The 144,179-nt window shown below is 37.2% G+C and overlaps 1 protein-coding gene across 2 annotated transcripts; it reads right to left on the reverse strand.

The window, feature by feature from the left end:
• Positions 1-2,519: 2,519 nt before the first annotated feature.
• Positions 2,520-98,248, reverse strand: LOC129763477 (homeotic protein ultrabithorax). Of its 2 annotated transcripts, XM_055762579.1 has the most exons (3): positions 96,791-98,247; positions 65,424-65,474; positions 2,520-4,751 (listed from the first exon to the last, which is right to left on the reverse strand). In XM_055762579.1, exons 1-3 carry the CDS (start codon positions 97,419-97,421, stop codon positions 4,462-4,464), a joined length of 972 nt encoding a protein of 323 aa, XP_055618554.1. In that variant the 5' UTR covers positions 97,422-98,247; the 3' UTR covers positions 2,520-4,461. The 2 variants fall into 2 exon arrangements, with proteins under 2 accessions (XP_055618554.1, XP_055618555.1); XM_055762580.1 differs by lacking the exon at positions 65,424-65,474 and having other exon boundaries at positions 96,791-98,248.
• Between the last annotated feature and the right edge of the window lie 45,931 nt (positions 98,249-144,179).

Raw genomic sequence — 144,179 nt, forward strand, 5'->3', positions numbered from 1 at the left:
ATTATAAGCAAATTCATAAAATTTCTTGAACATGGCGGTATAACACGACAAACATATTAAAAGAGCCTATTTACTATAAAAAGACAATAAATTAGTAATATATATATATATATATATATATATATATATATATATATATATATATATATATATATATATATATATATATATATATATATATATATATATATTTATTGAAAATGGCTGAAATGGATTGATAAACAACTTTTTTATTTTAAATCAAATCAGGATTTATAATTTGTAGCTAAAAACAATTGTTATGATTGTTGTAATTCGAAGTTCCGAAAATTCATAAAAATTCGATGTTCTATAAAGTTTGTCAAAAATTGTTTTACCGCCTTGGACTCTTTCTACATGACTTCTATTTTATATGAAAGAATTAAAAATAAAAATTAAAAAACAAATATTTTAGATAGTGAACATTAAAGTTTTTTGTTGTAAATAAAAAAAGAGTGTATATTTTTCAGTGTATATTTTTCACATTTTAAAATCAATACTCTATAACTCTTTCTAAGACACTATTTCGGTACGACTCATAGTTTTTGAGATATAAATTATCAAAGATTTCTCTTAATAAAATCGATACACCATTTTCAAACGGAATACAAACTTTCATTCGAATCAAAAATACATGTTTTTAAAATCTGTATTTTTAGGACGATTTCAATTGGAATTGCTCACATAGAAAATATTGGAAATACTTGCATTTAGTACTCACAATGAAGTATTCTATAATGAAGTATTCTTTAAACTACCAATAATCAGAGCACATTAATCTTTGCTAAAAGGTAAATTGGGTTACATGTTTGGAACAAAATGTTCAGTTTTTGACATTATAATAGCGAGACTGTTTAGATATTTCTTTATCAAAATCCGATATTATTATATAACACTGCAGCTCATTGTTGTGTGTTTCAGCTACCAAATAAGCTCAGCTCAGCTACCAAGCTCAAATAACCAAAATCGTTTATAAGTAAAGGATTTACAGTTCTCAAACAAACATATTTTGAAGTTTTTTAATTAAAGTTGTTTTAACTTTTTTTTCTCCGCCATTGCCATAGAATATAGTTCCAACAATAACAATATTCGTTAATATTAAGGTCGCTACTTAAGGCGGGGGATACGCGCCGCGTAAAAGAAAACCGCGTAAATACCAAAATCCGCGTAAAAATACTGCGTGAATTCCAAAATCCGCGAAAAAAGACCGCGTAAATTCCAAAATTCGCGTAAAAAAATAAAACGGGTGAATTTCAAAAACCGTGTAAAAATCTAACAAACAGTGAATTATTAGTTTGAAATGCAACTCTTATGCTAACAATTGATTAACTGATTTTATTTTGCATGCTACAATCATGATATATGTTTCTCCTTTTATTTCTCAGCCACTAATCAGTGATACAATGCAAACTTATCTCGTGAAAAGTCACATCAACTCTTATTACATCTGCATCGAACGAAAATGTTTTAAAGTGCATAAATGTATAGAGTGGCTATTCAAACCTAACTAGAATTTTAAAATAGATGATGCTGTAATGATTACGCTGAATCGAATTCGAAAAGCCAGTTATTTCATTACTAAGAGTAAAAATTTCACCTATCGGAGGGCGTAACATTAATTTCAAAATTTTGCTTGAAGTTGAGAAATAACATTCATATAAGAATCTGAATATTTGCGAAAAAAATCATGAATTCTGTCCGATTACAGCACCCCTACTCACAAAGCGATCATTCAATCGTTTTTTTCCTTTTTCTGAATATTTTTAAACCTTTTCAAACATTATTTAACTTTTTTCAACACAATCGAAAACGTTATGTCAAATTTAGAGAATGAATTGAATACAGCATGTTTAAGGAAAGTATATGTTCGATAGTATTTTTCAGCGGAAGAAATTTAATAATAGCTTCATTTATTTTTTTGGCATTTCATGTTATTTGACCAGAATCGAAAAAAAATTTCACAGAGATTATAGCAGAGTTTATATTTTGAATATAGCGGAACATAATTGAATAATATTACTGAGGTAGTATGTTAAAATGATTCAGACAAATCTTTTTCAATCAATTCACACATCAGAGTAAATGTTGAGATACCACAGAGATTATTTCATCTAGAGAAATGAAAGCATAAACAACGCACGTGAAGAAATCAAACAATGAGTTAAAACAGTAAATAAGCTATGCGCTCTGGAAGTAACAAACATGATCGCTAATAATATGGTATTGAAGCGGCAACCCAGCTATCAACAATTTATTGCATCAATTTCAGTACGAGGGCTTTTCCATCCATTTCTTCGTGAGGCTGTAAAAGACGATTGAGCACTTTAAACCTTATTATTGGATAATTCTTATTTATCATTGCTGGCGCATTTCAACACGTTATAAACAATATTTAGTTAACCTGGACATTACATTTTCAATTGATCACTACTGGTTCTTCATCATGAAGTTTCTTTTTTTCTCTATTTCGCGCACGAATTAAGTTCAAAAAACAACGTCCATTAAATTTTGTAGTCATTTATTTTGTCATAGTGCTTTCATTTTCATTTCCATGCGCTCCATCAACACATTGAATAGGATTGTTTCTCCTTTTTTTCACATATAGGAACTGCCTTTTTGCTCATTTGTTGACGTCAAACATTGACAGTCCTCGTTCTAACTTTCACTCAGTGGAATATATTGTTTTGTTCTGAGTGCGTAATTTCGGTGATTAGCTCCAATGCTTCATTCCAATTAAGTTACTTATTGGCTATAAAAAACTATTTTACTTACTTTATCATTCCATTACTTGTAAATTGTTTTTTTTCTTATTTTTTTACTTTTTTGTAACTTTTCCACATTTTGCCTCAATTTACCTTTCATTTATATTAAATATACTTTATCTTAACAACTAGTTACGTATACATTTTTTCCATTTGTTTTCATTAGAATTACTCTTATTTTGTCTAATTACGTATTTTTGACCTATTTTCCTCTGTAGTCTTACACCGTTTGAGGGGTTTCCTTCACTGGGTTGGTGAATGTCTCAGAGAGCACCAGATATCCTGGCTGATAGGATAGTTTAAAATAAGGTTTAGGTTCGCTAGTTGTTTTGTTCGACAGAGAAAAAACAGTATTGCTACATTTTTACAAATATTTTGGCTTCTCATAGATATCGTTCACATAGTTTTGGAAAAGGACATGTTGTGAAGCACAGATAGAGAAGAGACTTCCGGGAGAACAGGAATGGGTAGCTGAAATGTTGTTTATGGCGATTTTCGTTTAGGATGGGTCTAAAAGTAAAGATTAAACTACGCTACGCCGGTTGATCACTACACATGCAGCTTTGTTTAACTCGTGACAGTTAGATTTTCGTTTGTTTGTTTGTTTCTCATGTGTTTTAGCTTTTTCACTTGCTGCCTCCATTCACTGAATGTTGGACTGATTTTACCAGATTCCTACAGATATTTTTTGTGGGCCGTGAAATTATTGCACTAAATAAAATTTTGATGAGGGCAAACATTAGGTTTGACTATATACAAGCATTTCCCTGCAATAAATAAGTACACGAACAATATGTTACTACATCGTTTGTTTGCTTAAAACTGGACCAACTATTAATCATTATTGATAATATCTAAACGTGTTTTGTTGCTTCACAAAATATTACGTATTATTGTTGCTCACTAGACTTATGGACTTGGATAGTAGTGGATGGTCGAGACAGAACACATTCTATAATTCAAAAAAGTACGTTCAGTTGAAATGATAGCCAATGTTGGCTTCTGCCGCATTTGTGAAGAAATCATGGAGAATATAATATTCAGATATCGATAAAGCTGTTAGAAATATTTACAAAGCAGATGTAATGGAAATAAAATAGTAACAAAGAATCTTCAAATTTGTCTTGATTCTATCAAATGAACAAAGAAATCAGGCATCTTTTTTGAAGCAGAAAGCTACCAAATAATATCGATCGATAGCCAAATTCATTTGCCAATTGCTCACTAATCTACGTATTGCAATTACCACATCACAAAAAGTATTTAATAGGCTGAGTTGAGTAGAGGATTAAAAATAGTTTTACCATCGGTTTTGTACATTTTCCACATTTTGCATTCTTATGATCAGATCTTTTTACAACACACTTCCCTAACTCGGGAATGTTCCCCAACTAGAATTGAGGGTTATCTTCTTATACCTTTCACTAGCGTTTTAGTAGTTGTTTAAATTAATCTCTTCAGCAACATTTCTTTATACAAATTTAATTTACTTAAAACGAAACCTTATTTTCCATTGAAAACGAAACTAAAAATTGAAACATAACACGTTTTGTGTAAAATTAAAAAAAACTAAAACAGATTTATTCATAAAAATAGTTGAGGCTCTAACCAAAAACATTAGAACTTGCTAAAATTAGTATAAATAATTACTAGAACTACTGTGATTGGTATGTTCTAACCCCTAGTTCTGCTCATGCAGCGCTGCCGCTGCCGCTGCCGCCGCTGCTTTCTGTGCCTGCGCTTGCTTTTCCTGCTCATTCAGTTCTTTGATGGCTTGGATTTCCTTCTTCAGCTTCATCCGGCGGTTTTGGAACCAGATCTTAATCTGTCGCTCCGTCAAACAGAGTGCGTGAGCCATTTCGATTCGACGCCGACGGGTTAGGTAGTGATTCGTGTGAAATTCTTTCTCGAGCTCCAGCGTTTGGTATCGGGTATAGGTTTGCCGTCCTCGCCGTCGCAATCCGTTGGCACCTATAAAGCAAAAGAAAATACAAAACAAAATCAATACAACTTGTTTTCCTAATATTGTGGCAAAAAAACATTCTTCATAGCCATCGGATCATCAAAAACTTATTGAAATGGCGCCCGAATCCCACGATAATTTTGCTTCTCATTCTCATACCCCGCAAAGACAGCGCAGAGCAGATCGAAAATTATTCAAATTACTTCCCTTCTTTCTTATGATTTTGTTTGGACCGCCTCTAGGCCCAAAATCAGAACGGATGAACAATGATTTCGTAAATTCGTATTATTTGATCAATTATAATGTAATTATACCAAGAAATGCAACAAAGATCCGACTGAGGCAAGTGAAGCCCAAAATTGGCTCAATTGTCGAATTTCGAAGGGAGCAATGTCGAAGATTTGTTGCCCTCTCTGTCGGTTTGGATATTATCAGCAATTTCTCCCAAGTATGCTGGCGGGTTCCGCTCGACTCTGTCGCGCCGGGGATTCAAGGAACGTGGAACGCGATGGAAGCATTTTTCAAAACCGTTTTTCCTCGTGGTCTCCCTCTGCGATGCCGATTTTGTTATCGTTGTTGCTCTGTTGTGTTGAAAGTATATAGACGACTTTCGTGAGGGGAAGAAAACAAGTTCAACGGCCTGCTTTTTGTCGATTGTGGCGAGCGGCATTTTTATCATCTTTCGTTTCTTTTCATCCACAATTGTGAGTGCCCTTCGCGTCGAGGCATACACACACAGAGCCGGAATTTGTGCTTCCAGGGCAACGAATAACCGCATGTGTAGTATAATTACCACCGAACGAGCAAACATACCTGACCAAAAAGCTCCGCAATTCACCAATTGCTCGCTTCCAAGGCTATAATTTTTTGGAGGCTGCCCCAAAAACGTCGACTATTTCCCTGTTATTCTCGGCCTCGATGAAGGGATTCGTGGACCGCGCCATGAGAATCTCGCTCAAAATTAAGACACAAGAAATAGGAATTCGTGATGTTTTCGTTCGGTGGCGATTGGATTGGGTCCAAAGGAGAACCAGCGAGAATCGGGTTATAATTATCAGTTTCTCATAGATGAGTCAATTTTCGCTAGCTACAAAGAGATCCCTCTGTCTTGGCCGATCGCCATTAGCGGTTGAATGCGGTTGCGACAGAAAAAAGGAGACATATGTAAGAAATAGAGACATAAATAAAGATTCGTTTCACTAAATTAAAACGACAAAGAAGAGAAGTAGAGTTTGTTCGATCCAGTTTTGAATATATATTCGTAGAATCGTACTTCATAGTGCGTTAAAAACACGGAAAGAAGCCGGGGGCTCTACAGAGTGACTTAATCACATCGACTTGATGAATATTTTCGTTTACTTCATGATTATGAAAACTAAAAAAATGAAACCGCATTAAAACCTTTGTGGGATGAAAAGCGAAAATCGAACAATTCGGTTTTGTTTCTCTTGTTGTTTTTATTTCTGTGCAATTAAGAAGCGCTGACTTTGACGGTCAAATGGAGCCGCGTTCGTTCTCAAAAATATGATGATGAATAAATGCTAATAAATATACACATATGCTTGCTCTTATTTTCCGTACCAATATATACAGCCAGCGTTGAAGATAACGAAGCGGAATTATAAAGCAACCCATAAATCATACCTCGTGATTTATTTTACAGAATTAAAAACGTATAGAATAAAAATCTAGCTGCTTTGCATTGGATACAGCTCAATCAGAATAATGAGTTATGCACCAGATATGTATGTTAAGATTAATTATATGACAGGTAATTTTATTCGTCGAGTTCGAAAAAACAACTATCACCAAAAATCATAGAAGCCACAATGTTTTGTATTAATTTGGTATACAATAAACCTCATCCCTTGACAATTACACCAAATTGTTTTCAATTCTCATGTTCAAGGATATATCCGCTATAAATCTAACATCGATTTTCCTCAATAATATCGTACACGACGAGTCGGAAAATTAACGTGCTTGAAATGGCAATGACGAGAACAGACAGTGTTGTTTTCAATTGTATTTCAATTGTATATGGGACAACACCAATCACTATTTATGAATATATATCTATCAAACTTTAGCCATAACATATGTCCCTGTTGAACTTCGAGGTTTCTCAGGTCTGCCTCGCTTCAGCATTGTATTTCGCAATTTTCCATGCAATAGCTTGTTGCGGACCGAAGAAGCAGTAATTAAGATAAAACCTCCCCTCAAATGCGATATTAGGTACTTAAGCAGTGGACAAGAGAACCATGCCTCGAACCAAATTTCGAGTTATCAGACAGCCAAGTGATAAGTGTATTATTAACTGACAGATTTACGATGCCTGTTGTCTGTTGACTGAGCAGCAATGGTTAATTAACAATTTTTACACTTTGCGAGAGTAACTGCAGGCCAAACGATACCCACCCGAGGAAAGCGGTACTTCAACAAAAGGGGCCGTCACCAGGCACATTGGGGAGGATCAGATAACATAAAATAACAGCAGAACAGTAGTAGAAAATTAGACAGCCATTGAAGCGCAATTTGTTCGACAGTTGCAGCTGCTGCAAGGTGTATCCTGTCTGTCAGCAACTACACATTAGTGTTGAAGTCAGATTCAAGCAGAAGTGTAGCCATAAAGAACATGAGAGAATTAAGCAATAAATTATCTCATCCGTTGCACTCGTTCAAGCCTCAGGATATTTTTAAAAAGGAAGAGAAACGTTAGGGGAGTGTAAGCTTGACGACTTTTCCATCTTTGAACACAATCTCGATCGATCAGGAAATGATGTAAATCAACCGCGCTCGATAGATGGCGTGTAAGGCCAATCAAGACCAGGTTAGATTGATTTCTTCCATTCAACAGCATATTTCATGGTGACTCAAATCTACAATTAGGAAAATTATAGTAATAAAACCAGCTTCGAAGTCGCATAGGCAGGGCTTGGTTAACACAAATGAACCAAGAGAGCAGAGAAAAAGTAATATGGACATTTTCTCACTACGACGTTGCTATAGACAATAAAAATGGTTATCTTTTTTTTTATTTAAATCGTTTATTTTTACAGGCTCAGTTACATAGGTTTAAAGGAGCCGAACAAAAATGGTTATCCACAGCCAGAAGAAATCAATATACTGAACGAAAAAATCAAAAGAGATGAATTCAAATATGACGATGAAAGGAGTTAGAGATAACGACGAAAACATTGAAAATGGATAAATTATATGCAAAAAAAAAGGAAACAATTCCCGACATCCACTACGACAGAATAAAATACATCTGACTAATAAAACCTTAATGTTAATTATCTTCCCAGAAAAGCTTAAACATGTGTTAAATGAAAATCTGTCCACTCAACAGTGCACTTGAATCACAGTGCGTCTTCCCGCGGATTGCATACAGGCTCATCGCATGATTTCAGCCAGCGTTCATTCGCTGACTGGTAAAAAAAATTAAATTTCAATTCCATGATAAGTGAAGTATACAAGTATCCTCGATTCCCGCATGCATATTATTTCTCCTGTGGACCAAATTCACTTATACAGTGAACAATTTCTGGAAAAATGTCACGATTCACCCGACCATTTACAGATATTCTGCGTTGTGGAATAAATAAATAAATAAAAAAAACTGATTGCACTCAATAACTTTTTTTCTTCCAGTGCATCGTACGGTCAGAATTTTATTTCCCTGTGGTGTTCGGAATCGTTGATTTATTTTCCGTTTAGCCGTGCAGCATCCACCGCGTGGAAGTTCATTTGCAAGACATGGCGGTACCGATTGGTCTTCAATCATAAACACCTTTACAGTGGACGCGGGCGAATTGATTATTCTCTCTCATCCGAACGCACGATGAAAGATGACCATAAATCGAACGTGAGTTATGCATACTTTTTATATGAAATATTAGTCGAGAAAACGGGGAACCGAAAGATTTACGAGATTTACGTGTATCTTTACGTTGATTTCTGTTAGTTTTCCAAGATGAGAAATATTTTCGATGAAATACATAAAATAAAGTAAGGTGTCACCTTTTATCATATTTCCTTTTTCCAAAAAATATTTTTTTTTACTATGAGTATCTTAAAATAAAATAAAATAAGTTAACTATCGTTCATTCGATCCATTCATCCATTAAAGGATTTAGTATAACAAATTTACCAATTTTTTACACAGTATCCATCAAAACTTTGTCCTACTTCACTCTCGTTTTCAATAATTTTGGGATGCTGTTTTTATGATAGTCCATGCGGTGGTAAACTCTTAGAAGAGGAAGTTATGGATCGCCCATTTCGAGGATACGCATAGTATTTTGTACTTCTAGTGAGAAACGTTTTACAATGCAAAAAAAATGATTTAAATAAAACGGCTAAACGTATCAACTTCCACGAGGGTTTTGGGGATATACTAGGCTTAACTTACTGCAGTATTTACAATATTAGAGAAGATTTTCTAACACATTATAAAAATCTTGTTTTTGGCACTTGAAAATTGATGCAAAAAAATTAACTGAATTTATTGGTCCAAAAGTGATAACTTTGAAAAAAATGATAAACTCAGGCGTTCAATTTATGCGAATGTCCCTATTTCAAGAATTTATGACTCTGGAAAGTCCATCTGCTTTATCTGGTTTCCAGATCATTCCTTCAATTTTGTTCGATTCCTCTATTACTATTGACCTGTCGATGGAAAATTATGTGCATTTTCGATCCAGATGATTTCCGCCAATTAGTTATACCTGCGATATTCCTGTCAAGTTATAAACATATTGACCCAACCAAAACTTTTTTCACTGATGGATCTAGCCTTAATGGACCCACATACTTTGGCGTATTAAATATCAACTTCTTCACTTAGTCTCCTGTTCGGTGTTTGTTGGAGAATTGGCTGCAATATACATGGCCTTACAACATAGTCAGACCTTGGCATCAGATCATTTTTCTATTTTTTCTGATAGTCTCAGCTCTTTAGAGATCCTTAGGGGATCTTTTAGTACTCTGCTAATTGAGGACTAGGTGTATGTCGTATTTCTTATCTGGAATACACATCTTTTACGTACTTTGATAAATAGTTCATTTTATGTCCATACATTCCGTCTCATTATTTGATGCCAGGAAATGAGAAAGCAGACTTTCTTGCGGAAAAGGGAGCTATGGAAGGAGACTTTTTTCATAGGCCAATTACTTTCGATGAATATCTTGATTTGAATATCTTCATTTTCCTCGCAAATGTGCACTTGTCTCTTGGAAGTCAGTTGGAATAGTAGAAATGTAATTCCTAGGGTTTCTCTCAAACCTGGGTTCAAGGATATAATTTTTCTCGTAATTTCATTCGGGTAGTGTGCAGTCTCAGGTCAAATATTTAGTTCTCGAATGTAAATCTTTTTCGAACTAACATCATTTTACATACCTAGGCGTTTGAGGTATAGGATATCACGATATTGATCATATTTTGTGGTTTAGTTCTGAATTTAATAATGACAGGTTATCATTAATAGCGAAATTTCGCAATAAGGGATTACCACCCATGTTCCCGATCCGCGACGTTTTGGCTACTCGTAATATCGATGCTAATTCTTTGATTTATGATACTCTCAAATCCACACATTCAAATATGAATATTTTTTGCTTAATTTTTCCTTTATTGTTTTAATTTTTATTATTACCGTTTCCTTTTCTCTTCTTCAACTTTTTCCCTCAGTATTAATAAAACTACTAGAGATTCATTCCTTTCCGAGTAACAAATTAAGTATAAAAAATATAAAATAATTTATTGGAGTTTTTAAAATATCTTCATTGCGATCATTGTTTATTCAATTATTCATCATCAAATACTAAGGGGTAGTTTTTTATTCAAATAGAAATATATCTGTATGAAAATGTCCTACAGGAACATTCTCGGCACCAAATGAAAGCTGATTCATAAGGTTAATTGAATTTGCTGGTTGATCAAAAATTGTGTTAGCCCAGAAAATCTTTGAAAAAACAGAAGAAATGTTCCTGATATTGTTGTTCACTTTACCTATACAGACCAAGATCAAAATATGCACGCAAAATATTCTAATACTTGAAGATTGTGGCTTCAAAATGATGTTTATCTCATCTTTATGCGTTGATTTTTCACGAAGTTACAGCATGTGAAATATCACTTATAAATTTTGACTTTGCACTTTGTTCATCTAGTTTTTATTGTCGAGTTTATTAACCATTGTAAAATTTATAACTATCCATACTGTAATAGATTGTTGTGGAGCATTAAAATCGATTGGTGTGAAAATTTCATTAATCCGTAACGAAATGACTGAGCAAGAAATGCCCAAAATCGGACAATTTCCGTGACGTTAAGATTTTTATTTTTACCCTCAATATGTTCCACAAAGACGCAATCTACGTATAATAAATTCGCTTCCAATTCGCATCAAATGTTACTTACGACGATCATGCTCTTGGCAAATCGCAATATTATGAGTGGTTCGAAAAGTTTAAAAGCGATAATTGTGACATGTGGACCGAGTAACGTGCAAAATCCCCTGAAGTATTTTCAGACGTCAAATTGCAAATTGAAGATCGGTTAAACTGTTGATAATAAACGTTATAAAAACAATTGATCAAACTGAAACATGCTCTGCTATAAAAAGGATCATATTATCAGAAAAGGCAATACAAATTGATTATTATTTATGACAATACCCCGTCATACCGAGCAAGCCCGGCCGGGGAAACGATTCAGTTACCCAATTGAGATCTACTACCTCCTAACACTTATCCTCCAGACTTGGCTTCTTCCGATTATCATCTGTTTTTATATTCCATAAATATCTAGTATCGAACAGATGCGCTGTGGTTATACAAATTGATTTATTTTCTTTGTAATTCCAATTATGAAATTGTGTACCAGTGTATAACTCGATCCATTCCGGCGATTCCGGGTACCTCTGGTAATTAAAAATAAATGAATAAATGTGGTTTCAGTCGTTCTTCGATACGATATTGAAATAAAATAACGTATTTCGTTAATAAATTATTCGATTTATTATATTGTATGTTGTTTACTATTTCGAGCAAGATCATATAGAACTCACTCGCTTCATCCTAGTCCTGGCCAATCAATCTAGTATCTATTAATAAATTTAGTTATTATTCAAGTGTTAGTTTTAATTATAGCGAATAAGTTTTATTTTACGGTGAAATTTGAACCTGTAAACGTTAGATGATAAGTAATTGAGTTGGATAAATAAACGTTTTTGAAAAAACGATCAAACAGAACTGACGAGGACTGATATATTGAGTATTATGACAGTTCGTACTTTCTGTGGCATTACCGGGAAAAGACCACTAGAAAAATTGTTGATGTGTGATACAACGTGAGATAAATCTCGTTCGTTTTTCATTTAGAATGTCCGTATATAGATTATGTAGAATACCTAGATGCAAATGTGACAGCACACACAGCATATGCGCAATAACCAGTGAGATTTAAATCAAAAAGATGTTCCACTATCACTGATAAATATATTGATGGTGCCATTGTGATCATACTTACATTCGTTTCCCTTATAATGGAAGGAATTACGACCTTTAAAATTTCACTACGAGTTTTAAAATTTCATTTATTAATATATAACATTTCCTGAACAAGTTAAATGAGAGGAGTTGAAAAATCTTTTTTTTTTCTTTTGTATGATTTCGTGCATAATTTAAAATAATCATTAAAGCAGACGAAGAAGTATCATTAAAGCTGAATCCGCTCAACCATTGCTTATACGGTGATTTACTGTCACAGTTAACCAGTGAGCGGCTCCTTATTGCACTCATTTTGCCATCAATCTTGTAAAGCCTAATTGAGTCCCTCGCACTTGTGCGCTTCCCCATTTACAACCCAAAAGCAACACCATTTCGCGCCGCTATGCTCAAATCTTATGGAAGGCAGGTCTTTTGTAGAGGGAACCGGGAGCTGACATGGCAGCAAATGATTATAATTACTTTTCTACAGCGCATTAATCTTTCACATATGAAATTAATAGCCAGAAGAGTCCTTTGCGTTGTAACCCACCGTAGTATATTGAGAGATCTGGCCGGTAGTATTGATTCGTTTCACTATCGAGAGAATATACATATGTGAAGATGTAACTAGTTTTCTAACAACACTATTTTTTATCTGATTGTTTAATTGTGCCTGGTTGATTTGCATATATTATATATTATTTCATCGAAAAAGGTAATGCAAGGTACTTTGTTCAAAAATATCAAATCATATGTACGCAGCCAATGGCGGTAGCGCCGCACCTCATAAAAATGCCATTATAATAAGGGATGCTCTTTATTTAGTGCCCACCCTCGCTCTCTTATGTTCATTTGTCTCGTTCAGCCGAAATCGCTTCCCAGATCATCGGTCCTTTTCGTGCTCGTATAACAACTACTCGGCGCACTCCCTCTTGACCGTAATTCTTCCCTCTCCATCTGAATCCTTCTCCTTCTATCGTATGTGCGAGCGTTGGCTGCTGTCTCTGCTTGTACCGAAAAGTTGTTAGAAAATTTCATGACTGATATAGCATAGTAATAAATCACCAACTCATGCCATGTTTTATTTCTTCCGTCTTCTCTCCTCTTTCTTGACTTGCTCTTCCAACATGTTACTCATTTTCAACCATATTTATTTCTAATACCCTCTCATTCGCTCGCTTGAGTTTTTCCTTAGCATTCGATGCTCTTTTCGCTTGAGATGTGTAAGCAAGTGCAGAGCAAAGAAAAGGAAACACAACATCACACGTTCACGAACCGCGTTGATTCATTCTAACGCACGTGGCGTTTCTACCAGGAAGCCTGGCATAACGACCTCTGGGCACCTGAACTCGTGGAAAATTTCGTCGCAAAAAGGCGTAACATTTTCTTCACATTTGCCGCCGTGAAAAATCTGTAACAGAAAATGAATTGAATGAGTCTTAGACTCTCGCCTCACAAATGGTTAAATGCACGAAAATAAGCGTTTTTCTCTGGACTCGACGTAGGGTTTTAGGAGAATAATACGTGATTAAAAACTGGGTTTGTTCAATCAGGAAAATTATTTTTATGTGATATCAGCATGTTCAACAATCGTGATCCAACGGTTTTTTTTTTTGCTTCTGATCGACATAAAAAATAATAACCGAACATATTCGAAATTAATCTATCAAGTTGTTTTGTTGTGTCTTATTGCATTAGTACGATTATATGGTGGCAGCTACCCAAAAACGAAATTTTTGTTTTCATATGATTGATTTTTATTACGACTGATTTCTTATAACGGCATTTCAAAAAATCATAACTCAAAATGCAGATATCTGATTTAAATATAATGTACATCAAAGTTGATGGAACAACAATGAACTTTTTTAGGAAAAAAATAACACTTCAAATACACCGTTGAAAAATCTTACTCAAAAATTTAATATAATACTACAACTTTTACATATCTATATAAACGAAAATGATTTGGTGTCCGTTCCTCACGATTTAACTAGAGACCGGAGCAACGGATTTGTACAGCATTTGATGCGTCTTTGTCTGCATCAGGTTTATGTGCCAAAACATAAATCATACACCACGAAAATAGATCACGTACAGAAAAATAATTTCTGTTGGAACTTGTCCGTGTCCGAAATTATTTAAATGAAAATATCAATTGCGGGTGCGACTAAGTTCACCGGTCAGCTAGTTTTTATATATATTTCCATTAAAATACTCTTCAAATCTAATAAAATATGACGTATAGTGGTGTCGTGTCAGACTTACCAAATAGTAGAAATGAATATTTTTAAATTAATGAAATTTCAATATTTTGCTAAATCGTAGCCATTCAAAAAATTAATATTAAAATTTAATCTACATGCGTTCGTACATGAAAAACTTAAGATTTATTTCATTTTCGAGTTATTCTAGAACTAACCGTTCTTGAAACATAAACATCATTATTTTTTATAGTTATAAAATTAGTCCACGGTTAGTCCCAGAATAAAACGTTACTTATATAAAATTATTCATTCACACTTAGATTCCATAGATTCCAAGTATTGAAATTTCATGAGTTTTAAAAAATTAATATCTTAATATATTGGGTATATTTGTTTCTATACGGAAGCACTATACGTCAAACTTTTATGGAGTATTTGAAAGAGTGTTTTAATAAAAAATATGTTCAGTAATATCGAAAGATGTATGTTTTGAGATACACAAGTTTCTAATATTAAATTTAATTTTTGAGTAAGATTTTCCAACGGTGTTTTTCAAATGTAATCGTGGTACATGTTCTTTTTTGTTCTGAGGCGCTCCTAACGGGATAATTTTTAAATAATTCATTTATTATTTATTTCAAAATTTATTTATTCATATAAATAAATTTTAAATAATTACATTATCAGTTGACTGATAAGTATAGTAGTCATTGATAATGACATAATTTTTACAGTAAGGATGTGCCGAGATAAGAAAATCTGGACTTGCATCATTATTTCTCGTCGTTTTAACTATTCACGATACTACTATGGAAATTCTGATGAGATCTTGTCATTATAAATGATCATGTAAGGTTTGCTTGACATTTTTATTTTTTGAACAGACACAGTCCTACTTCAAGCTTTCATTTGTGTCCTCAGGCATAGACTTTTAGACTTTCTCGAAGGAGAGCTTACTTTCGATTAGATTACTTTTCAGATGGTTCTGAATAAAAATGTATTGAACTTGGAAAGTAATGTCAATAAATAATAAGTATTTTTCTATGAAATGCGTTTTTTATACACGTTTCTCTAGACAAAAACTGTCTCCGGCAAAGTTGTTACATATGATTGAGCGCTCATTTACATGCTGTCAAAATAGGGTGACCAAAAGTTTCGATAAAATAAAAAATCTAACTTTCTCATCTTTTTAGATAGAGGTAAACATAGTTCGACAATGTTGTAACTTCACTTATTGTAAGCAACTTTGTAGAACTTTTTTCTATCTCTTAAATTAATTAATATAGCGCTTTTTTCTAATTTACGTTAGGGGTTTTTGTTTTGAGTTTTTTGCTCTAAATTTTATGTTTCAAATTCTTCATGCAAAAACCGTCTTCAACAAAATTATTATATATGATGGAACGTGACAAACATAGTTCGACAATATTGTAGCCATAGTTATTTCAATCAACTTTGTAGAACAAGTTTTTTTCCTATCTTTTAATATAATTGATTTAGCGCTTCCTATTTAAGTTGCGTTAGAGTGATCATGAAAAGAACGATTTTTTTTTGCTCTAACTTTAATATTCTACATCAAAGTTGTCTTTGGATGACTTTTGAAGCTTAGCAAGACGAATATTTGCATAACCTGTCAATATCTTAATCTTGCTCGAAGTTATTGATATTTTTTTACCCAAAAACTAAAACCTTTAAATTTAGTTTACTCAAATACAAAAAATAACAAAGTTTTGAAAATTTCACAATATGTAGAGTCAAATAGTCGCTAATAAACATTTTTATGTTGTTTTTTTTAGTGTTGAGTGAGTATAAAAATGTCTAGCCCTTTTGCAAATTTATTTCAGCTTTAAAAAGCAAATCCGCATTTTATAAACCGGACGGAAACCAACTTTTTTTTATATCAACCGTGAAAACATGATTTTATGTTTCGTTTAATCAAGAAATCTATGTTCCTTGCCTAACTGCTAGAAAAAAAACTGCAGTAGCATTTGTTTGTTTGAATGTATATATAAAAAAAGATGGCTATTATCAGTATAAGAAAATCCAATACTCATAAATTGCTGATTTTACGATACACATGGGAAACGTTCGCGTTCATGTATATTGTGCGACTAAATATGTTGTCAGCGATTTTTTCCCGATTCTGTTTCCTCCCCGGGTCATAGTTCTCCATTTGTCATTTGTGATAAGTTAGAAGACAGAGAGCAGAAAATGAGCCGCCCATTTTTTTTTTCTGGGATGCAGTGATTCAATTGTTCCCAACTTCCGAAGCCAAGGAGATTAATTGGATTCGAGCTGTTTACGACGTTTTGGGAGACGCCATTGTCCGTCCCTCTTTGCCAGTGGAGCCGTTTCTCATTTTAATCCGATGGAAATCGATCGATTTCTCTAGACCGGAGAAGAAACAGTGATAACAGTTGGCCAGCGGAGACTTGTTTCCAGTGATTACGCCATCCTGTTGTAGGAACATCGAAAACAGATCTACCAACTTCTCGAAGCTAGCGGACGTTAGAAACGAAATAATTCAACGACTTGTTCTGCTATGATTTATGGGTTTCGAAAGCTGTCATCTGTATCATCAGTGTATCAGGTTTACATTCACTCCTATATTCTGAGGAAAGTAGGTTTAGTTTTTCCACATATGAAGCTGATGATGATGTATGTTATATATTATCCTTCTCCTACGGAAACTTTGTTCGACAAGCGATGGGATAAATGTATGGAATAGTCACACATGTTTATCCCACACTGGGAGAAAACATTTTGCTTGTTAGCTGGAAAAGCTTTCTCCTTCACTGACTAGAAAACTCTAATTGAATGATGCTCACTCCCCCTGTTACCCTTATTTCCACAGTTTCAGGACGGCCCGGTATCTTAGACGGATAAATCTAGGAAATAACAACCGTTATTAATTTATTTTTTCTCCCAAAAAAGGAAAGGAAGAGAGACTTGTCGATTTGTGATCCTTAGTGTTCCCGGGAATGATAAATTGCTGCTTAGAAGAACGGAGAAACCGAGAAATACAAATAATTGTGTGGCCATTTGCAACATATGGTAGCCATAAAAATAGATAAATTGATACTTGAATCTCCCTTTTTGGAAGGATTCACTTTCCTCGACGTTCCATTTGGCGGGTAAGCTTTCGTTGCTCAATGGAAAATTTAGCGAAGTAAACCACAAACGAGCTCATTAAAATTGAATTATTGTTTCCTTGGAAGTGGCGATCTGCTTTCCAAAAAAACCTTGAAAAATGTTGATGGGATTTAAGTTGTTGTTCTCACAAAAATATTTCTCTCCCAAGAGAATTTAATTTTTGTGTAGGCGGCAGAAGAACAGAGACCATTTTTTTTCTCGTAGTAACTCTCAAAAGGGGAGCCAACAAGAGGCTAGAACCATTACAAGGGAAATTCTCGGTGCTATAAGTCAGCCAGAAGGCACGTGGTTCTCGGCCAACGAAAATTTAGGGGCTGGCAAAGGTGCAGGAAAAACAGAAACACGGGGGAGATCCAAGTGAAAGCCTTCCATATATATTTTTTGGAGATTTATATGCCCGAAGAGCTTGGCAGGAGCGTTTCGTCTGCACGATACGCGGTAGCCCTTGTAACAGGAGGTGTTTATAATGCCCTGTGAAAAATAAATTCGAGAGCGAAAAATGTCCTATAAATAATATGGCACTTTTTGGGTATGCGGGAAAGGGCCAGGAGTGGTAATTTTTCTCATTTTGAGTTATTTTTGGGGTGCGATTAAAGCGTGCAGTCGTTTGTTCTCGTTTATTTCCACGTGAATGTACACCTAGAGCTCTGTCGAGACTGGCAATGGGTCTTGGAAAATGTCAGACCGGGCTTAATATTATTAAAATTTGCAATACGTACTAAGATAGAGAACGTGTAGGCGTTCGCTTTTACTTGCTGAACGCATCGTACCTGGAATGTTGTATTTTGCGTACAAGAAAACCTGCGGTATAAGCTACACAATTGAGCATAAATTATTTCATATATATAAATATTTGTTTTGGGGAAATAAATTCTCTGGCTCGGACCAACACCAAGTAAATTTGGTGTTGGAGGACACAATAGTGATTTCAGATTGCCTGGTGGGCTTCGGTGGGCCGATAAACAAAATGCAGTCAATTTTAATGAAACGCATTCTGCGTTTGTTCTTGGCCAACATTGGTTCCCCAGAGATGTTGAACCGAAGCAGCAGCACGAAACGACAAAGGTCGAATTCCGAATAGTGTGTGTATGAGCGAGATGTAGAGAGTCAGAGAGAGGAACGCAGGCGGATTCCCGACAGACTAATAAAGTTTTGCGAATGCTTTTCCGTTCGGTGTGTACAGCTTCCTGTGATACTATCGAATCGGTTCAGCGATGCGTATTTTGTGTTGCTGCAAGGTTGCACCAACTAGAAATACGCAACTAATCTGGACCTAAACAGTGGTTGTATGTACTGCCGATAGTTCACAATCGATTTTCTAAAATATACCCCCAAGGGAAGCGGCGCTAGTTGTATGAATTCGTAAAAAACTGCATGTTGCAAAGTTATTATCTGTCGATTCGGCATGTTCAGAGTCGTAAAGTAAGTTATTTAGGACTTACACCAATCGGTTTGCTGGTTAAGATTTTCAAGTCTGCTAAAAAGTAAGGCAGAGCTCAAAAATTGATAGAAAACAGATAGTTGTTATTGTTCATTTTTGTTCAAACACTTTTCCAATTACCAACGTAACGAAGCTAACATGTCTTTGAAATGATCGTAAATGGGTGAGCGTGGGAGAGGATATTGAGGCAGCATAAAATATATCCAATTATGTACATTAAAACGTGGAAGCAAAAACACTGCATCATGTATAATTTAACGAGATCCCAGTGTATAGATAGTGGGTGCATACACAAAGAGGAAGAGAGATAGAGGCTGCGTTCAAGCAGAATGGTAGCTATCGAAGTGCATCTAGTGGTTGTGAGAATTTCGGATGAAACAAGGCTTTGAATTAGTGGAGAGTGTTCTGAGGGGATTGTTTATAGCAAAACAATCTCTGCGGAATAGCCTCTGTCCTCTTCGGTATATTTAGATACTGGCTCTAACGCCAAGACGCAATGACTGTATATGTACTAGAACTCATGCTAGTGCTCTGTAATAGTGTAATCGAATCATTCATTATCGATCGAACATTGTTTAATTTAATCCAATATAATAAAATATGCATCTATTACATAATATCCTGGATAAAATGCATAAACAATCGAATGTTAGCTCGACGGTGGGTTGGTTGAAGCATTTCACGAAGACACATACGATGCAGGGTGCATCAAAGCTCGTGGCGGGTTGTATAAATTAACTTGCTATATTGTTCAAGGGAGCATTGATCCTGATACATAACTCACATAACCTCTGGTCAATTAATAAACCATCAAACATCGTAAATCAAAATGCGTTTCCGATATTTTATGATCGCACAAGCCGATCCCAGAGCATGTTAAAGCTGCTGGCTACGCACTGATCCCTGTGACTGTTGGTACCGTATGTGTGGCTGTATGTATATTTACATAGTAGAGAGAAACGGTTTAAATCAATCTTCTTTCCGAGTCGTGCTGTTTGCTATCAGCCCCCTTGGGCCCGGTGGATGTGATAATAGGAATCCATCAACACTCAAGCGAAACGCAATGCAAAACATTCACCGTCCATACCGACAAAGCGAGACATAAAAAAACTGGCCTCGGTGCATAAATACGCAAAACGATATTACATTATCCATAATGAAGTGTTTATAATGGTTGCGGATAGATAAATGATCCCCCACGGTGTCCCCTCCCATCATGAATAAGTAATACACACAGCGGACTGAGAGTCAAAAGGGGGAGGTACGTTTTTAATCGAATCTGTAAATCTTACTGAATCGATAAAGTGCGCTCACAGAGGTATTATTTAAACAAACATAAATCCTGGCTGTTTTCGAACTCCCACCAGATCTAGACAGACTAGAAATGCCGTGAAATTGATCCTATAACTTTTGGGAAGAAGCTTTCATTATAAACACGGTAATCGAATGGCATGATCTTTATACCATCTCGTTGGTTTCCCTGCACGATCCTTTCGCTTGCTCGACCACATGTCGCATGGCGGCAAACGTTGTTCGGCATGGATTATATGAGCCAGGATGAAGAGATTTGCCCGCAAGGTAAACCAAAGCCGACATATAATAAATAATAAACATAAATGAAAACTATCACAATTTATAATTCATTCACGATAGTAATCTTGCGTATATCGCATTTTCCGAAGGCTTCTTCATTCAGGTCATCATCAGGATTTCTTCTCGACAGCAGCGAAAACAATACAGCAGAAAATATTATCTTCAAAGCTGTTTGCTTCAGTTTGCGAAGCCACACCCTTCTGCCCTTTCTTTTCACAGCTGTTATTAATATGACTATTATGTTACTTTAATTAATTTCATTTTGTATTCCATCTCGTTTCAATCTTCTCGCCTTTCGATATTACGAGTAAGGTTGTTAGCTTAGAAGAAATATTATATTCCTCCTTCTACAACGTGAGGGAATCTGATACCTTTCTAGTCTAGTAGTGAGGCGAAAATGTAGTGCTCGTGTACATAGATACACGAAACCAGCATTAACTCGTTCGCGCCAACAAACTCCATTAGATGAAAGGTAAGAGAAGGTGTTATTAAAATCATCCCCGTGTAAGGTCCCACTGGTTGCTTTGTTTGTGTTTCCACTCCTCGTGTGGAGCTAAGGCAGGAACAGGACAGGAACAAAAAAAAAACGATCCTACGAACTGAGTAAAGATAAACGAACGTTGATTTTCCACTGACTTCACATGCAGTGGCAGTCTCAACATTAAACGGGCATTAATACTCGTCAATAGACTTGCATTGGCCGCCTCCGGTTGACGATTTACGATTCCTTTGAAATTGAAGCACGAACTATCGAAGATTGAGTGATAACCCAGTGAACTCCTTTTCACGAACGAGTGCTAACTACATTATTATGGCTAATGTAGAGACGAAACTGAGAAAAACGTGATTGATTTCAACCAGCAGGAACGTTCTTTACTACTTGGGGATATAACAATGGGGAAACTTTAACGATGGTAAATAAATAATAATCATAAGGTGATCATATGCTACTGATAAGACATGCTTTCTCTGGTATACTCGAGAATGGATGGGGATGGAATCTACGATCGGTTGCAGGGTTAAGCTGGTGACCATTCGCAAAGGTCTTGTTGAAGTTTGAGCTGAGGTTGTGTGATGGGAAGAGAATATCTTTGCTCGCTTTCAAATATTGTGCAACATGATGCAGTACGAAAAGGTTGTGTTAGTGACTTCTTGTTTGCTCTGCATGATATGTTGCCAATTTATGCAGTTACAAAAGAGGTATAATACTGAAATGTTATCTGATTTAGCACCTCATATTGCATTAGTCTTCCGCGAGCAGGCTCTTTCGGGAGATGAAGGCTGGGTTATTGTATATGTTGTGTAATGGATTTGAGTATAACATACCCTTTGTGTTTGTTGAATTGATTCTAGTCTCAATTTTATCAGTAGAGGCTATGGAAACTTCTCTATTTTTCGATTTCGTTAGAACATGATTTGCTCGGTGAAAAAGGGTCTTTTTCGTTTGACTTCTATACGACGATCCTGCCATCTATTGTCAAGCTTTTAAATACCATTTGAAGCTGTCAATTGTTTCGTATTTACATTTCGAATTCGAGAGTGATACGAGTTGTTATCGTGAAGTTATGGCAAAAAGTGTAAAAGTCATTCTACCATTTGCAAGGCGAGTTAAAAAAAATCTCATAGTTAAAACATTTTGTGGCGAAGGGTTACAGCCGATCAAACATTTATAAACGTTTATGGTTTATGAAACATGGTAAATCGATTCAACGGAAAGCTTGTTCCAGTTGCCCCACCGTGTTGAATAACGCAAAAGTATATCGAAAACTGCAGCGAATCACTGTAGGAAAGGCGGCTAAATGTTATGCCTCGTTGGTAGGGAGATAGGAACAACTGACAAAACGGTGAAAACGTACCAGTATACCAGTATAAATATGCCCAAACTTCAACCAATTTTTTTTTTGGACAAACATTGAAAACGGTTTTTGGACAAACATTGAAAATCACAACGCACTGTACGTAAAATGGGCGATGTTTCAAAATCGACAACGTACAACATGATCAAAAATGACCTGGGATGCCAAGGTTTTAAGAAATGTGAAGTTCATAGAGTTTCGAAATCTTCGAAGAAGAAATAGTTTGAAAGGACAACGCTCCTACTGTCACGGCACGATGGCCAAGATATTTTCATTCCGGGTGAAAAGTTATGTGTTTTGCAAAAAGTCTCACAACATCCAAAACGTCAGATTGTGGGCCTAAAGTTCGAGAAATATCCTAGTTAGTGACACAAATATTCAACGGTTCCGAAGCACCGTTTTTGGATTGGTTTCGGGAGACATTTTCAAACATTTTTTTTTTCTAGAAAGACATTATATATAACGCTTTAATCAATAAAAAGTCAAGCATTAAAAAAGGTCGTACGGGAAGGATCATTACCTGTTTCAGCAGGACGAAGCGCCTTTTACTACTGTGAATCTAGTTAAGAACATGTATCGGAAAATATGACCGACTTTCTAGACCCTTTGAAGTGTATAAGATAAAGCATAAGATAAAGAAGAAAATAACATGACATACATGACAATAATGTTATTTAGTCCCTTTTTTAATTTATTCTCTAATTGATATGGTTGAAACATGTCACCTATGACAATTTCTGCATATTTCACGACTAACTTATAAAAAAGCCTTATCTTTTTTAGTTTGAATGAAACTATAATTTTATAATAATATTAGCTGAATTTGCCAGGCTTTTTTCCTTCATGAACTGCATCCCCTCCGTTTTTACCATACTGTAATGACCGCAATGTGTAAAAGATAAGTAAATAAATAAAAAAAAAACATAAAAATAAAATAAATAAATGTGGTTCTCAAATGGGGATCAACACTAGGGTAGGAGCCTACCTGTTGGTCTCAAATGTTCCTATCTCACGCCTCCACGAAGATCATATGACGACATTTTTAGATCGGGCGTGAACTGGAAACACACACCTGGTCTTGGCTCCGAGAACGGGTGTCGAAAGTGGCTAAGTGAGGGGGTGCGAGCGAGTCAGAGCGCTATATCTCTCCCGGGGAAGGCCTCCCGGGTCATGGAGACCTTGCCAACCCGCTGTCTCCCGGGCAAAGGAGATATACCCAGACAATGGAGCTAAGGTCAAGACGAATACTACGAATGCGATGACCCGAGGAGGGTCCCCGAACTGGAGCTGGTCCTGGAACGGGCGTAAGAGCGAGCGGCCAGCGGCTGGAGGGCGATGTGCAAGAGCGGGCCACCAGCCGGGTTCAACCCGAAGAGCTACCGCCACACGGAAACAGCAGCCATCGACATCACCAACGAAACGCTGCGCCTACGAGGCGTGTTGCGACTGTCAGACGACAGTCGTCCACACTTGTGGGTACTACTAGGCGACGGATCATGTGGACACACGAAATGAACGAATTCGTGATCCGCGCCTATTACATCTGCACTGCTTTGGAGACGGACATGAGCGGTCGCCCTCGAATACTCGCAATGTTCGAGGAAGCGTATCCAGAGTTCGTCGGGAGGCTTGACCAAAACGCGATGAACGCGAGGCGTAGAGCGATTGTACGCAACAATATGCTCTCCCAAACGCAAGACGACGAGATCAAGCAGCAGGTGCAGAGAGAAATAAGCTCCAGGAACAACAGAGCAAGCGATGTGTCGAGACGAAGTTCAGTACGGCTGAGCAATTCATTCGCGAGTGGGGCACGCGAATCAGCACCAGTGGAGGCCACAGTACAACAACCCCCTGAGCCGGAAGATCCACAGCCAGATCAACAACTACTACGCGATCTGGTCTTCCATTACGACGAGGCGATCTCACAGTTCCGCGACACGGACCCTTTGTCGCGCCCCAGGATCCCGAAGTTGCAGCATTCCCGCAGGCTGACAAGTGCAGTAAAGGTCATGAACGAGCACGTTCTTCCGCTGCACTTGGTTGATGCTGAGAACATGGAGGAGCTGCAACTGAAAGTTTACTGTGCTGCTGTGGCGACCGCCAAAAGTTTAGGATACCGTATTAGGCCAAGAGGCGGACTGCTCCAACATCTCCGTGAAAGGCGTGAGCCTCCATGGCGAAGGAGATTGGAGCAACGGATCCTAAACAAGCGCGCCGCAATTGGAAGACTGATGGCGTACAAAAGAGGCAGCAGATCGGTGAAATTATGTCACCAAGTTGCTGTGATCGTGCGGCCTACTGAACTTCGCCAGCTGGGAGCTCACTAGCTGACGGAAAAACTCGACACACTGGTACAGCAATTGAGCGTCCTTACAAAACGGCTGAAACGTTACTCTGACTCTGCAAAGCGCCAGGAACAAAATCGGATGTTCAGAGATAACGAGAAAGCGTTCTACGACCACATTAGTGACGAGAAGCCCGACTACCGCGAAGGTTTGCCAGATATTAGCGATGTGACGAACGTCTGGGCTGGTATTTGGGAGACCCCAGTAGAACATCGCGACGGGCAAATGTGGTTAAGACGGGAGGAGGAGAGTTGTGGTGAAATTGGAGAGATGCCAGCTATCATCGTCGGAGAGAACGATGTCCGCGAAGCATCGCGGTACCTGAGGAACTGGGCAGCACCGGGCCCCGATGGTGTTCAGAACTTCTGGCACAAGAAGCTGACCGTCGCACATCAAAAGATAGCTGAGTGCTTCAACAAGGTGCTACGTGACCCACACAACCTCCCTGAATTCGCCACCCGTGGCGTCACATTCCTCCTCCCGAAAGACAGCAACACATTGAACCCATCAAAGTACAGGCCGATAACGTGCCTATCGAGTCTGTACAAGATATTAAGCAGCATCATAACCGCCAAAGTTTCTGCCCACTGCGAACAACACCATATCATCGCAGAAGAGCAGAAAGGATGCAGAAAAAATACGCATGGCTGCAAAGACCAGGCCATCATCGACGCAACCATAGTCGGCCAGGCGGTTTATAATCAGCGGAACCTAAGCATGGCCTATATCGATTACAGGAAGGCTTATGACTCCATACCTCACTCGTTTCTCGTCCGGGTATTGGAGCTCTACAAAATTGATCCCGTCGTCGTTAGGTTCCTGCAGCATGCGATGAGGCAGTGGAGTACGTCTCTGCACCTCAGTGATGGGGAAAATGTGTTGCAGTCTAGAACGCTGCAGATAAAGAGGGGGATATTCCAAGGCGACTCTTTCAGCCCGCTTTGGTTTTGTCTGGCACTGAACCCCCTCAGTAGGACGCTCAATAGAAACGGTCATGGCTATAAAATAAGGTATGGCGACGGCGCCCACGAAGAAGTGACCCATACCTTTTACATGGACGATCTCAAGGTCTACGCTGATTCACGTCAGCGTCTAGGTGTAGCTATCCGGGTTGTCGAAGACATAAGCAGGGACATCTGTATGGAGTTCGGCCTCGACAAGTGTCGCTGTGTCCACCTGCTGAAAGGACAACTTACCGAATCCGGAGGCTACGAGGTCTATGACGGCGAGTTTATAAGAGACATGGTTCGTGGCGAATCCTATAAATATCTTGGATTCCGACAGCTCACCGGGATTCGCCACTCCGACATCAAGACGGAGCTGCGAGACAAGTTCTTGAGTCGAGTGAACTGTGTCCTGAGGACTTTCCTCAACGCGGGGAACAAGGTACGCGCGATCATCACATTCGCGGTTCCCCTGCTGACCTTCAGTTTTGGTGTAGTCAAATGGAGCAAAACTGACCTAGAGGACCTTGAGAGGAGGATGAGGAAAGCATTCAAAGAGGCCGGAATGCACCATCCTCAATCGGCACTGGAGAGAGTTTCACTACCACGCAAAGAAGGGGGACTTGGAATCGTCGACATTTCTGCACTGTGTGTTGCCCAGGTACGACAACTGCGCGAGTACTTCGCAGAACGCGCCAACCAAAACGCGCTATACCGGGCTGTCTGCGCCGCCGACAGAGGATACAGCGCTCTGCACTTGGCGCAAGCGGAGTACCAACTCAACTGCAATCTGCAGACAGTGGAGGAGAAGATTGCAGCTTGGAAGCAGAAGGCAGTGCATGGTGCCCACCCCCATCAACTGGACCGGCCACACGTCGACAAGGCCGCATCTAATCTGTGGCTAACGCGTGGTGAACTCTCTTCAGTAGTAAAAGCCGACATGATAGCCATCCAGGAATGGATAATGCCGACGAGAAACTGCAGGCGGTACGTCTGGCATCAAGACGTTGATGACATTTGCCGGATGTGCCATCAACCAGGTGAAAACATAGAGCACATTATGGGAGGCTGTCCCGTTTTGACCAACGCAGCCTACACCGAGCGCCACAACAACGTGGCCCGTATTGTTCATCGACAACTGGCGCTCCAATGTGCTCTGCTGGAAGACAACGTACCAAACTACCGGTACCTGCCTGCACCTGTCCTGGAAAATGACCGTTTCAAGCTGTACTGGGATCGCACTGTTCTGACCGACCTCTCGATCCACCACAACCGCCCAGATATAATGGTTTACGACAAGAGCGACCGCAAAGTCACCATCATCGGTGTCGCTATTCCACTGAACCAGAATCTGGAGGAGACCCACGGTCGCAAAATCTGCAAGTACCGACCATTGGCCGTGGAGCTCAAGGAACTGTGGGGGCTAAGGGAGGTCCCAAGAATTGTTCCAGTCGTTCTCTCTGGAACTGGAACTGTCCCGAAGACACTTCTGGAAGCGCTAAAGGTGTTGAATATGGAGAAGGAATTGGCCGGCATCCAAAAGTCGGTCATCCTTAGCACCTGCGCGATTGTCCGACAATTTCTCGGTCAGGACTGAAACAGCACGAGCATGCAGATACGTGCATTCCGCAGAGCCTAGTTCCCCTTTGGCATTCAGAAGCCCGGGGGCAGGTGAAAATTCTGGCTAGGTTCGCCTAGTTAAGAAGTGAGATAAGTCTGCCAAAAAAAATAAAATAAAATAAAATTAATAAGAAAATAAAAAAAGTCAAATGCCGTTATTTTCTTTTCATCCTGTTTTGAGATTGGGTACCCTTATGGGCAAATAAAAACACGGGTCTATTTTTTTTTGGGCTGGTGACCAATCTTTGTAATTCTAAGCAAAATTGAGGCACAAAAAAATTTTTTTTTGAATCGCACTATGTATACAGCCATTCCATGCCAAACCGATATAGTGGTTTTCAGATCTTCGCGAAGAGTGGCAATTTTGTTCTTTATCGCAAAACATAAGACCATGAAGCGACCCTAATTCCTCCATATATATATATGTAGAGATGCTTGGAGAATACCTCGCCAATCCATTCTTCATATTTCATTAAAGCACACTTGCGCTTTGTCGTCAAGTTCCAAAAGTGCATCGTCGTTCATGGTCGTGTCGAAAATCGAACAGTTCTCTAATACATTTTTGTTCAACTTATGTTGTTGCCGAGTCTACATTTTTTTGACTGACATCAATTTTGTTATTTTTGTGCGAGTGAAACGAATCTCAAGTTTCCACTCGGTTCGTGGCAGTTCAACACACACTGGACGGCGCATAATAATAGCAGGGTAACTCCAAGCGCCTCCCCAGAAATTTGAAGGTGGAAGAATTAGCTTGTAGAATTAATTCCGGAAAAATAAACAGTCGAGAGTTTCACGCTAACAGGATTGGTCGAGATTTAGTTGTATGAAAGAAAGCCAAGACCGTTCAGGCAACGCTACAACCATTTTTCCCCCTTTTTCTAAATATGACTTCAAAAAAATTCAAAAATCCATAACTTTAAAACTACTCCACCGATTTAAATAATCGACATATCAAATTAATGGCGAAACATTAGTCGTCTTCTTTGAAAAAAATACACTTGCAAAAAAATGGATTTTGTTTTCATAATTACTGATTTGTTTCTTCATAATTTACATGGTCTCGGGACCCAGAACGCCATATTTTTTATATTTTTTCTTGAAAGCTAGGTATTTTTTACATAACATATTAAAAAATCAGAGAGGTTTATTTTTCATTTGTAAGTTATGAGTCTTCAAAGTTCAACGATGGTCCAAAAAATCACGATTTCCCCTTTTTTCCCCTAAAAAGCCTTTTTTCAAAAATTCATAACGTTTTAATTACTGGACCAATTCAGATGATAAGCATATCAAATGAGTGCCAATGAGTTAGTCTTTTTTTAAAAACATATTACACTTCTTAAATAAATTGAATTTTCCATGTTCCTATTTTCGGTCTGTTAAGCTATCACAACCAATACATCTAAACTTAGGAAAATCATAACAATGAATGGCAATGAAAATATGGAAAAAAAATTACCATCGAATTCAGAGAGCCGACCATGTGCATTTTTTTTATTGGCCCGAGAAAATTACCTGTGCAAATTTCAGTTCAATTGGACCCCTGAATCATGGGTGCCTCAAAGCGCTCAAAGTTTTTGAGTTTTTTTTTTGACCCAGAAGGTCGATCATCGGTCAATTTTTTTGGAGATAACACCAGATCTCGACGCTTCATGCGATTTGAAATCATTTGGCATCAAAATATTTTTTAAAACCTACCCGAGGGTAAACAAATTTGAGCGTTTTGAGGCACCCTAAATCCTGTCCGATTGAGCTGCAATTTTGCACTGGTAATTTTTTAGGCCAACAAACAAAATCTACATGGTCGATTTTTGAAATTTGACATAGGCATTTTCGCGGCTACCCTAATATATACATACAGCCATTCCCTGTCAAACCGATATAATGGTTCTCAAATTTTCATAAAAACCTACAAGACATTCGCAAAATTTTAGACCCGTATTTTTAATTTTTTTTTAAAAAAAGGAGCCCTTTTCTATTTTAGTGTGATCTGAAAAATAATCCTTTTTTCTCAATTTCCCATTTTTCCCAAAAATGGCCTTTTTAAAAAAAATCATAACTTTTGAGCTAAGGCACCGAATCAAATGATTATATTTACAAATATATTCCACCATATCTCTGAAACGGCTTGACCGATATTAGCCAAACTTGATATATATGTTACATATTAGAGGTGCTCAGAAGCGTATTATAAATAAGAGATCGGTAGGAGCTGAATTTCGAACAAATCCATGTATAATTTGCCGTTTTTATATATATAAAAAAATACATGCTTCCATCGAGCAACTAGTTTCGATCAGGAAAAAAGGTTGAAAAAATACCAGCAGTGTTGGAAAAATGATGGAAATATTTTGAACCTCTTATTCATAGTGCTGCAACGGGTTTGAATAACGTTTGGAGCTGACCAAAAAGGTTAACGGCGGTGTTTTTTTTTTCCAAAATATATATTTTTATCAAGGCTCATATGGCGTTAGCCTGACGGGGCCGGAGTTCAATATTTTGACAGTTTTTCTTATTATCTATGTTAGTAATATGTAACCGATTACTCGCGGTCGGCTCGAGGTTAGTATTACAAGTGTTCTCGTAATTGGGATGCTGTCTCCAATGCTCTGTACGTGTGCCCGACACGGAATACTTCCTATTGGGATGCAGCTGACCATTAATCAGCAACGCCCCCTTAGTATGTACCCCATATCTAGCGAGGTGCGTCTTCTCGACTCGAGGAATCCAGGATAGAATGGTCACTAGCCGGCGCAATCATCAGCTCGTGTAGAGTTGTCATGAGCGGTACAACTTTGGCTCTTAACGGCGGTGTTATCCCGAAACAATTGCTGTGAATAATTAACATAATATTACCATTCATTCAACACAATTACCAATAAAATAAGAATATTTTATGTACAATAATCGAACTTGGAATTAGTATCAGAAAATATTAGATACGGTGTAAAAACCATTTATAACCCTGTTTTGTCTACGTTTTGATCACCTGGTGGGATATCCAAATTGTTTCTAAGTGACGCTCGTTGGTACCTAAATCGACGCAATAAAACCAACAGCACATGAAGGTAAGAATTAAAAGGCTCAACTGAATTTATGAAACCTCATTCCAACATCGAGCAAATAAAAAGAGCACAACAAGCATAAGATCAAACAGTTAACCGCCTTCTCGATTAATCGAGCTGGTAAATCTTGACTCAGTTTTCCTCTCCGCACAGTCCACGATATCCACAAAAATTACCAAGCCAGAACAGCACAGAAAAAGGGAACACAAGGCACGAAAATTGGCGGAGATGCGGAGGAACATTTCAGAAAGATCAATTCCCTCTTGAAACGTTTATGCCACTCGAAAATAGGTCTTCTTCGTGATTGAACGCAAGAAAGCAAATTGTTTGTTTGTGTATAAACTTTTTCTGCTTTCATTCTCCGTAGATTTTCCGATTTCGAACGGCAAAGAAGTGTAAATCAAAGATGTAGGGAACCTGTTGAGAACTGAAAACAATTTGGTTCAAAGATTCCTAAGGCATTGTGTTTTCGTTTCGGACAAAACTATGAAAAAAGATGGATGATTATCAAATGACACTTAATTTACTCACAAACAGAGACTTTTAATTTGTTAGTCGGATAGTTCTTTACACAAATAACTCAACTTTTGCTGAAATTGGTTATGTTTTTAGTTCCAAGATGAAGGAAACTTTATGCGTACGATTAGTCAGAATCGGGAAAACACGCACGAATGTCATCCAGAAATGTTCCCATCCTTATAGTTTCTTTTGCGGGAGAATGCTATACGATCCTATCTAAAGAGAGAAAGCAGTCGGATGTTGTTGGAAAATCATGAAAACGACGAGGGAAAACGGTGGAATCCACAGAAAAGCGGCGGGAAGATAGGGGAGATAAAAGCATAGGGATGTGAGATAAGTAATAGCAACTGGAGGAATATACCGTGTAAATGTGTGTTCCTTCTTGTTTCACCGAGGGTCGCAAAGGAGGGATGCCTTAGTGAAAGATATTTATGGTGTTATTATTTTAGGAATTTTTCGAAGATTTATTGCATTTCTTACTTTATTTGATTACGAAAATAGTTCATCCATATTCCTCCATATTTTTCTGAAGAAGCTTAACATATGATAATTGAATTCGACTCATACATTTCCATACGAAGGTCTTTAGTTTCCATTGTGACGACTAAGTAGAGCAATCTCTTTGATTTAGTTTCACGTTTTCCCACAAATGAACTTTGCCTTCATCCGGCTAGGATCGTGTAAATAGAATAAGTCGCATACTTTAAGGTGAACTATGAATCATGTCTGGAAATAATGGAATTCCTTTTCGTATCTAAATTAACTCTGGGGAGTATGAAAGTTCTCCCAGTGGAGTAATTAGAAATGCTTGTTTCATTTGGGTGTTACACTGAAGGAGGATAGAATGCGAACCGAACGGCGAAAAGATAAACATCCAAGTATACTCAAGTCGCATAATGGTATTTGATTTGCGACCAACCACGAATCCAATACTGTTGAGGAAATGGTGGTGGGTGAGCTTTAAAATGATGTTTAAGCCTTAAAAACAAGTTGAGCTTTCCAGCTTTCTGGTTTCTGGTGTTAGCTTGTTATGAGATCCTTTACCAACGAGGAAACGGGAAGGGGTCTGATCGTAAATCGCTCCGAAAATCCTTCTTGCATTTCCACGTAGGTTAAATCCTTTTGAGGAAAGTTTTGTGCTCGTTTTTTAGCACATGAAGGTAGGATGGGAGCTACCCGAAAAGCTTGTCCTTGGTATTAAACGAGGATTAAGCTGTAGGAAAATTTTAGTAAAAGTTTCAACCCCTCTTCCCTAGCTTAAACAGCAGTTCAAATGTTAGGATGGCAAAATTTTATAAATGATAGCGATGTGTATTTTTTCACTTCTCTGGTTCGCTGCATGGAGAGATTGAAGAAACCAAAAGTTATAAATCTCATGATGTTTCTTTGTTTTTGCGGAGATGTATGTTGTCTTTCTACTGCTAGTATTGGGTACATAACCTCATGTGTTGATTGAGAGAACAAAACTTTGTTTGGGTGGGGCATATACCACCTGCAGGACAAAGATAAAGTATAGATAAATCTGTGCTATTGTTTCACATTCACATGCAACCCATTCTATCCGCGTTCCGTTGTTTGGTGAAACATAATTAAGTTTTGTTAAACACTCTAGGGGAGAAATTTGTTCGATATGGAGGAACTCTAGCGTTTCGCTAGTTCTAGCGAGTCCATAAACACTATCATTCCGGGGGCATGCTGTGTTGCAGAAGAATAGCAGTCAGGACGAAATTTTAAGATAAATTATACCGGCAATTCCACACTCGGGCGAGCTCCAAATGTGGCTACACAAAACTGCTGCAGTTAGCCGGGAGCAAGGAAAAATGTGGTCGACTTCCCAGACACACAAAAGGATGTGAATTATACAACACACAATGAAATTACCAGAGAGTGTTCGTTTCATTGTATACTTTTCATAATTTAAACCAATTGTCAGCATAAATCCTACGGAAAAATCTATGTGGGAATAAATTTTCCTAATTCAATAGATCCTGCCATAGTGGCGCATGGTTGTCTGGTGAGTATTCGGAAAACCGGATACACATATATGAAGCCGTTGGAACGGAGAAAAAGTCACTTCTGGCATTCAAGTCATGGAGCCTCTGCGATTTTTTCTCACTTGTCCACACACACACTAGTGTAGGTACGTTATAAATAAAGTGCGGAAAAGTCATAATAAATTGCGAGATTTCCCCCAACCGTGTTTCGAGCTTACTCGGATTGAGACCCACCAGTTCCGCTTCACACAATTTTACTACTTATTGTTGATAGCGACATTACTCATCCAGGAGCGAGGTTCCAGTTCTTATAGACTCGTGGAAAGCTTTCCGGGTGGCAGTTTTATGCGGATGGCAGTAGTGGGTGGTCATATCCTGCAACACGAATTCTCTCGTCGGCACAATTCTCCAGCGTGCGAGAAAGGCGAATAAAAGATAATAATTCCAAAGTGTGATCACACACTGTGCGAGCTTATTTTTCGTGAGCTTTCGCTTCCTGTGACGAATTTTTCGGTGGCGCAGTTTTCCCTTTCGGCGCCATAAATAAGCCTGTGGCGAAAATACCAACGATATTTATGGATGGAAATTGGATGAATTCTGGGATTTACGGAAGATATATCTCGCCGCCGAGTTGTTTTTTTTTTCAATGCATGGTAAAGGGGAAGAGCTGCAAATCTTTTGGATATGTGAATGAACCTACTGCTGGCTGTATTTTTTTTTCTGTTCACCCAACGAAGCTTTCTAACCAAAGCTCATCCGGAGTGTACAAAGCGCGACTTCGATAAAGCATCCTGTCGCACAGCCATACCAATCTCCTCATGGAGCCACCGAAAAATCGTATCGGGATTAATAAAATGTATATTTCTCTTTTGCCACTTTCAGCCGCTAGCGAGAACGATTCCTGCTTTTTGCTACATCCGATGGTGTTCAGGATCCTTGCTTTGGGGTAAGCGATATTTTCGGAAAGAACCATTCAGGTCACGGCGGATGCTTTTTCGACGCAACCTCTATCAATACAAGGATGGCGGGAGAAATTTAATGGGTTTTGCCCAAGGTGAAATGAGATAAATCTAGCAATGAAGAACGGATGTGAAATAGGGCGCGAAATCAGAATCACAGAGATAAGAGATTTTTCGTAAAGTATTACAATGTTTTTGATATGCTTTGTCGGTCACTAAAGGTGACCGAAAAGGAAACAGATATAGCCGAAATGGTGACTAATTTAGGGGTAATAAATCATGCGGTCATTTCTGGAAATCGCATCTGTTTCGTAAAATAACTTCATCTAAAAGAGGGAGCGAAGAACTTTTATCACGGTATTGATAAGAAACATGGGGGATTATTGGTGCGTAAAGGTTTCTCTTTTCCTCTGAGATGAGACACCAACACAATAACAGATGTATTTTGTGAACAAAATAAAGGGAACCATGAGTAGAGCGTAAAATTCCCTATCAAATTTCTGGCAAAGTATGCTAGTTGTCGTGCCTGGATCGGTTGAGAAAGTGCTAGTTTAATATTTATATTTCCACTGTGACAAAAGTCTACAGAGTCCTGTCGCCGTTTTGATAGCGAGGGGACTGTGAAAAGGTGGAGGGCAAACCCGCATCGAAAAACACTTGCCTGTTTATTTTTTCACCCCACACCAAAGCTGCCGTGCATTTGGTGGTGCATTTTCCATTTTCTGTCGCTTTGTGTCGGTTTTGGAAAATAAACCATAAATCCTTAACCGAGGTCATAAATCCTGTCACACCGTACAAGTCGGACGGGTTGTGTGTTTGTAAAAACGAATCGTGAGTCCTTTCCAGTTGAATGTAACTGACTCTGTGAAACGTTGTCCATGCACAAATAGGTTGATTTGGAATATCATTTGTCACTTCAAAATAAATTACATTACATAAAATTTTAGACATTTTCTATCTATTCGGAACGAATAAATTTCACATGCAGCCAATGGATTTACTCGTCGTGTGGCCATACGTTGAGCATAGTCAGAGGGAGTTAACGGTAGGTATACCATGGAAAGAAAGGAATTAAAGCAAGTGTAAAGTGTGTGTTCTACTCGTACCAGCATTAGTTGTTTGGAGTGAAAAAAGCGTAATAAACTTTTCTCTACCCGGTCCCACTTCCAAACGACAACATTTTTTCTCATTGCTCCTAGTTGTCCTGCAGTCCATTTTTGGTCGTTTGGATGGAAAATTGCATCTACCGGAACAGTTTTCGCTGTGATGGTGGCGTTTGGTCTCTGTTGTCGCACCATGCTCGACCAATTTAGACGCTGACCAGAACAGTGCTCTCCATCCTGTGTCGAGATTCGCAAGACTATAGGACACTTTTTCGGTTAGACTCACTTGTCGCTACTATTGACTAAACATACAGCGAGAGTGGCACGTGATCCCGGTGTTGGTCCTTCTTCTCTCTTAGGCCACAATGGGAAGCAGAAACAATGTTATATGACGTTTTTGTTAAATAATAATGGGATGACACCCTTTAAATTAAAAGGATATATCGTGTACACGAAGAGGAGACACGTTGTTTGAATCTCGTCGTACGTAGGAACTGCTGCAACGACATTTACCACCGGTCGGAAAGGCCACTGCGGGGCTACAGAACATGTGAGACTCGAAAACGTGTGTGAAAGGCGAAACCAGTCAGTGGGAAAATGCTAGTAGTCCTTTTGGGCCAGTAACGGTTGGATTCAGAAAAGCGCGGAAAATAGATGTTTCCAAGCGAAAAATAGATACAAGAAGTGAAATGCGGAATGCTTCGTCGCCACAGCGGAAGACAACCGGCAGATAAATGTACAGTTGAAATTCTTCAAACATTCATCGTAACCGGTTCAAGGTATTTAACAGGTCTATAGTTTTATTCATGAGACGACTTCGCCAAAACGATTGTCATACAGTCAGGAAATACTTGAAATATACAAGTCAAGCCTTCGTACCATTTTTGATCGAATGATGCCGTCAATTTCACCGTCCCATCAATCAAATACGTATCTCAAGGGATGTGAAGTATTTTTAGCAGCAATTTATGGAAGAGGCATTAAAATTAATTGATGCTAAGTGAATGCAGAAAAAATCGATGAAAACCATTTTGCCAAGCAACGAGGTAATGCTGCCGCCGTCGCCGAAGATGAAAAAATAAAGGGCATGTAATTACATTTAATTTAATTCAACTTTAAAAGAAAATTAAACCTGAACTGTAAAAGCTTACTTAAATTGCCGGCTGCACCAGTATTGCAGATGGAAGAGCTCTGGAGTGAGAGAACGCGATATGGAGGAATTGAACAAAACAAGACCAGCGAGGAATTTCGCTCGTTTCAAGGGAGAAGCAAAGACAAGACTTGAAATTAAAATGAAATCCTTTTTTTTGTTCCTTGACAACCGGTCTTTGCAATGTGATCGACGAAGTGCTCGAAAAAGAAAGGAAGGCACACTTAACCACCATATGCGAACGATGATGTGAACTCTAAATTATGTTCTTGCACTGGCTCATACAACGAACACTTTGAAATCCTCACTTCACTTTGGATTCTGCCTCATCTCGCGGAGCCCGCCGATCCAGTTTGGTGGGGACAGTGAATAAAAAATAATGATCGCAAACAATGATTTTATTTTTCTTCACTTTTTGTACCACATTTTTCATCTTCTCCTTTTCTCAATCATGTGCATCCGAGTTTGTTGTAAGTCTACAGGGCCGCCATTACGAAAAATTGATTTAAATAATTTAAATTCTGATTTCAGCACTGCAATCTTCCGACCTGTTGTCGTTGTTTTTCTCCGTGCGTGTATTTTTATGGAACATGAAAACAATTTTGACCTGGTTCAATTCGTGGTAGGAGGACAATGTGGAAAATGGTGAGGAAGTTGATTGGTACGTGAGTACACCTTAATATTGTGTGATTATCGAGCAGCGCCAAGTGAGCGTGTATCCTTTCGACTGGAGAGAAAATTTTTACCCTCGAGCAACGCACCAACGAAATAAAGAATGGTGCAAGCTCATCACTGTCGACGTGATCGGCGGCGATGTAGTTGTTATTATGGTTTTTTTCGTCAACATATTATTTTCATGAGCTTTCCACTCGAAGCTCGAAAATTGAGCGAAATTACCCTCTTGAGGTTATCATGGAAAGGCCTTGAAGCGTCAAAACGTTTCAGAGCTAGTCATTCCAAGATAACAATAATTACGAGACTTCTCGAAACAGCCTCGAATGATGTTGTAATTTTAGATGGCGGAAAAAGGCAATGGCAAAAATTAAATTTCCGCATTTTATTTCGGTTTTCGAATCAATCTCCGATTTTGAAAATGTTCTGTTCATAACGATTTCGCAATTGTGGTTATCAAACAAACTGCTGATTATCATACATTTTTGTGGGATATAATAACTGTTTTTTTCATAGTATACCATTCGTATCATGCTAGATCACTATAAAAGAAGATGTTCTTATTTTTTAACCGAAATAATCCTTCAAAAATGCGATATATTATAAATATTAGGTGTAGAATTTTAACTTTATGGTTCTCTCATTCTCGGTCCATCTTCTCGGCAATGCATATACGGTTTCTGCGTTAATAGAAGTCTGGTTGTTTTAGACCGTTACATTTATCAAGCAAATCTTCGAATACTTCATTATGATTTGGAACCACTTTTCTGAAAGGGCTCACGCCATGGACAGGAACAAATAGTAATCTGAGGGAGTAATATTTGGGGAATATAGCAGAAGAGATAGAGCCCCCCAGTTCGCCCTTTCTAGATAATTTTTGCCAGAACCATAATTTACATGGTCCGGCATTGGAATGCTGAAAATTTTCTTGCCAAGTCTATTCGCTCATTCAGGACGTTTTTTAATGCAGTGTTCTGTTCAAACGTTTTGATTGTAGTCGGTACTGTTCACCTGTTCACCAATAAAAATCATTGCTGAATCGTTCAAACCAACTAGCTTTACAGTTTTAACAGTAAAATTAATATTGATATTTTTGGGTATTATATGGAAAAAGAATACATTATAATGATTATTTTTATTACGTTTGAATTGTTTTTCTTGTATTCAAAACACCTAATCATGAAACAAAATAAACTTTTTGAACTTGATTTATTGTAGATTTTAGATTTTACGAATATATCAGCCGCGTGTCTATCTCATATCCGCCTCAATTGAATCGGAACTTTTTTTTTTTTGGGAACAGCCAAAACCGCTCCGAGCATCGTTACGAAAGATTAGCTCAGATAACAGCTCGCTTCAACTGTTGTATGTTTAAAATACAGCAACGCGAATAATCCAAATGCTTTATTCGTTTTCGCTGTTGCTCCGTTCTACCAATCGACCACAGTTTCCATCCCACCCTTCCGAGGAATATCCTATTTCTTGCATATAACGCGAAACGTAAAATATTCCTTGGAAAATGGCGATGCGAGCCTGCGTTTGTAAAGATGGTATAAAATTTCAATTAAAAATACATTTTTGAAATGTTTTGGGCACTCGGAAGATAAATTTTATGATAATGTTATTGTTATTGCTGCTCCTGGTGTTGCGAAAAAGGTTGGACCGTGTTTGGGAAGCACTTTTTTCAGCCAGTGATACGAAAACATCAAAACAGGTTTCAGGCAGGGAGATTAAACGAATTTTCAGTTTAATTTCGTATTTTCTGCCTTCGTGTTCATGTTTCATCTTCGCAATTCTGTGTACCCACATGTGTTCGATTCGAAGACACAAAACAATCAATAACGAAATATCCGATTAAAAGGTCAATCGTTGTAGTTACACTTGCCAGTAAAAACAATTGAAATGAGATTCATCTTGTTTCTTTCGGCTGCGGGTAGAATCGTTCGAAATTCACGAATTCACCGTTTCATTGGCCATTTTATTGGACCGTACACACATACAAAGCCACGAAAAAGGGAAGGGAAAAATGCATGAGTTATCTCTCACATTCGGTCGAACTGAAACATTTCCTTGTTTCTTTTGTTCCACCATCCAGAATCCGCTATCGCATAGTGTTTTCGGTTGAAAAAAAAAAACATAATTGAATGGAAAGATCGAGGTCAAGTGATAAATAAAATAGGATATTGTGGCAAGAAGCAGTTTTTGGGGTCCTGTGATCATCTTCTGGTAAACTGAACCAGTGAACTTCCTATCTGATTCCGCCAATATTTTGATTTTCATTCCACCGCATGAATGTGAATAGATGGATTTGCTGAAAAAAACGAAATCCCTGAGAGGGTGCTACGATCAAAATTTGGTCGACTTAAATTTGATTCTTTTATTTTAATCGTAATCTTAAGAAACCTGAATAGCCCTCATTTTTAGCGTGATGCTCTTATTTTGATTTCGACCTTTGCTCTCCAGTTATCAAAAGAGCGTACAAGCAAGATAAGCAACGCATTGAAATTTTGCTGGCGCATCGTGAAAATCCGCAAAAATCGAATGTCGAGTTACCGAAATTGTTAAAAGTGGGCAAACCAATTGTCACCAACGCAATAAAATTGTTCAGGAAAGATTTGTCGACATTCAGGAAGCCTAACAGCGACAATAAAAAAAAAGTCAGCTCTTTCAAGCGAAACTCGAACATCTCGGTCCGAGATGACGCTAACAAACTGGAAGTGTCAGCTACATTGTCATTGAGCTAAAATACGAGTCGGAATTATGGAGTGAAGACCATGAAGTAGTATGTTGCCACTTGCAAGCAGTGTTGCCACACGTACAGATTTTTCTGGAAAGGTACAGATTTTTTCGTTATTTTTGGTATAGATTTTGTACCGTACAGATTACAGATTCTCGCCATAAAGTGCAGATTGGTACAGATTTTTCCGCGTGTGAATCACAATCTTTCGCCATCTTACACGCACACTAAAAATTCTACCCTCCCAGAATATGCTTGCTTTCTCTTCTGTTTTGTTTTCATTTTTCATGCTGTTCTTGTCCTTGAGCGAATTTTGCAAGAACCTGAACCTGTAATAATCAGTAGGTGCAACATCCGGTTAGTTTCGCTGATGGGATAGCACATCCCAGCCAGACTCCAGGATTTTTCCGAACACATATGAAGCGAGCAGTTTCATGAACGCAATGGAGATCCAATCCGTTTAAGGTATTTCGGTCAAATTGTGTGGCACTGTCACAATCACTGATTCCTGCCGCTTCATTTGTTCATCAGAATCAACTCTTTCTCTCTCATATATTTAATTCGCGAAGTATATAAATTTATTTCTAATATTGTGAGACCCTAATCTTATCGGATTGGCAAGTGGGCAATGCTCTTTTAGAATTAAAAATATAAATGATAATTCACTTTTCCATATGGTGACAAATGTCACAAATATTGAACAAAAACTGTATCAAATAATAATGTTATATTATAACGATGAGTTTTTATGAAAAAGCAGAGAATGTATAGACAAGTGTTGAGGTAAAAGTTAAGTCTACGTGTTTTAAGCAGTAAAAAATCATCAAGTTATGATTTTAATTCAAAATATAACGATTTGAGGTTTTTTACATAACATATCCAAAATTCAGAGAGGCGTTATTTTTGGTTCTTGAGTTATAATTTTTCAAAGTTAACCGATGGTACGAAAAATCATTTCCCTTTTTTCCAAAAAAATTTTTTTTTTGAAAATGTATATCATTTGAACTACTGGACGGATTGAGATGATCGATATATCAATTTGAAGCGAATGAGTTGGTTGGATTCTAGTCGTAAATTATGAGAAACTATTACAATAAATAATTTAGAAATAAAAATTCAATTTTTCCCAAGCGTAAACTTTTTTTTAAACAAGAATAGCTCATTGGCTTTAATTTGATATATCGATCATCTGAATTGGTTCAGTAGTTCAAAAGTTATGAGTTTTTGTGGTGGAAAAAAGGGGTAAAAATTTATTTTATAAAAATATAGCGCCCTCTAGTCCAAAGCCAAGAAAACGACAAAAAACGACTACAACCAATAATTATTAAAATAAAATCCATTTTTTTGCAAGTTCATTACTTTTTTAATGAAAGGCAAGCACATTGGTTTCAATTTGATATATCGATCATCTAAATCGGTTCAGTGGTTCAGTTATGTATTTTTGGAAAAATGTCATTTTTGGGAAAAAGTGGAAAAAATTGATTTTAAGGAAATGGAAATATTTTGCGATAAAGAAAAAAATTACCACTTTCGACGAAAATCTGAGAACCACTATATCGGTTTGGCATGGAATGGCTGTAAAGATATAAACAAAGGGTTTGGTTCATCTTTTTTAAACAGCGCAGATTAGAACACATGTATATTTATACAACCGTCCAGTAAGTCTTCACTATTGGCCTAAGATTGAATCGCAAATTGTATGCGGTTTTCGCAGATCATAAATTTTAATGAGCAACGATGACATCGCCGATGTCGTTTCTTTATGTTTATCTGTCTGCCCGACTGGTTGTACATGCACAACATCCGCTCAATGTTGAAAGCCAATTTTTAGCCCGTATGTGAATGATGCATTCATTCAAATTCAGCGAAAACCCGACAAGAGTCAAATGCACCAACGAAATCCTGTGTGTGACTCTTTCCCTCGCTTTGAACCAGGAAGCATTTTTACGGAAAAAGTTTTATCTGGGAAATTTAAATAAATACAAAATATATTCCACAAAACTGTATTTTATTCCGGTTTGGCTTTCAGTTGTACACGTCGATACGTTTGTGCATATATCAAGGGCTATTATCATCCCACCCTGCTAGGGCTGAATGGCATTACGTTGCGCAAACTAGCTTCATTGCATTAAAATCTCCAACTCTTGAGAAATGTTTCGGTCGACGACGGATAAAAAGCAACCAACCTCCAGTATATAAGCAGAACATGAAATCATAATATTAGCATAAAAATATTTACTTTTCATGGTTAGCGTCAGCATATGCACACTTCTACTCTTGCTTTTTGTCCGTGACTAGGTCGCCACGGTAGGTAGGATGAGATTCCTATTTTTCGCAACATAAGTGGAGTGATTTTTATCTTTTTTTTTCTTAGCCCATTTCTTACATGTTTTTATTTATTCGACTTCGATAGAAACAGATTGCCAGAAGGTGAACCAGAAATAGCTGTACGAAATCAACGAATTGTTAGAATAATAAAATATACAGGAATTTCACAAATTTCCGAAATAGCTTTTTAGGTAAGAAAGAGTAGACAGCCACGAACTCTTTTTTTTTAATAAAAATAAAAGCACCAGAAAAAACTTATTCTGCTTTCTGCATTTAAGTGAATTTGCTCGTTATTTACTTATTCAAAACAGATGCAGGCTCTAGCAATGAAAGAAGCACAACATGCTTCTCCCCACATTGGACCTCGTTAGTTCCATTTTTATTTTTATGTGCAATCAGCGAAACAATTGGTCAAGAAGCGAAGTGGGGACTTAAAAAAAGCTCCTTTTGCTGGATTTGCTTGCAATTCAATTTATGAAACACTTCTACGAGTCTTTCGAGCGAACGGTGCCTTTTTCTCTGACCACAACAAAATTTAGAAAAACTCTGATGATAAATGAATTATTCATGATTGTTGGAGAGGCATTTCAGATAATAGATAGTGATTTGCAGTTTTGTTTACTTACGACTTATGAAAGATAAGGATTACTCACCTGAAAATAAGGAAAACAATTTGAATAAAATAGAAACTAAGAACACACTCTTATGCCGTCTTAATAAATATTCAATTCTACAGTTAGATATGAGTTTCCACTATCTGTTTAAGCCTGTATATGTCTTGTTAAACTAATTTGTGCATTGCAGGGATTATATGATCAATCGTGCGAATGGAAAAATGGTCCTCATCCTCCACTGAACACCACTTTCGATGGCGATTTATTTAAAATTAGATACTATCCTAATTTATACTCCTTGATTTGGTCGGAGAGATAAATCTTCGGTCTGTTTCTCCACCCGACCGCGTGATGTGAGAATATTTTGTACACGTTTATCTCCCGGTCTACCGTTGTCCTGTGCTTTCTCCTGTTTTATCTATTGGAGCATGAGAGCGCACATACATGTACTCTCACACTAGGCTGACGTGTTTCTCACAAGGTTCGAATCCTGCGATTGTGTACGCTGAATGAAAAACCCGAGGCCGTATAATTTATGAAACCATTTCGAGTTTATCAGTGTTTGTATTTATGTATCAACAGCAGCATCCGAGGGGAGGACAGTATTGTTTACCACCCAGCGTGGTGGCACTGGAAGGTCCCTTCAGCTCTTGGTGCTGATGTTGCGTTCTTGGGGTGGTACGAGCTACCAACTCTCACTTATCGAACTTTGGCTTGCACGCCTACGGGGGTAAGGGAATCATGAAAATTTATCACGCCCCCACACTCCAAACACTCGCTCATATCCCACACATACACACCATGGCTTACATATACACACACATAAAAGGTTGAAAAGTTGCAAGTGCTGTGTCAGAGGCCATCCAAAATATATTGAACCCTCGGGAGCATCAGAAACATCAAGGCAAGCACACCGGAGAAAAACGAGCGCGAGCGTGTAGCGGCGGGGCAATGAACAACAGGAAGCTGATTTGGGTAAGCGAAGGGAGGAACTGTATCCTCGTTCCTAACCGCAACGCATGAACAGTGAGAGGACACGAGGAGCGCATTTTCTGCTACCAGGTGACTATCGGGCTTTGGATATTCGAACATCCGAAAAATAAGCGCAATTAATAAAACTGCTTTAATGCGTTTGTTATCACATTAGCCCATATTGAGTTATAAATTATGTTATTAAAATATTATACCTCGCACTGTGCAGCAGCCCGCGCCAACTGCCGCAGTTTATCTGGAGAGAATTTGCGTTTGACTATGCTTAAAATGGATATCAGAGCAGATACACTATAATAAACTACACATTTTATTGGAAAATCACTGAGTATCTTCTATCTATCACCTATGAGTACATTCCGGAGCGATGTAGTTATAACGATCGGTTGGCCGCAACTGTTTAATGACAGCTGTTGACATTTTTGTAGAACCCGAAAAATTTTCTAAGCAAAGACTATATATGTGAAAGCTACCTTTCCCTTGTACTCCCGGGATGCAATCAACATCAAGGAGGAGAAAGTTGCAAAGTCAAAACCCAAAAATATGATTTATTGACAAAATTAGAAAGTTTTGGCCCTTTTTTCTCTGTTTTCCAAAAGAGCGCCAATACATTCTTACGTAACAGGCAAAACAAACCGTTTATTGAGCAGAGAAATGAGAAGGAATGAACGGTGAACAAGAAAAAAACACAGAAATTACTTTGGTGCTTTGTCTGGAACATTTTTGCAACTCGCAGAAAAAACTCACTGTGACTGCCATGAAACCAAACAAGGAAGAGCGTAAAAAACACCATAAAATTTATATGCATTGCAGTTTAGTCGTATATCCTTTTTAAATACTAAATTATGGTCACCGTAGCCTAGCATAGAGACAAAATGTTTTACTGTTCCTCTGTGTGTATGAGGGAGAAAGGATGGTTAGCTTACGGTCCTCCTAGTGGGGTGAAGCGCATTGGATCTCTCCAACGGAATAGTTCCACAAGGACAAACCCAATTATCTAGATTTTTGGACAAGCTCTGTTGAAATTATTAGCAATTAAAAAACAAACAAAATCATTCTAACATGTGTTCTAAGCACATTTGTATCCTTGGGTGTCGTAAAAAAAGCATTTATTGAGCTGTCCTTCAACGATGATCGCTTACGCAGAAATGTTTTTTTCAAATTTGTTCATAATGGCGAATCACTTAAAAGAGGGAGAGGAAAACTCTGAAAACCAAATCATGCTAATAATTTTGCAAAAAAAAGTGTCTTCAAGTAGAATGACAATAGCTAACACTTAGTTTCAAAATAATAAAAATAAAGCCGACGAATCTTGTGTTTATATTATGAGATGCCAAATGGCGTGTATTCAGGTAAATAAAAATAAACAAACGTTACGTTTTGATGATTTTTCTTGTTATCAGTATGGATTGTCGTTTAATCTATTATTGATAAAAATATTCATTTTATCGCCGTAAAATGGTAGATTTGATAATAGAAGCTACGTAACGAGAGTTCCGATATCTGTTTTCTTCCATTATTGCAACGTGTTTTTCCTCCGCATTTTCATTTCATTTCTAACTAAATTCGTCATTGTCTATCCTACCTCGCTCAGTACGGCGGATTCATGTAAGCACGGTCAGAAAATATTTCCTCGATTGGGAGTGTAACATGCATAGGTAGAAAAATAGCTCCATCGTGACTTTGTGCGCGGGAGGAAGGCGCTGGTGAAGGAATTGAATGGAAATTTATGGCCTTTCGTTGACAAACAATTGTTTCAGGTTTCTCTATTTCCATCTTGACTTGCAAGAAACTGTGACACGAGGAAAAACTTGAAGTCGACCCGTGCAACATTTATGGTTAAAAACGGACCATTTGAAAGCATACGAAAGAAGAAATACGTGTGTGTACCAGTATGAGGTTGAAACTGCTTCAGTGTTTTCGTTCACTGTTGAGGAAATCACGTGGGAAGAAGCCGTCGATAGCAGTAGAGGGGATCACATGCAATCGCGATTTCGTCTTCTATTTTTTCATTACCTTCGTGTTTTTCTGCCCTTTTTGGCTCGTCGTTATTTTATGCACATGAATATCATACATAAAGCTGCACAGGCACATCGACCAAATAAGTGCACGACAACGTTTGATCATTTCTGGCGCGGAACATTGCGGAAAGAGGATAACGAATCTGTACATGTTCCTCAACCTCAAGAATATTTCGAACTGTTGTGGAACTGAATGCGTTGAGGACAAGCTTTATATATATATATATATATATATATATAATATATATATATATATTATAAGTTACATTATATTATTATAAGTTATATTATATTCTGGTTTCACTTTCTTATCATCCGAAAAATGTCATTTTTCACTTCTTTCCAAAGAACAAGTTTTTTCTATGTTTTCTATCACAACTAAACACTACAATAACCACCCTATTGCTCCCTAAGTGAAAATTCGTCTCTCGCAGAACAGGATAGAAGAAAACATTCAAATGGAATCGTGTCTCCCGCTATTTCTCGGCGTTCATCACGAGAAATCAGATTCCAACTGATCCACGATCGATTGAAAAACCGGAAAACCCGAACAGGCAAACTGCGCAGAAAACGAGAAAGAATGAGAGGTTCGGCAATAAATTTATAAAATCGTATTTCTTAATGATGTGCTGAGATCCATTTTTATTACAAACTTTTAAATCAAAAAAAGAGCAATGCAATATAAAGAGGCAGCCGAAGAAGTCGAGGAAGAATGCGAGGAACACGCGAAAAGGTAGAAGAAAGTCTACAACGACAACTATTGCATTCCTTTTTTGCTTCTATGTTTCTTGCCATGCCATGTTTTTGATCTTCCATAACAAGCTTGGAGAATACGGGGAAAACATGCACCGATCGCGACCGTCGATTCAGCGAATTGGAAAACGGAATGATGCTGAGGCTGCTTGCTATACACATATGTATATAATAAGGTGGCCAGAAAGAGAAGGGATATGAGATGGAGGACGGAAAAATATGGTCGCACATTAACTCTTCTTCGTGTCGTTCATTCGCGGCGGATGAGTGTGGTGTTTTCTGGGCACAATTTAAATTACCTAAGAGTAATTTTATTGATTCCCGCTGTTGGTTTCGAGTTGAATCGTTCTTCTCAACTGGCGGAGGATAGTCAGTTGCAGAGTTAACAGGACATTTTTTTTGCGAATAAATGAAAACAAACTTTTCCGGTCTTCAACATAAATGATTGATAATGCGGCCCACTGGGTAAATATTGGCCTTGATAAATTAGTATTTGATGCCAATGAATTTTAAATAAAGATTACAGATTGCCCCGACCATTACCATCACCATGTGTCCACGCATGGAATGAACAGATGCTCCACTTCTAACCCTTCTCCGATTTGTGAACGTAATAAATGAAATTTGCTTCAGACTATTGCTACACCCAAGCGAACTTTCAATTGCAAATTTATTCTCATTCAATTTTCCCCTTGCTAGAAGTCCTCCGCTGCTATAGCTGTTCGAAGCGTATGTGAGTATGTGCGGAATGTTTCGGTCTCAATTTTGCTCAAAAATTTATTGACCATATGCGTGCAATTTAGAATCTAAAATCGAAAGCAAAATTATCTGTATCGGAGTCACTTCCCTTCTCTCTTACAGGGGGCATGAGATTTGGCATTGGTTGAACTATCCACAAGAGCAGTCGTATGGTAGCTGCTCTGTTCGAGTGTTCTTTCGAAGAGTTCATTATCAATGACCATCGATTGTATAAATAAGAGAAGCAATATTAGGTGATAAATCCTAGACGAACAGAACGGCATTGGCAGCAGCAGCAGCAGCAAAACCGGAACGAAATCTAACAAATTTCGAAATATTCCACATGAACGTTGGTCGAGGTTTTAGGGCGCCATCGCTGCTATAACTTTCGGCTCATATTTTAATCCGCTTGGGAGTTGGCGACCATGCGAAAATTGGTCCAATCGCCCGACAGACGTGATACTTCGAAATAAATTCTGAAGTATTGTACCTCTCTCGAGGGGAAGTAAATCTTCCTTAAATTGAATTATTGTTCTTGCTGATCAAATTTCACGGAAATTTATATCTGCAATAGATGATTACAAGGGAAGAAAAAGCACGTGATTCTATGGAAGAAGGGTGGCTTTGGTACGGGCGATAAGAAAATGGGTTGTTTCCAGGCCAAAATTACGTGTCAAATTAGTAATATTGTGAGCACCAGCAAGAATTTTCCATTGGCAGGAAGAATTCCTGAAGCCATTTTCTTCGTAAGATTTCTCTTCATCTCTGACTCCCCCTTTGCCATTGGTGAGTGCCATGCGTCATGGAAGAATGAAATTCATATCAGAGATTTATGATAGGGAATCTAGCTTCCTTTCGCTGAGTCTGTCGATCCATTATTCATGAGAATGTACGCGTTTTCTCGTTCTCTTGCTCAACACGGAAGCACTTGAATTCAGTAATGTATGCCAGCAAAGATTGGCCGAGGATTGATAGTGAGTAAATGTCTTTTTTGTGTAAATGTTCTACTTCTGTATTTCTTATGGTGTATTTGTAGGGAAAAATGTTTGCTGGAATGCTGAGGATATATTGATTTAACATTCGAACCATAAGTTTCCGCTGACAGTACACATCACACAAATGAAACAAGTGCAAAGCCATATGTGAGTGGCTGAATGAGTTGATGTTTATGCAACGAATCTGTGGTTTTCATTTATCGAGCCTAGTGCAGATGAAGTTCGCTCTGCCGGATAGGGAATAATTTCAAAAATTTAATTATCGTGTTTGTTATTGCTGCAACCGCATCTGCACCTTACTCCTTCGCGTCCCCACTACTGATTTCAACGCACCGAATGAGGAATGTTTACTCGTCCCTTTGCTACTATCTCGACCTTTTATTGGAGTTATCGCTCTTAAGACTTCCACTTAATTAATGCAGTAATTACGGAACATCTCGCAAACAGAAACTCACACATCTCTATATTTCGTTGTATACAGCTTCTCAGCCATGAGAGATTCATCCAACGATAGAACGTGGCTACATGCAAAATAGATTGAACACAGCATCACCTTCTACACTCTACCTACTTCCCAGCTAACCACTTCCCCAAACATTAGCCTTTGGCCTCGCTCCATGACTCTCATTATCTTCCTCTCTATCACTCGGGCAAGGAAACTATGCGAAGTTGCTGATATTTCGCCGCTGTTGTGCTGATACTGACCAAACAACTATTCTCTGGATTCTCGTGAAGCCTGAATTATTTTCTGGTTAGCGCAGCATCGTCATACCGTTCCTTACTTTGCTTCCACAATGCGACGTGTTGGCATAGAGAAATAAGCGCAGTGGTTAGGTATCAAAATACCTTTAAAAAACGCAATAGCGTACTGCGTTCCGTTGTTTCATGCACATTCAATAGAACCACTACAGTAAAAAAAATTGGGAAAATAATGTATGATTGTTTTGCGAAACACAGGTGAGAAAAAAACATTATTTTGACTTTTTCAGTGTGTGTTTCCTTAAATGTAAAACAAAGATTTCAGCATTATTTTCGTCGGAATACGAACAATAACGAAAGTAACAACATCGCCTCTAGTTCGCTGATTTTTTTTCTAGAAACATTTGCCTGGCATCGATTGTGTAAATTGCAACGACATCACGAATTTTTTCATACCAGTGAATAAGCCGTTGCCGAACAGAAACGGTATATGCTAGGCGGATTCCTTTCGGTCGGGATTTTGCACAGTCACTTAAGCTAAGAGTCTGCATGTCAGCACTCCCTAACGGTCGCGGTGGCAACATGAATAATGTTTAGATAATCACCTCTTTGTTTTGCTGGAAGCGGGAAGCTGCATGACAATCGGCTATAGTTTTCTTATGTGCCAAAGCTGAGCCACAAAAATACATATTCAATTGCGAGCCTTTTCCGTGCCGTTCGAACGGGTCACGAACCGGTCCACATGAGGCTATAGGAAAAACTAGCCAATCACACAAAATAGTTCAAAATTAAGGAAAAATCATGCCATACAAAAATACACTTCATTAGTCCCGCTGTGGGGATGGAGGTTATCTCCTTTGCGCTAGTGCGCCACAATCGCTTGCATGGCAGATCGTAGGCACCGTTTGGTCAGCTTATGCTACTCGATGTTTCTCCACGGTAAGGTATGAGATGAAAAAAGGTATGTGTCGTTAGTCAGTCACCGTCCATATTTGATTGGTTGCATGGCTGACTGCTGCAAGTATATGAGATGAATGCTCTCTCGTTAAACTTTCAGCTTGTAGTTTACTTTTTTTTATTTTTAAATTGATTTATATCGATATGTTATTCCTTCGACGTTCTTATGAATAATTTATGTATTTTAATTTCGCTTTAATCGAGAAATGGCACAAAATGGCTGACTATCGTAAGAGTTGGGTGCTCAGGAGTTATACTGATTGCCCTCCCGATATGGTCATCTCCGAGTTTGATGCTGGCATGTACCAAAAGCGGTAAATCAAGTTTCGAGCAGCAAAGAAGCACTCTGACGACAGTTGTTAGTTAAAATTGATAAATTATTCATATAGCTGCTGCAGCGAAGCTCGGGAGCACTCAAATATGGAAAAATGTTTCATTCCTCAGATATCTTCAAGTTGAATTCCAACATTTTCATTCGTCGATGCTGTCTTGGGGAGGCATTCGAAACGACGTCTTAATGATGACTCAGTTGACAAGTGGGCTTTAGGACACTTTCAACGTTTATATCTGGCGCCTAATCGCGAAGATTCAGAGAAAATATAATTTCATCAAATGTTCAACGAAAAGTTTATTTTAAGGGTACGCATGACATTTTATACTGCTGGTACAATTTGCAATGAAGTTGTTTCTAAAACACTAAAACACTCTGTTTGGTACATTTTTGAAAACGATGTATAAAATATCAATAAGAAATAATTCAATAAGTTTTAGTAAGGATGCAAAATCCTGATCTACATATCAATTGAATCAAATAATCGTTAAAATTTGTTTGTTTTGCTCAGCATTATGATTCCGCGGTTGTCAATAAGGTTCTACTTATGCATCTGTGAGTTATAATATTCATCCACGATGACAACGAATGTAGGAATTATCGACGTCTGGTGGCAATATCCATTTAGGGAGGCAAATTGATCTACCAAATTAGCAGGCCTCAAAGCAGTTTCAAGTGGTTAAAATAAGAATAAATATGTTTACCTCTATAAGACCGTGTAATCTTTGGTAAGAAAAAAATGCTTTTTCGTGTGGTAAAATATACAAATAACAGCACCTTTTTCGAGAGTGTTTAAATGATTGTATGCAGATATGCCAACCTTCCTGATTTTCCAAGATTTCCAAGACATTTTGAAACGTGTCTTGATATCCAGAATAAGCACTCATTTTCCCTGATTTTTTCTGAAATGAACCTGATTTTCCCTGATTATTGTACTTTTAACATTATCAGAACAAATTATCAGAAAACAGACAATAAATACTTAATGGTTTTTAATACTTAAAACACATAATCCCGAATCTTACCTCACCATTTGTCTATATTTTTTTTGATATTTCCACAAAAACTCATCATTATAATATAACATAATTTTTAGATACAGGTTTTGTTTATTATTTCCACAAATAGCGAAAAAACGTGTTACGTGTTACTATTATGTGTAATACATATTCGATACGGAAACAAATTTTCAATCACGATTTAACTTGATATTCCATTACGATTTTCGCTTCACAATAACACAACATGAAGCTCAATGCCGTCAACGCGAAATAAATAAATAAACATTGAGGATAATGTTGCGAGATCTTCTAGTCTCATTTCTGAATCTTGCTTCAAGGAAGACAGATTTACAAATATCTGACAGGTGACTATATAAGAATATGTAATATAGTCAGACACAAATACTAAATTTTTAATTGTAAGCATTTGTAAGGCATAATTGTTCGCAATTGATCTCGTAGTTGAATTCATTCATTATTATCGAATCTTCATGAAAATACGCTGCGTTTAAATTTCAATAATAAGGATACATTCACCACCGGAGTGATATTTATTTTTGTAGTTATAATATCACATATACAATACAATGTATATGTGATATTATAGCTACATATGATGTTCTGGTGAATTTTGGTTACGTTGATTGTTATGATTCGCATCATAAACGAAAATGCAAAAAAAAAATTAGGGTGGTACTATTGTTGCCACTGACTTATAAAGGGTTAAAGGTACCGATGCAGGACAAACTTCGAGAATAAGTCAATCACCGTCTTGTTCCATCAAGGCAACGCCAAACTTCATGCCTCTTCGGCAACACGACAAATTATTTTGGAGTCTGTTATAGGGTACAATTTCGACTCTATGGACATAAAAAATACATTGAACGGTTTTCGTTGACAAAGCAAACATGTTCGGAGAGGATATAATGGAGGAGAGGATATTAGCTGCTTGAAAGATTACGAACAATTATCGAACAAAACTGTGCATATAAAATTCAATAAATGTATGTCTGCCTATAAAAAGTATGCTTCTGTTTTCTCAAAAATCGGCACGAGCTTTCCATACATCCCAAAATGCTGATTTCTTCCTGATTTTTATTTTCGTTCTTCCTGATTTTTGAAAATTATAGTTGGCATCCCTGTTTGAATGTATGGAGCAGCCCTCTCATTCTCTCAGACTGAACGTCAGCTTGGAATTGTACCAAAAAATATTATGTGAAAGCGTTTTATAATAGTGCAAGTGTTTTCTAATAGTGATAGTGTTTTGTAATAGTGAAAACACTGTAACATTTTCGCGACGGTGATCGTGTGTGTAGCAAAGTATGCGAAAAGAGTTAATGCGTGCTCATTTGCAATGTGTCTCTTGTTTTGCTCTCTCATATTGCTCTGCTGGTATATACATTATACACAAACTCGCCTCTCGCTTGAGTAAATGCTGTACCAGTATGGGAGGGGAGTATTTTTTTTTTGTTATTTTTAAGCTCATTTAATGTTATAAATGAGGATGTCAAAAGATGTGCTAAAAATTAATTTTGAGTGTAGGCAAGGAATCGACTGAAACTTAAGTTTATGTTTTACTTAAGTTTCAGTCGATTACATAAGTAAAGACACAAACTTACATTCATTACAAAATAAACTATTGAATCAGTTGAATAATTTGATGGCAATATAGTTGCCAGTGCCTTATAAGCTCACTTTATCGTAGGTCGAAATTCAAATCGAAACAGTATAGCAATCAAAAAGTAATAGTAACTGGTAACTAGTGTAAGTAAGTGGTGAGACTTAATTCAATTTTGCATAGAATAGATCAAGAAGAATCTAGGAATTTGTGGTTCGATGAATCGGATTTGGTTCTGGAGGAGAAATCCGGATAAGTTTCCATTTGCTTCCTTCCTATGACATTAGTTGGATCAATTATCATTGATGATCAAGGATCATTGAAATTAAAACTTTGTAGTACTAGATTGCAAAGTGTAATGTAAAATCTTAATACACTGGTCTTGAATTTGTGAAATTTCACAATTCAGTCACAGAACCTACATAAACATTATCCAAATAGACCAAATTTTCCTGATCGTAATGTACTTTGCTTAGATTATTAAATTTTTCATAGAATCTACCTTAATCCAAAAAAAATTCGAAGCGGTTCGTAACATTCTAATACATTTGACAATACTTTCCAATGAATGGAAATGCCACCGCGTGGCTGTTAAGTGTAGCACTTTCAAATGTTTCGATAATAAGAAAGCTCGAATTTCGGCAAACATTCTCTTCCGTAACGGACTACAGCACTTTCCAGTGTGAACAAGTTTGGGCCGAAAATGATATAATTTTGAAAAGTAACAAACTTGAAAATGACGAAAAAAAAGGTTATTTTTTTGCCTTTGGCTGTTTTACTGCCAAGCTTGAACAAATCAATATTAATATCCTAGAAAAACCAGGAAGGTTGATAACTCTGTACAGTTGTTTATGCTAACCATAAGTAACACAACGTTTTTGTGTATCCCGAACTCATACATTCAAATAATGTACAGGCTCACATCACTCACATATGCACTGATTTATGATGCAGCTCACATAAATCTCACCATGTTAATAATTAAAAATCACGCTTCAATTTTAATTGCGTCAATAATTCATATTCCCAATTATTTTCCAATTGTAATTTTTAGCTTAATTCTTATTCTTATTCAATGCCGCATCTCGCGATCGATTCAATTTGAATAGAGGGGTAGTTGAGATACTGCAACTTGCACATAAACATTTTTGGCAGTACTATGGCTCATGTACTTCTCACAGAGAATGAAAAATAATTGGTTTATTATCAGTTAAAAGGGCGAGACCAAAAATACCCCCCCAAAAACATATCTCCATCTCTTTTAAAATGACCGGAGATCTGTGTTTGGTGGATTGGGAAACAGTAGTGTAGAACGAGAAATAAATTCCCAAAAAGGGCCTTCGGAGGACACCAACAAACCAGTCACGAACTGATAAAAACCCTCGCGCGGGGAGGACTGTTAATTTGTCATAAACTACCGGGCCAGCATTGTTGGGAGATGTTGGGAGCATGAAATGTGTGAGGATTTTTCGAGTTAAAAATCCTCACACATTTCGACCATAAATGTGCTCTTTTTCCGGAGGCATTGTGGGCCGATTAAACAAATATGTGTACTTTCGGAGACACGTCGACTGTTGGATTTACGCTGGGAGACTCGTTAGTAAATCATGAAGGCTTCAGTATAACGACCATAGGCTATGTTTCCGATGTGGGTCCAATTCATATTTACTCTTTGGATTACAATTTTGCCTGAACCGGATGTTCGCTTTTTGATGAAGATGTGAGTTTTTTCGTGTCATTAAAATAAGAGATAATATTGAATTTGTAAAAAATTTCATAATATTTCTTCAATATTTATTTACTGAAGTTGCTCGAAACACAACATGAAAGAAATTCATAATGTAATACCAATATACTCACGTTTATTGTTGAAACTTCTATTAAAAACCTGATAAACATTTCTTTTCAATTTGATGTTTAGCTTCAATATCGATTTCCTAATGAAGTTTTCTTTCTAAAGTATTCTAGCAGACAATAAATACATGACAGTAGATGCAAATGACGAAAATTGCCGTTCTACTGCAATGCCTTGAACCTTGATTCCCGCTCCAATTAGGCGTAATGATTTATTACTCTATTACCGCCTCTCGCAACGAATTTCGTACGATGGGAGTGCACCAATTATTGCTTTAGGTCCCATTACAGCTGCTCGTAATGGCGTTTGATTACAGTTTGAAGCTCTGATGGCGCACGGTTCTAATATAATCAAATGAATTTTTATCATTTCCGATCGGCGTTAAGGTACAATACGAGAGAGCACAATGCTGATTATAAAACGTGTACGTTTGTTCGTAGGTCCATGTTTCCTACTAAATAACTTTGAACAGTGGTAGCCAAAATTTCAGGACGAAGGATATGCATAAATAATACATTAGCAAACACATTCACAAGTACCGAGGCAGCTAAAAATAAAATCGCCTTGTTGATCCCGTTCTTTCGGAACTAATAATAGTTAGTTTTGTATTAATTTTGCTTTATTGTTATAGAGAATTCAGCACTTATTCATCCCATTTTATTGTTTTATTATAGTGTCGCACTATACTTGCTTCCTTCGACCCCGCAAAATTTTGAATCGCTTTTAAAATTATTTCTCTACATAAATTTATAGAGTTTATTTATCCATACACAGAAATATTTCTGTGTTTCACCCTCTCTCCGCCTCCAAGTACAGTCCGAAATGATTTCTGATCCCGAGCATCCGTATAGAATTGTGTGAAATTTTATATTTTAATGATATCATAGTGGAACAACAAGAACAACAAATGCAGCACACACACACACACACATACACACATACACGTATGAGCATTGCATGTGCGGTGCTCCATTTTCTGTACTATTTTGCCTAGATCTCTTCCTCCTCTGCTCGCACATTTTCAAATTTATAATAGAGAGATAATAAACACTATATGGTACATTACTCATCCTCGATGCTTTCGGAAATTTTCGCTCGCTACCGTGCGTTTCACGCTTTCATAGGGATATTTTTGCTGTTTGCTCCCGATCCCAATGCCGCAGTGCAAAAGTTATTTCATATAGATATAGGAAATTATGGCGCCTACCCGCAGGGTGGCGAAACGGTTCGTGGTTGGAGTAATTGTAATGATTATTGTTTTATTTGAAACGACAAACCTAGATAAATTGGTTTGGGCTGCCGTTGTGGGTGGCGAATGCAAGAAAGGGATCCTAGTATGGTTTAGCATGGTTTGCAATTTGTTTTCGAGTGGATTTGATGTGTCTGTCATTGAACATGGCAATCGATATTTTTGCCAGAGAAAATTGAATTCGGTAGGTGTACTCGAACGATGCTACTGAAAAAGGCGGGTACAAAAGTCATTTCCACTTGCTTCTCGCCAACGAAGAGCGATTATCTTGAAACGTTTAAATCTAATTTTCCTCCGCCCTCTGATTTTCTGCATCACCGTCTCGGGAGACGATTTTCCGCTTCTCTATTGAACCACTGAAAGAAAACGAGGAAATCGATGCATAAATAAAGAATAAAGTTGAAATTATCTCTCTTCCAGTGTTATTTTAAATTCGATTTATAGTAATTTAATTTCCCACCCTCGAATCCGTCTGGATTTTTTCCACTGTACATTCACATTGGAATTCGATACACAATGAGAGCAGCAACGAATTTATCCGCTGATTGGTTATTTCGGTGAACTCAAGTGGGGCTGGATGTACAAGGAACATTTTCTTAACGTTAAACATAATTAGGTTTCCCCACCTCGGATTGGGAGTGAGTTTGTGGTTTGCGAACACCTCCTCCAGCAATTTGAACCAATCGAAAAAGAGGGTAATTTTACACGGAATTAAGATAGTTTTCCGGCTGAGTTACGATTCCGATTATGCTCAGCGAATATTTAATGCGTAGCCTCAGCCTCGAAATGTATGCACAGAACAGGAAAATTATTATTCAAATCATATATTTATTACATCCTTTCGGTTCGTTTCTCATTTTTTTCCTCATGCAGAGAAATCTGCTGTAGAAGCATCTTTTCCTGCTCCTCTCTGCGCCAGAAAGAAGCAGCAAAAAGTTCTTCTTGATCATTTTCCGTTGAGTGTGGCTAGTGTAATTCACACCCTGGAAGAGCGGATACCATACTCTACGAAGCCGACATATTTCTTACTGTCTGTGGAAGCTGGAGCCGAGTTAAGTTATAAATAACAAAAACTTTATATTGTTCGCTCAGCTGCTCGGAAAAAGGATCCAGTGGAAGGAAAATCTCAGTCATTCCATTGCACACAGCTTAGCTTTTCTTTTACTATTTGGTAAGAAATTCGCTCAAGTTCGATTCAAGAAGAAATAAAGCATAAACCCGCACTAAATTTACTGGGATTTTCTTCCGCACCAGTCGCAGTACAGGGTTGAAACGTTTGTTAGCGTGACAAGAAGATTTCTTAACGAAATATTTCTTTTCTATTGAGTTTTCCATTCCAACCGTCTGGTGAACGTGAATGCTGAGTCGGCAATTCCATTCTAGGAAGCACACACACACACACTTGCGCACACACCATCCATATACAAGTGCTCACATGCATAATAAATTGTTCGTTTTCACTATCCAAAAAATATATTATTATTTTGTTGGATTTATTACCTTTTCTTGAGTATGAATTTGAATCGTTTCACAGGCCCACCATCATAAATCTCTAGTAAAAATATGAATCTAAATTTGCTTTTGTATATTTGCGAAACACATGCACAGCACTATCTTTTGGCATTTGTCACGGTGAGCAAACATTCCGTTCCGGAAATTTAAAAATTCGAATCACTGCAGGTTTTGCAAAAAATGCTTTTTGTGTTTACGTAACATCATAAAACTTTCTATCGACCGGTGCCTGCAATAAAGTGGTTTGTTTTGCTCTGTTTACACTGTTCTACCTTTATTGTATCACTTTCGGAACCTGACGAGGGAGTCTCGTCATAAATTTATGTTTCGGTCAGTGTCATACTTTTATGACCCCTGAGGCGAGATGCGATAGAATATTGCACACCGCAAAAAATTTCTACAAAACTGCGTGGCAGGCGTTATTTTCTATGCTGTTTCCGTTCAGCAAGATAAAACCGAGACAAGACCCGACCGAATCACGTCGAAATTCAGCCAAAACTAAACGGCAGCTCTCGATATTTCCAGGTTGATCCCAAGTCCCGTATTGTGCTGAAAAATAAAAAAAAGTAAAACGCACAAATCTTTACCCTAAATCACCGGTTCCATATAGAAAAAAAAAGACCAGTGCTTAGAGATGCGATGAGGGGAATGCCAAAACAACAGCAAGAGCTGAACACAAAAGGAATTCAAAATTGCATATAAACATAAATTTTCACAGACCTTTAAGGGGCTTTATAAATATATTCAAAAAAATAAGCGCTCCGATGCGAGGAGCTTCTACTAAACGGATCGAAGGAAGCAAGCAAAAGTCGATCACCGTTCCGAGATCGCCTCTTAATTTGAGCATAAGTGAGTGAACAACATGGTTCGTCCCTTGAATATTCTTCTCATGAATGTGATTTTTTTTTCTAATACACAACTCGTTCGATATTGGCACTATTCTTTTTGGTAACACGAAAATTGGTAATTGACACAGAGTCAAAATCGAACTGTGTTATTTTTTAAATTCTCACCCGGATATAGTGTTTTTGGTGCATGAAATATGGAAGGAAAACCAAGGTTTGCATCAAGCGTTTCTAATTTCAAACACACCATGGAAGAAGAAGATCACCAGTTACGATACCGTTACATCCCTAAATGAACGTAACCGTTCACAAGAGTTGTTTAGTATAATAATAGAATGCACCGTGAAATCACAAATTGATGCTCTCTTCAACTGCGCTCATCTTGTTGATTATTCTAATAATAGTTTTGAGAACATTTCCACCGTCAAACGTCGAGAAACCGGAGCCTAAACTTTGAAAAATTGCACGAATTCCATGACATTATTAGCGCTTCGATTTGAGAGTGTGCGCGCAAGCATTTTCCATTTCGCAGCATAGTGTTCGTCCGGATTTTATTTATATTCGCTTCCTTCTAACAGCGCTGAATTATGGCAGCCAAGCCCGGCTGTAAAGTTCGTCGCTTTTAAATACTCTCCCGAGAGCGACTTAACGAATCTTCTGTTCTCTCGCCCTGCTCGGCAAATTGGTGTGAGCAGGACAAAAAGCAAACTTAACGAAACAGCCATATTGCAGACTCGCTTTATCGCACGCTACACCTCTTCGTCCGACGCTCTCTTTCTGTCGGTCTTTATGCTTTGTTTTTATCGTGACTCGCCGCTTTTTATGGTTTGTTGATGCTGTCGGCATATGTAGCGTTTGTGATCGGGAGAGAACGGAATAGTTCATGTAGTTAACGTGTCTCAGTGTTGCTTTTCTATGACCAAAGCGTCAGCAAAAATCAAATTTAACAGATTAATCTTCTGATGCAGGTGAAAAGTTCTGAAAAAAAGTGAAATTATTTGTGATCAAAGTCAACGGGAGGAAATAACCGAATGAATTTATTCGCCGGTAGGCAATGCCATTAAACGACGCCATAACTTTTCGCGTTCTCACCAACACCGCCATGGTCGACGATTGATAGCACCAACACGCGAACGGAATACTTGCGGCGTTTGATCGCTGCTGTATGGCTGCCCATGACGTCACGATTCAAAATGGGTTGGATTTAATTGGATGATTTTAGCAGCCATTAGAAAAGTATGAAACTAAAGGTCGGCGCGACAGTATTCTGGCACATTGGGCAAACATGTGAATAGCTGCGAAATTATCTGCAAAGTAAGATGAATTGTACTCGGCTTCGAATGGCAAATTCACGTAATTGCTATATTTGCGTGAATCGGTGACAATCAATATTCGCTGAATAAATGTTTCCCCCTAGCAAATCAAACAAAAATGTTTCGACAGGCGATGTATTGGCGTTATTATCGGTGATGCGGAGTGTTTATTATATTTTCGGTTAAACAAACGATGAATACACATTACATTAGGTTTGCTAATAAAGTTTGATTTCCGACGGCTTTCGGTAAATTAAAATTATAGCTCAATTTTCCCATATTTATAATAAAAACTATGTGATGCGAGTAATTGGATACAGTCACTCATTGTACTCCTAGAGAAAATTGTCGAATTGTGGTGTCACGATTTTATTACCCAAATAAATTATTTATGAGCGATGAAAATAAAACCGAAAGTGGTAATCTTTGGTTCAACAGAGTTGCTGTAACTATATGGTTATTCGACGGATAATCGATTCAGCATCATACCTTTTTCCATCATGTTAAAATTTGGTCAATTGAAAATTTGTTCACAAAGTGACTTATTAATGTATCGAGTTTATACTTTTATACTTTTGTTCTTTTATTCATTGATATTATAACTTATTGAAAAACAATTATTCATTTTGTAATGCTGCATCTTGAAATCATATATACTGCAGAGAATTACAGATGAATAATTTGTGAAACATAAGGATAATATTGATGCGACGTTACAATATTACAATTGGCATATTACTAACCACTGTTTAATTATTTTTTTCTTTGAAATTTTATATTGTTGTCTTATTTTATTTCCGCAGCCTGAATGAATAGTCTAACCTTAAAGCCGACTTTGATGCTCATTTGCTATGGCGACATACTTTTACCTTCGTATGTTTCCGAGTCTATGCGGTCACAGTTTAATCTCTTCTTTCATTCTGTAGCTGAGGACAATAGTAGTCGCGTAACAATAAACGCAACACATTGGGGCAAACTAGAGGAAAAAACAGAATTAAACTATGTCAACCCATAAATCATCCAACTTCTTCCCGAACATTACACCCTTGTCGCCGCTAAGCCATCGCGTTGTAAATGTAGTAACCAGAGCCGCTGTCCAAAATTGTGCTGTCGCAGACATACACACACGAAAGTAGGTCTCGGCAGGATCGGTTGCCACCGACATCCCTCGCCTTTGGTCTAGGTCTGCTTGAGCCTTGATGGGGGGGAAGAATACCCACTAAATCTTCCACCGACCGCAATCAGTCCCGACCACACACGTATATGAGTAAGAGATTTTCCATTTTAACCACACATCGAAAGTCACGGTTTAGCTTAGCATTTGGGATTCGGGCTGCTCTCAGTGTGCCTTTGATGTATGAAAATTCCTGATACAACGAAATCGCTTCGTATCGGAATTTTGCACACTTTTGCCAATGCTTTATGCGGCACGGTTTGTGATTTGCTTCCCTCGAGCGCTGAGTAAAACGACGGCGACGGGATTTTCTTCGTAGGGGCAAAAGGCAGGCGTAATGTGGCAGTCAGTGGGCGAGTGAAACACATTATGTTGATGTATTAGTGGGACTGCTCGAAAAGAAAATATACGAGAGGGAAAAAAAGTCGAGCATAAATGAGAGAGATATAAAAATTAAATACATTAGGGCGTGGTTAAAGCCATTATTTTCGTACTGTTGATGTTGATGGTGGTTGTGCTAATATTCACTTGCTGATTTTCTACTTTATTGCTGTATGTTTGCAGATCGCTTCGCACGTGTATTCAAAACTGTGGATCTAGATAAATCCGATGAATTCACTCATGTTCGATGTTTATGATTTTTATTGCCTTCCTCCGGTAGCATTTATTTGGAAGGAAAGACCACTACTTGCAAAGTTCCCGAAAACGGTAAAATATAGGGTAATTAAAGGCGAAAGGGAGTTATGAATGCCTTCACAAGTTGAACAGGAGTCGTACTTTAATTATTATTGCTGGTTGTTTGAAAGTGTTTTATTGTTTGTTTTATCCCCTCGTGGTAAATGTTCAAAAGCTGCAAAAATTGCTTTTAATTATCAGATACCATCACACTTGCTCCCAAGAAGAGTTACCTTTATAATGGGAAGGGGTTCTGCTCTGCCGATTTATGACCCATAATTATAATTTGGCCTTAGGTGGTAACCAGGTTTGCGCGCGGTATGCGGTGACGAATTTCAATGATGTTTAACACATAACAATTTATTTCGATACGTAGTTTCTTTTTTTAACGCCCGTTAAGATACACTGATATGATTAATCATAACAAGATCGTTGATTTTGTGAGAACATACCATAAAAATGCTATCACAAACTGTGATCGCGACTCGGTCTAACTATCTTCTTACACAAAGCGTTGAACATGACCAGTGAATAATAATGACAGGGACACCGTAATGAAGGTTGAATATTTCATCAACAGCTTTTTATAAACTTTAAAATTGTGATAAATCAGACTACTGGTAATGACAATGAAAATCAATCGAGTTCCGTCTATAATTCTAGTAGGTAACGTTGAAATACTGGTCAATATCAACAAACACTTTTTTTTTTAAAGTGATGTTGAAAAAAGGCAACAAAAAAAATCGTTGAGGTTTTCCAAAACTTTTGCCCTTCACAGTGGAAAGAGTTCATTTATGAAAGCTAGAGTACCAGTACCAATGGATTTGTGTCGCACCTTGCGAAATGGCAAAAGACACCAAACGAAGCGAATAATTTCCATTTCCAGCAAAGACGCAAAATGTGAACACTAGTGATTGATGTCTTGTCTAGTTTTGCAAAGAAGTCGACAGAGACAACGCAAGAGTACAACAGATACGGAGGCTCCAACGGTTTCCACTGAACGGAAAGCCGGAAAGAATCAGTGATAATTTATCGATCTCAATCCTCCGAACCAGTTAACGCTATAATAAACATCAAACGGTAAAATCAAAGCCAAAGTTGGTGACTCGGTGTGGCGACGGGGGAACCTCTCGCAATGCGGGAAAAAATTCTCTTTTATGTTAGCCTTCGGTAGAAAAGCGAGGGTGTTTGTTTAACAATATAAATGGATTGAAGAGGCCAATTATGGGAGCAGGGTTGTAGTTTGCAAGCACGAAAGCTGTAATAATCAATCGCTGGAGGACAGATGGAATGTAACCATGAAGCGCTCTTTGCGCGCCAGCTGTGCGATGGAATACGAAGAGTTGTTTTGTTTGTTTACAAATCATTCATATAAACATCATTAAAGCAAACACTTAATTCAGTGAGGCTTTGAATCGTTCGAATTCATTGGCGATGAACACAAGCGTTTTGTTCAGCATCGAGTCGAGTGGTATACATATACCGAATTATTAAGTGCGAATAAAGTGAAGGTTGAAATGGATTTGGCAACACAACGTTACAGATCATGTGAGTAAAAATTGGAAATACAAAAATCTTGACAAAAAAAATTACTAGTTGTTGAATATAACAGAATTTTTTGACCATTTGTCAAAAAAGGGATGCACAAACCTCAAACCCTCTTTTTCAAAATTTAACAAAATTGATCTCCGGAAAATAGAGTGATTTCACTATTTTGATTTATTTCCTGTAACTGTGTGTCTTCCTCTCACCATAACCCTAGCATAATACGTCGCCACCAAGTTACAAGTAAGGGAACCGCATGAAGTTATAAAAGATATGTGTGGCAATAATGTAAACACTTACATAACAGGTCCAAGTGTTTGTTTACTTTGAAATATGTTCAAGTGGCGCCTTGTTTTACAGCACTGTGGTAGCAACGGTCTGCTGTAGACGCGATTCTCTGTTTGGTCTTGTTAAAATAAACAATTTTGCTATAAGCTGCTATATAGTGGGCGCTTTGATTTCTCTTATCCAATGTTTCTTTCATTGTTCGGAAAAATCGATTGAAGTCGATTGCTTTATTTTGAGCATGAATATTTATTTTGTTCTATAAATTGCTGCTGTTTTTATTGAGTTTTCTCTCGGAAAATTAGATCAATGTCATGGATTTGGGTCAGTGAACCAATCCTGGTTCATGCATATTGCTTCATATATTTCTCCTATGTTCGTTCGATTAGTCATATATTCTTTCAATTCCTTGTGATCCAATGTATACTTTTTGAAGAGCATTGAACCACTGCGACCATTAGTCTGAACTATTGTGGTGTCGATGAATACTTTGGTCTAACATCTAAATCAATTACCTTTAAACATTCCATGAAACAAATTTATTTTACTAGCTAATTTTTTATTCTGATTGATTTCAATATAGTTATTTCCTCCAACGGGCAGCACACTTTGCAGCAGAGGATTAGTAAGGTTAAACAAAGAGGCGTAAGAAAAACAATAAGAAAATATGATCCAAGCAATTAATACCCATTTAATATCGTTGAAATTTGGGTTCATAATTCAGCCATTCCATGCCAAACCGATATAGTGGTTCGCAGATATTCGCGAAAAGCGATAGTTTTGTTCCTTATCGCAAAATATTAGACTCGTTTTTTTCATTTTTTTATTAGGAGGGTCCAAAAACTCAATTTTATCCCCTTATTTCTGATTTTTTTTAATTCATAACTTTTGAACTACAGGACCGATTCAAATGATCGGCATATCAAATTGAAGTCAATTAGCTTAGCTTTTACAAAAAATGGATTTTGTTCTTGTAATTATTGATTGTTCTTGATTTTCATAATTTACATGGTCTCCAAAGGGCGCTATATTTTTTTTCTTGAAAGCTCGAGCTTTTTACATAATATATCCAATAACCAGAGAGGCGTTATTTTTTGTCCTTGAGTTATGATTTTTCAAAGTTAACCGATGATACGAAAAATCATTTTTCCCCTTTTTTACAAAAATTGACTTTTTTCAAGAATTTCTAACTTTCGAACTACTGGGCCGATTCAGATGATCGATATTTCATTTTGAAGCCTGTAAGGGGCTTCTTAAAAATAATAATTGCGTAAAAATTGAATTTTTGTCACATAGATGCAGTCTAGTCGCATAGGAATATTGAACGAAAACTGAAAACATGTTAACTTTGAAAAATCATAACTAAAAAATGAAAACCTCTCTGTTATTCGGATATGTTATGTGAAATAGCTCAGCTTTCAAGAAAAAATATGAAAAAATATGGTGCCCTCGGTCCCAAAAGCATGTAAACCATGAAAAACAATTACAATCAATAATTACGAAAACAGAATTCTATTTTTCACAAGTGTAATATTTTTTTAAACAAGAATAGCTCATTGGCTTTAATTTGATATGTCGAGCAGCGGAATCGGTCCGGTAGTTATAAATTTTTGTGGTGGAAAAAGGGGTAAAATTTATTTTTCGGACCATCGGTTGATTTTGAAAAATCATAACTCAAAAACAAAAAATAAAGCCTCACTGATTTTTGGATATGTTATGTAAAAAAAACTAAGCTTATAAGAAAAAATATAGCGCACTGGGTCCCGAGACCATGTAAACTATAAAAAACAAATACAATCAATAATTACAGAAGAATAATTTTTTTGATGCAGTATTCTTTAGGAGATGCAGTAATTTTGCAAAGAGTACTAGTTCATTGGCTTCAATTTCATATATTTATCGTCAAAATCGGCCCACTAGTTCAAAATGAATTTTTGAAAAAAGTAATTCTTGGAAAAAATGGGGAAAAATTGCGAAACTATCGCTTTTCACGGAAATCACTATATCGGTTTAGCATGGAATGGCTGAATTGCTGTAAGTCGCTCATTATACCGAGATGATTTCAGTCTCAATGTTGTATCTAATGATTTTTTCAGAGGATTATTGAAATTCCTCTCAGTATATTGGCGATTGAAGGAACAAAGATAAACTGATAACAAATATAAACCAAGTGAAGTAATTTTGGTCACCAAATTGTTAGGCAAAATTATTACAATGAACCAATATAACTTATTCACGAATTAACACGTACATATAATTTTGAAAAACCAAAGTGAAAACTCAAATCTAAACTTAACTTAAATATAAGGAAACAAAAGAAAAGAGAAGCGACTTACCTATCCAGTCTGGAAGAAGTGTGCCCGCAAGAGATTCTGAATATCTCTTACCTGTAAGAGAAGCGATAAAACAAGCAAAGCATTAGTTTACGGTGCATAATCAAGTATGAATTACAATTAATCTTCATTTCTCTGTCCTACCGGCTGAACATGGCTGGCGTGTTTGTGTATGCCTTCGAGAGAAGAAAAGCGAAACTTTCAATCTCGGCCCGTGGCACGTTGCTCGTAAATTTTCGTCTTTTCCCGAAACGAAAATCCACGGCACTTGTTTCAAGACGATGGCGACGGCGAAGGATGGCATGGGTAAATCACGTCTTGGAGGAAATCTGCATAGAAAACGTGTTTTCTTACCGCTACTGCTGGCAGAAAGATGGTTGTACCATTGGCGCGGCGCTTGCCAGATCTTGGAAGCCCAAACAAGCTATAAATCCTAGATCCGACCGATGGTGGATAGCTTCTACCCGGTTACGCGACAGTCCGCGTATCCAACGAGAGGATGAGCGCGGACAGGTGTATCCACATAATTGCAAGTCATTTACATGAAATATTGTTTTTCTAACAAAATGTGTATCTAAACGAATTACGCAAGACAATTAGAGGTATTTGAGAGACAAACGCTCGAACTGTTACACGGCAAAACCTCTTATTAGAATTCAACAAACATTTCAACCCATACTGAGCGAAATAGTGTTCAACTGCGGTAAAATCTGCATAAAAGTAATCGAAATAAATACTTATCCCGAAGGCTGACCACTAACATGATTAAAATAATCAGCCCTATTCTGTTAATTAATTTATTCAGGAGAATTTAATTGCATAGATAGTTGCTTTGGATCAAGTCGTTTTCGGCATGCTGACTAAACACGAAAAAAGGGGGCAAGATTGTGAAGAAGCAGTTTGAAAATTTTAATCTTTTCCTGTAGCGCGCAACCCTCTTCTTATAAATCTATCTAATCTCTGTGATGTGGTTCGTATTTCCCCGAGAGTAAAACGGTAAAGACTCAAGAGAACACGGCTATAATTTGTCTCGAATCGCTGCTGCATTTTGTGGAGGAATCGTCTTGCCGTTGTCTTCGCCGTCGTGCAGCATAAAAACATTTCGGAAGTCATAGAAAAATCTTATTGGAATCTTTTTCACCAATGAAGTGAAGTATGCAAAAAAAATAGGAATATGTTATGCTATATCACGCGTGAACTATAAGCAAGAAAACATGAGATGAATTTTGAGCTCTTATTTTGAAACAAACAGACACAAGCAAAAACAAACGATCGCATCTCTTTCGTTCGTCTGGTCTGGATATCGCGTGATATCTCAATAATACATCGCCTCGCGTTCAAAACGAAAAATATTTTTAGCAGTTTCCTCGCGTACTATGTATTTTCAACCGAATGACAATCGTGTATTTTCCAGATGCAGAACCGAGCCGTGGGCACATGGGCGCGACTTTACAAGTTTTTAATGGATTGAGCGATGAAATATACGACTTTCTGTCGAACCGAAAGCCACTCATCCACTAATCGAGCGACCCCTCGGCGTTCTAAGCTCGTAAGTGCACGCAGCCATCGGCGACTAATTTTCAGCTTCGTAAGGTGGGGGAGATGTGCACAAGTGTGCAAGAGATGTTACGATGAAACGCTGAGGGACCTTGTGACTCTAAATCATGTTTGATAAAATGAAGCAATAAAAATGGTTGGATGTGGAACCATAAATTTCCCGCTGAAAAGACATCGCGCTCTGGATTCTCGGCCCTCCCTCCTTCTTTCCCAAGGGGAATGACGAAAGTGTGTTGTGGAGGAAGTATAATTTACATATATAAAAAATGAAGAAAAAAAAATTTCAACTGTATCGCTCCTCCAACGACAACGGATTCGAAATTCTTTATTTTTGGTTGACGTGCTCACTCGAGGGAACGAATGAAGTGTCCTCTGTATGCGTGGTGCGAGGAGAAATGAATTTTTATTTATTCGTTCTTATTTTTGTATTCAGTCTTGAGAACGGAGATAAACCGGTTCTAATGGAAGCGCTTGAGCTTGAAGCTCAAAAAATAATACATAAAGAAAAGCAAGCCGCAGCCAAGTAAAATTCATTGCAGGGAACTTATTGTTTAGGATTACCACTGTAGCTCTTATCGGCCGGTTATCTGCCGATAGAAACTTGAACTTGATATTCATCGGTTCGAAAAGTTTCCTTAATCGTCTTACGGCCTTTGTAACACAGTTACTCATTTTCTGGCTACGCAGAAATGTTATTCGTTTATTTTCTATTTGGAAAAACTCACAGAAAAATTCTAATTAGGTTAATGTTCCTATGTTAATTGTGCCTGCCAATTTGGCAGAGCTCAGCAAACATGGGATTCTCATTTGAAAACAGTATCATAGTTTAATGTGATTGCTTTAGCCTTGCGTTGACGTTTACCCACTTGTCATGATCAATAAGTTCTGATCAAACAGGAGATAACTTCTTTTGCATCTTGATACAAATTTGTGGAATGAAATTTATAACCTTTAGTTGATTTCATATTCCACCAGAATAAATCTGTGACACATACCAGAGGAGCCGGACCCTGCCATTGACTGCAACTCGAGAATGAAGCTCCGCTGTTGAGGTTTCAGCTTCTTGAGCCAATCTGCCCTGGTATTCAGGTCGGCCAAACAAGCAAGCGGTAGCATGAAACTACGCACCAGCGGGCGAGGCAAATCCTTACCGCGAAAAATGTCATGTAAGTAAGATTTATGGGTTTTTGAATTTGATCGTCATTTTCTTCGTCTGCTTTTATCTCACTGGGAAGTATGATTCTGCTCCTCGAGTGACCGGTATAAATAAGAAACGTGTGATTCTTTGCTTTCATTATCTTTCTCACCTCGGTTCTATGACGTTTAGGAGGATATAATTTATCGTTCGTTTGCAACCGAAAAACAACATTCAAGCAGGCATATTGAATATAGAAATAGTCTCATTGGTGCCATGTGGACGACTTAAATTGTCATTTATTCAAGGTCTTATTTAGCAGCATCAGTTTCATAGTGGTGCGCGTTTCAGCTGCTTGTTTTTCTCATTTTAAGTTTTTATTATGCTGTGACAACGATATGTGTGACAGTTAGCATGTTAAACAAACATCGCAAATATATTCGCAATCGACCGTAATCGAAATGAGGGAGTGAGACAGCGGAGACATCTCATTTGCATACCACATACAGAAAAGCTGCAAGATCGAAAATCCGATGAACCTGTTCCGTCAAGTCAGATTGTGGCTATAAATATTGAATCAAACAAGCACACTGCTGTTGTTGTGCCTTCTATCAGCACCACAATGACTTTACTAAGCTGTGCAAATAGAATGCAAAGAAAGCTTTCACGTTTCTCTTTTCAGTTCAGTGGAACCTGGTAGCTATAGTCGCATATTGTGGCGTGATGCAACATGGAATGGACGTGGAAGAAAGATAGTTTGCTCGCCGGTATTGTGATCCCGGCCGGTGCTCTTTGCCTGCTAATAAATTACACATCAAGCGTAATAAATAATTTAACAATACTCATACATCGCTTCCCGCATTTCTAGCGTGATATGAAATCATCTGTTTTATCGCCTAAACATTTTGTATTTTTGAGGTCTCCAACCAATCACTCAGTATATGTTAGATTTTTTGGTTGTCTATAAGTTTATTCAGTACTCCGCATTGTGTTTGCTTCTAGAATTTTTTTTCTAATTGACGCATATCAAGTTTTGGGAAAAATACACACAAACAATATCCAATCGTACTCTGATGTCTTAATTAACCTTCTTATCGTAAGCCTGTACTACATTAAGACCATAAAAATTGATTGCAGAAAGCGAAAAGGAAACACAAAAATAGCATCGAGTCCCATAAATTGCACATTTTATCCTGTGCTTCCAGCCAACAAACAACACCATCAGTTTCAGCAGCGCTTGCAACATTGCAAACACGCACACAAACACACAGAACACTTATTGGATGTGACGTCACCATTCACAAGCATTTTGATACAAGCGCCAATCTGGGAGTTAGATTTTGATATTCGCCTCGCTTCGGTTGCTCACAGAGCGCTCTGAAAACAGCTGACTTGAGTTGAGTTCCCGGCGAGCTCTTGAGCGCCGTATGGCAGGAAGCAGCATAAAGCGGAATATGAGAAAATATGTATGTAAACATGTAACGTGCTCCGAGTCATCCGTGGTGAGGCAATGTGTCCGTATTAGTGCAGATATATGCGGTAGGAATGAATTGAGCACATGTTTCCGAACGGTGGAGGAGCTCTTATGTTGAGGGCATTGTTTACGTGTGCTTTGATGCTAACGAAATGACCCAGTTTGATACAGGTGGACTTTTGCACGCCGTTGTCCCAAGATGTGGTTCAGCCTCCAAATGTGCGTAACCATAAAGATTTGAATTCGAATAAAGTTTTGTCTTTGCCAAAAATAATCAATCACTCATTCAGTCTGCTGTCTGATTGTCTGATTGGTGTGCAACAAAGTTGGAATGAAGCAAAAACACTTACCGCGGAATCTGCCTTTTCGGTACGAGATTATCATTTTAACGATGTTTTTATTGACACTTATTTTGATTTTTATTTCGCATGAAATGTGCCGCTAATTTCACAGTAAATGCTGCGTTGTTCGTAATATGTTTTCCCTTTCCTTTCGGTCTGCTGCTAACAGTGGGCATCGGTTGGATTTTTATTGTATGCATTATATCAATTAAGTTCCCGCCATTTGCATGCTCGTTCCCCTTGCGTCCTCGCGTGGCGGTCAGCTCATACAAATATCGTTTTATTGGATGATGTCGTCGAGTGGCGCCACTGGTGTTATTCAACGTCGTGTGTGAAACAGCTAAGCGTGCGTCGTCATGAACTTCGATTGCCAGTGTCGGAGTGAACACTACTCAAAGGTGTGGGAGAAATTCAAATGTTGGAGCCGTTGCCACGAAGAGCGGCAAAGCGAAACAGTAAGTGTGGTTAATGTTTCACACACGGTATTCCAATTCACCGGCGAACGTTAAGGCGCCGTTTCTAGAAACACTACTAGCTGACTTGGGCCGCCGTCTGACTGTGGCTAATGACTTGATTTCGTTCATTGAGGAATCCGACAGACGCCACGCGTTAGTAGTTTTCCAACTGTTATCCACGAAATGGTGAAATGAGGTCGTTCATATTGCTTTTGAATTCAATCTACTGACTCACATTATTGCATTATTGTCTTTACTACGAAGAAGACTCTTTGATAGAACAGAAATTATCAATTGTCGATTAAACTCTCACATCCATTGCAAGATTTAACGAATAATATTCAAAAGAATTGCTTCGTAGAAACGATGAAGTCGGTTCGCATGCAGTAATAAAATCACGAGAAGGCATGAATACTAAACAGTGCAAATGTGCTTTGCAGCCCCCATAGAGGTCCCTCGTGCAATTCCCACTGCACGGGATATACGACGAGTGGAGATCCGGATCGCTGTTTGCAATAATAATAAGTTGATCATAATCAGATGAACCCGCACAAAAATCTGCACACGTACATAAAATACCGATCAAAGTGAAAACATGACAAGAGAATATGCCATATAGACCTCCCATCTAGAATTTTTCCGGTGATAACCAGATATTCGATGAAAACTGCTTGTTGCTTAACTGCTGTTCTACGCGTAGATGTCCCAGGTGATGATGATGATGATAGTCCCGCCTCCTTCCCCTACAGAGATTTGAGCAAGACGAGTTATCTAAAAGATAATTTGGTAATTTTTTTCAGCATTGAAATCAGTTAGGCAAACAAAAAAAACGAACTGATTTTATTTACAGATATAAGTTCAAAAAAAATTGCAATGTCAAATGACAAGCCAATACTCGGTCATGTCCGCAACAGAGCCGATACGGTCCCGACGAGGCCCTTGCAGCCGAGTGGTCCACCAGAGCACAAGCCCAACCGCCAGCCTTGTATTGGATTGACTATGAATATCCTCATCCAGAGAAATCGAGAAAATTTCCTTAACGAAAAATTTCTAGACCGGCACTTAGAAAACTTTCAATTTAATATCCTTTATATCTGTGTTACGCGCGCGACGCTCAAACTTATGTAGACTACTTTTATTTTTTTTAAATAATATAATATAAAACAACAAAATAAAAATAAAAATACTCCATCATCACCAGGATCATGACGGACATAATAGAGAGGACATAAATACAAATTAAAAAAAGATAATTTAAAAAATTAAGTAGTTTGCAAAATATAATCCGTTCAAAAAAAATTTCGTCAGGTTAATTGAAAATATTAAAAACAAACTGCAAAAAAAAATCCCACATTAAATTATCCGTTCGTATAAAACTTCGTCAGTAACAATCTTCGTCATAAAATTTAAAAATATATCGGTCGGCTGTTAATGAAACACAGCTTTCACGTGTGAAATACAGTGCCTCTTAAATTCTGTAAGTGTTGTTGCACGTTTAATATGTCTTGGCATCGAGTTGAACACATTTATACCTTTGAAATACAACGAATTTTGTGAAGCACATGTCAAGAAATTGGGTGTTCTCAATTCATTCGCGTTTCTTGTGTTATAACTGTGAAAGTCACTTCCTCTTTCAACTCGATCACACAAATATCGAGGCAGCAAACCTTTAACTACTTTGAAAATGAACACCATAGTTAAATAAACAATCCTTTGCTTCACGGATAACCATTGCAGAGCGTCCAACATTAAAGATGAGGAAGTGAATCTGTTACATTTTAGTATCAACCGCATTATTTTATTTTGCAAACGCTGTAATCTCGATATTTGTGTTTCATTGGCCAGAAATAAAATGGAAGAGCAAAAGTCTAAATGAGGAGAGATGATTGATTTGTATAGCTGTATTTTGCTGCATATAGTTAAATCGTTTTTCAATCGGCATAAGATTCCATACTTCTTGGCAATTTTCTTGATGACATTGTCAATGTGAGTGTTGAACTTGAGTTTGTCATCAATAATCACGCCAAGATATTTAATTTCCCGAACGCGATCAATAGTCTCATCATCAATAACAATAGAGACGTTTTCATTTGAACGATTTCGCGAGATTACCATGTATTTCGTTTTACTTATGTTCAATTTTTATTGCTTATACCTCAACCATCTACTTAAAGAATGCAAATCTCCATTTAAATGTGACGCGACCTGGTTTAAATCATTAGCTGCAATGAATAATACAGTATCATCTGCAAAAAGATTGATATCACAAAATCGTAAAACTCGTCGCATGTCATTAATGTACATAATAAATAAAATGGGCCCTAATACACTTCCAGTTTCCAAAATTAATAATTGTTAAAAATGATTTTTTTTATTTGTTAGTAAAAGGCGAAATAATATTCGACAAATGAAGACAGACCAGAGTTTTTTTTTTGTAGACTTATCTCACTTCTCAACTAGGCGAACCTAGTCAGAATATTCACCTGCCCCTGGGCTTCTGAATGCCAATGGTTCTGCCGAATGCACGTATTTGCATGCTCGCGCTCTTGAGCTCTGACCGAGGAATTGTAGGACAATCGCACAGGTGCTAAGGATGACCGACTTTTAGATGCCGGCCAATTCTTTCTCCATATTCAACACCTTTAGCGCTTCCAGAAGTGTTTTCGGGACAATTCCAGTTCCAGAGAGAACGACTGGAACAATTCTTGGGACCTCCCTCAGCCCCCGTAGCTTTTTTCTATTTGTCCTGCCGAAAAAGTGACATGAAATTATTTTACTTGAAACAATTAATTTATTATGGATCTACAGTGGGACAGTTATGCCTGAAATATCAACATGGGACAATTGAGCTTGATGTTGTTTTTTTAAAGCTAGGAACAAACAATAACTTTTCCGGAAGATTAGGCATAAAAACTTCTCTATCAGATTATTGATTTATTGTATTATTCATTGTAAATCATGTAACTTGAGACATTTGCCTCTTTCAATGTTACAATTTGGTCTACTTCAAAAAATATGTGAAAACTACTTATTCATTTGTCAAACAACAACGCGCTAATTGATGCTTTTAGGTGTAAAAGTAAACCTCGCTTGAAATTATGTTTATTCCAATATACTATGCCTCTAGAGAACAGCAACTGATTATAATAGTGCGATGAATGAAATGGTTTTTAAAAATGTTCTACTACTACTCTAATAGAATCAATTTAGAAAATAGATAATTAGGCACTTCAGTCGTTATCGAACGAAACAAGATAGAACAAACTCTGTACTTATAGAGTTGGTTGAATGGGCACCCCAATAATTGTTTTTGGAGATGCGAAACCCTTCCCATTTTAGGAATATTGAAAACATACCTTATGCAACAGTTCAAAGCAAAGTACAGTCTCATATCGCTTATGAAATCAGAAATTTGAGATTTGATGAGCTTTTCAGATGCTTTCGACAGAGCACTGTGAATCTTTATTGGTCTTAGATTAGAAATATCGAAGCAAATAGCTGACTTTTTATAGGAACTATTTTCCATGTTGAGGAAAAATGGATGTCAAAATAATGGAAATAAATAGGTAACTGATCAACGGAAGAGCATATGGCAAGGAAATATTTATGAGCTTCATTGGTATACCATCTAATCCCGTTGCATTGGAATTGATGGACAAAATCGCATTTATGATTTCATAATTTCGCACATTTCTAATACAAGGACCATCAATATTTTCAGGTAAATTAGTAAAAGGTCCATCATTATCCATCGTAAAATTAAAAAAAAAATAGTCAATCGTGGTATCAGTATTTTCATCGATGCTAGGTAATGTTGAATACTTAGAGGAACCACCTATTTTTTATATTCAGCCACAACTAGAACCACTAGCATCGAACGATCGTTTATCATAGTTCTATTTCCTATTTGAATCTTTGAGACAACTCTATTCCTTAACATCTTGTTACGTGCTTCAATCTTCAAATCGAACCATGGGTTAAATTTTTTAAGCCTCTACAACTTTACTGGAACACAAAAATAATGGAAAAGTAGAAGCTTTGCATTCAATATTTCCATCAGAGAATTCGGATTATTCGAGCTGTAAAAGGAATTGCAACTAGTATTCCGAAAGCATTGTTCAAGTGCACTAAGATCACAGTTATTATAATCGCGATAGTAGAATTCATCATCAGCTTGATTCATACACAAATGAGGTGGACAGAAAATCAAATTATGCTGGGAAACATCAGGCGTTGATATCTGATTAAATTTCAAAACTAGATCGGGGCTGTCGGTTAAAAGGAGATCGAGTAATGAGCATCCGTTTAGGTGGATAAAAGTTGGTTCAAAATTCGCATTACAAAATGACCATGCAGAAAGCGCATTTCTGAATCGTGGAGCTTTTCCACTCTCAACCAGCACCAATCATGCAGACTATATTAAGCTTACTATTGAAGAAGGTATTTTTGAGCTCTTCTAACATAGAGAAATTCCGCGTACACAAACTCTGCACATTTATGTGACAGACATTAATTTTATTATCATACAGAAAAGCGTTCAAAACAGCTTCAGGTATAGTACTGTTCAATGAGGCCTTGAAATTTGATTCATCGTTTTACGAAGAACAGTGAAAATTGTCCAAAAGTAATATGGGACAATTATGCGACAGAACGGTAGTTAAGGTCCTCCCTAAGGCCAAATAAAAATTAGCCGACCTGGAACATCGAAAATTAGAATTTACAATTAAATTTTCGGGTAGCTTATAACATTAGAAATGAAAACGCCGGAGGCATGAAGTAATTTGTTCGTAAATGATTTGCTTCATTCATCACGAAGTATCGCAATATAAGTGAGGTCAGAAGGCGTTTTTCTCGAAGTCATCTTTCCTCACCTGGCGGTACATTCATTTCAAGATCTATAAGATCGATTTGGTTGAAGTTTGACTAGAATATTAAAAATGTATTCGCAATCACATTGCGTAGCGATTTTTTGATTTGAGGAATTCCACGCCAAATCAGTCGAAAAACAGCAAGTTTTGACGCGAACCTCTTCGATTTTGTTAAAGCTTGGTACACTTGATGGAAGCTACCCAAAATCACAATTTTCATTTCATTTCACTGATTTTTTGAAAGGCCGTATTTTAAATCATTGATCTTTCTTTGAAAAAATTGTAACTCAGAAATCAGATGTTTGAATCAAATATGATGTTTGACGAAGTTGTTGAAAAACAAATAAACAGTACATTTAGAAAAAAGAATAAAATTTTAAATGTACTGTTAAAGAATCTTACTCAAAAATTTAATTTAATATTGAACTTTAAATTCAAAATAAACATATAGTTCTCGAGATAAATGTTCCGCCATATAGTCCATATAGTTCTCGAGATAAATGTTCCGCCAGCTCTTAGAGAGAAATTACACGCTCAACTACCAAATCCCTCATAAATAATATTTGTTGTTCAACCATTTTTAAAATACATCTGAAAACATAGCCAAAATATTCCGAAAGAGATTTGAACACTTCGCGAAATCTCGAAATCTAAAAATCTCGGATTTGCTAAAGATTTTTTTTTTGCCAATCGAAACGTGTGAACTAAATAATGGCAACTTCCAAACAAGTGATAATACTAAATAATAATAAAAAGTGATAATACTAAATAAAATAATAATAAATTTTTATCAAAATATACGCCTTTTAATATGCGAGTTATAGAGTCAGCTGACGTGCAGTCGTCACCACTTGACGACTTGCACTTTTAATCCACGTAACCCGACACCTCCAACATGCGCCGCAACACACACGACGGAATCATACACCCGACCGGCGAGGAATGTTGTCCATCAGCAGTTCCCACAGCTAGATAGGTGAAGAATTAAGTAGAGTCTAAGTGTTGAATTATTTGTTGGATAAAATAAAGTTAGTCTTGTGGTGATCGTCGCGTGTGACAGTCGGTCTAAATAGTAGTTTAGTTTTTTAAAAAGGCTTCGAACGCCTATGAGCAAGTAACTTGCGTATTGAAGAAAAAATATCATCTTTGGGGTGTTATTATTGTGAAAACAAACGAAGTACAAGGCTTTCAGTCTAGAGCAATGAAAATTGACAAAAATGTAGTTACACTCAATTCAGATTTATACTTTGAAATGTGGACTTTCATATTTTCGTCATCCTCAAATATTTGCTTCCATAAATAAAAAATATTCGGTAGGTGTTATCTGTGCACTTTATAAAGAGATTCATCAGTTTTGCACCGAGTTCAACTCGGTCATGCGAATATAGAATAAATTAAAACAAGTGGATGTTACGATACACGATGTAATGATCTTTAAATTTTAAGTTTAAATATGCAAAAGGGCGAGGAATATTTTCCGAAAATGTAATTGGGGTCAAAAACCCTTCGGTCTACCTTATTTCAAATTTTCAACATCATGTTATTCCACCCTAAACTCTCAGGTACTTGTTATGTTATTTGCCAACTACAAGCGGAATGTCAAGACTGGGTTTTCACCTGTCTGTTTATTATTTGGGATGAATATATGCCAATTGTGCTTGGGCATACAACCCGATATAACCAGAGTTAACACGATCATCTTGACCACTCCATATCATCAAATAGTGGATATTCGATCATCAAAAATGTATTTAAAATATTATTCATCACATCACAACCACAACCTCCGTTTTCATATGAAGTTAGCGAATTCCAATCACTGTTTCTCCAGCCGTGCAATTTCTATCGGTCAACAATTCCCGCTCACGTCATCTCGTGCGCTGCCTGTCTGCTTGCGGTGCAATATCCAGTCAGCATGTTAAATTTAATTTATTTTCTTCTCTTTGCAGACAGACACCATAAATAATTTCTTTCTCACACAACAGAGAACGCGGCTAGACAGATGTACAAATGCTTCTCTCACGCGTGCTCTCCACGATCATTGCTCTCACTCGCTCTGACCCCTCCAACAGTCCGCAGGAAAACTCAGTATCAAAGTAATAAAAAGTAAATATTTTCACTGGGAAAATTTATTTCACACATGCAATCTGTTGGGTTTTTACAAGCGCTCTAACTCTCGTGCATGAGCTCATATCCCTGCCGTTCCAAAACAAATGCCCGGCCTGAGTAAAGGATTCGTCTCCAAACAAGGGGCAACTACATGAACACTTTCTCGGTTGCTTTCCGGTGTAATCCCCAACATGAGCAAAAGTGACGAATTTTGGAACTCTGTTTCTGCGAGTTCATGCGGTAATTCTTCCGCTAACCCCGAAGCGCCCCCAATAAAAAAGAACGGAATAATGACGGCAAAAGTCTAAATTGCCTTCCCGAAAATTGTACCATGACCTACGGCAATCCGAATTGGATTGACCAAAACGAAATCGAGCAAACCATTTTGAGAGCGCCTCTGGATTTTGCAAGTGCACAATGAGCTCTTCAACTTTTACAGCGGAGAAGAAGGAAAATATTAGTTTGCACACGTGAACTTAACGAATAGCCTCGTCGCGGAACTATAATTTGCTGCAGCTTCCACGAGTGATCTGATCCCATGCGGCGAATACAGCTAGAAATGCTAACACCATTAAACAAATGAGGAATGATTTAATATTGCTTGATAGAACACGTGTTTAATTTTCTCACTATGCTTTTTTTGTGACTGCATACTTGCTTTTGCGGTCCTTCCGGAAGTGCACTGTGAATCAAAATTGTTCACACGCGGACAAAATTAGTTCCGATATTCGACACTTTTTGTACACTCCGTTCCATACATATGTTTGTCGTATAGAGAGCTTTTGCCGAGTGAATGTTGAATAATTTCACATTACCCACTGTGCTTCCACCGACTGCAAAGAGAGCAGCGGAAAACGCTCTATTTGCACGATTGTTGGATAGGAAAATATTTCACGCTGAATGTTCCATAAACCAGTGCTAACTTATTAAGTGTGGAAATTTGTTGTACAAGCTGGTGCCGCTCCAGGATCTTGGTATATCAGGGAATAGCGACGATGAATCTAACGTTGTCATGAGCGTTGAGCTATTAGCGACTCATTGAGGTAATGGCTCCGCCGACTTCTCTTTATTTTCCTCGTTGTGTAAACATAATTTTGTCTCGTCAAATGTTTACTTTCGGTATTAAAATATACGATTTCCTTAGCCAGTGATGCTTCCCAGAGAGACTTGTGGACTTGCTGAACTGATAAAGGTTATTAATAATTCACCTTGTGGCTCATAAGTTAAACTTCGCGACGTTGGTGGTGCTGGAGAGTTACCTGTTTGGCGCAAAAAAAAAAAAAACATTTGCCGTATCATGCTACAGAGGGAAAGAGATGGTTCGAGGGGACGCACCAAAAGTGCAAATGAACGATAGCATATCTCATACATCAATGAAAGCAGAGCACACAAACACACAAGGTGAGCGCAGACCTGATGCTTGCCAGCATAAAAATGGAACAAAGCATGAAGACAGAATTATGAATAACAAACGTGTAATGAGTGAGTGAGCGAGAGGAGTTTGTGTGGAGTGTGAAGAGTGTGAGTAATGTACAACCATTTTAGCACGCTATCCGCACACCTTTTCGAGTCTGCAAAATTTTGTACAATTTAGTGGCGTATACTAGCTCATATCAGCACATTCACATACGGCATTTTTTCTGAGGAGCAATTTTCAAGAACAAATTAATTCTATTTTGAAGAAAGAAATTAAGCACTAAATCAAAGTCACAAGTTGCAGAAGTTTTCTCTACTTTTTTCACGATGCATACAATATTGTGGTTTTGGAAAAGTTAAAGGTACCCACACGCTCGCGTGAGGAACGATACGAAACGTTTTCAATAACTAATTCTCGTGGTGTTGGCTATGGAACTCGGAGGAGCAAAGTGCCGACGGTGTTATTGCATTCGAGTTTGCTAATGCTCCTACGGTCAGTGTAATTATTCATAAATAAGCCTTATCGGATTAACCGAGCTTACCGAGCGGCCAATTTCGGACGACATGGAGAAGGATCGCGATCTCGGCAGATATTGTACGTTGCAACGATGGGTCGGCTTGTTTTTTTCCTTATTGTTGCTCTACGCTAGGTCGGTGGACACCGGTCATAATAATAAAACGGGTGCAAATCGCCCCGATGACTACAAATGATGTGTTTATTACGGTGTAAAGTCAGCAATAAAATTCGGAAATACGTGACAGGGCCAGGTGGTAGCTGACACTGTTCCACTGGTTGGAATAAATGTGAATTGTGAGGCACAAAAATCCCTGCCATTGCGAATTAAACACATTAAACATCTTTGAAGAAATTGAAATACTAACATTTAGCTTTATTATGCATTGAACACAAAGAAATATTTATTTGAATCTGAATAAAACTTTTTTTTCATTTTTAGGTCTCCAAATTTGCAAAATAAAAAAATTGTGTTTTGAAATATTTTTCAATAATTTGACAGAATTGACCATATCATGGACTACAGCTTATTAGTGTTCAATCCCAACCCTGGTGTGCCATGAATTCCCAAAACACCCGGGTGACCGGCTATTAATCATAAAGACCATGCTCCATCTCAGAGGGCAAAGGAAATCATTACCACAGTAGAACAACACACTGAACTACATTCACCATCCGGTGAACGTCCTTTGCCAAGAAAAGAGCCGACCCTACGGGGACACCACCACCAATGCCTTGAATAAGTGCCCATTCCTAGACAACAACGGATGGTTCGGCCGACAGAAGCGAAAAACCCCGGCAAGAAGGAGGCGCTTTCAATGGCCTTCGATGGCGCATAAGACATCGCAAACCGCCACTTGTGTGAATGATGAATCTGTTGGCTCGTTCTGCCTCCAAAGAAAACGGATAGATACCCCGAAGGTGGCAGTTGAGTATAAAGATAACAACACTTCATAAAACTGCAAATCGCAATGAGGCCTTCGCTTTGAATAAAATGCATTCACTGTGGCATCGAAGGCGCAGCAGAAGCTGATTTGAATGGGTATATTTTCTGTTTGGTATCCTACGAAAACTGATTGCTTCCATCGGCTTACAACCCTGTTTCCGAGTTGGTGGTATTTGCCCGGAATATGTTAAGGCTTGGGTGCGATTTGATGGCATGGCATGCTACAATCGAATCATCACCACGAAGAAAGAATGCTCTGCGATTATGCAGAGCAGGAGCTGAGGAAAGCTGATTCGTGCGAGGAGACGCAGAAAAGTCAAGCAAAGAGGCACAAGTGAGTGTCTGTGTTCTACACTCTCGGCGGGTATATTCGGAATGATTTATGGTTTGTTTTCATTAAATATTTGCATGTTATTATGTACAAATTTTTCTCGTTCTCGTAAGTAGTGCCTTAATACGTTCGCCTGCTGTTCTTGATAATGTAAGCAGCCGAGTTGAGTTGGCTACTTTACCGCATAGCAAAGTGTTGCAAGATTTGGAGCCTCTACTGTAACGTCTCATGATGGCAACGGAGAGAGAGGCTGTGATCGAACAGCAATAAATTAATAATTTTCTGAATCGATCAATAGAAAAGTCGATTTTTAATTTGGTGTTTTGTTTTTTTTGTTTCTTCTTTATCAAAGTGTTTCAGACGGCGGCGTTTTCGGAAATTATGTAAGCTCACAGCGATGACGGTGGTTTTGTGGTAATTTATGGTGAGTGAAAGGATCGATGTGGTGGCTCTCGATGTATCTCGTGGAATGTTTTATGGAGGTACTATATGAAATAAATCATACCAGTCATTGCCGTTGCAGATCGCGAGCTGGAACAGTGACCCAAAATCCCTAGAGTGTATTTTTTTCTGATGGAGGAAGTATGTCAAATCGTTAATCCCCTTCTAGATTGAAAGTTGTAATAACAAGATCGATCTGCAGCGAAACTAGTCAAAGGCACCTAGAAAAGTAACATTTACTATTCACCCGAATGTCGTATCACGCAGAAAAAAAACCTTATCATTATCATTCTTCCACCACTCAATTGCGGTTAACTTGGAGGGTAGCATATGGCTTAATTCGTATCTTGACTCGCAAGAAATTCTCCAAGAGCCATTGTGCAATTTTCCGATTATTTTCTATTATTATTACACCCATTTCCACTTCTCACAGCCAGACTGATAGATTGTGGTTATTCAGTCATTCGTTCCTGCATCGATCAATGCAAAGAATAGGTAAGGTTAGAAGCAATACTCAAGCATAGACTGGCTCGTAGCTTGCTGGGTATGTCTAAAATAGTTGAATCCATCTAACAGATGAAACGTTCTGTTCATGTATGAAATAATAATAATAATAATTTTGTTTGTAATCCTTAGTTTTTAGTGTTGAGCTGAATACGCTCACGACGCCCAATACTGAAGTGAAGAAGGAATCTGTTGCAAGGAATTTCATTTGTTTCCCACTGCCTCATTGCGAGCATACGTAACTGTATGAGCAGTGCAACAATGTATCTAAATATTGCTCTATAATCGCTATTCAGGCAGTTGGTACAAATTTAATTGAAGAAATGATAGCTTAGGACTTGTTTGTTCACTATGTTAGCCTTTTAAACTCATATAATTGCTTTTGGATTAATCAAGCTTCCTTGGAGCTTTAATGAAGTTGTACTGCTGTGGTTGCTGTGATCATACAAAAAAGAAAAATGTATTCGCAGATATAAATTATCGAATAAAACCAGTTAGTAAGGAATTGCCCTTTCACACTTCAGATGTGTTCTTAGGTCAAAACTGTACAAAAATTGATAGGAGAAACACAGACGCCACAAGATTTTACGCGGCAAATTGAAGCTTTTCTTGAGGGCTAATTACAGCTTCAACGTTGCGAAAGCGTAACATATTCCTATAAATCAATTGATTCAGCCGTTAAGTTGCACTCGTTGCACTAATCTGTTGGTTAGCGTTGATTTTAATTACCTACTGGTAGATCACTCACGCTCCCACTTTGCTGCACAATATAAATGTAGTTCATATAAGCGGTAAATATTTTTGTTTTCTCTCATTTTCTGATGACTTTCTGATCTCGAGAGTTGAACCCTGGGCGATTCGTCATGTGTATGAATCGCACATAAATTTTATTTGCATTATTATAGGTAGAATGATATTCTTCGCTTCTCCCACTGAAGGCTCTTAGTCGCGCGACTTTTTTTTTCTTTATCAACATTCCCGATACACACAAACACCCTCAGATTCTTCTTGCTTTTGTTATTATTGTTGTTGTTGTTTATTATTCAGAAACGATTTGTTATGCTGATTTTCTTCAAAAAATATAATTTATGTGACTTTTTTCGCGTCTCTCCTCGTGTTTCTCTCGAAATTTGAATCGTTTGCTTGCATTTCGATTTAACGCATGGTGTGTGTACTACTCCCTGTTCGAATCACCACAGCATTGGTAGATATTCACTTAATATGACATTATTTTGACAGTAATTACGTGTGAGTCTGTTGGATTCTTTTAAATTTTTCACTGGAAATATGATTTCAAAATATGAAGGAAGAAGGAATTCATTTGGATGTCCTTGATTCTCATTACTTGCTTCGTTTCTCTACTCCATTCAGCAATGAAGAAATACAGTTTAGACAGTGTGGATAACGTGGAAAGAAAGGTGCAAAGAAAGTAATGAAACCCTCAGCAGGAATTAATAATGCTTATTACGAAGAGAGCAGAGGAGAAGAAACAAAATGACCCTAACCAAAAGCCTTATTTTTATGGTTTTCTTACGTGACAGTACAATTGTGTAAACTCAATTTTTTCTCTCAACCTGGGTTTGGTTTTTTATTGCTTTATTAGCTACAGTCGAAATAAAAAAAAAATCTAACCAAAAACAACCGTTACGAATTGTCACCATGGAACAGATTACGGTCGAAGGACAGATCGAATTTGCTCTGCGCATCGTGGCACACCGATTATGACGTGCACCGAGGGAAAAATGAAGTTGATGCATATGCAAAATTAGCCAAGTTTCGAATGAGGCCAAATTGTGCCCGACTGACTGCAAGGAGTAATTTCGATATTGAAAACAATTACGAAAGTTAAAGTATCCAATGAATATTCATTTGAAAAATTGAATGTTTCCATGTCAGTTATACATAATAAAACGCCTCGCCTGTGAGTGAGGTGTGAGGTAGAACAAACAGTAGAAGAACCGCCATCATGTGGGGAGCGAATATACTTCCCGATGCTTCGTATTACGGTAGTTGTCGTGCCTCAAGTGGATGAAGAAAAAATATACCAATCCATAGGGTTAGGAGTGGGAGCCGGGTAGTATTGAATGTTGCAAAATTTCCGCATATTAATTGGCTACTTTAGCGAGGAACAAGCAAAAATTGCGTTTCCTCAACTTTAATATTATTATTTTACTTCAACTACAATATAATAGGCAATACTGGCACCTTTTGAGGTCTGCACCTTGTATCTGGCGCCTGGTGGTCCATGACTATGACCACACATTCAGCTCACGTCCAATTATCAGTTTGTCTGCGAAATGGTGTGAAGTAATAATGTTTTATGATGTCATGTTGATTTTTTGAGCGATTAAAACGCGCATATGTGTGTTTGTGTTTGATTGATGTTTGATTTGATAGTAAATAGTCACCTATGTTATGCTAATAATGATTTTGGTTTTCTATACGTATTGAATGGAAACGAGTTGAATCAAAATGCTCACAACATATTAAAATGATAGGAATTGTGCCAAGATGTAATTTATAACTTATTATTATGACCACATTAACCTACATAAAATTAACGGAAAAAATAACCTACATAAGGAAATAAAACAAATGAGCGTTCCAAGCTGCCAATATGGTTCTGTTAATCTTAATTCGTTTTGATCAATACCCTGCAGTTAGTGTAAATATGGTTATCATTGTGTTTCGAGCATCACTCCAGAATTGGTCAGTACGCGGAGTTACCAAGAACCTCGTAAATGTGTAAGCGGATTGATATGCAATTGGGCGGTATCGCCAACAAACTGAGGCGTTTGATTTGCATGCAAATTATCGTTATAATTACCGAGGGAACAAGTAATCATACAGTACATAAATCATTGCTTTATCTCCGCTTTCTCTTCTGTTGTTCGTTTGTTTATTCGCGCTGTTGAATTTAAAATTTGCCGTGCTCGATCACTCGGCATGTTCAGGTTGCCTTTTTGTAGTTTGCTAGAATGCAGTACCTTGTGTATATCAATGAAATCAATTCTATCAACCGTAATTCTCGGAATCAAAAGTGTGCATGTTTACGCTACTGTTTATATGCTGCATTAATTTCGATCTTGATTGCTAGTACCATTTTCTTGCAGTTTACTCCATTTTTATGGGGCGTATTCAGATATTCTTCTGCATCATATAATTATCACCATTAAGGCTCCAGTTGCACAGGGCAATGTGTATGAAAGAAACACGTAGGAGTTTGATATTCGAAATTGACAGTGGGTTTCCCAAACCAAGGAGAACGTGTTCAAAGATCATAATAATCAATGACACCTTCGCATTGCCAGTTAACTGGCTTTGGAAAATGCAATAGGACCGTTCATATTCTCTTACACTATGAATTGATCGATAATTCTTATGCGTATTTCAGTGCAAATTGGAGGGATTATTTTTGATGAAACATTCATCGACCGGAATGTTAACTTCATATAATATGTCACGATGTGTGTCTTTTTATTTTTAACAATTTCTTCTAGAGAAACTTCGTCTTCGTATCGTCGTCGTGATTGTATACAGATCCCATTTTACAAAGCTCCCATTATATTAGTTTCTATTATATATAATTTCAGACTCGATTATATACTGCAAAAAATATATATTTTGTATTTTGACGTATTTGAAGCGAAAGTCGAATATTTCGTTAAGATGAAAGTTAATTGACTATTCTTGGTATAGTCAAAATTGACTATTCTTGGAGTAATAATCGTGGTTTGTGAAGACACATCTGTATGTGTTCAAAACGACATTACAGCGAAATTCCAAAAAATATAGGGTGTCAAACAATGGATTGTAGAGCGGTTAGAGGTACATTTGGTTGATAGAAAACATCAAAGTTATCATGCATTTTGGGAGATTAAAAAACGCCGAATAAAAAACTAATTTTAAAATTTTCATTTCTAAAAAGTAGCTTTAAAGTTATTTATTCCCAAAATGTTACTTAATTCCAAAAATATTTTACCACTGTGTTCAGTATTAAATTTTCAAGTCTTTGAAATGGAAACAACAGATTCGTTCAAAATAACGCACTTTTTTTAATTTGAGCCAGTTTAAAGCAAACAGAGCAGAAAAAAGTTCAATAGCTCTGTCATTGTTGCGCTGTGTTTTTTCATCAAATGGGGTTCTCTATAATCTTCCTAAAATACTCCGGGTCAGCAATCACCTTTTATATATAGCTTTTTTATATTAGAAAGTTGTTTTCTAACTTTAAGTATGGAAACCAAAATTGAATTCTTCTTTTATATTTAAAAAATAAAAAGATATATATGTATAAAACGATTAAAACATTTTAGGGTAGGAAAAAAGAAATTCATTGTTTTTGCGTGAAATGTAAAACTTTATTTGAGATGTTTCGGATTGTCCGATTTGGATCAAAAGCTCCAGTAATCGATTTCCACAATCTTCTTTTGATCCTTATTCCAAAACTCAGAAAGTTTAGCCATCCGAGAAAAAGACAGTAATCGTTTGGGGCCAGGTCCAGGTTACATAGTGGATATATGAAAACTCCACAACCAAACTCCCACCATATATACAGGAGAGCCTTCCTGGCAGTTAGTCCTGGTTCGTTCACCATTTGAGCTACTTCACCACGCTTTTAGCACGATTGTTTTCTCAAAGTATTGTCGCTTGTAACCCATTTCTCTCACCCATTCGTTTAAGAAATGGGTCGAGGTTTTGCGAATGGAAATTCGATCCATTATGTTTTATGGTCGATCTTTAGCTCCTGCTACGACTACTAACATGTCGGTGAACTTCAATTATTTCTGTGATTCTATCGAAATTTCCCACCGAATTTCTTTTTACTTATCTTAATTTTTTTTTTCATCCGATTTTATATAGTAAAAAAATTGGAACTATACAGAATCGGGTCCGCTCTGTGCTTCCGTTATTTATTATTGATACACTGCGTTTCACAACTATAGAACCACTCATTTTTTTATTGTATTGTAGGATTTAATAACTATCTCCATTTATAAGACCGGCCATTTGAATTTTATTGTTGTGTCCAGGCGCGAAACATTCAAAAAACAAAAATTTCAGTGTTTCATAACTATAGAACCAGATGGAAAAACTCTCACTCCATTACAAAATTAACACCAATTTAACGTGAATTACGACAAGTTTCTAATTCATAGATCATATTTAGTTCTCAATCAATTCAAATAACCCATTCGGGGTGGTTTTGACCAAGCTGTGCCATGTTGTAGTGTGTATCTCGTTCTACGCAGAGGATACTGCTCGTTTAAGCTCTTTAAATCACTCATACTGCTTGTAATCTGCATCTATTATTCGTACGATCACTCCTCATATGTTTTTGTAAGGTCTTTGATCTATTTAACAAGCTGACCAGTCCAGAATCTGAAGCCCCTGTTCGTTGAACCATGCTATGACCTTCCGGATTTTATGAATGGATACCAAATTACCCAATTATCACATTGTTTTTTAAGTAAAAACAGCAGTAAATGATTCTGAAGTACTTCGTTGCACTTCTAACTGTGCTTGCTGTAGTTTGTTGAAAATCCGACCCCGACTTACTCGCCAAAAAACTGTTTTGACTGGCTCAGAGATGAGCGTAAATCAACGCAAGTCGAAGAAACGGTAGAACGGGAATTGAAGCCGGCGCATCTATTAAGATATGAGCAACGCTAACCGAGACATGGTTCTCCATGATTTTAATCTCAAATAAAGATTAAACTAACAATTTTTCCACGTCACTGTTAAGAACTAAACTTTTATTTAGAGAGTTTGAACCGGTAGACTTGCTACATTTATATCATATCCCCTTGATCAAGAACTTCTGTAAGATAATTGAGAAAATCTGAAAAATTGGGTCGTTCAAAAAGTATCCGCGGTTTTTGTTCTTTTTTTTTTCTTCATTAACCATCCTGTACTCGCGTGCTAAATCATAACAGGTATACTCGCGCACGGTGTCACAGACCGAAAATTTAACTTCTCTGTAATGTTTCCATTGTGTATTTTTCAGGCTTTATTGACATTTATTTGAAGAAGAGGGTATTATTAAATGAAAAAAACTCCAAAAAATATGTTTTCTTCGTCTTTATTATGTTTAAATCATCTAATTCAGCCTCCTCAGAACAGATTAATTTTTGATACTCCAATACAAATAACGAACTTCGATTTTTTCTCTGTTATTAATTAGAAGCAAGCAACTGAGTATAATTCATGAAAGTATAAAGAGCTATAAAATAACATAAAAACGTATTAATTGATTGTGGTTTCATTGGAGTTAGAATCAGAACATAGCATAACTGCATGCTCGAAATAAACATATTTTTTACATTCCATGCAGTTCTTGCGTGTTTTTCGGGTCTTTTATCGAAGAGGAGAATGTATAACGGCCTTCTAGATTATCACTAGATAATAAAGGTTCTGGAATATAAAGTTTGCATATTTCTAATATTCTTTGTCTCTGTATTCTTGGTAAACTTCCTTTTCTTTTTCTTGTTTTCTTGTCGATATTGTTCATTATAAAAAAAATATCCCCGAAACTGTAACTGTTAAAAATTACCATAAGCCACGGATTAGTATATAGTTTACTGTTTACAATTCTTCCACAAGTGAAATTCTTTCACAAGTGTTTCAATGTATGACCATTATATTTAGCAAATAACTACACGAAAGTCAAACATTTATATTTTGCTTTTGAACGAATAAATCTAACGACGAATATATCGAAGAATAGTTAATATATGGATCAATTCAATCCAGTTACACTCGGAGGCGATCTGGCGTAGTGGTAACATCCATGCCTCTCACGCTAAAGGTCACGAGTTTAATTCTCACTCCCGACATTCTTCCAAAAATGGAAGTAAAAGTGACGAACCAGCCAAATGAGTTGAAAGTCACTATAATACAGATAAAAAAAAAAAAAGATCCAGTTACAAAAGGGAATGAAATCAAATAAGAATAATCCGGTAATGATCTTATGCATTATATTCAATAAAAATTCCACGCCACTAACATTTCATTCAACAATATTCTAGAATATGAAAAAATGCACTTGTCCGAAAAAGTTACTCCTATACTCGCGTCGGTGTGTCAGACCGAAAGTGTTAAAAAAGTGGCACACGTCCCCTTTGTATCAACAAAAGCGATACGCTAAACGATGACGAACGACGAATAACGAAGCTAGAGAGGATCGCAGAGTCGTAGTGTTGATATTTTCTGAGAAATGAACGAATTATTAAATTCTCGGTCTGACAGACCAATGCGTGAGGAGGCGATCTGGCGTAGCGGTAACATCCATACCTCTCACACTAAGGGTCACGAGTTCAATTCTCACTCCCGACATTCTTCCGAAATGGAAGGTAAAAGTGACGAACCAGCCAAATGTGTTGAAAATCACTATAATACAGAAATAAAAAAAAAAAAAAAAAGACCAATGCGCGAGTATAGGAGTGTTAAAATTAGCCACTAATTAAGTTCTCAAACCTTCCAACATCCTTCGGGTGTTTTGATAATTCCATCCATGTAGGACTTCTGTGGTTAATCAGCGAAACACTTTTTAAAGTAGTTTTCGACATATGTCGGTCAATGTTTTTCCTTTTGGAGGAATTCTCTGCAGAGATCGAAATACGTAACACGATCGAATGTCCAAGTTATACAGTGATTGTATTAAAACGACTTCAAACTCTATTTTTGGCGCATCATTAAAGATGTATGTGGTCTCGCGTTGTAACGATGGTCATAATGATCAACCCCTTTTGCGTCCCATACATCCCAAGGACAGAAATCATTTAGAATTCGGAACCACTGTTCATTTTATTGCAGAGTCACTAATGGTCTGTTATGTACTGTTTTCATACCAATTTTGAATTTAATTCTCTCTGAGTTATGAATATTTCATTACGACCCGTTTTGTTTTTCAAAAGTAGTGCGTGATGAGAGTAGAAAATTGATTTTACACACTAGATTTAAATCCGAATTAATCGTGTACGACAATCGAAGAATCGTTAAAATTATATAAATCTATCGTGTTCCACTTCAGCTATTTCGTGAACGGTATTCTGTTGATAGGATGAATCACGTAGATACACATTGCTTTGACTAAGATGTTTCTGAAGTTCCTAGAACATACGATTGATAGCTATGTTCAAATTATTGAGTATATTTTGAGCGAATCAAGGGCTTTCGGATGCTAAGTTGCTGAAAAATACATGTATCACAAAACTTCTATCCGGAAAATTCGTTTGTGAGAATGTTATCATTCATTCCGTGCTAGCAAACAACCATATTGGACGCGAATGCAGAATCTAGTGGTCAAAACACGGGCTCGGAGGTTGTTCAGTAAGGTTGTACCGGAGAACAAACGATCTGCTCTAGCGTGAGGATGGATTTTGAGGGATTTATAGTTCCAAAGTTCGTCACCAATCATCACCAATTCAGTCCAATCGAGAAGCATAAACGCAGAAATAAGCAGATGATGTAATAAAATGGCCGCTCGATGTTGGTATTCAATGAAATGTTTTCAATTTCTTCAATATTGCATAAGAATAATATCAACAACGTATGTATGGAAGGTTTAAAAAACTACGTTTATTTGACTCCTATACCATATTATTTCATTAAAATTCCTTCGAGATAAAGCTAATTTTGGTGGTTCTGAATTCTACGTGACTATTGTTTCAATCAATTGTGGTCATGTTTTGGTATCATTATCGAAGCCGTCTTTGCTTGTTCCATTATCTCTTATCGACCGCTAATACCCACTTGCCGTGGTGATGTTCTGAGCAGACTCAAATTCCGAACACTTCAATGTTAAAAATAATTGAATAATAATATCCCCGTTATTCTTCAGGGTATACCATTTCGTATAACAACATTTATCGGTATCAAAATAACATAGGTGTTCAAGAAATTTAGTTTTTGAAATGAAGTGTTCGGAATTTGAGTCAAAACGGTACTGTTGAAGCCGTCACAGATTGATGAAAGCTTGAACATATTTATTCTGATTGATTATTCGTAAATCTTAAATTGAAACTCATCACTTCTTCTTCTTGAATGGCGTTAACGTTCCCTGTGGAACTTTTGCCGTCTCAACGTATGCATTAACTAGCGTCATTTATTAATACTTAGTTGAGATTTCTTAAGCCAAATAACACACCTTGAATGTATTCCGAGGGGCAAGCTCTTGAATACGCGTGACCACAGTGCAAGTCGAAGGAAATTTCTTTGACGAAAAATCCTTCGGCCAGAACGGGAATCGAACCCGAACACCCGGCATGATAATGTGAGACGCTAACCACTCGGCCACGGGTGCACCTCATCACATTGGTTGATAATACTACTCTTACACCTTATACCACCTCTTATACCATAAATTCTGCCAATCGTTCGAAAATTTGTAAATCGAGAACAAAATAGGTGAAAAGCTTTAAAAAATTGAAGATGTTAAAGTATCTAAAATTAATGTTTTAGGCATAATTATATGGAATTTTTCCTTCACGAAGAATCGTGAAAGCTAAGGCCAATCGACAATCGCTGCACAGATTGTTGCTAGTGGAAGTGGATCGTTAGTCACAGGCGGCCTTAACGATGGAATTCTTCAACGATTTCAAATTTAGATGCACAGGCTTGTTCCTTCAACTTGGTCCAGAATAAATAAACCAGTGGATTTAGGTCTGGGCTACCGAATGGCCATGGAGATGAAGTCTGGTAGATTTGTTAATAACCACACTTTTAAACCACTTTTGGAGTTTTTGACATCATTCAAATCGAATTTGTTCCAATCTTGGCGTCAATGCCTCACAGAGCCTTTACAGACCAAATTGTAAATCTACACGCAAGATACGGGTTGTGCTGTGCTTGGAAAAGTCCATATCGACTGCTAAACGCTTTTGTTTGTGAAGGAATTTGCGCCGAACGCGTTCTCGAATGACATGGATGACATTGTGCAACCATACCAACTTCGGAATCTTTTCTCTGGGTCTATCTTCCTCATTAGCTGCTCCTTTGTGCCGTTGTAGTTAACGGAACACAAATCAGTCATAGGTCGAAAACAGTTGGGTAACGCGACAGTACCCACACGCTTCTCGAACAGACCGAACATTATCGTTGCTAGGAAACCTTTCAAATACTGATGGGACACGACCAGTATAACCATATCTACAGAATAATCTGTATTTCTACAGATTTTTCAGACTTTTTAAACCTAGAATCTGCAGTTACGGATTTATACGTTTTCTCATAGAATTTAAGGATTTTTAAAAATAACTAACACATACTGGAAAATATTAGTTATGGATTGATATTTTATTTATATAGATACTGGATCAGTTTGAATGAGAGTCATCTTTTTGCGCCACGATCAAAATCAAACAGTGAAACGAACCATGAATCATTTGAACTCTCTCATCTATTTGATTGTTTTTTGAAGTACATCTTGTTATTCATTTGATTTCACTAAGATTAATCGGAAATCAGAATACTTTATCTTACTGTCTTGATCATAGAAAAATACATTCAATCTGAGGTAGCAGGAGCAGACTTTGGGGATTTTAAAAAGCATTTGAAGAAGCCACAAGATATCTATGTCGTAGTTGAAGCTGTAGAAACCCAAGCTACTGAATTGGGCGAGAGCAGAGAATTGATTTCTAGAACCATCAGCTGAATCAAAACGAAAAAATGTGAAAAAATCTTGTACGAATATTGTTTTTGAAGACAACTTTATATTATAATGAAAAGTTTCAGTAATGATGTTGGAAATGTATAGACAAAGGGTTAAATAAAAGTCGGAAAAAAGTGTTTTAAGTGATTAAATAACATGATGTGAACATTTTCATTCAAATTTTTTACATTTGAAAACTGGCTTCATGTCTTCTAATATGATAGGTTTTACACTAACGAGATAGGGACCCAAACTATGGTCCCTAATTGAAAGTCGCCACCAGACGTCGACACTATTCCTTTTTCATCGCGAATTCACGCTTTGTCAAAAAAAAAAAACGTTTTGAAACGAAACCTAAACAATCAGTTGATAGATGTATGACAAAGTAAAAACTATGTTCGAATTCGAAAATCAAATTAGTAAAGTAAACTTTTATTCATACGGATTCAAGTAAATACTAGGAAAGTTTACTTTACTTGGAAACGGGCAGAATAAGTTAATACTTTTTTTATTCATACGACCTATAGTATGGGTAAGGCGATCATATTACAGTATACAAATAACAGAAGTTCATCGCTCACGGGAGTAATAATGTTTAACTAAGGTATTAAATCATTTCGAATGTTTGTTAAATATTGAAAACTGAAATATTCCACCTAGAAATGATATCATGCATTTCCCATACAACAGAACATGTTATGACATATTTCCGAAATGTGTCTAGTTATTTTTAAGTTCTGTGATTTGATTTTGGCTTACAGAGGCGATGCATTCCTTAGGAATTGAATACATAAATGTAATGAAAACATTTTACTGTCCGTCTTATTTCCACTGGCTGCTGTCCATTTTACACCACGAGTACAATCATGTAAAATTTTCACTCTAAAATGAATTTACCTGTTGGGTACATTCCTTAAATTGATTCTATGGTCAATCATATACCAATCATATATAACCATCAGTGAATTGTATTGTGAAAATAAACCACTCAAAATGCTTTATAGCGAGACCGCAGATATTACATCCGTAAGCAGAATCAATTATTATTTTCTGTTTTTGTTCACCTTTCCCACTTTTAACAGGTTGTCTAAGTTGCAGGATCGTTCAAATATCATACTAATAATAATTAACAATAATATGAAATTCAAAATGTAACTATTTATATCAATCGCATGTTTACTGTGCGTACTTTGCTATTGCTGAAAACCCGTAATTATGAAGAAAAACTAAAAAGTAATCCATACAAACTAACTCCTTTTAATTATGAGATTACTGTTTTTGACATTAGGTTTGTTGGCTGTTGTTGGTTGTTGGATGCTTGTTGGCTCCTTTTTAATTATGAAATTACTGTTTGTTGGTTTGTTGGTGACTAAAAATTCATCTTTAAAAAATCATTCAGCGAAGAACAAATAGTACTGGCATGCTTACCCAAAATGGTTGATTGGTGAAATTTGATCACATATTACTACTATATGTATGATTTTCAATTGCTACATGAAAAAGTGAAAATGATGCACATCGTAGGATTAAAATACATCGAATATAGCACATTTTTATCTCTAACAATTTTCTTCAATTGAGCCACACGCTCTTATAAGAAAATGCTTTGACAATTCTACTTAGAATTCAACCCATAATTTCATATTGTTATTGATTTCCCGCTGTAGCTGCTGTCTGATAGTAAAAACAAGACATCAAACTCCCTAAAAAGCCACCAGAGAAAAACGAAATAAAAATGCAGAAATCCAATCAAGATGAAACAAAGTACAATAAATGATAAAAATTGACGTGTCTCTTCCCACCTCGGATAGCGGGCCAAGGAAGCCGGGCTGCCGCAAACGCACGACCGGCAGCCGAGCAGAGATAGGATTGAACGAACCGCGTTTGAGCAACTACACGTCCAAAACAACGGGAGAAGGCACTCTCCTTCTCGCGGCTCGTTATCATTATTTTGCAGTTCTTTTTTCCCCTGCGGGCCTTTGGCTTCGATTTTTTCCAATATCCTGCCCGACCACTAGGCTAGGGTCTTTCAATTACATCGAAATTCATCTTGTAAATCATAAATTACTTTTTTGCAGTCTCAGTGTGGATTCTCTGAATCCGACACTTCATTTTTCAGTCTGACCGAGCTCCAACAAAGCGAAAAAAAGCAAAGGATGTTTCCCTCCGCTGCCTACGTTCCATCCAAAACACAAAGATATCAAAAAGTGAAAAAATCTTCAACTATATTTGGGTGGGTTTTTCGTACCCAATAATTTTCGAAAATGTGCTGCATAGTCTTCTCGGATTAATTCTTACATGAATGGGAAAGTGACAAGGAAATCGAAAACTATATCAGAATTCCTATCAGAGTCGGTTCTTATAGGAAATAAAATTTGTCGTCAGGAAGTCAACCGAATGTTTGAACATGAACGCAGCCAGTATCGATTTCTTGTCGTTTTGGCCCGCTCAACCATGGCGAGACCCGGTCGAACGGGGGAAATTATGTTGAAAGGGAAACGAAGCGATCACCTGAAGAGAAGTGCGTTTTATTGCCTTTTAAGCGATCGTCAAGCCTGATGATCGCGGGAATGTTATCGACATATTTTCGAACAGGGAGAACAATGTTCCAAGGACGGTTGAATCCTTCGACAGGCCTCGAGACGTGGGCGAAGCGGAGGGGATTCATAATTTCGCAGGACAAATTACGGGACATGTGTTCCTCTACCGATTATTATTATATTGTTCGGAAGCCATGGCATTTCCTTTTCGAAAAGAACATTGAATTTGATACGTAGGTGATAAAGTGCCCTCAACATGTTAATTATACGCTACATTATTTGTAGGGGATTTTCAAGCATTAACCTTAACATTTCCTACAGATTCATCTGCTCTGGGAATCAAATGAAAACTACATGTGGGTAAACTTTTCACGTCCCTCTGCGCTAGACAAACAAATAGTTGCAGTCGAAAAGGGAACTAAATTCTAAAAATATCATTGTCAACCATTATGTCATCTGCTGTGGGAGAACAAACAAAATGAAGCCATTCATACGCATCAGTGAGTTGGAAAAGCACCAGCAGAAAACACTCTCATTGGTGAACAGCTTCTTTCGAAATGTGGCAAAATGTCGAATGTGTTTGCTTTGAAGCCTCAAGATTGCTCTTAATCAATACAATTTAAAACATCATCAACTGTCTAAAATATTTCAATATCCTACAATAGCAATTTAGAGATTCACTTTTTGGTTGATTTGAAATTCCTGAATATGCAATCTTTCCTTCACGCAGAGATCCCGCACCAGGACGAAGAATAAGACGTACCACGCTTCCTTTAATTTGGTTTTTGTTTTCCTTTTGATGCTGATAATGCTAACCCAACACGGCGCGAATATTCGATCTCGAAAGCGCTCGATGTTCAGAGGGCTTTATAACGTCAGCAAAAACCCAACAGGTTTTTACGGCATTATTGTTTTTTTTTTGGCAATTTGGTTTTTGGCACATATTTACTTTTTTTGTTGCGTTTTTTTGGTTTCATGTATTCTTGAATCATATCAATTTAAGAATCTTTTCTGTTTCATAATAGTGCTTAGAATTATACAAGATATACAATATAATTCCTCAGTTTCAAACTTTGAAAGATGTGCTTTTACAAGTCGGACTAACAAAACTCGCTGTTATTAGCGAACACTTTGTTTAATCATTTTCTCCCATATAACTCATTCTCGAACTTCATCTTCTAATAACACACACACGCACATTTTCTTTCGGTGATTTGCGTCCACATTGAGGATAAGCGCGATTTTGTGTTATATGATGAAATTCAATTAGCTGAACAGCGTTTTCCCGTCAGCTGATCTCGAGCAAAAGTGAAACAGCCGACGCAAGGGTCGATAAGGGAATTCCGCGAAAAATGTCCAAATAAAATTATAGAAAACGGTTTTTAAATCAATTAGATCTGAAAGATGCTTAACGATATTTACGAGTGCTTCCCGCTGGCGTTTCAAGTTCTGTGTGAGACAGCCGGACGCACAGTGCGGCCAGAATAAGAACATCGGATGGAAGCGCGAATGATACAAAGTATTGATCTCGACAAAGTCCACGATCTTGGATGGAAAAGAGGAGGCTTCACATTGTGAATATATTAAGATCAAAAGGAAGGCAAGGTACACAATCTTGAGAGTGAGGTAGAGAACCAACCAAATCGAAGAATGAATAAAAAAAAACAGCAAGAGCTATAGACACCGGCGGGAATATTTCTGAAATCGTTTTTTAATAATCTTCCCCTTCTGCTCGCACCCGGGTTCTTAGTGAGTTTCCAAACAAGTGACCAAACACGACGAGTGTCCCGGAAAGCACGGGTCTGAAAAAGAGCAACATGTCTGTAAACTCGTTCAACAAACCCTCATAAATTTTCATTCAAATTATGGAGTGCAGAAGATGCAGCGCGCTTGGTGTTTGCTTCGAGGTTCGGAATTTTGCCCATGAGAGATTGGTCGGTTGGAGGAAGCATTTTATCCCGTTTCGAACGGGAAGATTTTCACTGGTTGTAAAAATTAATTAGCACTAATAGAGTAATTTTTCTTCTTCACTGTTTTGACAGCTGTGGGCAAAGTGAATTGGGGGATCTTATTTGCACTCATCGAACTCACCTGCTATAGCCATCCAGGGATAGAACGTGTGGTTCGACTGATGCAGACCGGTGGTTGGTGCTGTTTGGCCACCGGTCGAACCAGTCAGTGAGCATTGGTTGGTGTTCCACGCTCCGGCAACACCGGTGGCTGCGGTTGAACCTGTCCGACTGACAGGACTACCACCAGACGTATCAATGTAGCCACCAACGCGGGAATCCGGCGTGCATGCCGAGGGTCGTACAGGAACTGAACTATTTTGCTGTGCAGGTACATTTCCGCCAGTTGCTGTGTTGGTATTGCTGTTGGCGCTCGTGTTTGTCGAGTTCCACACATCTTTGTAGCCGTTGGTGGTGTCTGTGGTTCCATTTCCGCTGCCTGTTTTCCCGCAGTCCTTGGTACTATAGGAACCTTCGTAAATTTGCTTGCATGCTGCTTGCAGGCTAGCATCGTACGGCGAGTCTTGTGAGGATCGACTTTGATGTAGGTGATGGTTCGTGTAAGGGGACATTCCTAGGGACAGTGGAAAGCCTCTGTATGCGGCCGCTGCGGCTGCCGTAGTTTGATCGTGGTGGGTTCCGGTTGTTGCCATCATACCGGCTGCTTGGTGGGGATGGCCGTAGAAACCAGTTTGCTCAAAATACGAATTCATGTTTGCCAAAATTTTGAATACTTTGATGAGTTCTCAATTCGAAAAACAAATATTGGCTCGCCCCTCGTTTGAGCGAGATTCGAACTTTTTCTTTTTTGCGGTGTTATGTCAGTCTGTTTCACGATAGCAATCAAGGGATGAAGAGCTCTAGATAGAATTTATATTCATATCACTATTATCATCCACTTCACACACATATTGCATAATCATTATACGTAATGGAAACAGCACTTATTTTTTCCGGGTGTCACAATTATTAACCGCTGATGTGTAGCTTACTATTGTCACCTGATGATTGTTTTCTGGTCACTGTCACTATGTTTCATACAATTATTATCAGCAAATTTGTTTTCCTCTATAGTCACTGTAAAAACTTTTTACGAATTTTCATTTTCTGCGGCGACACATTCATTGCAAAAAGTCGAACACTTGTCAATTATGGAGGTCCATATTTTGGAAATTCACGGGTCTCCCAATACGATTTTGTCAATTCAAGACGGTAAAATTTGCACAAAATGCAAAATTTCCCTTTTTCTGCTTTTATCACTTGGCTTCTTTCACTTGAAACTCTTCCGAAATGTTACTAATAAAAGTTGAAGATGTTATTGGTCTACATTCGAGAGAAGCGCAATAATAATATTAATAACAATAAAAATAAAACGCGCCTTGTCTAAACGGTTGCCTTCAAACGAATGTTCACTTTATTTTGATACGACAATGCCGAAACTATCAATATCTCGCTTTTCGTAGGCCAACAGCAGCGCGGAGCAGATCCAAAGTGTGTACCGCTCGAACTCGAACTCGAACCGATTCTCCGATGGCAGAGAGTAGGTGCAGGAGCGCCAGGCCAGCAAAACAGATTCCGTGTGTACCGTGTTCAGAGCCGCGATTGTGAATGAATGTGTGAGTCAAATCGCACACACCGAACCAAGGCAGCGGCAGCGGCAGCGGCAGCGAATACAACGTGCTCGAGAAGCACTTCACGCTATCATCTGAAGGGGTGGCTGGGAGGAGGAACTCGACTCGACACTGCTCGACTTTTGGTAGCAAAACCTCGAACACATGGAGAGCAAGAAACAGCATGCCTTGTGAATGGCATGAGAGTGGCTGAACTGCTCGACACCACTCGCACACAATCAACATTTACGCTCACATAAAATTCGACCAAATACATCATTATTACGAGCATATAAAATACATTAAAATAAAATATAATCTCTTCTTGTGTGTTGTAGCTTGCGCAATAGCGTTGTTTCATTCCACGTGATCGTGGCCTCTCGTTTCCACTACCGGTATTGGTGGATTTCTCGACCAGCAAATGCTGCTGCTGTTGCACACATAGCGACGAAAACGACGAAGATCATCAAGGCTCGTTTCTCCCGTTCCCATTCATACTCGCAGTATGTTGCATATGTGCCCTCTCGTTCGTTTCGGTTTCGCTATTCTCTTTTTATGGTTTTATGGTGTGCCATCATCGTCCTCATCAATACCCTACTGTGTGTGATCTCATCTTTCTCTGGCAATTCTTTCTTCGCTCGTGTCCCCTCTTATCCGACACCTCTATCCTTTCCTATCCTTTCCGATGCTCGCACACACACTCACATTTATTGTTACGCACAAGCGGTGGGCTTTTCGAGCAGCGGGAAATAACTCATTTTTATTAGGCTCCTCGAAATGTGCAGCGCAATGTAGTATCCTTCCTTACCCGAATGTCCGCATGGAGTCCACTCTTCGTTCAGCCAGCGTGCGCCATCGGTCTTCTGATTGTTTCACTCGCACGAGGACGATGCCGTGTGCTGGAGCGCCTGGATGAGGCACGCGTTCCGGTAGCGACGACGGATCGCGCTGCCGGTTTTTGAACTCCTGGTGAACGACGTCGATGCACCTATATCTTGCGTCGGTCACTTGCAAAAAAATGTGGGCTAAAAGCAATCAAAGAAAATTTTGAAAATTTGTGTTTCGTTTGAAGACCTATGCATTATCATTGATGTCGTATTCCGTGTGTAAAGTTATTTCATAGTTTATTTGTCACTTTGAAATTGTTATCAGTTCTCGTATTATAATTTTGTTTGAATGAAACATTGAACTATTGGGTTACTTAATAAGCATCCGATTATTCGTCATTGGATGGTCTTGTTGGTCATATATTGGGCAACACTTAAAAACGTGCGTCTGGAACATAACATTTTAGGTTACAATTAGTGTAAAAAAAGTTTCGAAATTCATCAATCGTGTCATACGAAAAATTCGATAACTTTACGTTATATATGTTATGAGTGAACGCAGGAGTGGTTTCTTCGATTTCGTTCCGGAAATTTAGATGTCAAAGTTCGACATCGCACTGGTCGGCCAGTTACTGAAAAGGTCGTTGAAATTTTGCAAATGGTCGAGCAAGACCGGTATGCAAGCTGTAAGGAGATATCAAATATACTATGCATCCATCATGTGGCAGTTTGGAATTATTTGTAGAAGGCTGTGTTTGGGTGCCACATGAATTAACGCAAAGGAACATGATTGATAGAATTCCCATCAGCGAAGCACGCAACGAGATCGATTCATTTCTGTAGCTAAACATCAAGAACATTTTAATAGGTAAATGCGGATATATCGTTCAGAAAAGATAATAAATAATAATAAAGTAAGCGCGGTGAATCCAAAGCAATTCCAAAGGGCTGGATTAACGCCAAACAAGGTGCTAATGTGTGTATAGTGAAACTGGAAGGGGGTCGCCCTTTCTGAGGTGTTCAAAAACTGACTAACGTTTAATTGAGAGCTCTATTATTTACAACTGGATACATTACACAAAGCGGTTAATGCAAAACTACCAGAATTGATGAACAGAGAAGGTGTTGTCGTCCATCATTACAACGCGAGACCACATACATCTTTGATGACGCGGCGAAATTGAGAGATCATGTTTTGTTAGTTTCGATACATCCACAGTATCGCCCAGACCTCTCACCGTCTGACTACAATTCGTTTCGATTTCTGCAGAACTATCTTGATGGAAAACATTACATAAAAATGATACACAGTCATTCGCAAAATTATGTATACACCCCGTGTTGGTTTGTTATTTTTGAGTTCTTCGGGGTTAAAAAGTAAATAATTAAAAGCGACTTATTCCCATCGTAAAATTGAGCCTTTTTCTCTCATGTAGTGATAAGAAAAAAATTAAAACGATCACTTTTCTACTTCAGTTTAAAAAAAAACAAACAAAAAATCTTCAATTCAGACGTGGCAAAAATGAGTGTACAGTTCAAGTTTTACTTAAAAAAAATTAAATCAGTTCAGAAAGTTAACAGATAACAAAAATCAATTCCCTGGTATTTGGTATGGCCCGCTTTTGCGTCCAGCACTGTCTGCAAGTGCCGAAGTGAGATTTCTGGTCACTGTAGACGGAATACTTTCCCAGATCTCCCTAATCGTCGTTTTGAGTTCCGCTTCGTTCCCTAGATTTTTATTCTTCAAACATTTCTTGATTCCCCAGACGCTAAATAATGTTCAAGTCCGGTGATTGCGGAGGTGCTTTGAGTCGATTGGGACATTATAGAGCGCGCATTACCGTACGATGGGATCGGTTTAATTTGGGTCATCATCCTGTTGAAAGGATGACGGCAAGTTACGTTTCAGGATGTGCAATTAAGCCATCTTGTCCATCACCGAATTGATAAACTCCATGATTCCAGTTCCAGAAGCCGCCAATGTACCATACATCAGCTGACTACCACCGCCGTGTTTTACTGTGGTAACCAAATGCTGAATGTTTCCCACACACCATCTATCATCCATCCGATTCAAAGAGATTTTCGTCTTCGTCTTCGTCAAGGTCTTTCATACGGTTTTCGTCTCATCCGTATGAAAGACCTTGTTCCAGAACTCCTTAGGTCTGTTTACATATGCCTTAGCAAACTCTAGTCGTTTTTTCATATTCACCTTTGAGATGAAAGACTTTTCACGGCCAACAACGACCTCTCAGATTGCTCATGTATGCTACTAATCGGAATGTGTCTGTACTGACTGGTCTTCCAATGGTGCCGGCTACTTCGGTAATCATTTTAGGAATGTTTGTTACAGGGTTTCTTTCGCAATGTCCATGGTTTATCCGTATTTTCTCATGTTTATGATTTTCTTTACTGTAGAGGGGGTTCTTCCGACTATAGCTGCTATTTCCCGCAATGTCTTTTCATGACAAGTCTTACTTATGATCATTATACGTGTTACATTATCTATTTCTTTCCTCTTACATGCCATTTTGATAAAAACTTTTTCAAACATCAACAAAAAACAAAAACCATCACTGCCCAAGCAGTGGTTTGGTGTTCACATCACCCACTGACGAAAAAAATGTTCGCTAATTCGCAAAGATCTTACCCTAATTAATTATTTCATTTGTTTGGAGGAATTTAAGGTGTACACCCAATTTTGCAATGCTTAGAATAGAGATTGTTTTCAACTTTTAGGAATAAATAATTATCAGAAAACTTTTAGTGAAATTTCATTGCGCGCATTGTTAATTAAATGTGTTTGTTATTAATATGCATAACAAGAAGAAATGTATTCAAATGATTTTGTACCAAATAAATGGACAGTATTGTTAAATAGCTTGTGTACACTCAATTTGCGATTGACTGTACATACTAGGATTGGGCGATCTGTGGAGGCGATCTGGCGTAGTAGTAACATCCATACCTCTCACGCTCAAGATCACAAGTTCAAATCTCACTCCCGACATTCTTCCAAAAAATGGAAGCAAAAGTGACGAACCAGCCAAAAGTGTTGAAAATCACTATAATACAGAAAAAAAAAAGATTGGGCGATCTTTAGAAAAAGAGCGATCTTGGCGAATAGATTTTCTAAACGGCGTATGGATCGATTCACTGATTAAATCGGTACCAGAGAATTGATCTTTGCTGAATCGATCTTTGAAAAATCGAAACATGGAATAAATATTTCACATTTCACAACATCGAAGACATTTCATTTCAATTCTCAACATGAAGGTCAAAATAAAAATTTGAAAACCCAATTAATTAAATAAATTAATTGAAAATTATTATTACGAGTAGAAATTCAACAACTGATATTTGTCCCGAAATCCGCTGACAATAATCCCATAAAATCCAACCATGCCATATGACTGGCATTTAGTCGAAATCTCGATAGTAGTCCAAATTCTAGGAAAGAACGTTTCGGCTGCACCATCGGTGCCATCCAATTTCGTCACAATTTTCACTGTTAGCCTAGTGAATGTGTAAAATGTGATTGTGTGAATATAATTGGTGATTACTCGTTTCGTAATGATCAAACTTACAAAACTGCTTATCCTTAATTTACGAACACTAATTTAAAAACTTTAAAGGGATCCAATGTTTTGAAATTTGTCAGGTGGTTTTTGGTGAGATTAAAGTCAATATTCACTGAAACACACAAGAACAATGAAAAAATTCTATTATCAAAAAGATCGGGAAATTCGGGAGATTGAAAAGAAAGGATCGATTTTCGCGATTTTTTTGTAGTACAAAGAATCGATCCAAAAAATCAGAAATTGGAGAGGAAAAGATCGATCTTCTAAATACCTATCCAAGATCGCCCATTCCTAATACATACGTATCTAGTCTCTCAACATTGGCTTACAAGAAAATGTTTTACTGCATAGGTTGGAAAATGTTAATTTCGGAATAATATAATTGTATGGTTTTTGTTCTCGTATATTCATTATTTATTTCTTTGCACAATATATTTTTTTTCATACTTCAAGAATTCAGATTAGCTTTATGGTGCAACATTGTAACGAGTCTAGATATCTATAGATTCGCTAAGGGATTCACGGAGTGTGATGAAAATTGAATAAAGTTGTGATTTTTGCAAATATTCTCAATTCGTCATCAGTAACGAGTATCCTTTTGTTTTTCTACTAATGCCTCTTCTTACTCTCAAAATACTGGTGAATGAATCATAAATTAATACGGAGAGTCATTCCGGTTGTAAGCGCTGGCTTTTGCAGCAAAATTTCATACCAGGAGTAAATGGAGTTACAATTTAACACTAAACCTACCACGAGGAGTCAAATGACCCATTTTAACGTTTAGTCAAAATGTTCTTGCAAATTACATTGTCACAACATAATTTTCCTACACAACTTTTCTTAAAACATACATCGAATGTATTTTTCAGTGTTTACTCCTTTCTTGTTTTTTTTTACTGAGAAATATATGTATTTGCTCTACTTACCGCAACGGGTCATTTGACCCGTGCAAACATTCATATGATATTAGAAAGATTTGTATGTGTGGTTGTGATACAACACCATTGCAGTACACATTTTTGCTATTGCTTTATACATTTTGTTGTATTTGTGAATGAATAGTGAATGATTAGAATTAATTATATTGCTGACTATCCAAACAAGTTAACTGTAACCATTCCAAGCTACAGTGCTATTTTGCGTGTCAAAAATTGTAATTTCATTATTTTGCCAATAATTGTTATCCTAAAAATGTCGAAAAATACAGGAGAAATATGGTATGCCACGTTTCTCAACAAAACTATATAAATCGAGTAATTGTTCACTTATTATTCATACACTTGACCCGCTGTGGTAGGAATAGGTATACATGAAACATCGGAAGGTTTAGTGTTAAATGAATTATTTAGCTACAATCTTGTTTTCGTTGGATCTCTCAATGTAAATGACACAGAACATCCAAATAATACTCCATTGTAACATTGATTTCTATACCACACCTATAAGACCTGATTCCATTTTCATGACCTATTTATGAATTTTTCAAATGTGCATGACGCAGTTTGACTACTCTTGAGCATTTCTTGAGCAGTTTAGCTACTCTTGAGCGACACGTTCCGAGACATTTTAATCACTTTCAATCTCTTGTTTTACTCATTGTAGTCTCACAAAACGTTCAAAAGTGAGTTTAACAATACAAATTGTTATACAGGTCGGACTCAATTATATATAGTTTGAATTTTTTTTTCGAAATTTCAAATATGACTCATTTCAAGGAAAAATGCAATATTTTCTAAATGTTCTCATCTTTGTTCTCATCAATGGAAGCAAATGTTCTCTAAATGTTCTCATCAATGGAAGCAACAGAACCCTCCTACGTAGCGTACTTTCTAAGTAAACGCAGATTAAGGCAAACAGATCCCGGAGCAGTAAAGAAGTTCAAAAACTCTATCATTGTTAAAATTCGACCATATGCGTAGAAGGATTATTTTCATCATATCGTCCATCAACTCCTGTGAGATTATGGATTTTTTTTTTTCATTTGAGAAAGGTGCTTTCTGACTTTAAGGGGATGAACAAAAAATTGAATTCTTCTTTTATATTCAAAAAACGAAAAATTTGTGTATAAAAACCTCGCCCACGGTGTTTATGGCCGAATTCCTCCGAAACGGCCTGACCAATTTCGATGAAATTATACACGAAAAATTCGGTAGGCATGAGAATAGGTTGGGAACTATATAACATACCGCCAGGATACCGATTAGAGTAGTGCGGGACAAAGATGCGCACGGGGCAAAAGTGCGCATTGGCTTTTTTGAACAAACGAGCATAAAATATCGGCAACAGTGTATTCATTTGACACATTATTACACCAGCAGCTCACACATATAAACAAGACACATTTCATAATAGTGGCAAAAAGTTATGAGGTAAGAAGAGTTTTACGTTGTTTCGATCTAATTTTTTCAATTTTGAGTATGACGATTTAGTTATTTAAAATAACTGGAAAGATTTAAATTACATTGTCAAGGAAACCTTTATTCTATAGTAAATAATAGTGCGCATTCGTTTTTGTTAAAAAGTTCAAGAGTTTTTTCTATAAATTCGACTAGTTGAAAAATTGGTTGTGGGGCAAAGGTGCGCAGTGGATGTGAGGCAATAGTTCGCACCAGCGTTGTACTCTCAAAAAATATATAGAATGTTTGAATAAATGCACTCCAGAAATGCTCGAAATGACCCGACAGAGACTTCGAGAGGGAGTCTCGAAGCGTCGGATTGCAGCAGACCTCTGTATCTCTGAATCAGCTCTGAGGAAGAGGCTCATATCAGTATGTATTTTATGATTTGAATCTTCTTTTATTGATATTTCTACTTCTGAAGGGATGTGCCAGCGATCACCTAGGGCGGTTCAGAGCAGTATTTACAAGTGAGCAGTCTGAGGATCTGGCGAACCATTGCAGAGAACTGGACAAAGCATTCTATGGTATGACTCTGAAAGGTTTACGGCGCCTGGCGTTTGATTTTGCGGAAGCCAACAACATCCAGCATGAATTGAACCGAGCTGCAAAACTGGCAGGAAGGGATTGGGCTTCTACTTTCATGAAGAAACGTCGTTGGTCTCTTCGAACTCTACAACAAATCAGCCTGGCTAGAATCATGGGTTTCAACGAAGAACAAATCAAAACTTCTTTCAACAATCTGTCCGAAGTAAAGAAACTGCACGCGTTTCCTCCGAGCCGCCAGTTCAATATGGACGAATCCGGTATGTCAACCGTCCCAAGCAATCCTCCCAAAGTAGTCTCCTGTACCGGTAAAAAACAGTCGGGAAGGTAAGCTCTGCCGAAAGAGGTGAACTTAACACGGCTGTGTGCGCCATGAGCGCAGCCGAGAAGTATGTGCCACCTGCCCTTTTTATTTTTGGAAAGGCTCAAGCACTTCGATACATTTCGATATTGTTATCAATCGTTTATTAAGGTTCCACATCGTTTCAAATGCAACCGGATATAAAATAAATTTTTCGTTGTAAATCAAAATATAGAATAACAAACAAGTATGCAGCAGTGTCATTTTGTGTAGGGGAAAAGCATTTAAAATGAACACCTTAAGGAATATACCCATTTACTGCGTCCACATACTGCTACAATTTCCGTTCTTCGAAGAATATTGTAGCTTAACTAACTGTTGTTCAAGATATCAAACGGTTTTTATTATATAAAATAAAAACAGTACATTTTCCATTAAAAGAAAATAAGATGTAAAATCGAGCATTTTTTTTATCGTGCGGGTAAAATGATCACATGGTGGTGGTAAAATGAACAGTTACACATTTCATGCTAAATGGGATAGATCTATGCGTTGTTCCTTATCTAAATTTGTTTAAATCATTATTGAAATAGTAGGTACATGTATGAATCAAGCTGAGCTTATTCACCTAGAGTAGTAATTAAATTCTACTCATACGTGCGAAAAAGTAATAAGAAACACATAACGCCTCACATATTGAGGTTTGGTTTTGGTCGAGGTGGCATATTTTTTCAGGGTCAGAGCCACAGAAGTAATCCCTTGAAAAGCAACATTTGATGAGGTAGATCAGCTTTAGAAAACATGACATTGTTAGTCGTTTTCCGATGGTAGCTCATTTTGCCCCAAACAAATTCCGAATGCGAATTAATCACTGAAACCAAACAAAATATCTGTTCACCTCTCATTGAATATGTGAACAGTTGTCCAAACTGATGATTTGTCGAAGATATCAGGACGAATAATTTAAATTTCACGGGAAATTCGTTAAATACGATGCGCACAAAATTACATCAAAATGGTGAGAGAAATTTCTGTTTTATTTATTATTTTTTACATTTGACAGTTTCATGCATAACAGGGTGTCTTAAAAAGGCTTCAAATGTTCTAAGAATAGGTGAATGAAGAAGTATCAATTTATTTATAGCTTAATTATCGAAATTTGAGCACTGGTTCATTTTACCAACCTTGTTCATTTTAACCTCATTTCCCCTGTATGTATTTTATGTTGTTCGAAACAATTTTTTTAAACGAAAGATTCTTTTTATATATACAATAAAAAATCATCACATTTAATATGAAACAAAAACATTTTCTCCACAGACTCATCTCGAGTCTATAGCCAACCGGTTACTACTAGTTGATGAGAGCGACATCATTACGTGTACCAAACTACCGGAGAGCAGCGACAAGGATATTCATAATTGTTATATTATTGTTATTGCTGCGACCGTTGTAATTATTATGAATTATAAAATTATTGTCTCTCCTTCGACGTTACTATACTACTGTTCGCATAAACCATTGCCATGCGAGCCACCCAACCCTCGAAAGGAAGAAGGGATTGAACTGGACAATTGTCAACGTTTAAAATTTTAACCCTCGGCCAGAGCCAACCACCAACAGAGGTGGTAGCAACTCATACGCGTGCGACTTTTGCATTGGGGTCCACAGAGGATGGAAATGATGGTCATAGACTTTAGCAGGAGTTAATTGCTTTATTATCATGACGTGCATCCTTATTATTTATTTGATTTCACTGGTTCTGTCTTTTCAGCTCTGCCATTGTAATTGTAAAGGTGAACTGTTCATGTGACTATTATTATAATTGTATAAAAATTATGAGAAATTGAACTTAATTTAATTTCCTCACTCTTGTTTGTTTTACGTTGCCATTTTAATTCGTTGAAAATCTTCGAGGTAAACTCTCATGTGGTTCGCTTCAGAATGAAAATAAATACGAAAGCGTAAAAATACACAAACAAACAATATAATATCGCTATAAAACGATAAAAACGACAATCAACCCAGCACACCATAAAAACTTAAGCAAAGTCAATTTGAAATTGAAGTTATTTTATGTGTTGTGTGTATCCCCTCGCAGTTTTCTGCCTTCGGTTCCAATTGTGTGTGAAGCCTTTTTACCTCATTCGTTCGCTACCTTTTCCTGGTTCTGGCTGACATGTGCTTCTGGGTATTGCTGCAATATCGCCCCTAACGCTACTCTTTCATGGTTGGATGTGTGGCGAGGGTGGAAGAAGTTGACTTCGATGGTGGTGCATTCACATTCGTTGCGCTTGATTCGCTTCCCATCCAATGTGTACCATCAGAGTTTGGCGTTTTGCTTTTCGGCTGCTGTCGCCGTTAAGTAACGGTAAACGAGAAAATGGCCCATCCGATGATTAAAACTGCAGCACGTTTGTTTGTTGACTACAGTTTATACTTTCCAGCTTACGACGGGCTCAGCTACTATGGGCCATTCTTGCGTTCGGTAGATGAATGTTATGCTAGAAACAGCAACTGGAGTAACTTAGTAGTTGGATGGAAGTTTATTCCAACATGAACCGGCTGCTGTTGAGAATGTGATTCAAACAGTGTTTCTGGAAGAAAATGAAACCTAGTTGATGAGACGCCACAAGAAAACTGTCGACCCTATTTCGATGAGTTTTCGAGTTTCAGTTCATGCTCGGATGATTTTTCTTCGCCTTTTTAGATGTTTTTACTTAGCAGCTAATCGCTCCGATTCAAAACAATCAACCGAATACGGGAAGAGAAATAGAATGTATTCACATCAGAAGCAAACTGTATAGAATCAAGCAGTATGAACGACAATATATTATGCTGAAAATAATGACAATATTGCTCTCGTGGATATGTTCGACTAAAGAAATGAAAATACAGTCAAGTAAAGTCCACTTCTATGAGCGAAGAAAAATAATTCACAATTGTCTTTCTCAGATTTTTCTGCTCGACTGTTTCGATAAACAGTAATCTTGATCGGAAACCAAGTTCTCACAACGTGAAGAAAGTGGCGAAAAGAAGACGACATTGATATGAAAATATAAGAGATATATCCTTCGATAGCCATCGGGCAAAACTGTTCGCAAGACGCTTGTTTCTTTGTTTTCCCCATAGCTATCTATTCTGTCTCCCTAGTGTTACATCCTTCACGTCGGCAAGCCGGCCTCGGCTACTAGTGACTAGATTGGGAACGACGTCACATGTCGATGAAGCCCAAGAGAATTCAACCGGACTTCTTTCGATAGCACTTCCTTTGGAAAAAGAGTCACACGATATCCATATGGAATGCTGTCTTTGCTCTTTTTTGTGAGCACTCCTCCTCCGGCTTCTCGATATAAAATGAGTTCGTAATGATTTTTACTACTTGCTTATTGCCCATTAGCCTTTGTCTATTTTGATTTTCTCTACATAAATTTACCACTTTATGAGGCTCATGCCGGTTGCTTTTTACTCTTATAAAGTATATCCCTTTCTGTATTTTTTTTAATATTTTGTTTTCTGATAGTTTCCAAACAGGAAATCAAATGACTTCATCAACTTCAATTGAGGATGTTTTGACGAGAAAACATTTTCTTCGATGAACCATGTTCTCTATTTTGACACTTCAACAAGCCATAAATTATCTCACTAATAATGAGAAAAAATTGTACCCTAAATTGAACGAGCAATAAATATTTCACGCCTATAAGAAGTTCGGCAAAACAAAACTCCTTTAACCTACTCCAATTCTTCAGAATCTATAGAATTACATCAAGCAAACCACCACCGTTAAATCTTTGGGATCTCTATGCTTCCGACACAAATCACCTTTTTCCGTTGGTGTTCTCCATGCAGGCAAAATTCCGCCCGAAAGTAATTCATAAATCATATTCGTTCGGTTATTCCGATTTTTCACCTAATAATTTTCTTTCGAAAATAACATTTTTCGAGGCTCGAGATAACAGGAGAAAGTTTTGTTTTCTCCATGTCCTTTTTTTTCTTTCAAAATAAGGCACAGAGGTATGAATTCGTGTTGTTTTGGATCATAAATCAAAATTATCTTATTGTCTCCTGCTCCTGCGAGAGGCTTGAGGCTTGAATTTGAGAAAATATGAATGTGTCTGGAGACAGTCTGTTACGTAATGCTGTCTATGCCAAGCTGAAAGGAGAAAGTTTGCTTCTCCACTACTGGGAAACCAAGAAGATACAAAAATCTTGGTATTGTGCCGAAGAATGGCTTATGGGATGAGAGTTGTCACCAAGGCTTTTAACCACACGAGAACATGTATGTTTCATTGCTAGCCCGTAAATTGCAGCATCGAACGTGTACTTTCGCATGCAAAGATAAGGAACGGCGCTGAGTTGACAGAAGTGGGCAGAAGAGTTCAGAGAAACCTTTTTTTTATGTCTGTTGCTAATTTAGATGTACGTTTGTGGCGAGGAAGCAGCATATTGTCAATGAAAGAATGAAGAATATTTGAGCGGATCATCTACAGCAATGTGTTTATTCTAGTTGAGGGTACTGTTTGTTACAGCATCGTATACCACATGTTCTTTTTCCAATACTATTGAAATAATTTTTTATTTTAATTCGCATTCCAAATGTATCCTTTTTCTAATTAACTAAATCTTGTTTGCCTGGTTATTTCATACTAAACCGAGTGATGATACCCTGAAAAATATCAAATGGCAATTATATACGTATAATCAGGTAATGAGTATATTCAGTTTCAGTCGATTTTCTGTTTTGAGTTACATTCCGAAATTTATGTTTTTCAAAAATTCTGTTTTCTCGTAAAATTTATTAAATATTTAGAAATATTTTGAAACATAGGATAAAATTCAATGTTAAATTGAGGAATTTTGTGATTTGAATTGAAGGACCGCAATTCTTGATACATTTAGTTCAGTTGTCATCATGGAGTACACGAACACGAAGTGCGCGTTCGCTGGTTGCTCGATCCTTACCACCCAGCGTATAAGTTGGACCTTAACTCGATTTCCGCCTGCAAATGATAGATTGTGATAGGGAAAATTCTAGTAGTCATTACTAACGTATCTATTTCTTTTATCATTCTTAGTTTTGACATTTTTTCGTAACATTTATCGGAGCGCGATAAAGTGTTACTTTTTCGACACACACTCTTTACTACTTTGATTTGAATAAAAGAATGAATTACTTGAAGAAGGTTATGTTGATCAAGTCACATCGTAGTAGCGAATAGGTTGAACATGAAAAAAAATCGTACACATAAATCCTGATAGAGTAAAATTAAGCTTTTTTTGTTCAATGCATATACATTAATGGATTTCTGCGTATTGTAAGGCAATTGTTTCTAGCCTTACCATTGCGTGTTGATCGGACACGGCCCATCATCCTTTAAAAATAGCCGTTTGAAAAGATCCGTCATTTCACATAAATTTTATAATCGGCGGCCTTTGCTTCTCTGACGCCTCCAAGTAAATCGTTTCAAAACATTACACATCGTGTTACATAGTTACTGTTATTCTACCCAACAAACAATTATTAGATGTATTTAAACTAGTCAGCCGATTAATGGTCGAACAATAGCATCGAGTGCTTGGTAAATCGATATGCTAGGCTATTCATTTATAAAAGAGGCCAAAATTAAGCTTTTGTTCAACAACTCATGAAAAGAGCTGAACGAACGTAATTTTTGTCTGAATACATTTTTTATTCGACTATTAACACTTTGCCCAACAAAAAATCATTATTTACCTTGTTTCTTCAACTGCAAAGCAGCTTTTGTACAATTCTGTGAAATGGGTTGTAAAACTAACTAAAATGAAATCAAACAAATATTTGACAAGCGTTTGAAATGTTTTTCACACAGCTGCATTTGGCAAAGATTTCTTTGCGAATATCTTGCTGTAGCGACGAGATAGAAGGTACCCTTGCATCACATTTTTAAGAAGTCTATCGGAGCAAATAATAGCAGATATGTGTTTTGTATAACATAATTTTAATTCTTATTTTCTCAGCAAAATATATATGAAGGAATTCCATAGCTAATCAAACAGATTGAAATAATGCAAAGCCACTAGCCATGTTATTGATGTTATTGATCTCAAATTGATGATTGCGCAGTCTAAGAAGAAGAATCTTTTTCCAATTAACTTTATTGCGTTACTCCTGGCAACTGATTAGAGTGTAATAATTCCTCCTAATTTTCGTAAACATGGTTTGGATAGAGGTTCTGATAAAAAATAGTTCAAGCATTATTAAGCATAGAGCTGAACAAAACTATCATATAAACGTCACACTAAATTATTTGAATTGTTAGTCGGGTATACACACTTAGTTAAATTTAGTGAAACTTGAGAATGTTTATTCATAAAATAAATAAATGACACTATTTTTAGACTATCCAAAGGTAATAATTATATCGATGACCAACTACGCTCGAGTTGAAATAAAATCGTACACTTCGAATTTTTGAATGAAAACTCCACTCGAACGTTCAAAAAGTTTGGAAAGAACTGGGAAGAGCTGTTTCCAAATATTCCCACGTCATGTGTAAACATGTGAGTCATGTGAGGAAAATGGGCAATACAAGAATTTTCTGACGGTGCCATTCACAACCGTTTAAATATCACGATTTCTTTACTTACCACGCAAAAAAGCAATGTTTTTGTTACGTATTGTGTCTGATGTCTCTACTACGAAACGCCAAAATAAACATATACCTAGGAAAACCACAACGAAAGTCAACGATCCTATGCTTGTGTTGCCAGAAAATTCATAGTAATGTCCACAATCAATTTTTTTTTTCAATTGAATTTCAAAAACAGCAAATTTGTTTGTCCTACCTTTCGTTCAGATCATTCTTTTGAGGTACAGTATGTTTTATAAACATAACACTCAATTTGTCCAATATATTCATTGAAAAGCATTCGCGGTTTTTTTTCCATGCAAATTTTGTTCATTAAAAATCTACTTTAATGAAGTATGTGTTGGACATTATTATCTACAATTTTTCGACTTTTCACCATCAGGAACAAGCCCATTGAAATTTATTTGTCATTATTTGAATTTATATTTTTTCTATTTTTTCTATAACAGCTATAGGGGAAGGCCGGTAAAGACGGGCAACTTAAGTAAAATTTGTTTTTTATTAATTTGAATTTTTAATTTCACAAAAAATATATAGCCATCTCACCACGAATCGATAGTCTATGTCTCTGTTAATAATAAAAATTGTTTCTGTGGCAGAAATTTTACTAAATTGATGTGTCCGGCATCTTTGAAAAAATTAGAAAGAGTAGAGAAAGACTAACACTTGAAGAGAAAGATGAACACTAACTGGACAGTTTTATTTTGAAATTCATTTTGATTTACTCAACCGGGTTTTGAGGTCTCCAAATATGCCTTACAAATGATTGAACAAAAATGCTTGGATAAATCACCTAGAAGGGCCTTGTATTTTTTCTTCCTTTTTTATATCTTGAATAAAGGGTGTGTCACATCAAATTGCATCACGGAAAAAACGCTGTAGAAATTTAATTTTTAGGAATTATATCTTCAGCTTTCGCTTATAATCAGATAAGAGTGTATAGATCACGTTGGCCATACTGTCAATTTTTCGTAAATTTGGAAAAATGTCGTCGAACGAAAAAGAGCGTCGTGAATTAATCCTGCGCACTCATTTCGAGAATCCGGAGTTGTCACATCGGGTCATCGGTAAGATGCTGGGAATCGTCCAATCCACGGTCAGCAGAGTACTAAAACGATACTTCGAGAACCTAACCATCGACCGGAAGGTGAAGAACGGCAAAAATGGATGCTCCGTCAGTGAAAAAGATCACAAGCGCGTAGTTAAGCAGTTTAGACGTGATCCGAAAAGTTCGGTCCGGGATGTCGCCAATAAGCTGAATTTGTCAAGTTCATTCGTCCAGCGGACCAAGCAGCGGGATGGCCTGCGTACATACAAGGTTCAGAAGGTTCCTAACCGCGACGAAAGGCAAAACATGGTGGGGAAGACGCGAGCCCGGAAGCTGTACACCGAAATGCTGACGAAGCCGCATTGCCTGGTAATGGACGACGAAACCTACGTCAAAGCGGACTTTCGTCAGCTGCCAGGCCTGTTGTTCTTCTTCGCAGAGGACAAATTCAGCGTTCCGGAGGAGATTCGCAAGCAGAAACTATCCAAGTTTGCCAAAAAGTACATGGTGTTGCAAGCGATCTGCTCTTGCGGAAAGCGGAGCGCCCCCTTCGTGATGACCGGCACGGTAAACGGGCAGGTTTACCTTAAGGAGTGCCTACAGAAGCGCTTACTACCACTATTGAAGCAGCACGAGGGCCCGACCATCTTCTGGCCGGATCTCGCTTCGTGCCACTATTCAAAGGACGTGTTGGAGTGGTACGAAGCCAACGGGGTCACCTTCGTGCCAAAGGAAATGAACCCGCCCAACGCGGCGATTATGAAGCAGGCCCTCCGGAAGAACCCAAAAGTTGTCAAATCGGAGGCGGACTTCAAGAGAAAATGAATTTCTGTTCAAAGAAAAATACAACCTGACGTTGTACAGAACCTTATGGACGGGGTAAAGAGGAAGGTGCGAGCATACGGGCTTGGGCTCGAAGTATGAATAAAAAGAAAATGCCAAACGTTGTTTAATAGTTTTTATTTTACTGTCTAAAAATTTCAAAAGGATCGGTCTACTGATCGATTTTCTACAGCGTTTTTTCCGTGATGCAATTTGATGTGACACACCCTTTAGCTTCCGACATCCGGAATGACAGATTCGAATTACGTTTTGAAAACCGCTAAGCTAGTATTTTCTAGCCATCTGAGTAGATTTATTGAGCGAATAATTCAGTCCGTCTTTTTCCATCAGTTCGAAAGCCAATTCTCTGACTTCCGTCATTGACTAGAATCTCCTCTCTGGATCGAAGAGATGTCGATGCTTACAACGATTCTGTGACTTCCATTTGAATTTTCTTGTTGCTGCTGTTGACTGAAAACTTTCGGAAGTCGTCATGTGGAGAAAAATAAGAATTTTGTGGTGCCATATGAGTGTTGTTCTTGGAATGTTGGAATTAAACGTAGCTATGCTCACAGAGAACCCCTCCTTCAACAGCTTATTCCATTCGCCCTCCACGTTTGCTCTTGCAAACGTAGTTAGCGGCCAACTGTTTTTTTTTTTTTTATATTTATTTATTTTTAAAGAGACTTTGCCTAATGTGGCATTCGCCTCTGAGGCCAACTGTTAAAAAGGAGGGGATAGTCAAATCAGTTTCAATTTAACATGTTCGGTTTTCCCTTCGGTGGAGTGTCCGTCCTTTCCGACTTGATTAATATTTTTTACACCAATATTTCTAGAGCAAAAGCGATGATTCGATAAAAAGGAAGAAAAGTGATGGTAACACACTCACGTAACAGAAAATACCCAAAAAATTGCTTGTTAACAATAAGAACCTTATTTTCTGCAGAAGAAAATTTACATCGAACTGTTCTTCGCGGATAATTTTTATGTTGTTATTTACAATTTTGACAGAAGACCAGTTAGGTGCACACAGTAATCGTCAAAAGTACTAATAAACTCTATTGCAAGTTTGTACATCAATCAAATTTAAAAATGTAATTTATCAACAATCTTATCTTATCCGCCCTGTCCGTCTTTCCCGACTTTCCCACATATACAGCCATTCCATGCCAAGTCGATACAATGGTTCTCAGATTTTCTTGAAAGATTGTTTTATGATAATACCGAATCTGATCAAAATGAAGTTCCTTATAGTCAGGGAAAGATGTATCACCTAAATTCGATTTGATCAATCTATGAGATACAAAAGCAATCATCGAAATTGATTCAAGTCGCTACTTATAACATTTAGAAGAATTAGAATGAGTATTGATGACGTAAACATGTTACAGTCGCTATAAACCAACGTATTCGCATGGTAGTGTAATCGTATAGGAATGTTGAACGAGGATTGGAAACATGTTAACTTTGAAAAATCATAATTCAAAAACGAAAAAACGCATTTCTGATTTTTGGATATGTTATTCAAAAAGGCCTGAGCTTTCAAGGAAAAATATTAAAAAAATTTGGCACCCTTTGTCTCTGAATTATGTAAACTATAAAAAAAACAAATATTATATATAGTTACGAAAACGAAATCCAATTTTCTTGCGAGTTTTTCCCTTAAAAAAAGACTAGCTTATTGGCTTTAATTTGATATGTCGATCATCTGAACGCCCCAGTAATTCAAAAGTTATGAATTTTTGAAGAAAAAGACATTTTGAAAAAAAACAGAAAAAACTATTTTTTCAGACCATCCTAAAATGAAAAAGACCAACCTAGCGAAACATTTTTAAAAAAACATACGGGTCTGATATTTTGCGATAAGAAACAAACCTATCAATTTTCACGAAAATCTGAGAACCACTATATCGGTTTGGCATGGAATGGCTGTGTAATGAAATAAAATGAAAATGAAACAAATAACTCCAGTTACAATTTGTTACAACATACCTTATACAACCTTTTTTTTTTTTTTTTTTTTTTTTTCTGTATTATAGTGACTTTCAACGCTTCTGGCTGGTTCGTCACTTTTATCTTCCATTTTGGAAGAATGTCGGGAGTGAGAATTGAACTCGTGATCTTGAGCGTGAGAAGTATGGATGTTACCTCCACGCCAGATCGGCTCCACACCTTATACAACCTATTGTTTTGAACGTTATAATTCGAACTATAATTTTGATATCTTTGAAGTTTTTTTTTCTTCTCGCTACGGTACTGAATATAGACACGTATATTCGCTAAACACAAATACAATTGACAATACATCATACAATAATCATATATTGCGGTTTCAGTACTACTTACCTTTATATCAACGAGTCTGGAATAAAAAAAAAACATTGTATTAGAGACATATTGCAAAGGCAAATTCATTCAAATACTTTTAAAAGCAATAAACTGTTTACTTCGAATATCTACATTAAATACTAATAATGTCTGAGGCGCTCCATCTCGAACAAGTGAATACTTTTCCTCACGAACCAGTAGCATCAACCCGGCTCAAACCTCTCGAGATTCCATGCGGCTTCATTCAATCAACGTTCAAGTGCATCAAATTTGATCTCTACTGTTCTCGTGCGCTTCAGATTTAGTTTTATTACAGCAATTATCGTTTTTGAAATTGATTTCGGATATTTCACAAAATTAACCAATCCAAACGCCACTGATGGTCGTAAAATTTGACGGAGCAGAGATCACACAGCAACAAAAAATGTAAACAAACAAACAGCTTAACCATGTCTTCTGCCGTATTCAAGTTTCCTTATTTTTATAGCATTTTTATGATCACAGTTAACACCTCTGCGCCTCGAGGACTCGTAATCTGTCTTCGTTACGCATCATGGCTTCCAGAAAGCGTGGATAGACTCGTAAATCAATATGATAGTCTAGCTGGAAGCCATCAAAATGTCAATATTTGGAGGTGTCCCAATGTTGACAAGCGACAAACATTTTGACACCACGCAATAATTCGCCCAAGATTTCCATCTGCCGCTGGCGGAGTGAGCGATCCTTAACCAGTGAATGAAAACATACCACGAGGGCACCCAACAGACTATCAGTCTGTCTTGGTTGACGGTTTAGCATCATTCAAATACCGCCTCAATGGGCAATTCATATGAACAACGAGCCAGTGAACACAATTTACTGTGATTTTTATTTCATTTTTACGACTCTTTTATGGCAACTTTAGTTTTTACGACTACCGACCTCTTAATTTTATGTGGGAACCAGTATTTCGTCTCCTGTTTCTTCCTTTCACATCTTTATTTTTTGCTCGCAATGGATGTTGTGCTATCTATCAGTAGTTGGAAGAGTGATAATTTGCTGTCCATTTGCGATTATGAAAGAATTATATTGCCCAAATCGATGAACGCGAGATTTTGAAGCATCTTGTTTTCAATCTAGTCAGGGTGGCTGTTATAATATTTGATAGACTCTTCGCGTTACATCTTTTCACCCCATTTTACGATCATTGCTATCATTCATTGTGTTAATTTGTGTTTACTAGGATGTCATAAATTTTAAAAGCACCGACAGACGATTCGGTCTTGAGGAGTCTCCCAAAACATGACCACACAGTTTACGATTATTTTATAGCTTTTTAATTGTACCATAAAACCGATTTTCAAGTGTTGACACAAACCACCGCCGGCATTCACGCGCAAACATATCCCTGCGTAGCTGTATGTGTGTTCGTCACGAGTCGAAATGTTGAAGTTCTTTCACCATGTGCCGGACAGAACGGGAAGCATTACGCAAACACGACGAAACGAATGGAGAGACATGCTTCGCTACGCGTTGGTGTTCTCCCAGCGTTGCGACGAGAGTTGTTTACTCACCACTGCATGAGTCGTCTTTCCATGTTTTTCCTTACCGAGTGCGACATCATATGTTCTTTAGTGGTGAAATCGTTTGTTCTTATGCTCGGCAACTGCTGCATGTTTTGATCGCATTGGTTGAAATGTTGTATCGCACCACAACTGCGGAGGAGACATCTGTGTTCCGAGATGCGGAATTAGTCACTATAATAATATGAACACAAATACTGGCACGCGGCAGGACGACATGAGAGGATTATTATGTTTTGGTTGTAGGAGAATAACTGCTTGTAATGTGATTTTATTCTTTCCTAACTTAACATGTGATTCGAATGAACTTAGAAAATGGAATGGACATTTAAATATAACATAGATTACCTTTAAAATTTTAGATTACATACCGAGAAACATTTGCAGTTATTATTATGACGATTTTGAGTGAGTCATGTGCGGTTCGATTGGTTTCGAATGTTGCGGGTAGAAAATCGATAGTTCAAGTAACAACTGTCACGTCTGTATAATGTTAGGTTTAGTTTAGTGTAGTAGATAATATTCTTCGATTGAATAGTGGTTCCATAGTGAAACATTTCATCACACATCTCAGCGTTAAACATAGTGAAGTTTGATGTACAAAGAGTTTCCACTAAAATTTTATTCAATTTCGTGATTTTTTTCATGCAAAAACAATGTCAATTTTCAAAAAGGAGATTTTAGTTGAAACTTATACTGCCGTTCTACGCATAGTTGTCCCATGTTACTTTTTGTCAATTTTCACTTTTCTTCATAAAACAACTATGCGTAGAACGACAATTTAACTTCGTCAAAGCAAGTGCCGAATTGAGGAAAATTACTGCGTTTCAGAGGTTTAGGTATTTATCTTAGTGATCAATTTTATAGGATCGCTAGTAAATGTTTAATGAAATAACTTTTTTTTTTTCTCAAAGAGCAGTTCCACGTCAATGCGGCCACAGAACACCAATTTTTAACCCGACCCTCGTCGATTTGTGTGAAACTTAGTACTTATGGTGAAAGCTACCCAAATTGTTTCCTTAATTATTTCAATTATAAGATATTGTTTATATCTCGAGAACGGATAGTCCTAAGATAAAATGTTATATAAAGTTTTTCATGTAGAATGGCTTATAGATTCTCATATTCATATTACTTTACGATTTCAAAAAGTATTGAAATTTCATAAATGTTCAAAAAACCAAAACATATTTGGTGAGTCCGACACGGCACCACTATACGTCGAACTTCATTAAATCAGAAGTGTTTTCCAACAAAAATATACAAAAAACAAATATTGGAGGGGGGTGTTTTGAGATATATAAATTTTTGAGTAAGATTTTTAACAGTGTATTTGAAATGTTATTTTTTCTAAATAGCTAATTAATTTTCCAACAATTTTGTCAACCAACATATTTTAATTAGATATCTTCATTACTAGTTACGATTTTTTGAAAGAAAGGTCAATGATTTGGAATACGCTTTTTCCAAAAATCAATCGTAATTGAAATTGGTCATATAAAAATAAAAATTATGATTTTAAGTAGATTTTAAGATGATTTTAGGTAGATTTCATCATAAGTACAAAATTTTTAAAAAAAATCGGGAATGGTCGGATCAGCGGTCGATTAATTTGGCATGGAATTGCTCCGAAGAACCTTTTTTTTCACATCACCAAAGGAATCTCTTTGCTGATTTTGTTTTGGAATCCACCGTCAATTTGCAAATAGTTTTTTCTAGAAATGATCTCGAGCCTAAGTACTTGCCATAGTCGAGTGTGTCACACATACAGTGACGGCAAAAAAATTGAATACACTGTTTGTGTATATCCTTGCTCCCTATTTGCGTGCTAGATTTATATGCACGATGCTGTCATATAATTTTTATGGGATCAGCATATATGCTATATAGAAGAGGAACAGAGACCTTGTATATTACAGGGTGAACTCGATTATATACAGTCTCCGATTTATTTTCACTGTATATAATCGAATCTTTTCACTGAATATAATCGAGCCAAAAAAAATTTGTTTTTCATTGTTTTATATACCTCTATTTTTTGCTTTCGAATATAAAAGAAGATTTTTTTTTATTCATTCCTTTAAAGTCAGAAAATACATTTCTCACATAGAAAATTCGAATTCGTTCAGGAACCGATAGAGGATCATATTTGAGCTTTGTTGGCTTAACCTGGTTCTATTCTTAAAAGTATGCTACGCCGGATGATTATGTTGCTTCCATTTGAAAGTTGAGAACATTTATATAGGTGAGAACATTTACTACAGGATAAAGTTGTTATAAATTCATATTAGTGGATTTAAATAACATTTTGGAAGTGAAAAACTTAGAAGTTAGTAGCTTAAAAGTGTATATTATACATTTAACCCAAAAATGTATGATAAACATGATTGATCTATCAACCGAATTAAAGCTCTATAGCTGCCCTACAATTTGTTCTTTGAAACCCAACTTCTATCTTTCCTTCTTTCGCTGCAAAATCATTTTAAACGATTACTGGCGTATTTCCAATTAAAATTTAAAAAAAATATATAAAATTTCGATTTTTACTCTATTGTAGAGGAACTGGTACAACTTCGGTATCCCATTTGGTTTTTTTGGACTTAGCTCTTGGCCAATGCTCGGAATTTCCTCATATTACGTCAGCTTATGAAGGGATCTATTGCGGACATTTCCCCGCAAACCGATTTCAAAAATCTTGATTTGGTTCGGAGCTTTGAGCATAGAAGTGAAACAACTCAAATTCGAGTACCCGAGATGCCTGGGTATAAATTTGGCACCCCATTTTTTTTTACTTTTTCAAATTAAAAGAATCGTCCTGAAATCACTAAAAAATGTATTTTTTGACATTTTCATACAAATTAGAAGTGAAGTACACTATCTTCCGTAAATTAACTCAACTTTTACGAAAAGGCATGCAATTTTACAAAACAAAGAGGAACAAAAAAACGATTATTTCAAGAAAAAGTGAACAATTTCATCTCGATTTATTTCTAACTAAAAAAGAACCGGGTGTATAAGACCGGGTGGGTTTTTATCCCCAAATCTGGCGAAATTTAATTTTGCTGCATGGGCATGCAATACTTAGCATAGTGTATCATCAACACTATGTTTACATTGCGGTGCCAAATTACCCGCATACCGAATTTTCACTTTGGAATGAAATCTATGAAATTTGTGATTAAAATCTCGATACACTTACTCGAATTCGTTGAAGAACATCAATTTCTTGATCCAAATCAGCTTTAATATTTAAAATCGGCTCACTATTCGATTTTTAATGATTTTTCAACAGACGCACATGAAAAATTTTCGAGATATCAAAAACAATAAAATATATTTTGGGTTTTTGGCATTTGACGTTTGTTACTACATTACTAGAACACTTTTTTTAATTCACCACCAGAGTGCGCTCATTACCGCCGGAGATCCGGGTGGTTACCCACGGGGTACCGAATTTGTACCAGTTCCTCTACTTATCATTTTCAATTAATTTTCACCTTAACTTACATTACGTTACATTTTTTCTTGAAATAAGCCATTTTTGAAATAATCGAATCATATACAATCGAGTCAGTACAGTACAGTACAGGGGAACTTCGATATAACGAACATTTTACTTCGATATAACGTACACATTTCCAAAGTGTGAAGAAATAATTTTTTGAATACTTTTTGTTCCTGAAAGAGCAATAAATTTTCTGTATTTTGATACTAAAACATGTTTTGTACCTTCAACCAATCCCGAAATACAACTGATTTTGTGATTCCGGATTCTAAATGAATCAAACTTTAATTAACAGAACGAAGGAAAACATCATGAGAAAGGCTGGCTTCGTTTTCTAGTTGAATTTATTCATTAACCTTACCCAAACAGCAACAAAATATAGTAATATGAGCTGCGTTTCTGAGTTCTTTATTATGCTTCGATATAACGTATAGTTTTAAAAGTGGAATGTAGGTTATATCGAAGTTAACCTGTAATCGAGTCTGTATATAATCGAGGTCGATCTGTATATATATTTTTGTGTCAGTTGGTTCGGGATATTTCACAGAGGCGTTTTCCGAATTGCGAAAGAAAATGAATGTACTCAATCACTAACATACCCGGGTAAGGTTATTTCTTTACAAATTAAAAAAAAATGTTGTGGCATGCCGTTTGGTTCAACGAATCACATTTGATCTTCTTGAAACACTTGCCATCAGTTTTTCACGCGTAGAAACTGGGATAGCATACACTCCTTTCTGTATGACTTCTAATAAGTCTATATTATTCTTCGTAAGATATTTGGGAAATGCTGACTGTGACGACTAATCCAATAGTTTTATATTTTCCCGATTCGTTTTGTTAATATATCATGGATCGAAAGCAGTGTTTACCGATCTCTTCACTAACTATCTCCCATCTGAGCCAAAAAGGTTGAATTCCGAACTGTTCCATTTATTTCTTCTCTTTAGCAAACTCAGTTCTTGTCAAAACACGTCGTTTTCGAAGAAGAGATACATAACTTGGTACCCTGGCGATTGGTTCTGTTATTGTTCAAGCAAGAGCATTCAGCAGCATTCAGCAGTGGATATCCTTCATCCATGTTTAGTTTCTGTTTATCAACTTTTTTATTCCACGATCTCTCCATGTCTGCAGCCTTCTGAGTCAATTCGGCACCCTCCTTCAATTTCCTCTTGACAATTACCACATAATTTTCGAATGGGCGTAATGGGGGGCAATTGGTAGGACTCTTTTTCAATGTAATCGACCCCATTGTCACGGTACCACTGCAGTCGAGGGGGGCGACTGTAGTGGCAGCTTACCAAATCAACCCAACCTTTACCGGATCTTTGTGAGCTAAATAAACAAAAGGAGACGTTTCTGCAGGCACTCTTCCCTTCACATTTTGAAGGGTGAAATTTGCAAATACAAGCATCTGTTTCAAAATCTTTTAAATGTTTGTATGTATGAGACCAGACATCTCTTACTTTTCTCTTTTTTCATTTCTTTTGGGATTGTACGAAAAAAAGTCCAAACGATGTCAACGGGATTCGATCCAAGGCCGGCTGGAATGCAAGGCTGTTTTACACGACCACGATATCCACATAGCACCTGGTTCTATTGCATAAATACATGGTAATATTACACCTCATTATAAACTAAAGTTGGAAGGTATTTTCTAAGAGTAAATAGGAGAGCATAAACGTGATTCTATATCTTTCTCGGTCTGGACCATGTATGTGGCAATGTATGCGGAAAGCTTTCATGCGTGCTTATTTGCAATGTGTCTCTTGTTGTACTCAAAAGGGACTTTAACCCTTTAAAACAGAGGGAGCGCGATAGCGCTATTCTTGTTTTATGTTATTATGTTTGACTTGGCGAATCTCAACGTAGGATTTCGTCTTTCGGGGACATTGTGCAGCAAACGATGATTGTGATTGAAATTGTGTAAACATAATTTTCACATTATTTAAAAAAATTATACATATACAAATAAGGAAGTTAATGTTAATAAATTTAATAAACCCCAATTTTTACCTGTTTTATTTCATTTATACAACCTTTGTAACCTAAGCAGTTGTCTACGTTCTTTAGTATTTTTTTTTTTAAATAAACCCAGACTCATCCGCATTTCTGGCATATGCTCACAAAATTTGCTCCCCACTCAAATGGTTAACGGTAACCATTACAGCTCGGAAGAAAGCTATTGTGTCCTTAGTTCGAGATAGAAAAAACATGTTACACTTCGGGAGAGATATGTAAAGCTTAATGATGCCTATGTTGATAAATAAATACATGATTTAGAAAGGATAAGATTTAAACTTCAATTTGTTTTTTATCCAATCTTGCCACAGTGTCTTTCAGATTAAACGCTCACGCAACAAAGTTTAACAACTTCACAAAAGTGAACCGATTTTTATTTAAAAAAAACGAAAATAAAGATTAGTTTAGGAAATTTCCGATGTGACCACTCCTTTTTTCGATAACGCGTTTTAAACGGTGAACAAAATTCTTCATGCACAACTCTAACATTACAATTTCGATACTGTTGAAAATTCGAGTTATATCTTCTTTAAGTTCCTCCGAATTTTGTTGCTAATTAACATAGAAAAGGTCCTTCACGTACCCCCAGAGGAAGTAATCGACGACGAGAAATGTTGAAATTCTTACGATAAGAGGACAAAGTTTCATTAAGCTTCGCTTCTCGTAAATACACGTTTTTGTAAATTGTACATCTTGACACTAAAAACCATCCGATCAGACTGAACGAGTAGCCGAATATTATCGTCCCGAAGTGGAGAATGCAGTTATAAGGAGCTATTCGATTATTTTTTGCGGGAGCGTTGAATCTGAAAGACCCTGTATTTGTTTTTGTTTGTCTTCTACTAGTATGTGTACATTACTTATCAGTCTATCTTCATAGATGGTTCGAGTAATGTTGAGGAATTTTTTCCGGAAGAAACGCTTTCTTCATATGAAACTTTCGATTTTTTCTTCGCTCGAGGTCTATCCGGACAGCGTTACAGGACATGACTTATATTGGTAGCGGGCTAATAACCTCATAAAAATTTCACGAAATTGTTCCAATTTTTCCAAAGCTAAAGGCAGTATTAGATGCTGATTCTCTTAACACGTTCGTCGCCCAACGCGATCCAGCTGAGTTCCTTGCGGGCCTAGCTCGCGGATAAATTACTAACTGAAAGTCGAACTTTGATAACATTTACATGATCTAGCAACATTTCTTTTAATTTGAAGGCGAACTATCAAAAAAAAAACACATTCCAATATCATATAATATGGGTTACGTAAGAAACTGTAGTACAAACCATCCGAAATGTAAATTAATAAGTCAGTCAAATTTATATATATTCAGGATTTATTCGTCTATAAATAACTATTCACAGGATTTTTTAAATTTCATACTGCAAACATCAAACACCGGTCAAAAAATTGAAAGGGTTTCTTGTTATTGAAAAAGAGCTTCCGAAATATTGTAAACAAATATAATCTTTCAGATTGGTTGACGGTGAAAAACTGACCTCTTGTAACTTTTTGTTATTATTCTTATTCCAATGTAAATTCAACTAAACAGACACCTTGAGTTTTTAGAAAAACTGTTCCAAAAGAGGAAGGAATCAGATCGCAAAGAAATGATATCACATCATTCAGCATATAAACTAATACACAAACAGAAGAAAATGTTTTACATTAGCATTGTATCAATTATTTTCACCATCACTGTGTCAGGTCGGGTGCTTCGAGTTTGATTTTTAGGCCGGGAATTTCGTCAAATAAATGTGTTCCAGCTTACACTGGTACACGATTAGTTTGAAATAATGGAAGCAGTTACATGATATGTACCGATCAAAATGTTACTTGTAAATAGAAAGCGTAAAACAGTAGAATTTATTGCGTAAAAAAAAAAGTGAAATAGTTAGAGATCTAGGCTGCATGCTTATAAACATGCAAGCACTAAAGAAAGCCGTAAATTAGCAATGCTTTTTTGTTAATGACCTAATTTTCGCAACGAGTACAATCAGCTGAATTACTAGAAAAACTAAATTTCTATGTGCTAAGAACACGCGATTTGTTTTTAACCAAAACATCCAGAACAAATTTTGCAAACAACGCCTCTTTCAATCACATGATGCGTATATACAAATAATTGGCACAACAATGAATAAAAAACAGCTAAAAAGAAACATATACCGTAAGAATAACATTTAACGCTAGAAAAAAATTACATTTGTTTGACGAAAATGAAGAAATAAAATAAAAAAATGATTTTCATTAAAGAAAAATTTTATTCAAAAATTTGAAACACCACAGATATTTTTAAAATGACCCAATATTTCCATGTGTTGGATGACATTTTGAATGAACATTAGAAATCACTGCATGCATATTTCAATAAACACTTGATGTTGAATGTAAAAAAAAAGAAAATGACAATTTCTTTGGATTTGTCCCGGTAAATGATTTCAAATGAAAAGTAACGCTAGAGCAAGAGTTGTTTGAAATAGTCAACGCAATAGGTCTACGACACGCCCAAACAGTGGAACAAACTCTAGACGATGAGACCTTTCAGCCTTTGTTATTTTTATAATCGCTTGAATTATCTAATTTTTGACAGAACTCACATACCCCCCGAAATGGCTACAAGCTGTGGAATTCCAAATCTTGCTTCTCTGTCTGTGAGGAGTGGAAACGGATAATACTGTGTCAGGTTATGGCCGTAGGCCACCGATGTTTCCATTGAGAATGGCTCAGGAGAAACGACATAATTTAAATTGATTTGAATAACAAATACCGTTGGTTTTTGTGAGCAGCGTTTGTTCGTTGAATTTTTTTCGGGGTTATGGCGGTATGCCTAAGATAACTGAATCCAGGCGCGCAGAGTGAGAGCGAATTTATGCTAATTAACAACCTTGTTTATTGCATGTGGCGAAGAAGCGACGCTAAGTCGGGTTGAGTTATTTCCGAAGGAAATGATGAAAACGCATGGTTGCACGGTTCTTTATCCAGCTCTATTGAAAGATGTTTTATGAAAGAAACGTAAATTTTCGCGGATTAATAAATCCATGCTGTTCCCCTACTCGATCATGCGCAAAACCGCGCTCCTTTGTTTGGCAGCAAAAAAAAAAACATTGCAGGGATTTAACATACATTTACACAAATTAACCAATCGATTCCTTGCCGAACCATGAACTATTCTCATCAAAAGCAAATCTCCGTCCCGAGACCAGCGTAAATAATTACTCGAACGTGAAACGAAAACTATCAATGCCATTAGATTTAGTTGAAGTAATTATTTGTGCAATTTTGTGTGAGATTTCCTTTGTAAGGACTAATTTATTGGTTTCAGCGGATGGGTTCGGGAAGATCCCAAATATAAACCGTCCGAGGGAGGGTATGGAAGAAAGCATGAAGTGTGATGAAACGGAACCCGTAGCTTCTCGTGTTTTCCCTTTACAGCTGAAAAAGTGAACCAGGGAAATGTAATATCGAATAAATCAAATAAATGGCTTTTTTCACCCCTCTTTCGAATTCTTGAGACTTCATCTCCTCAGAAGATTTGCGCACAGGGCGGCTGCTTGAAATGGTTGCCCTTTTAATCGAAGATAAAACGAAGGAAGAGATAGGAGATGTAAAACCAACATGGCTGACCCGCTTTTTCTTTTGCTTCACATGATTTATTAACCCATTGGAAATGAAGAGGGTGAGTTTGCTTACTTTCTAGACTCAAAGTCAAATCCGAGTTACGTAGACAAATGGAGAGTATGTTTTCTTGCTTATGATTACCTTTCATGTATAGTTTGTTCCATCTTATCCTTTCTCAGTTTCGGCGAACAATTGAGACATTAAATTAGGAACGTTGCGTCCTGCTACCCTACCGAACACACCGGGTATCGTTATAAGAAGCAGCTTCCTGCTAAGCTTGCTTGATCGTCCCAAAGATCAAGCGTACGATAAAATAGAAAAAAGAAAAACTGTCTTTGTATAACTTTCTGTTTTCTGCTAGCTGCAGCATGATAAGCGAAACGATTTCATCCCACGGTCTCCGAAGAACAAAGAATATTTCCAGCATCCAGTGACAAGAGAGCGGGAAGTCGTTTGTTTTCTGTACGGGCGGCAATAACATTGAGTTATTGCTGATTGAGTGCACAGTCAATGTAAGCATCAGAAGGTCAACGGCTTATCGTCTTTTAATTTCGTTCAATTGCTTTTGCCACACACACGGATCTCGCATGATGCCGTAGTGTTTCACTGAAAGAAATGTTTTAATCAATAGAACAGCAACAACAACAAAAAAAGAAAATCCAAAATAATAACATTTAAGTGCCTTTACCATTACGAAATTAGTGAACAATAGTTAACACAAAAACGATCAGGTTTTGAACACTTTTCTCATTATTTTGGTGTATTTCGTTATAAGACTGTGCTACTCAAGTAAGACTGCGCGTTATGACCCAGCTTAAATGTTCATTATTCATAACAAGAGAATCCGAGGCCCGGCACGCTCACTTGAGCTCAATTTATTTAATTCAATAAATTTCACTCCACAAAGGCAGATACACTCCTCACATCCCTCTGGAATCCTTCATCTAGTGAAGCGAAACGCATCAGCCGGGTGTAAATGGATTGTGAAAACTCGTTCCAATCTGCCCGTCACAAACCGCTCTGCCAATCCTCATAAATAGGGACTGAATTTAAGAGAAGACATGAAGTGCCAGTATACATTAAAGTTTAATATCACATGCGAAAGGCAGCACCACACCCCAGAAAAGGGGTTCAACTGCGCGGCGGTCGCTTGGCTGGAGCTGCTGCTGCCGCTGCTAAGTGCATTATTTATGCAAGGTCCCAAAACAATGATCCCTTACGGTTGATCTCACTTTTCTTGTGTACCAGAAGAACACGAAGTGAGCAACAAGATTGTTATCAACTCACTAAAGCACGACGGCTGCCGGGGGAGGCACGTGTTGGAGTAATCAAAATAAACAAAAATTAAAGCGCTGTCGGGGCTATGCGCGAATTATTAGCTTTCCAGCGATAGTAGCACTGTATTGTTGACTCGGAATTCGGTTTGGTAAGATTAATTTTTTGCATTAGTATTCCTCCAACCAAACTGAGGGTTTTTTTTTGGTCTAAAGCGTGAAAATATTATTAATCTGCAGTATTACAGTTCGGCTGCAAAGTTCATAAGGTTGACGTCTAGATGGAGCATCTTGCAAAACTACTTGACTATCACAAAGCACCATCATTCAATGGATATGTGTCAAAATTTGACAGCAATCGGTCGATGGCAAAATTGCATGAATTGGGCTTCGAATTGCTTCCGCATCCACCGTATTCTCCAGATCTGGCCCCCAGCGACTATTTTGTGTTCGCAGACCTGTAGATAATGCTCGCTGGCAAGAAATTTAAGACCGATGATGAAGTGATTACCGAAACTGAGACCTTTTTTGAGGAAAAACCGAAAGAGTACTATAAAAATGGTATCAAGTTGCAAGATCGCTATAATCGTTGTATCGCCCTCAAAGGCAATTATGTTGAATAATAAAATTGAATTCTGCAAAAAAAAGTTTGACTGAGTTACCTTATAGAAGATTTACTGTGTTACCTCAACTTTTCAGCCTTAAAGCATAATATTCCTTAAAGTAGCATATTTTCACAAAATGGCAATATTATAGTTTCCCTTAGGTAAAACAAAGGTGTGGATATAGAATATAACGTCGATAGTAATATTAAGAAAATCAAATTGAAATAACTGCAAATAAACATGTAGGGCATTATACATTGGGTAATGAGTTTCAGCTTTTTGTAATGTACAGGGTCTTTCAGATTAAACGCTCACGCAATGAATTTTAATAATTTCTTCAAAAGTGAACCGATTTTTATTTAAAAAAAATGAAAATGAAGCTTATTTTAGGACATTTTCGATCTGACCACCCCTATTTTCGATAACGTGTTTTAAACGGTGAACAAAATTCTTCATGCACAACTCTATCATTACGACTTTGATGCTGTTGAAAATCCGAGTTATTTCTTCTTTAAGTCCAAATTTTGTGGCTTATTAACATAGCAACGGTGCTTCACGATCCTTCACCGACAAAGTTTCAAAACTTCGCTTCTTGTAAATACACGTTCTTGTAAATTGTACATCTTGACACTAAAAACCACCCGATCAGACTTAACGAGTAGCCGAATATTATCGTCCCGAAGTGGGGAATGCAGTGTTACCATCGTCGGAGCGAAAAAAAAATTATGAGCAGCTATTCGATTTTTTTGCGTGAGCGTTTAATCTGAAAGACCCTGTACAACTTATAAATAGCGGAATTGATTCGTCTATTTGTTTTTGTTGCCGAATTAGCTGTAATAAAAAAGTCTTTTTTATTATCAGAAAATGCTTTATCTAATGAACGTTTTCCTTTCACAGATAACTTTGACGACAGATTAAAAAATACTTCGAAGGGTAAAAATACTGTCCAAACATTACAAGAATCATGTGACGTGTGTGTATTGAAGGAACGCTAGTATGAGTGCGTTTGATTGAAGCAAACTATAAACATCAATCCGCGAGGATTCAAAAGATTGCATCGAATTGGAACGATCATGATCACGCGAAGCGGTTGAAGGTATAGCAAAGCCTCATTCCAGTTTGGCAACTCGCCAATGGAGAAATATGAATGGTTTCCCTCCAAAGCTGACAGGACTGATTCAGGCAACGATGAACGGTGTGCGGATCTCAGGTGATCTATCGGAATCGTTTGAGACTCACAGAGAACTTCAACAAGGCGATGGACTCTACTGTCTGCTCTTCAACGAGATGCTGGAAGGTGTTATGCGGAGGGCAGGCCTATGACATACCGAGAGCCGAGAGCTGATTGGGCTTGGGATCAATGCCTCTAAGAATAAGTAAATGTAGGAGGGGTTGACCGTAACAACGCTACCCTCTTGGTAGTAGCGTTGTAATCGACGGCAGCAAACTCGAGGTGGTCGACGAGTTTATCTAACTTGGCTCGTTGATAAATCGTGCTTGCTATGAGTTCCACATATCCCAAAGATCTAAAAAACTCCGACTCCGTACGAAGTGAACCATGTGCAAATGCCTGGTTCGGCTTAAGTCCTCTACGGGTACGAAGCATGGACGATGCTCGAAAACGACGTGCCAGAACTGCGGAGAGCGCGATAATGCTCTTATTGTTTAATGTTCACATTTTTAATATGACACCTTCTAACGTAGGATTTTATCCTTCGGGAATACATTGGAGGTACAAATTGAAAAAAATCAGATACTTATTGCTCATCCATTTTTCGATGGCATTGAGAGATTTCTACACCAATCCATCAGTGCATATACATATACCTAACCTCATCCGCATTTTTGGCATTTTCATGCGTTGATTTTCACGAAGATACAGCTTTTCAAAAATCGCTTAAAAATTTCGACTTTTCACTCTATTCTTCTTATTTTTTGTCGATTGTTTTTTCATGTTAATCCTTTGTGATCGGAATTAATTTCTTTTGAAAGAGGTCCCATTATCTTTTCACGCATATTTTGTTTATACCTAGTATCGTTACCTATTGTTCAAAGAAACTTCGTATACATTCGTGAAAAAGTTCACCAGACAATAAAATTCGTTTAGAAAAAATGAAAACTGTTATATCGTTGAATTTAGTATTTAGTAAGATTCTATGGTGCCTGAGAGCAGACAAATGACCGCACAGGGTTAAGCAATATCCGACAGAAATATCCATGTGGATCTATGATAAATCTTCGAGATAAATATTTGAAAAAAATACTGAATGTGCATCTTACTATGAAGTATTGAGAAATATTATTAAAAAAAATTATCAAAAATTGAATAAATCTTGAAACATTGAATTTTTTTCTGGGCAATTTAGAGATTCAGTACTACTAATGTATATTTAAATGTGTTCCTATGTTTTTCTAGTTGTGTTTCAAAATTTGAACAGAGTTGCGCGATACAAATAAAATTATATTTTCGAATTTTGATTTTTTCAGAATTTTTAAACCTATTACAGGTTAAATTTATATTGAAATATGTATGCTTTTTTTTTAAAAAAATCGTTACCTAAAAAAATGGAGTGGGTCGGGTCAAATTTTGCTGTTTTTGGGTCGATTTGGCGTGAAATTGCTTTATGATAAAATTACCATCGAAATTTATATTTTTTATGCGAAATTGGATAATTCTAATTCAGATGCTGATATGTTCAGTCTAAGGAATTTAAGTCCATGATTTTATTGATCATCGATTTCATAAAAATAAAAAAATTCAGACGGTGAAAAAATAATTTTTTTTTTAATAACTGATTTATTGCAAGCTGCTGTTACTTCTCTTCAGTCTTTTGGCAAAGATGAGGAAGCTTTGTTGGGAGATGCTCATGCAGTCCGGGCCTGACTCCAAGTGGATACCCCCTATCAGTGACTTTTTTAGTCAGATTGTGGAAATCAATTAAGTAAGGTAAATGATGTTGATTTGTCCAGCCGAAAATCAAGTATTCAAATGTTTCAAAAAATATAAATGAAATTGTCTTTTTCATGATTTAGAGTAGTTTTATAGGATATTTTTACGGATTCACATATTTTAAAGGTTTATAAAATCCTCGTAAACGCGTTGACGGCATTGACGGCTTCATCTACTAGTTGAGGGGAGCGTCAAAAAATAATTGATTTTCAGGCGGAATGAACACGTTTTTGAAATTAATGTTATGAATGAATAATAACTTTATCGTATCTGATTAGTATTCTATTTAAATTACAAACACCTTTTTGCAGGTGGTGAAAAAATCTCGAAAACCGTTTTTGAAGAATACTTTATATTATAATGAAAAGCTTCAATAACAATGTTGGAAATGTATAGACAAATGGTTAAATAAAAGTCGGATAAAAGTTCTTGTCTTTTAATCTGATAGAGCTTATACTAACGAGTTTGGGACCCAAATTGTGTCATCTGTTCCCCTGCACTATTCATTTATGTGGAAATTAGCATTTAGAGCTCAACAGTTATTCTCTAGACAAAAACGGCCTTCGACAAAGTTGTTACTCATGATAGAGTGCTCGTTTTCATGTTGTCAAAAATAGGGTGACCAAAATTGTCGATGAAATAAAAAATCTAACTTTACTCAAAGTTTTTAATATTTCTTCCCAAAAAACATGCTCTTTTCATTTGTTTGTCATTCTTTATGGTGCAAACGTAAACAAAGTTTATTGGCGGCATTTGAAAGAGCATATTTCACTATACATGATGTGTGATTTTCAAAACTATGTTATTTTTTGTATTTGAGTAAATTAAAATTGAAATAATGAGTTTTTGGGTAAAAAACCATCAATAACTTTGAGTAGGATTAAGATATAGACAAGTTCAGCACCGCAAAATGTTGGTATCGATAAGCTCTAAAAGTCGTATGAAGACAGTTTCGATGTAGAATTTGAAATATAAAAGTTAAAGCAGAAAAAAACAGGTTTTTTCATGGTCACCCTAATGCAACTTAGAAAAAAGCGTTAAATCGATTATAGGGGGAATCTGTTCTGTCTGCGATTAGGACAATTTTTAGCGGCCCCGAAAAAAACATAAAAAAATTTCCTTCGGTTTGCCAATATTAGTCTTCTGCCCAAACATTATCAAGCTTCGGGAAAAAAAAATCGATTATAGGGTAATTATGAAAAAACGGGTTTTTTAGTCTCACTTTTATATTTAAAGCTTTACATCAAAATGGTCTTCGTACGACTTTTAGAGCTTATCAATACCAATATTTTGCGATGCAGAACATGTCAATATCTTAATCCTGCTCAAAGTTATTGATGGGTTTTCATCCAATAACTCATGATTTCAATTTTAATTCACTCAAACACAAAAAATAACATAGTTTTGAAAATCACATATTATATAGATTTTAATCTATTCTTTCAAATTCCGTCAACAAACATTTTTTATGTTTGCCCCAGAAAGAATGACAAACAAATGAAAAGAGCTTAGCTGATATTTCTTCCTAAAAAACACGAAGAAATATCAATAACTTTGAGTAAAGTTGAGATATTGACAAGTTCTGTATCGAAAAATGTTTGTATTAGTAAGCTCTAAAAGTCTTTCGAAGACAGTTTGCATGTAAAATTTGAAATACAAAAGTTTGAGTAAAAAAAAACAGTTTTTTTCATGATGACCCTAACGTAACTTAGAAAAAAGGCGCTATATCGGTTATTTCAAGATATAGAAAAAAGCTTTGTTTTCTACAAAGATATCTCAAATAATTGGAGCTACAACATTGTCGAACTATGTTTACCTCTATTTATAAATATAAGAAAGTTAGATTGTTTATTTCATCGACAATTTTGGTCACCCTATTTTTGACAACATAAAAACGAGCGCTCTATCATGAGTTACAACTTTGTCTAAGACCGTTTTTGTCTAGAGAATAACTGTCAAGCTCTAAATGCTAATTTCCACTTAAATGCATCTCCTGGACCATTGTGCACTGTCATCGCGGATTGGTGTCAATACGCCTCTCATTTGAGCTAAACTTTCAATCAATCACCAGACGATTATTTGATACGTATTCGGTCCTTTTCTGGATTATACCATTTACGAATATTACAAATATCATGCTTGAACACCATTTTTATCAGATTTATATATTTAAATCATGTAATTAATCTCGATGACCTCAATTCTGATCATGGTTTGTCCGATTCACTGATGTTGATTTGTCCACATGATTGCTATGGCAACCGTTTGGCGCGCTGCAGTTTGTTTTGTTTTGTTGTCCTTCGCGCGAAGCAGAAATGAAATTTCTCTGTGTTAAGTGCTGTTCACTTTTAAAATGACCCAGAAAAGGCAATATTCTGAAGAAAACCTAAATTATGAATGGATCAATAGATGACAGTAAACTCAAGTAATGAGAAAGGCAACATCTACTTGAATCTACGATTTTTTTTTCATTAAAAAATGATGATTTCTAAAGCCAAACAAACCATGATAATTTTTCGGGCAAACCATAATCAGAGGTGGACAAACCATGATCATAATTTCTCTTTGAAGAAAATCGTTAAAAAACATAAAAATTTGAATAATTTGAACGCCTAATAATATTATTACCAAACTAGGGACTTGGGACTTTTCAACCAACCTAAACTCGTCTAGATTAGATGTGATTTTCATGAAGTATATATTTTATAGAAAAAGTCATACAGTCAACAGTGCAAAAGCAATTATATCTTATATCATAATATAATGTCAGCTCATTTATTTTTCAAAACCGATTAAAAGGCACTAAGTTAACCCTTCATGAGGCCGTGGCAACTATATTGCCACCCACGAAGAATATATTTTTTCGCTGCAATTGGAATGTTATTTCAATATTTTACTTAACCAAAGACATCTGAAGGTATCTGGCAATACTCCATCTTTTGTGGGCTGCTAAAAATGTACGATATTAATTTGGAAGTCATTTCTATATAACAAAACCGCGATTTTAGAGCGCCTACAGAAAATTCTATTTGAATTCGTTGAAAATGCAACAAGTTGATAAGTTTTTCACTGTAAATGTACTATTGAGGATCTATTGTAAAAAATCATGCAGTTTTTTCGATAAAAATGGTGTATTTGATGAAAAATTCAAATTTTTTTTTTCTTCGTAAGTCTGTATAAAAAAATATTCGCTGCACTAGAAATATAGTTTTGATTTTTGCATGACCAAAGGCCAATGAAGTGAGTTTACAAGGCAGCGGTAAACAGTGTTTTTGGGGTTAACGGGCAGTGGGAACTATATTGCCGCCAATTTTGTCAATTGTTTCAAGAGTTAATTTTTATCAATGGTATATATGTGTTATTCCTCATGTAAGGATTATGTTCTCTGAAGTTTGAGTCGATTCCTTGCATAGTTTCCACGGCCTTATAAATGGTTAAACCGTAACCGTAAATGTAAATGCTCTATGATTTTTAATGTTTTTAGTATGCAGATTTTGTATCATATAATTCAGATAGTTAGTTTAAACTGTAATAAAAAAAATGAATAACTGAATCACTTTTCCAGTAATAACAAATTTCATAGAATACAAACCTTATTTTATTGACATTTTATTACCCCAAAATGAAGTAGACAACCCTGTTATCGAAAGAGAACGTCAGATTCAGTTATTAATAAGATTTATTTTTATTTGCCTTAGGACACAAAGCCCTCTCTCTATGTACTCTTGTACTCCGAGGATGTATACACAATATTTTTTATCCTGCCGTGCGCGTTTGGGGTTACTTTATCGAAATTACAATCTAATGAGATTTTATAACTGGTGCAAAATAACTCTCCGACGCACCTCAACAAACCGGAATCGCGCATATAACGGCACGGAATCAATATACACACTTTTTTGAGTGTCGCTTTTCAACTCGATTTTCGGGTACTCTTGAAGCGAAAGAGAGATTTTGGATCCACTTTCTGTTTTTTTTATATTTTCATTTCCTTTACTCAAAATCTCGAATTCATCCTCGCTTGGTCAGGGAGGCATCTTGGCGACTTGGCGATTGTGTTTTCGTTAGCGCTTATTTATTGTTTTAATTAAAAGAGCAGAACGCACAAACGTACAAGGTTTTTTTCTTTTTGTTTCTGGGATGAAATTTTCTGAGGTTAAAGATCTCATGAAATATAGTTGAATCGTGTCTGCCACAATTTTGATGACGAAAAATTTCAAAATAAATAGGCTGTACTGAAAACAGCAGCGACTGAAAGCTTTTTTAGCATCGAATGTTTTATTTACAAACAAAAGACCAACAACAATATGAGAAACTGGATAGATGAATAATGCAGATTCCAATGGTATCAAAATAAATAAAACAAATATCTCATTCTTCAGGCAAACTCTGAACGTTTTCATCTAAAAGAAATTTGATACATTAGATGTTTTGTATATAAAACTTATTTCGATTAGACATTTTATATCGCTAACATACTTTTCACGAGTCGTTGAGTATTTGTCTCACTGTCCGAAATGATCGTCACCTTTCCCTCAATTGCCTCAAGTGAACAAAAATCAAGCCAGCCAGCCACTGGTCTTGTCAGCGAGAGAGGACCGCTTTGAATTGCAGCTGTTGCGGCATTTGATCATCTTGACTCAGCTGGATGTAGGTGCTTACGTTGAAATATGACGGTTTCTCAACCGGTGCCCCTTTTGGGTAAGTATATCTCCACTGCAAGGAGAATATTGAAGGGTGGGTCGCATTCGTTCCTATTGCGGTTCGCTTTGTTTGCTGATGTTTCAACCGAACGAGAGAATGAGATGAGCTGTGGAATGTCTTATTAATGACGGGTCTTTCGGAAATCGCTCGAATAACAACGCAAAATCATTAATTTGGACAAACAATGTTTCCACGAGGTTTTGCTTCACAAAACGCAATCGTTTCGTGAGCGTTAAATTCGGTTAAAAAAGAGCAATTAGCGTAATTAAACGTCAAATTCCTATGTTTGAGATATGCTTCCGAATACGCGTCACTTGAATTTTTCGTTATTCCACAGTTTGTGTAGGAATTATAAAAAGTATTATTTGTGAACGTTGTGTCCCATTCACAAACCTCGAATTGAAATATTGGGTATGTTGCAATGGAAACCTGTTCACAGTTTCCAGAACTACCACTTTCTAGTCGTTGCAATTACGGTCTACACGACCGCTTCAGTTATTGACTGTACAGAAACGCAAGGTCAGTAATCATTCCACTTAACGAGTGGAAAAAATAACAATTTTCCCTGCGCTTTTTTTTGCCGTCTTGCCGTTGCAACACAATGCTTCATACCGGCACACTTTGCGGCAAATTGCTTTTAAATTACTGGCAAATAATTTATCTTCTTTAGCAAGTGGCGGCGACAAGGGAAGTCAAACCAAAAACAAAAAGGAAAAAACACGTCAAGTGCTCTTTTCAGTACGAATGGAAAAAATGTTCGAGAGGAAAAATCAATTTTCAATTCATTGCTCCACACGTTGTTCAAATTTATAGCCCTTGGATGCTGATGAACTTTTTGCCTGTCGTCAATTTGTGCACTCGTGTGAGTTTCGATAGTGTGTTTCGCCTTTAAGTGACTGAAAGCGATCAGTTGAAGTTGATTTCCACCAGGAGAACAAGTAAGGAATTCTTTTTTCTCTAATATCGGTAAAAGAGGCTAATCCGAAACCTACTACATTACTAGTTACACAATTTTTTATTGAAAGAGTAAATTGAAAAAGAAAGCAAACATACTCTGTTCTGCAGCGACAAATTCAGCGTTTATCGGAAATATCAAGTGGTTATCGGAAGGAGCCTCTTCGGGTGAGTAAACCCTATTGGGAATAGTTTCTTAGGTAAGTACTTACAAGGTGTTGTGAGTCTGTTTTGTCACATGAGACGGGGTCATCAAAACATGAAACATGATCTTGAGTTACTTTTTCTGATAAATTATGTTACAATTATGTTTACGAGATCAAACATGTAATACATGTTTTGCTATTTGGAAACGCATTATTTCGTCGTTACCATTCCATCGAGTAGTATTCTAAATTTGAATCTCAGCCACATGCATCCTTCATTCACGGACTTGCCAATGTATTAATTGCTCTTCACTGATCTGCAGAACTCAACATTAATGTTCATTGAATGTTTTGTTTAGCTGAGGCGAATATGGTACTACCCAACGATTTTCAATTTCAAAGTTCGCGTTGTTGATATAAGTATTTCGTTACCGCCATTATCAGTATTATATAATATATAAGCAGGGACATAGGCATGGAGTTCGGCCTCGACAAGTGCCGCTGTGTCTATCTGCTGAAAGGGCAGCTTACCAAATCCGGAGGTTACGAGGTCTATGGCGGAGAGTTGACAAGAGACATGGTTCGTGGTGAATCCTATAAATATTTTGGATTCTGTGTGTTACCCAGATATGACAACTGCGCGAGTACGTGGCAGAACGCGCCAACCAAAACGCGCTATACCGAGCTGTCTGCGCCGCTGACAGAGGATATAGCGCTTTGCACTTGGCGCAAGCGAAGTACCAAATCAACTGCAATCTGCAAACAGTGGAGGAGAAGATTGCAGCTTGGAAGCAGAAGGCATGGTGCCCACCCTCATCAACTGGACCGCCCACACGTCGACAAGGCCGCATCTAATCTGTGGCTAACGCGTCTTCAGTGGTAGAAGCCGATATGATAGACATCCAGGACAGGATAATGCCGACGAGAAACTGCAGGTGGTACGTCTTGCATCAAGACATTATGGGAGACTGTCCCGTTTTGACCAACGCAGTCTACTCCGAGCGCCACAACAACGTGGCCCGCATTGTCCATCGACAACTGGCGCTCCAATGTGGTCTATTGCAAGACAACGTACCAAACTACCGGTACCCGCCTGCACCTGTCCTGGAAAATGACCGTTTCAAGCTGTACTGGGATCGCACTGTTCTGACCGACCTCTCGATCCACCACAACCGCCCAGATATAATGGTTTACGACAAGAGCGACCGCAAAGTCACCATCATCGATGTCGCTATTCCACTGAACCAAAATCTGGAGGAGACCCACGGTCGCAAAATTTGTAAGTACCGCCCATTGGCCGTGGAACTCAAGGAATTGTGGGGGCTAAGGGAGGTCCCAAGAATTGTTCCAGTCGTTCTCTCTGGAACTGGAATTGTCTCGAAAACACTTCTGGAAGCGCTAAAGGTGTTGAATATGAAGAAGGAATTGGCCGGCATCCAAAAGTCGGACATCGGTAGCACCTGCGCGATTGTCCGATAATTCCTAGGTCAGGACTTTTTTATGCAATTCGATACAACGGACAATTTTGAAAGCGAAATATATAATGCAAGTTTCCCTGTAGGGGAAAAGGGGGGGATTTGGACCACCTAAGCAAATCGCCTAATATTTCCAAACCTATACGGTCTAAATAAAAAATGTCACATTGTATACTAAGCTACATTTGTTTTCTCCTAAACAATAATGTTTAATCATTATATCAAGCTTTAAACTACCAAATATATCATAAAATAAAAGAGATGATTTTTGGACATTAAAATCTGATGCGGGGTGATTTGGACCATCTGTGGGGTGATTTGGTCCAGTGTGTGTTTCATCGAAAAAAACATACTTATGTTTATGTAAAGTATTTTGGAATAATATTACAACCAGTAACAGTGTTCTGAGATCGATACCAGGTGCCTTGGCCAGACTCCAGACCAGAAAAATTGGATTGAGACCATCTCGAATTCTGTATGGATTTTTTCACTGTTGTTCGATCATTTTCAAACACTTTCGATGCTTGGTCAAAGAAAATCCGTTCTTGATGGCCTGCTTTGCTCTTTCAAGCTCCTCCTTCTTCCAACTTTGTCTGCCCATCCTCTTTTTGTAATTCAGCGGCATATGGAATCCATTAAACCAAACAAAAACCTCAAAACTGTGGAACCAAATCACCCCACAGAAAGGTGTCCATGTCACCCCATACAAAATGCAAAAATTAAAACGCTATTATTTTCATTTATTGTTATCAAACTTACAGTTTCGCTGCATCAAATTGTTCCTCTTCTGTAGGCGAACAGAACTTTACTGCACAATACACGAAAAGTTTGTTGAATCAGCGGGAAAAACCTTAAAACCACGATCGGAAAATTTACATTTTTGGACAATCAAAGTGCTTGATGTGTTCATGCTACCATTTCCTTCCACCTGTCGAATTTTACCAAAGTTTTTTTACGTCAGTTATACAGGTCGGACTCGATTATATATAGACTCGATTATATACAGACTCGATTATATGTGATTCGATTATATACAGCTTGGAAAAAAATATTTTTTTTATATTTCAAATATGACTTATTTCAAGAAGAAATTTAACCTTTCAACGTTAAGGTGTAATTTAAGTGGTTATTACATGTACAGTGCGGTAAAAACCGTGATTTTTGAAGATTTTGCTCGAATTTTCATCAAGAATTGTTTATATCGACATTGCTGCCAAATTAAGAAAGATAGAAGTTGGGTGTCAGAGAACAAATTGTAGTACGGTTAGAGAGCTTCAATTTAATTGATAGAAACAATCTAGTTTAATATACATTTCAAGGACAAAATTAATAATAACACATTAAAAATTATTAACTTTTAAGTTTTTCACTTCCAAAATGTTATTAAAATTCACTAATTTAGATGTTCCACTACTATATCCTGTACTAAATTTCTTCGTCATTCAAATGGGAATAACAGAATCGTATTCCGTAGCGTACTTTGTAATGTAGAGCCAGTTAGAGGCAACAAAGTCCGAAACAAAAAAAAGTTCAATAACTCTGTCATTCGAACATATGCGTAGGAGAATTTTTTTCATCAAATATGATCGTCTATCACTTCCTGAGGGAATTTGGTTAAATGATTTTTATCATGTGAGAAAGGTTTTTTCTGACTTTAAGGGGATGAATCAAAATTCAAATTCCTCTTTTATATTCAAAAAACGATAAATACATGCTAAAAAAACGAATAAAAATTTTTTTTGACTCGATTATATACAGGATTTGATTATATACAGTGAAAAGAAATCAGAAACTGTATATAATCGAATCCGCGCTGTATACGATCCCTTAATAAAAAAGGATGATATAAAAAATCCAAATTGAGCCATACTTTTTGAGATAATGGGGTGGTCCAAATCACCCGGTATGTCCAACTCACCCCGTGTTACCCTAGATAGTAAATCTCTGGATCGGTTTGGTGAGCTTTGGAACGATGGACTGGTCCCACAAGAGACTCGTGATTGTGAACAATTTTTGAAGGTATTTCTAGATCTTTGCGATTTTTCGAGAACATGATGATAAATTGGAATTAAATTAATGTTTTTACTCGAAGTTGGACTGAGGGAGCCATGGGAAGGCCATCAACGAGATAAAAGGGTATAATTGTTGGAAGTGATTGTAGAGTTTCGCAGTTACATTCTGCTTACGATGGCAAATATATCATAAAAAGGGAAAATTTTCTCATTGCGATCTAGTATGATTAACTCAGCGCATGTTTTCATCCAAGTATGATACTTCCTCTGGACATTACGTAATTCGAATTCACTAATGACGCAAACCCTGTTATTCAACCGATATTTACCCCAAATCGTAGATCTCTCATTCCGTCAATCAAAACAAAATTTCATTTTTTTTGTTTACTCAAGAGCCTTTCGCATATAACTGGAACAGAAATAAATCCGAAAAGCGTAAATCATTGAATTTTTTACTCTTCCACGCTATTTCAATTGAAGATAAATTTTATCAAAATCCGCTCGCAGATTTACGATTAAATAGAACATTCTGGTTTGTTTCTGCCTCAACAGAAAAAGTAAAAATACTACATCCACGTCCTATCCAATAAATCAAATAATTTAGACACTGGTGGTCAAAGTGGGTCAAAGGCCGGTGGAACAAATATAAAAATTATTCTGCATCATCACGGTCCATCTGCCACGCGAAATGAAAAAACGTGACTCGTGGCGCTGGCTTCATTTCTAACTTGCCCTACAGACAGAGCAATATATCGCCTCATGTGAAACAAACAGTGCGGGAAACTGTCCACCGTGGTCCAGAGCACATACATATGTAAACAATTGCACGCATGGCACTCGACCCTGCACCATATTTGTGCTGCATTATTTTGAATAAATTTTAGACAATTTTTGTTTTTATTTGTGGGATGATATCATGCATAATTTAAAGCTCAGCTCCCTTTTGACCGCTGGCAACATGGTGTTCTGTCAGTAGAATAAAATTTGAGACAGAGCCGGAGAGTTTTCCTGTTCCTGTACTGCTTCGTGCAGCACATTTCCTGTAGAATGTGGTGAATTTGTTTGGCTAACATGTGAGCCGACAACCCTGCTATCGATCGATCAAATATGAAATGCGTGCTTGGAACCAATATACGAATGAGCTGTCAGAGTTGTTACATAAAGTATAAAATGTTACTTCATTGAGATGCAACAAAGTTATGCGAATCGTCAAATAGAAGCACTCTACAGCAACAGCTTGAAACGTGAGCGTCCTCTCTTGTAATTCCAGCCAATATTTTACTTGCAGTGAGATTGAAATTGATTAGACTGTATGGAAGACAATTCAAATTGCTATATTGAATTGGTTTCTGCAGAGAAAGCTGGCCACTGAAACTATAATGATTGCCATGGAATTCTGTGGCTCGCGCTACTACTAGACAAGGAAAGCAGCAGCAACCAGCGACGGAAATAACAATTATCGTCATCATAAAAATGAAAATAAATATAACAGTAAAAACAACACTGGTCGTCGCGACGAGACCGGGATAGGTTGAAACCTTGACATCGGCCTTGATCAAATGTCGTTATCAGCATTAAACATGTCTTGATGAGCTGAAGGTCGCCTCTCACCATCGAATGAGTGGCCGAATTATATCCACATATGATTTCTAATATCGGATCTTTGTTCGCGTATTCTGTTTGTCTTTACCTCATCTAAGTAAGTGTATCAATTATATACGAAAAACGGCTACTGTTTATGTGACAATGCAAGAATATTTACGCTATCATGTTTCATTCCACTTTGGGGAGGTGACTGTAGAAGGAATTTCAACATTTTTTTCCCTTCTAATAATGTATCCGGTAAATGTATACTATTTCAGTCGTGAAGTTCACGTCAAAAGCGCATCCTTCATAAATTATCATCAAAACACAAGTGTGGTCTGGTTGGATCCGAAAATTTCAAGTAGTCATTTGAAGCGGAGTATGTATGGTTTCACTTTTTCAAGTGCATTCTCATAAGAACATAAGTGTGGTTATGAATAATTCATGGCGATGTTTTGGATATTCAAGCTCCTTTCGATTCGCTTCTGCTACTCTCTCACACATTATGATAATTTTTTGTTCGATTGAAATTCAAGAAATGAAGTTTTGGTTTGATGGTGGAAATCGAAATACAACGATCACCCATTCCATTAATAGTCTTCGTACGTGTTACAAGCCATTAATTAATCACATACGACAACGTGACAGCCGCTTTCGGACCAAGTCGAACGTATCTCCATTTTGTCAACCGAAATGAACATATTTCTTACCTCCGTTCGCCATAATTGTTGAGTTGAATTCTTGATATCGTATTTGATTGCCAACAATATGACGATTGAACCAACTCTTATAATATTAGCAAAACTTCTACTGCTAGCGTTGGACCGAGAATGAACCGTAAAATTGTGTGAATCAAACATATACATACAAAGGGACATAATACTAAACTAAGCGACATATTTTCCTGGTTCACTCACATATGCACATGGCTTCTACGGTGTATTTCGGTATGAACACGTTCTTCAG

This window comes from Toxorhynchites rutilus, chromosome 1 (assembly GCF_029784135.1).
Source record: "Toxorhynchites rutilus septentrionalis strain SRP chromosome 1, ASM2978413v1, whole genome shotgun sequence".
Classification (NCBI taxonomy): Eukaryota; Metazoa; Arthropoda; class Insecta; order Diptera; family Culicidae; genus Toxorhynchites; species Toxorhynchites rutilus.

Excerpts from the sequence above, each read along its gene's own strand:
- LOC129763477 (XM_055762579.1), bottom strand. The coding sequence starts at position 97,421 with ATGAATTCGTATTTTGAGCAAACTGGTTTCTACGGCCATCCCCACCAA. Across the intron at positions 65,475-96,790 it reads TCCCTGGATGGCTATAGCAG|GTAAGAGATATTCAGAATCT; the intron begins GTGAGTTCGATG and ends CTTCTCTTACAG. Across the intron at positions 4,752-65,423 it reads ACTTCTTCCAGACTGGATAG|GTGCCAACGGATTGCGACGG; the intron begins GTAAGTCGCTTC and ends TTTGCTTTATAG.